The following is a 144,179-nucleotide window of genomic DNA, read 5'->3' as shown; positions in this document are numbered from 1 at the left end:
CCACCATACTTGCTCCGGACACTGCGAGAGGGCTGTACAAGCAATTATCACACGCACGGCACAGCGGACGCACCAGGAACCGCGGTGTTGGCCGTCGAATGGCGCTAGCTGCGCAGCATCTGTGCACCGCCGCCGTCAGTGTCAGCCAGTTGGCCGTGGCATACGGAGCTCCATCGCAGTCTTTAACACTGGTAGCATGCCGCGACAGCGTGGACGTGAAACGTATGTGCAGTTGACGGACTTTGAGCGAGGGCGTATAGTGGGCATGCGGGAGGCCGGGTGGACGTACCGCCGAATTGCTCAACATGTGGGGCGTGAGGTCTCCACAGTACATCGATGTTGTCGCCAGTGGTCGGCGGAAGGTGCACGTGCCCGTCGACCTGGGACCGGACCGCAGCGACGCACGGATGCACGCCAAGACCGTAGGATCCTACGCAGTACCGTAGGGGACCGCACTGCCACTTCCCAGCAAATTAGGGACACTGTTGCTCCTGGGGTATCGGTGAGGACCATTAGCAACCGTCTCCATGAAGCTGGGCTATGGTCCCGCACACCGTTGGGCTGTCTTCCGCTCATGCCCCAACATTGTGCAGCCCGCCTCCAGTGGTGTCGCGACAGGCGTGAATGGAGGGACGAATGGAGACGTGTCGTCTTCAGCGATGAGAGTCGCTTCTGTCTTGGTGCCAATGATGGTCGTATGCGTGTTTGGCGCCGTGCAGGTGAGCGCCACAATCAGGACGGCATACGACTGAGGCACACAGGGCCAACACCCGGCATCATGGTGTGGGCAGCGATCTCCTACACTGGCCGTACACCTCTGGTGATCGTCGAGGGGACACTGAATAGTGCACAGTACATCCAAACCGTCATCGAACCCATCGTTCTACCATTCCTAGACCGGCAAGGGAACTTGCTGTTCCAACAGGACAATGCACGTCCGCATGTATCCCGTGCCACCCAACGTGCTCTAGAAGGTGTAAGTCAACTACCCTGGCCAGCAAGATCTCCCGATCTGTCCCCCATTGAGCATGTTTGGGACTGGATGAAGCGTCGTCTCACGAGGTCTGCACGTCCAGCACGAACGCTGGTCCAACTGAGGCGCCAGGTGGAAATGGCATGGCAAGCCATTCCACAGGACTACATCCAGCATCTCTACGATCGTCTCCATGGGAGAATAGCAGCCTGCATTGCTGCGAAAGGTGGATATACACTGTACTAGTGCCGACATTGTGCATGCTCTGTTGCCTGTGTCTATGTGCCTGTGGTTCTGTCAGTGTGATCATGTGATGTATCTGACCCCAGGAATGTGTCAATAAAGTTTCCCCTTCCTGGGACAATGAATTCACGGTGTTCTTATTTCAATTTCCAGGAGTGTATATTCATATCCTCTGTCAAAATAGTTATTCTCCTCTGTACACTACTTTTTTGGCCAAACCATTTTCTTATATAGCCCACCCCCTCTTAAGCTAACTCAAATCTACTGAGCTCAGATGCTAAACTAAGGGACAAGGCAATGCAGTAGTACAAAACAATTAACACAAACAGCAATGACAAAAATGCAAATTGGCAAAACAAGCAGCAATATATCTAAATTAGCAAAGCAATTGCAATATTACAACTAATATAAGTCACTGTGCACCAAACAAGAAAAATAAATCAGTAGTAAAACTGCCTTAACAGAGTAATACAAAGTGAAATTCAGTAGCACTATGCCTGGGAAACAGCAGCAGCAAATGCAATAACTTATATCTAAACATGACAAAGCTCAAGCAGAAAAAATAGTACACTAAAGACTATTCACATCTTAATGTCTATGTAATTAAAGTGGTGGACCACAAAAACTTATTCTACAAAAAATTCCAAGTTCTTGAAAAGAAAATTATGTATGCAGTTACTGTTATTAGTCCCTTCTTATTGTTCTGTCCTTTCCAAGTGCTCCTTTTTCGAAGAATGTGGATCATAAAATTATTATTTACTAGATCTGTTGACACGAAGTGTTCACATTAGCAAACACATTTTATTTATACCAGAAATCAAATGAAATAAGCAACTATGTAAAGCAAAGCTTAAAAATATCATTCAATAGCCATGTGGCATTTCATAAGTCAGTAGAAATTCCCTGAACTCTCGTAGAAAGACACTTGTCATAATCAGGTGTGCAGATGTAAGAATATTTCCCATCAATTCATAAGCATTTCAGCAAGTAGCACAAAGTATGTGCTCCACAGTATAATCATATGTTTCCAAGTACAGTGTGTCATATTTGCGATGATTTCTACAAAGGAATGTCAATAGCGAGGTTAATGGCCTCTTTTTACTCCACCTAATGGCTTTTTCTCCAGGCAGCTGGCACAGCTGGCCGCTCACAACGCATTACGTCAAGGTCACTTGGCTTTCTTACCGAAATATTTACGACAGGAGCTTGCACTACAGTGACAGTCTCATATAAAAATTTCACAGGTCGAGAATTTGCCTCACAAATGTGTAGAAACAAAAACCTATAAATATAACAGTGTCAAAAAAATTTTCGCCGCCATTGTGAAACATTCACGCATGTACACACATTTCATAACTCTTAAAGTACGATTCTTGGTTTCCAACATCCGTTTTCACAAATCTGAATCCCTAACAACTACTCATTATTCCTTACCTTATTACACAGGTACATATTCGTCGACACTTCTTCAATATTTCATCATAATAAATCCCTCATATAACATCAGCTTATTGATCATAAATACACCTCAACAGCATAATACACATCGTCATCGTAATAATAACATCATAACACCTCAGTCAAATCTCAAAATCGTCGTAGCTTCCTCCAATAATTTCAAAACCTAAAAAAAATTCTCTGTTCATTTCAATACTGTCATCTACATCAAACGTACTTTAAAAATCATAATCCCATAACAAATACATCATTCAAAGCTCTCACAGTATCACAACGGTTCCAAAAAAATGAACAGTTCACAAAGTACAGACAAAATACAATTTCATAAGTGTGAAGTTATCCAACTGTGTAATTACGTAAACATCTGTCACTGATGTAGTAAAATAAATGTTTGACTCTCTCAGTTACAGAATCAGATAGCTGTGTAATTCTGTGTTAGAGAAATATGGTACCGATGTGTAAAGTTGTATAAGCAAATACCATATTAGCTAGGGCTCCTTGTGTTTGCCACGCACATGGTACACAAAGTAAACGTGTACCCCCCTGAGGATTAATGTAATTATACCCTCAGGTGTTACAGATTACAGCAATGGAATGAAACGTATGACTGAAAGCCTTTGTATCTTTGTAATTCAAAAATCATTAAAAATAAATGTTTTAAGTGCAAAATTAATCACTCAAATACGTGTACTGCAGCGCTAAACAGTGCATCTTGCTGTAAGTTAATCTCTGTCATTACTTAACGCTAAAAATATGCCAAGTGTCGTAATTATCATCGTTCGTAAGCAAAGTTCTGTAGAAGTCAGTGTACTTACCTCGTAATAAACAAAAGTGAAATGCTATGCTTTTAGATATCGTAGTTATTATGTACGGTACCGTGATCAAGAAAGTACTGTACTGTAATGTATTGTTGTGCTACGAAAAAGCTATACCACAAAAGTTACTACTAAAACATGTTTTCCTTTCCAGAAGAATTCAGAAAAACTGTGCAGACATAAAACAGATACAGCACAATAGCAACAATGTGAATGTGTCACACATTAGTAGCGTCATGATATAATCGTGTAGCTGTCAAAGAAACCAAATACTAAGTCATCTTTAATATCACAGAAAGTACTTCAAATAAAGAATGTCTTTTCAAGTAAACCAAATAATTTGAATTAAAATCTCATTAGAAGTATTTGTTCTAAGTATGTAACCCGTATATTCGTTACGTAATCGTGCAACTAACAAGCAAGAATGTGCAAATAACTGCACTGTGTCGTCTGTTCACTATAACAATGCATTCGTAATACCTTTTTAAATAAGTTCTCTTGGTTCTTGACTGGATATTTAACTTCAAACATTGTTGCATGTTAACAGTTTCTAAATGTGATAAAGAGTACTAGTAACGTGAAGTGAAAAATTTTATGACAGAGACAATGATAAAAAGGAGATTATCTTTCAATAAACGGTTTTACATGTGAAATGTGGTGTAAACCTTTACTCTTCCTAGTACTCAGAGTTTCAACTTGAACGCAATTATCATGCAGTATACGTCGGTAAAGAATACTGGACTTTTTCTCTAGGTTAGCGTCTATGTTATTATTCTCTGAGCCAGCCAGCACACGTGGCTGTCTGCAGTGTGAGTCACTGTCTGTCTCTTTGTTGGCGCGCTTCGTTATTAGGATTACGAGACATAACTTCTACAAATTCACCTCTATCTATCTAGCGGAACACTCTCCTAGCCTTCTTGACTGGTTATTAACTTTCGTAATCATAGTTGCTGTACTGACATCATTGTCAACAATGCTCGTTTCTATACAGACATAGTCGATATGACCCGGCCTATTTGTAGCTACGTGATCTAAGACATTTCCATTGCGGTGTGACTTGCCGAGCTATCTGCTCAAGACAGTTTTCGGAAATAGTGTTTAAAAGTATTTCGCATGAGTAGCTGTCTGTACTCCCCTCAGTGAATCGGTAGACATCCCATTCTATACTCGGGATGTTAAAGTCGCCTCCAACTAACATTGCATAATCTGGGTATCTACGCGCTATTGGCGGAAGACTTCCTTTGAATGTCTCAGCAGAATCGGATGACCGGTAAAACTATCCACAATGAAGCTGGTTTCACTTACACCTGTTATATAACTTCACTGTCACATTCAACTCCGTCCTCACAAGAGGGAATACTTTTGTCAACTCCAATGAACACTGCCACTCCTATGGCCTCCAATCTGTCTTTCCGATATACTTTCCACGGCTCGCAGAATTTCTCAGAGCTCTCCACTTCGAGTTTCAGCCATCTCTCAGTCCCTAGCATAATTTGAGCAAGAGAACTTTCCTGGTCCCAGTCACCTGGCCTAGAGTACTCGGGGTGCGTCTTGGAATGTTAAAAATATGGCGCCGCAGATTTGTTTATTACTATGACCACCAATCCTAAGTGACCCGAAATAGAAAACAACTTGTTTACCGGTCAGGTACCCTACATACAACTTGATTTCTCGAGTATTTCATTTAAAACAAAAACGTCTGATAGACTTTCTTACAAAATAAGTATACTAGACCACTTCCGATGAGCAGAGTTTAGTATATGACGAAGTATTATGGAGTGTTAATCAACAGCAGGGAAAGTCCTTTTGCCTTGCGCCCATAGGAACATCAATTTTGCTTTGTCTTACTTTGTTATGCTAATTATTGCTATTCTGATCAGATAAAGCGCCATCTGTCGGAAATTTTTTTGAACTTCTGTATTTTTTTGGTTCTAATAAAACTCCCTGTCATTCCAAGCATGTGTGTCAATTTGTACCTCTCTATTTACATTATTCCATGATTTATTCAGTTTTCATATTTATAACGACTTTTTGGTCACCCAGTATTTCAGAATTGGTGCAGGTTCGAGATCCACACAGACGAAGTTTCGAGCAAAAGCTAGTCTTTGATAAAACCATCTAACAAATTATCTGCACTACAGCGTACATGTTGCCCATTTCTGTTAAAAAAAAATCTTCTAAGCTTCCATTAAAAATGTACATTTTAACACCACTATTTTCACTTGCCACACCTGTGTCACTCATTTCATTAGTTTTAAATTGTGTTACCTCACTGTTATTATATTTAAAATGTGTAACTAGGGTTTCAAATTACTACTTCCCGTTCGGCACACACTGGAAACTTCACAGACGAGATCTAGTTTCCCATATTCTGTGATTCTGCATCGATTCCAACTTGATCCATTCGTGCTGCCTATTGAGCCAACTGTAATTATCACGCACAGGTGAGCACACTCTATCCACAGAATCTTATTCTTTGTTAGTTTGTGTAATTCCCACAGCATGGAGCCAGTATCTAGCACCCCTTCCACCATCACTTTGGAACATAACTATTCTCTTTACATTAACATCCTGGGGAGTTTCTGCATTTCCCTGAGGTCTAAACTTTCTACATGCTTGGTATCCTTTCCAAATAATTAATAGAATTATTAATATCATCTTTGGGAGCAGTAATAATTTTGTGTGCCAAAGTATAGGCAAATTTCAATTCAAACACAAGATAGTTTGCTTAGGTTCTAAGTTATTAGTTAACTGTGATGATTTTCGTGACCCACCTTAAAGCAAACCTCTTTAGGTTTTTCTTCCTGGGCTTAAACTTTTCTTCTGCCCATAACCTGTTTTCTAATTCCATCTGTTTCTGTCGATTCCAATATTTTTTAAGAAGGTTTCCTGAAATTTTGGAAAAATGTCGCACTGTTCAGTACTAATCACAATCCAAGTTGTAGCTTCTCCCAAGAATTCCTACATAATAAAATGTTTCAGCGCATCTAGCGCCGTGAGCCGGGGCATAAACGACCCCCGTATTATTGCGAAACAGTCGATCAGAGTAGCCGAATTCTCCGGCACTGAACTGTGTATGCGTTCTCACTTAGGAACTGCGAAGGCTGCTTGGGAATACGACCTGAAGTAAAAGTACACATGTTTTTCACACGAAAAAAATAGTGATGAATTTGATTTTCACATTTTTACTCATTATTTTACACGATTTGGTGAAAAGTTGCCGCGGACCCCCTAGAAAGAGCCGGCGGACCCCTAAGGGGTCCGCGGACCACACGTTGGGGAGCCCTGATCTAGGTGATAATCTGAGCAGGCCCCCTTAGATTGTTTGCAGATGACCCTGTGATTTATCGTCTAGTAAAACCATCAGACGATCAATTCCAATTACAAAATGACCTAGAGAGAATTTCTGTATGGTGTGAAAAGTGGCAATCAACATTAAACAAAGAAAAGTGCGATGTCATCCACATGGGTACTACAAGAAATCCGATAAATTTTGGGTATATGATAAATAGCACAAAGCTAAGGGCTGTAAATTCGACTAAATACCTAGGAATTACAATTACGAGCAACTTAAAATGGAAAGACCACATTGATGATATCGTGGGGAAAGCGAAACAAAGACTGCTCTTTCTTGGCAGAACACTTAGAAGATGCGACAAACTGCGCGGTATGGGATCCTTACAAGGTAGGATTGACAGAGGACATCGAAAAAGCGTAAAGAAGGGCAGCTTGTTTCGTGTTATCGCACAATATGGATGAGAGTCTCACTGATATGGTACTCGAGTTGGGGTAGCAGTCACTGAAACAAAGGCAATTTTCTTTGCTGCGAGATCTATTTGCAAAATTTCAATCACCAACTCTCTCTTTCGAATGCGTAAATATTTTGTTGACACCCACCTACGTAGGGAAAAATGATCTCTAGATTAAAATAAGAGAAATCAGAGCTCGAAGGGGAAGATTTAGGTGTTCCTTTTTCCTACGCGCCATTCGAGAGTGGTATGGTACAGAAGTAGTATGTAAATGGTACGATGAATCCTCTGCCAGGCAATTACGTGTGAATTGCAGAGTAACCATATAGATGTAGACGTACTTTGTAACCTCCAAGGGGATTGGAGTGGCTTGCAGGAGACCATACTTCGTGCAGGATGTAGGGCACAAAGGGCACTGAAGCACGTGGCTTGTGGTTTGTACTTGTCCACAATCACAGGACGTGTCTTCTGTTATGAAGCACCCTCTCTTGAGGTTGCCACTGGATCGTCCAACTTCTGATCGTAATCTGTTTAAAGATTTCCACACCAGTCAACTTTCATTGTGTCCAGGCGGTAAGTTTTCAGCTTCTGGCATCCATCCGCGCAGGTGAGGCGTCGATTTCTTCCATAACTCCAGCCTTGTATTCTCCGGTGAAACAGTGAGCTTCTCGGATGTCCTCAGGAAGCTCTTTTGAGAGCGTTACACTTCCAGTCTCTCCTTGTTGGCAGCCACTGCTCAGTGTAGCCATGGTGGCGCCATTCCAGCCACGTAGAGCTTATCGGTCGGGATAAATCTTAAGCAACCTGTGATCAACCTGCAGGTTTCGTTGAGAACAGTGCATACTTGTCTGGCATGAGATGACGTTCACCAGACTGGGTAAGCAAATTCGGCAGTAGAAAAGCACAGTGCCATTGCAGACGAGCGAATAATTTGTGGATGTGAGCCACAGTGCGTCCCCACTAGTTTGCGAATTAGGTTGTTTCGAGTGGAGATTTTCATTTTGGTGCTCTTGCAGTGGGTTTTGAATGTCAGAGTTCTATCGAGAGTGACTCCCAAGTATTTGGGGGAGTATTGATTCTTCAATTGGATGCTTGACCATTCAACATGTAGCTCACGATTAGCTTCCCCGTTCCTTACGTGAAAGGCACACACCTGTGTCTTCAAAGGGTTTGGTCTTAGATGGTTCCGATTGTAATAGCTTGATAGTCCTTTTCAGGACCACAGTTGACCATCATTTCAAATTGATTCTGAATTTCTAGATTCAAAAAAGGTTTCTGACACTATACTATGCAAGCGGCTTGTACTGATATTACATGCTTACGGAATATCATCTCTGTTATGTGACTGGATTCGTGACTTCTTGTCAGACACTTCACAGTTCGTAGTAATTGGCGGAAAGTCATCGAGTAAAACATAAATTATTTCTGAAGTTGCCTAAGGTAGTGTTACAGGCCCTCTGCTGTTCCTTATCTATATAAACGATTTAGGAGACAATCTGAGCAGCTATCTTAAGAAGTTTGCAAGTGTTGCTGTCATTTATCGTCTAGTAAACTCGTCAGAAGATCAAAACAAATTGAAAACAATTTAGAAAAGATATCTGAATGGTGCGAAAATTGCCAGTTGACCCTAAATAAAGAAAAAAGTGAGGTCGTCCACACAAGTGCCATAAGGAATCCGTTAAACTTCGGTTACTAGGTAAATCAGTCTAATCTAAAGGCTGTAAATTCAACTAAGTACTTAGGAATTACAGTTATGAAAAATTGAAATTGGGAAGAACAAATAGAAAATGCTGTGGGGAAGGCAAAACCAAAGGTGGCATTTCATAGGCAGAACACTAAGGAAATGTAACAGATCTACTAAACAGACTACCTACATTACGCTTGTCCTACCTCTTTTGGAGTACTGCTGCATGGTCTGTGATCCTTATCAGATAGGATTAACAGAATACGTCGAGAAAGTTCATAGAAGAGCAGCACGTTCTGTATCATCACGTAATAGGATGGAGAGTATCAGTGACGTGATACAGGCTTTGGGATGGACACCATTAAAGCAAGGGCGTTTTTCGTTGCTGCTGAATCTTCACATTAAATTTCAATCACCAACTTCCTCCTCTGAATGAGAAAATATTTTGTTGACAACGACCTACATAGGGAGAAACAATCATCCTGATAAAATAAGGGAAATCAGAACTCGCACGGAAAGATATAGGTGTTCGTTTTCACCGCATGCAGTTCGAGAATGTAATAATAGAGAATTACTATAAAGGTGGATCGATGAACCCTATGCCAGGAACTTAAGTGTGATTTGCAGAGCATCCATTTAGCTGTAGACTGCTTAACAGCTTCTCTACAATATAGCGCACTAATAAGCAGTCATAAGTAAGTACCATTTACACAAGCATCTAGACTGCTCTTAAGGGGTCTGTACCATCGTTCAGGTCGAAAAAATCGATTTTCGGTTTTCATCATATTACGATAGATTAATGAATTATTAAATACTCTGAAAAGGATATTGCTAAAAAAATTTTTTCGAGCATTTAAAGAACATTTTCCTACCACATGTGTTTATGTGCCACGCCCACTTTTCTGTCGCCCACTTTTCTGCATATAGTTTAGATCTTTATATCCCCTACATTGCACGTTAGGGATTTTTTTTACGGCCGAGTGTGTTGGCTATCCTTGGACTGCAACTGTCGGTATTCTTTTGTTTCTGCTGTTTGTAAACAACATGCTTTCAAGCATGCAGTTAGTTTTGTTTAAGTGTAATTGCGAGTAGTTGTTATACTTACGTTTGCAGTGCTTGTTTACGTGTGTTTGGTAGTGTTTATCGAAGATGACGAACTTAAAGGCATTTTCAAGGAACGACAATTTAGAGGAAACGCGTTTAGAAATATTTCTGTTCAAGAGGTTTCTAATTGTAATTCTTCAACAAGTGCATCATCAAAGAAGCTCTCACCATTTCAAGAGAGTTACAACGAATTTACTGTAAGTGACAAGGCGTGCAGTACCATTATTATAAATTTGAGAATATTATCAGATGTAAATTCTAAGTTAGGCTTTGGATTTTATTTGCACTAAATGCTCAGCTGTGGTTTCATTTATGAGTTCTTCAAAACCAGATGCAAGTGCGCTAATGAAATCAATACTATATTAGTTTCTGCCTTACGATTCATTGACAAGGGCATGGGTGTAGGGAGAACATTTTGTTCAGTGATGAACTTACATCAACCACCAAATAAATTTGAAAAACTGACTGCAATAGTAGAGAAAGCTGTATGTGAGGTCAGTGAGGAAAGCATGAAACTGGCTGCTAAGGAAGCAGTGTAAGAAAATGATGGATGTTCAGATACTGCAGTTGCACTTGATGGACGTTGGCACAAAAGAGGACATACTTCTCTGAATGAAGTAGTGACTGCCATGAGTGTAGACACTGTTAAAGTTTTAGATGTGGAGATAATGTCTAAATATTGCAAATGTTGTAAAGTCAGTGAACTTAAAGAACACAACTGTGTGGTTACTTTTAGAGGAACAAGTGGTGGTATGGAAGTACATGGAGTACAACAAATATTTCATCACTCCGTAGAAACAAGAGGTGTACGGTACACCAAATATTTGGGCAATGGTGACAGTAAAGCATACAACAATGAGGTGAACTCAAAGCGATATGGAGATCCCATTATTAGCAAAATAGAATGGGTAGGCCATTTTCAAAAACGTTTGGGAACAAGGCTGAGAAAACTAACTGTTGATATGAGCAGAAAGAAATTAGAAGATGGAAAACTGTTGACCGGACAGTGTCACTTAACTAAAGCTGAAACAGAAAACTTGCAGGTATACTATGGGCAGGCAATTAGGAGAAATAAAGAAAATCTGGAGGCAGTGAAGAGAGATGTTTGGGCCACATTCTTCCATACATCCTCTACTGATGATAAGACATGTCATGGATTGTGTCCATCAGGAGAAAATTCGTGGTGCAAATACAACAGGGCTCAGGTAACTGGAGAATCTTATTCTCACCAGCATTCCCTTCCTGCCACTGTTATTACAGCAATTAAACGTATTTTCAGAGACTTGGCTCGTCCTGACCTTTTAAGGAAATGTCTGCATGGGCAGACACAGAAGCCAAAAGAATGTTGTAACAGTATAATTTGCAACCATCTTCCTAAAACTGTATTTGTAGGCATGCATACAATGAAACTAGGAGTTTTTAATACTGTTATTACATTCAGTTGTGGTATGTAAGTAGGCTGTTTAGGTTTTTTATATTGGTAACGCCACGTAGCGCTCTGTATGAAAATCACTGGCTGTGCTGTGTGCAGTCAGTGGCTGGTTGGCATTGTTGTAATACTCGCCATTGTAGTGCTGGGCAGCTGGTTGTTAACAGCGCGTAGCGTTGCGCAGTTGGAGGTGAGCCGCAAGCAGTGGTGGATGTGGGGAGAGAGATGGCGGAGTTTTGCAATTTGTAAGACTGGATGTCATGAACTGCTATATGCATTATGACTTTTGAACACTATTGAGGTAAATACATTGTTTGTTCTCTATCAAAATCTTTCATTTGCTAACTATGCCTATCAGTAGTTAGTGCCTTCAGTACTGGCGCTTGCTGTATTGCAGCAGTTCGAGTAACGAAGATTTTTGTGAGGTAAGTGATGAAAGGTATAGGTTAATGTCAGTCAGGGCCATTCTTTTGTAGGGATTATTGAAAGTCAGATTGTGTTGCGCTAAAAATATTGTGTGTCAGTTTAAGCACAGTCATGTATAATATTTCTAAGGGGACGTTTCATATGTCGACCCTTCGCCGAGGATACCTCACTGGAATCTTCTGATTTTTTCTTGTAGTTTGTGTAATTAGTGTAGATTTTGTTTATTGCTAGCGCGTAATTGTAGAGAGAATCTCCTTAGTAGTTGTAGTCTTTCATTGTTGTACAGTAAAACAGGTGTGGTACACATGTAAATTTGCACCAAGTATTTCGCAGCTGCGCTTGAAATTAACTAGATATTATTTTCAGTGCTATGTTAATGTGTTCTCTTATTTTTGCTCTTCAAATTGTGTTTTTCTGTGTTGTTGTGTGAAATATTGTGACAATAATGGCGTGTGAAAAACGTAATACTAGGCTCCAAAGTAAACTGAAAATGACAGTGAAGACGAAAGCAGTGTGTTAGCGCCACCATGTAATGATTCAACTAATGTTTAAAGTAGTAATTTGTTAATTGTGCATAGGGAAATGGGGCGGGCTGCAAATAACGGTGTAGGCAGTGAAACAATTAGTGAACAGGGAAGCATTATCGATCGATCGGTCGGCAACAGCTCGCCTCAGGATTCCGAAATGACAGGACACAATCTTGCAAATACTGTAGATTCAGGTTTTGCGTCCTCACTGTTTTCTCAAATAAATCAAGGCACATTTTCTGCTTTTCAAAATGCGAATATTGCCGGTTCAAATGCACTGCCGAATAGCACTGAGGAACATGTTTCAGACACCAGTGCACTGTTATTACAGTTAATGCAACAAATGGGACAAAGGCTACAAAAGTTAGACACAATGCGTGAACAAAATCAGAAACAAATGGGACAAAATCTTCAAAAGTTAGACACAATCGAACAAAATCAGAGACAAACACAGCAAAAGCTTCAAACATTAGACACAATGGAACAAAATCTTCGGAAGTTAGATGCCACACTTGAACAAACACGCGAAAGTTTAACTGCTGAGTTGCTTAAAATCGAATCTAAATGTCAAAAATTCTGTAATGACGTAAAAACACAAATTTGTGAGCATTTCCAACACAGTAGATACGATTTCAACACAAATGGACACTCTGAAACTTGGTTCAGAAAAACACACAGAGGAAATAATTTCACTATCAGATAAAGTAGCCGAACTTTCAGATCAGTTCACTAACTAATCTACAAAGGTAGATGATGATCTGAATGACACAAGATCTTTACCCTTCACTGACACTGAAGAGTATGAACAAATTAGAAAATTCAAACAAAATCAAATCAGTACACTGTACAAAAGAGAAATCCGGTAAGTACAAGATCAGTTGGCACAAGAAATACAAAAATTACATATTTCAGAGGACACTCGCGCTCCAACACGGGAAGAGGGACTTAGAAATACGGAAAAGCCACAAAATAAAATCATAGGACAAGAAGAAATTGACAAGCCGCATTGAATTCGAGATGGAACAGCCGAAACGACGTAACAATGAGCGATGTGCGACACGACGACACGATGATTTTGACTATAAGCTGTTCATTACTACACGTAAATTCAAAACATTTAAGAATTCTGGCAACGACATTCATCCACGAGCATGGCTTCATCAATTCTCTCATTGTTTTTCTCCCAACTGGTCAATGCAGCACAGATTAGAATTAATGTGTGGGTACTTAGAGAATGAACCAGCTGTAAGAATTCGATCGGACATTCACGATTGTCACAGTGAAGGAGAATTTTATCATGCCTTCCTCTCAGCATATTGGTCTCAAGCTACACAAGACCGAGTAAAACATAGCATCATAATGATGAAACATTTCGAACAATCTGAATTCTCCAGTCTTGTGAAATACTTTGAAGACACGTTGCACAAGAATCAGTACCTGTCAAACCAATACAGCCCCTCAGAACTCATCCGCATTTGCTTAATCAAATTACCTGAACATTTACGACATATTATTTTGGCAGGACGTTGCAAAGACGACATTGAAGCTTTTCAGGGACTCTTACAAGAATTAGAAATTGACACTAACAACCACGGAATGCGAAAACAGGAACACAACAAATACAGGTAACATCCGTCGCAATTCCACTATGAAAGAATTAATAACTGGACACAACAAGGCTATTCTCACAAAACAAATCGTGACCAAAACAGACACCACCCGTATGACAACCGTTGGCAGAATAATAGTAACAGAGAAAGATCGTTTTTCCATCGTAATGAATGTAACAGAGACAACCATAGAAACAGGCAATTGGGAACCAAAGTAATTATTATCAAGGGAGACAGAATAACTTCAGACGCAACGGTCCACCGTGCAGTGATAATTCAGGGAGAAATTCTCCACCACATAACCGACAAACAAGAAACTATGTAAACTACCGACAAAACGGCAGCCCTGAATTCCATCAGGACTGGCGGGATTCAAACAGAGCAGGGCACTCTCGACAAGGCGAATTTGTAGAAGTTAGATCTCCTAATCACAATAACGACACACGCCAACAAAGAGATAGCAGACAATGACTCGCACCGCAGGCAGCCACGTGCGCCGGCTGGCTCAGAGAAAAATAACATAGACGCCAACCTTGAGCAAATTTTAGTATTCCTTACCAAGGTATACAACATGATAACTGCTTTGAAGTTGAAACTCTGCGCACTAGAAAGGGTAAAAGATTGCACCACATTTCACATGTAAAACCGTTTATTGAAAGATAATATGTTTTTTAACTTAGTCTTTGCCATATATCTTTTCACTTTACATTACTAGTATGCTTTGTCAGACTTAGAAATTGTTAACTTGCAACAATTTTTGAAATTAAATATCCAGTCTAGAACCTAGGGAACATTTTTAAACAGAAGTTACAAATGCATTGTTATAGTGAACAGACGACACAGTGTTGTATTTGTACATTCTTGCTTGTTAGTTGCACGATTATGTAACGACTATCAGGCTTACATATTTAGAACATATACGGGTACTGCTAAGGAGATTTTAATGCAACATTTTGGTTTATTTGAAAATACATTCTGGGTTTAAAGTACTTTCTGTGAGATACCAGATGATGCAGTGGTTAGTTTATGTGATAGCTACACGATTATATCACGACGCTACTAATGAGTGACACAATTTATATTATTGCTTTTGCGCTGTATCTATTTTGTACCTGCACAGTTTTTCTGTATTATTCTGGAAAGTAAAACATGTTTTAGTAGTAACTTTTGTGGTATAGCTACAATGAGACAGCCTTTTCCGTAGCACAACAATACGTTACATTACAGAACTTTCTTGATCATGGTAAAGTACGTAATAACTACGATATCTATACGCAAAGCATTTCAGTTTCGTTTATGATGAGGTAAGTACATTGACTTCAGCAGAACTTTGCTTACAGAGGACGATAACTACGACAAGTCCACAGAATTATCTTACAGCAAGACGCACATTTAGCGCTAAAGGACACGTATTTGAGTTATTAATTTTGTACTTAAAACATTTATTTTTAAAGATTTTTTAATTACATTGATACAAAGGTTTTCTCTGATACATTTCATTCCATTGCTGTAATCTGTAACACCTGAGGGTATAAATACATTAATCCTCAGGGGGGTACACGCTTACTTTGTGTATCGTGTTTGGCAAGCACAAGGAGCCCTAGCTAATATGGTATTTGCTTATACAACTTTTCACATCGGTACTATATTTCTGTAACACATAATTACACAGCTATCTGATCATTTAACTGAGAGACAAACATTTTTTTTTTACTATGGCAGTGTCACATGTTTACGCAATTACATAGTTGGATAATTTCACACTTACGAAATTGTATTTTGTCTGTACTTTGTGAATTGTTCATATTTTTTCGGAACCATTGTGATACTATGAGAGCTTTGAATGACGTATTTGGTATGGGATCATGATTTTTAAAGTACATTTGAGGTAGGCGACACTATTGAAATGAGCAGAGAATTCTTTTTAGGTTTTGAAATTATTGCAGAAAGCTACGACGTTCTTGAGATTTTACTGAGGTGTTATGATGTTATTATTAAGACGACGAAGTGTATTATGCTTTTGAGGTATGTTTAAAATCAATAAGCTGATGCTATATGAGGAATCTGATTATGCTATGTATTTATTATGATGAAATATTGAAGACATGTTGATGAATATGAATATGTATATGTGTAATAAAGCAAGGAATAATGAGTAGTGGTTAGGGACTCTGGTTTGTGAAAAAGGTGGCTGGAAACCAAGAATCATACTTTAAGAGCTATGAAATGTATGTAAATGTGTGAATGTATTACAATGCCGACGGAACTTTTTTGGAGACTGTCATATCAATAGTATTTTGTTTCTACAGATTTGTAATGCAAATTCTTGACCTGTGAAATTTTTTATTTGAGACTGCTACTGTAGCGGAAACTGGTGTCATAAATATTTCGGTAAGAAAGTTAAGTGGTCACGTGCACGTAATGTGTCGTGGGCACCCAGCTGCGTAACAGCCACCTGGAAACAAGACATTAGTGTCTGCCTTTCAGAGGCACAGGTGAAAGAAAAGAGGCCATTACCCTCGCTATTGACATTCCTTTCTAGAAAGCATCGCAAGTACGACAAGGTCAAACTTGAGAACATATGATTATACTGTGGAGCTCTTAATTTATGATATTTACTAAAATGCCTAATGAAATGATGAGAAACATTTTACATCTATTGTCTTTCTAGTTGAGAGAATTTTTTTGCCTTTGGAGACGCCATTTGCCTACTGAATGACGTTTCATATGTTGCTTTATATATATATATATATATATATATATATATATATATATATATATATATATTTGCTCATTTGGTCAATATCTAGTTTCTTGCTGCAGTGCAGCATTGGTGGAAATAAAATTTAATACATGTACTAATATAACTATTTTCTGTCTACAGACCCAGTAAAGACTAGTTTTATGATGTACTTTCTTAAAAAAGGAGGAACTCAAATAGACATTTCACCTCACAGGAATTGTATAATTAATTTTTTTAACGACTTGGTAACTTTCTTTTTGTGATGCATCACTCTAGTGTTAAGATGTGATATAGGTATTAAACACAGCCATTTTTACTGTAATATTTTTCTGCTTGAGCTTTGTCATGTTTAGATATTAGTTATTGTATTTGCTGCTCCTGTTTGCCAGGTATATAGTGCTACTAAATTTCACTTTGTATTACTCTGTTAAGCCAGTTTTACTACTGATTTATTTTTCTTTTTCCTGCACATTGGCTCATATTAGTGATAATCTTGCATTTGCTTTCCTAACCTATATATATATATATATATATTAACCTAACCTAACCTAACCTATATATATATATATATATATATATATATATATATATATATATATTGCTGCTTGCTTTGCCAATTTGAATTTTTGTCATTACTGTTTATGTTAATTGTTTTGTGCTGCTGCATTGCCTTAGTTTAGCATCTGAGCTCAGTAGATTTAAGTTAGCTTAAGAAATGCATCGAGAAGCTATAAGAAAATGGTTTGGCCAAAAAAGTAGTGTACAGTGGAGAAAAACTATTTTTGAAAGAGGATGTGAACAAAATACAGAAAGCATGCTTCGATAGGATTTTTTTGGTGGAAACAAATGTTGAAATAAGACGAAAGATCTATGGAATTAAGTGTTGGGTTGGACTGCAGTATCAAATGTTACACTGAAAACAAACCCTGCCCTTTCCTCTTATGTTATCCCACTATGTGTTTGTGTACCCTTGGATATTTGTGTTCTTCCTGTCTTTATGTGTTTATCTGATGAGAGTTACATTGTAGAATTTTTCTGATAATATGTTATTTACTTTGTAAAGATGTTTAGACATTATTTATCTGTTCTGTTTTGTTGCTCATATGTGAAGTTGATGTTTCAAAATTTATTCTGATCTTTATGTATGTACTTATGTCATAATTTTTGTAACACTGATGTGCATGTTTATTTCTATTCTTTGTAAAGCCTGTTTTACTACAAATGTTATCTGTATTATTACGTTTTTAATGTTGTACTTTGTACCTTTGTTATTGTATTCTTATGTTATAAAATTGTAATTGGCACCAGTTTATCAAATTAAGTAACTTGTAAGTTACATTTCACTGCACACGTTTCTGTTGGTCATAGTATATGGACAATATGTGAGAAGTAGGGACTGTTAGTGTTTGCACGTGTGTTGATAATTCAGCAAGGGACTGGTTAACAGCATTGCTGGTTCTAAGGACAATTCCAAAAACTTCGTGTGTGCACAAATGGTGGTTGATGGACTTGCTATATTCTCCACAAGACTCTTCGATGGTGACTGTGCACCTGCACAGTCGCAACAGATGGCTGCTAGCCATCTCTACAAGGACTGCAGTGGGTCTGCACCTCTGGTGGTCCACCAATACGATAATCTCTACCAGGACTACAGTGGGTCTGCTCTGTGATGACCTACCTACCAATAGTCTTCAACTTTGAGTGACTCTGCTGTGGGTTTGCTCTGTTGTGGCCCATTACCTGTCTGCATGTCAAGCGTCAGCACTGTCTTTCCGTTGGAAGGACAACACTACTTCTTAAAGACTGCTTATAAATCCACTACTTCCGAGCATTTTCTTTTGTTGCTCAATCTTTGAGAAAAACACTGCAATTTTACTGTGATGGATGATCAGGACTGTCTTTATGGACTGTGAGAAAATTTTAGCTTTTGACCAACACTGTATCAATAAGTGTGTGCATTTGATTTCTTTGTTATTGTAATCATAATTATGAAAAAAATATTGGAAAGTGTTGGGTACTGAAAAAACTGGGAATTAATCTTGGTGAAAATATGATCACTGGGTTGCTACAATGCGATAAAATTAGGATAGCCAATGCAGACAGGTCAGCATCTAATATAGCCAAGAAAGCAAGACAAACATCCAGGAAGGTGAAAAAGAAGCTGGAAGACCTGCTAGAGGCCAAAGCAAGGCCATCATTTGCAGCACGACAGTAAGTAACATATTTCTAAAGTTTTCTCTTTACAGTCAATTTCCTTCAAACTAAAATTGTCAGCACATATGCCCCATTATAACACAAACTGTTATAGATAAATGGATGAAATTTTCAGGGACTCTGCATAATATAAAAATCCACCTCTGGTACGACATTCATTAATATTCCCCCATTAGGAAGTTCACAAAAAAATATTTTCTGCAGAAAAAACTTAATATTTGTTGTTAATACATTTAAAAAAGTATTTCTTAATAACTATAAAATGGATAAAGTAGATTTTAGTACAGTTGACTCCATTATCATCATGTAACATACAGGAAAAATATTATGGTCCTGCATCAAACAGTTCTTTTCAGAAATGTGTCAAATAGTTGCCTTAATTAACATGGGTTAGATAGGCAGGGTGTGTCCCCTTAAAGGATGTCAAGTGTAAGTGACTTATGGCAGCAAATAAATCTATATCTGTTTGAATTGTTTGCCCTGTAATATACCACCTGACTGCCGTGGAACTCTTTCCATTTAGTTTCGGTTTCATGTAACGTTTTCATCTGTTTTTTCTCATCAAGTATCCTTTTTTTTCAATTAGGCATTCATTTGAGTAGTTTTATCTCTACCAGTGTCACATTTTCAGTTGTCTCAATATAACTGGAAACAGAGAGAGGCAGAAGCAATTCTTCTGCTGGTTGGTGGTAAAGGAAGCAGATGCAAGTAGAACCATGCTCAAGTTTTTGAAAATAAATTATTTAAATAAAAAGGTGTGTGTATAGTGACCTTGGTATGAAGGAAATAACTACCACCCCCTTCAAGTTTTCTTTTTTATTTTAGATGAATGGCAAAAAGAGAGTTATCCAAAAGCTAAAGGAAAAGTTTTCTTCAGTCAGTCACACTGAAATTGATACGAAAAGCTATACAGATATTATAACATTTCTTTGAAAGTTGGCTCAATTTTTAACTGTGTTGTATATCTATTTATTCTTTTTTGTTTTTAATGTCTGGTGTACCAAACTAGTTTAATTAGCTGCAACAAAAAGCATTACTCAGTAACACAGTAAGAACACTCCATTGTTTTATTTGTATGACCATTTATCATTTCTGCATGTTATGCTTCCATATTAGTAGACTTTTTTAATCATCTGTATTCACACAAGCTCCCATTAAAGAATGCAAATAAAAAATTCCAGATGTTCTAGTAGTGTTTATTTATCACACATCCTTTTATTATTAGGTGGTACATATAACACTTCAAAGGAAAGTGTATGTGGGGGAAAAATAAAGAAAACTGTAAAATAAAAGACAAAAACTCAGAAACCTGGTACTAGCATACGAATATCTTGACATTGCTCGATAAATTCAACTGCAACATTTCCATTTACCAACAGAATTACTTTGTGATCTGGGTCTACATCTACATTACTGTTCTGCAACTTATATTTAACTTCAAAAGTGAATGAGAAAAATAAATGTATACCTAAATCTTTCCATATGAACTCTTACTGCTATTATTTTATTACAAGGATCATCTGTCCTTCTATAGACTGGTTCCAATAAATTACTTGCATATACAGATGAAAAATTTTGTGATTCGAATTTTGTGAAAAGATCTTGCTACAATGGGAAACGCTTTTTCTTTAATGATTACCTTTCCAGGTCACTTATCATATCTGTCCCCTACTTTCTGAGAGTGTGAAATGAGTTGCCCTTCTTTGAAGTTTTTCTACGTTCTACATCAATCCTATCTGTTTAGGATCCCACACTTCCCAGCAGTACTCTAGCACAAATGAAAAGCATCGTGTGAGCAGTGTCTTTAGCAGACCTGTTGCATCCTCCAAGTGTTCTACCAATAAAATGTAGGCTTTGTTTTGCCTTCCCCACAACATATCTATTTGATTGTTCCAATTTAAGCCGCTTGTAACTGTAGTTCCTAGGTATTTTGTTGAATGGGCAGCCTTTACATTTGCGTGATTTCCCATACAAACTAAACCTCTCTTAGCACTGATATGGAATATCTCTCACTTTTCCTCATTTAGAGTCAATTGACTCTTTTCATACCGTGCAGATATCGTGTCTAAGTCATTTTACAATTGTTCTTGATTTTCTGACGACTCTACTATATGATACATGACAACATCATCTGAAAACAATCTAAGATGTCCTCTCAGATTATCTGTTAAATTGTTTATATACTTGGTGATTATAATTAAAGTTAAAATTTCAAGCCGCTGTAGAAATAACACCACTGGTCAAAATGACGTCATATTCCAATGGAATACTATTGGAGAAAGTGGAAAACGTATGGCAGAAGAAAAATAAATAGTTACAAAATGTACCAATGTCGCTATAAGCATAATAATTGAATAGTGGTCGCCTACAAATGACAAACGAATCATACAACCATTCCTAAGGTGTACATCTGATGTTAAACAAACTGCACTACTCACTGTGCATTGGTGTACATGTGTGATACTGTTATTTACCATCCATCACAGCAAGTTCATATCACATTGGATGAGAAAAATAGATTTTTAATCCGCAAAAAAAGCATCAATCAAAATCAAATCGGATTATTAATTTCCTTGTGACTGGCGCAAAACATGCTCAGTAAGCTGTCCACCACTTTTTGTAAGTTGAAATCGAGGGAACAGCACGTTCCACAGCTGATCGAAGTGTTTTCGGGGTTACTTCAGAATGTGCTGCACAATGCGTGCCTTCAATGCAGCTAAGTCGGCAGTCGGAACACTAAACACAACATCTTTCAGATAGCCTCACTGGCCATATTGGACAGTTCTGTGTATTGACATATTCTGTCAGATGGAAGTGGGCTTCGTATGTCCACAAAATCTTCCATGGCCAATCATTGTCCACTTCCATGTGATCAAGAAATTCTAAAGCAAAGGTCTCTCTTGCTGGCAGGTCAACAGGAAGCAACTCGTCAACATGGGTAATTTTGAATGGATAGTAAATAAGGATGTTTCGTATGATTTTACGCACCGTGCTCACAGGTATGTTCAATGTTCAGGCAAATCTCCATGTACTACACTTTTGCACACTATCAGTCTCCTCCTCCTGCAATGCTGTCGGCACTGCTTCCACTGACGTCGAAGCAGTTCATTTCCTCCCTCTACCAGGTTACACACCAAAAGAACCCATGTTTTCGAATTTCCGAATTATTTTCTCCAGACCCACCGCAGTCATCGGACCAACGCCATTTTTCAAACTTTCATTGTCCGCAACTTCTACAGAGTGACTTGTGCACAGTCATCATTCTTGTAATACAGCTTTACAAGCAGAGCGCGATCCTGCATTGAGCCAGTCATGGCGAATGTCGCAGACACGAAAGGAGCAAAAGCCGTGTACCTGGCATGTTTACGCCAACTACAATGGGTTGTGCACATGACAGATGTTTTCATTTACATATTTTGACACATACAGTGTTATCTAACAAAATTGTTCAAATGGCTCTGAGCACTATGGGACTTAACATCTATGGTCATCAGTCCCCTAGAACTTAGAACTACTTAAACCTAACTAATCTAAGGACATCACACAATACCCAGCCATCACGAGGCAGAGAAAATCTCTGACCCCGCCGGGAATCGAACCCAGGAACCCGGACGTGGGAAGCGAGAACTTTACTGCACGACCACGAGATGCGGGCTACAGTGTTATCTATTGATCAATTTTCACACTATTTTTTTTTCTTCCGCCATACGTTTTCTCCTTCTCCGATAATATTCCGTTGCAATTTGATGCCATTCTGACCAGTGGTGTTTTTTTCTACAGCGTTTTGAAAGTTTAACTTTAATTATAATCACCCTGTACATTAGGAACAGCAAGGGCTTGTAACACTTCCTTGTGGAACCCCAGATATCACTCCATCTATTATTATGAACTGTGGGCTTCCTGACAGGAAATCACGAATCCAGTTACACAAGCGAGACACCACTCCATAGGCACGCAATTTCATTCGAGGATTGTGGGGGACAGTGTCAAAATTCTTCTGAAAATATACAAACATTATATCAATTTGAGATCCTTTGTCGATAGCTCATTACTCTGTGTGAATAAAGACCCACAATGATATTTTCTGCATCTGCACAGACTACATGTCAATAGACCATTTGCTTCAAGCAAATTCATAATGTTTGAGCACAATAGCTCCATATGCTCCAAAATTCTACTGCAAATTGATATCAGTGATGTGGGTCTGTAATTTACTAGAATGTTCATACACTCCTGGAAATGGAAAAAAGAACACATGACACCGGTGTGTCAGACCCACTATATTTGCTCCGGACACTGCGAGAGGGCTGTACAAGCAATGATCACACGCACGGCACAGCGGACACACCAGGAACCGCGGTGTTGGCCGTCGAATGGCGCGATGAGAGTCGCTTCTGCCTTGGTGCCAATGATGGTCGTATGCGTGTTTGGCGCCGTGCAGGTGAGCGCCACAATCAGGACTGCATACGACCAAGGCACACAGGGCCAACACCCGGCATCATGGTTTGGGGAACGATCTCCTGCACTGGCCGTATACCTCTGGTGATCGTCGAGGGGACACTGAATAGTGCACGGTACCTCCAAACCGTCATCGAACCCATCGTTCTACCATTCCTAGACCGGCAAGGGAACTTGCTGTTCCAACAGGACAATGCACGTCCGCATGTATCCCATGCCACCCAACGTGCTCTAGAAGGTGTAAGTCAACTACCCTGGCCAGCAAGATCTCCGGATCTGTCCCCCATTGAGCATGTTTGTGACTGGATGAAGCGTCGTCTCATGCGGTCTGCACGTCCAGCACGAACGCTGGTCCAACTGAGGCGCCAGGTGGAAATGGCATGGCAAGCCGTTCCACAGGACTACATCCAGCATCTCTACGATCGTCTCCATGGGAGAATAGCAGCCTGCATTGCTGCGAAAGGTGGATATACACTGTACTAGTGCGGACATTGTGCATGCTCTGTTGCCTGTGTCTATGTGCCTGTGGTTCTGTCAGTGTGATCATGTGATGTATCTGACCCCAAGAATATGTCAATAAAGTTTCCCCTTCCTGGGACAATGAATTCACGGTGTTCTTATTTCAATTTCCAGGAGTGTATTTCCTTCCCTGAGTATTGGTGTGAGCTATGCAACTTTGCAGTGTTTAGGTACAGACCTTTTTCTGAGTGAATGGTTGTATATGATTGCTAAGTGTGGAGCTCTGGCATGAACATTCTCTGAAAGGAACCTAATTTGTATGCAGTAGGGACAAGGGGACTTTTTTAAATTAACTAATTTAACTTCTTTGCTACACTAAGGATATCTATTTGTAAGTTACTCATGTTGGTAGCTGTCCTTGATTGAAATTCTGGAATATTTACTTTATCTTCTTTGGTGGAGGAAGCTTTGAAACCTCCATTTAGTAACTATGTTTTAGTTTCACTGACATTGATAGCATCACCATTTATATTGTTCTGTGTTAACACTGCGATCAAATTGCAGTTAATAAACACTTTTCCTACTAGCATAACTGTAATTTGATTCATAAATATAAACTGACCAGTGTGTTTTGAATTAAAGGCTGCTTCTAACAAGTTATTTAATTGTTGTTCATTTTGCACAGTAGAAATGGCCACTTCAAATTCATTTGAATTTAGTAATATTTTGAACTGTCCTAGGCTATATCGTTATTGAGCCTATTAAAGGGATCTGATTGTGAGCGAATTTTCTGTGATTGATCATACTAATGTTGCTACATGTTTCTCAAAACTATTGTTTTGCGCAAATCAAAACAAATTTGAAACATGCGTAATGTCATATTTTCTTCATAGTACGTTACTTATGTCTCAGTACTACTGTTATCACAGTAGAAATCCACTGAATAGTATATGATCAAAAAAACTGGCATTTAACAAATTGCCTAAATTTTTATTACAACCTTTATTTGATCTCCATAATTTTGGTTCATTCTAATGAAAATTATATATTTAATTGCTGTATCAATTAACACTTATATAGATGAATTAGTTTGAAAGAAAATTGTAGCTAAAGCTAAAAATTTCGTACTTTCACAAAAACGCATTTAAATATTTTGATACTATCTTTTCAACCTACATTCAAAGTTTAAACGCTCCAGGTCCACAGCTGTAATCATTTGATGTCTTTGCATCATCCATTCCATACTTGGAGACCCTCTTTTGAATTATGACTGATTTTATGAGTCATAGTGCACTCATCTCAGCCTCCCACAGCCTCAGTTGGTCAATTGACTGAATCACATGCTTCATGTTCACCCCATGGTCAATGGCCATATCACTCAGCACTTTGAGCCTACTGATTGACCCATCAATGAAACACAACACTGCGCCCACAGATATTGTTTTAGTCAAGCATTCTAACATTCAGTTATGAAACTTTTTCTGGGCATCCATGATACCAGATTTTAGGGTATTGAGGCCCACAAATACTGTTTTAGCCAATTATTACCATAAAAAGTAAGTGAAACTTGCATTGGAATCCATAGTTCTACACAGATGCATTTAACAAGCAAGTGTATGCTAGCTATGCTTCTACTATAATGTCTACTACTGAAAGTGATTGTGAATTACTATGTCTGTATTCACCAACACTCAGACTAGCGCTCCGATATTTACATCATGACTCAGAACCCTTTGGACAGAGAGGATGACAGAGGTCATCATCCGTAGCAATCCTGTGAAAGAAGATGGTCCACACAGCTTTTTTCTCATTTATTGTAAAACTGTATGAAACAGATGAATACTGGGGGCCAGTATCTTCCCTTTTTCACATTTTCATATATCTTCACACAGTCACTGTTGTCACATGATTTGCTTTATCAACAACTTTTATCAGGTTATATAAATGTGTGCCTAATACAAGTGTAATGTTCATACTGGCACTGCTAAGAATATCCTACGACTTCCACGACACTGGCAACGGGTTATACACAAAGCTGGTGACTACAAGCTGTAAATAACTAGTTGCCACTATTAAAGTTCCAACCCTCATATATGCATGGACACCACATTATATGAGGATGACAATATATAATTAGATAACATATTTAATATGAAAATTTTAGAAACAAGGCTGCAGCAAAGACTGTAGGAGAAATGCTGCTATCCAATAGAAGAAGTCACAGAGGATGAAATGATAATTTGAGTAAGGGGTAAGTAAGTGTTAGATTTAATTGTACACCTGTATAACAAAGTGATTATGATGCTGTTTGTTAACGTCAGCTGTTCTACATTTATGGTGAAATCTTATCACAATTTTGAGATGTCTCCTGTTCCTGACTCAAATGATTTAGATTACTTATGACATGACATTAATAAACCGTAATTTACAACGGCACTGAGTAAAATGTACACAGAATGCGCACAGAATGTTCAACTGTTACCTAAGCTCTCTTGGCACCAATTTGACCAAACTGAAAAGCAGTGGTCACAGAACGAATAAAGACAAAGAAAGTCTGCTGCGGCAAGAATAAACACAGCAGAACTGGCAACAGACAGAATGGAGCATGTCATTGTTTATACAATGCTCTCTTGCCTATCAGTGTGCATCAGACAGACAAAAACAATATAGATTCTTGTTCCAGATGGACTGGGGTACAACTTAGCACAATTCAGAAAAATCTTTATTTGACAGATTTTTCATTTCCTTGTTCTCTTAATCATGTTCTATACAGAATGTACTATATGCTGTTCTACGAATCAATTTTGGATGTTATGAATATGATACTTTGACGATAAACAACATTATAAAATGATTGGTGACAGTTTGTTTGATGGTGGGATGGAAATATTTTCCTACATACATTTAAAACATACAATAATGCTTGAGGGTGCTTTCTTCATGATATTCTACTATCTATTTTGAAATGGGTCTTTCACAAACAGTTTTTCTGTATATCTTAAAAACAAAACTTAAAAAGCTGTGAAATATAATATATGTACACATGTATGCTGTCAGACAGACTGGACATTTTAACGACATCATATCCAAAAATCCTACATCAATTTTTACAAGTGAAACTTATTTGAAGCATCTTATTCTTACAGTGAAATGTTTGCAATTAATCTTCTTGTTACCAAGTGTTAATTTATACATTTTAAACACTTTTGTAGCAAGCAGTCATGTGTAACTATTGTAAATATTGAAGTATCAATTATAATTATTATAGTGTCTAGAAAATTATTATCATTTCCTTCCTGTTTAAAGTTGTGGTGTGTTTGTATTAAACACATAAACATCCATCCCCCAAACAAACAAACACCCACACAAAAACACACTGTTTTTCTTATGCACAGGAACAAACTTTAGAAAATCCTGTGACCAAAACAGGCAGCTACCTGTGAGACTTCCTTATTCATGTCAATAATATGTAGCAGTAAAGTACAAGGAAAATTATGTCTAGTTCTCCAAACAGGACCCTTTGGAAGACTGGAGGAAGTACATTGTTTCTAAAGGTATTAGCCTCACCTATCAAGTTAACCACAGGAATTTTCCGTGTATTTTGTGACCATAGTGCTTCATTTAGTTGAAGCAGATCCATGGAATATTTAATATGTGGCCGTTTTTCGTATGAGCTACTTACTTTTATGTTTTGACTTGTCATCTGTGGGCTACAGAAAATTTTCAATACTTCCATGAATATGGATTGTGTAAAAAGTGATAAGCAATTATTTAATTCCTTGAAGCATTGTCTGTATGTCATTTGTATTTCCGTATGCACTGATGGGAAAAAACGCAATACCAAAAAATAATTAATGCAGAGTCAGGGAATCTTGAGGATGCGTTTGTCTAGGTAACATACTTAAGTGATTAACGTTGCAAGATCACAGTTTAATGTAAATGTGAAATACACCATTGAAAATGTGAAATTCTGGTTCATTAATAACCAGTGTAACCCCCAGAACGTTGAATGGAAGCATGCTGACATGCCTGCATTGTGCTGTACAGGTACCGGATAACAGTTTGTGGGATGGACTTTCATGACTACTGCACTTGGTCAGTCAATACAGAGATGGTTAATGCTGTTTGTGGGTGACACTGGAGTCGTCATACGATGATGTTTCGTATATGCTCGACTGAAGACAGATCTGGTGATTAAGCAGGCCAATGCAATATATTTACACCCTGTAGAGCATGTTGGGTTACAACAGCAATATTCAGGCAAACGTTCTCCTGTTTGAAAATACCTCCTGGAATACTGTTCATGAACGGCAGCACTACAGGTCGAATCACTAGATTTACATACATAGTTTCAGTCATACACACGTCCATCATTGGCACTGAGACAGTACCAGCTTTCAGTGGCCTCTCGTGTTGACACCACTGAAGTCGCAAATGGTGGTAGTTTGGCGTCAGTGGAATGCACACTATATAGTAGTAGTAGTAGTAGTAGTAGTAGTAGAGGGGTTCTGGGTGCATGACAGCAAGGTCTTCAGCGCCCGTTCAGTAACTTAGTGAGACGGGTGTCAAGAAAAATCCCAGAACAGGAATATAAAACGGAACAGAAAACAAGGGTAACAATCGTCGAAAAACATGTGCTCACCCACACCAAAGCGTGGGATGAAGCAGAGCGTCAGCAGTAAAACATGGACAACACAGGAAGAAAATGATAGAAGAAGCTAAAACAATGTAGCAGATGGAAGTGGCTGGCTGACCGCAAGGAAAAAAGGGGAGGAGTCAGCAACTCTGCAATACACTAAAACCTACAGCCTAAAATTGTAGGCCAGAGTCCAGACACATCACAAAAATTAAAAACCCTAGACACACACATCTCATCATTAGCTTAAACAGAAGGCAGATCCCCATCAACTTGTGCTTCTGCCCGTGCATCACGGTATAAAATGCAGTCTGTTAAAATGTGCCGGACAGAGATGTGCACACCACAAGCATCACAAAACGGTGGATCCTCCCGCCGTAATAAAAAGCTATGTGTGAGAGGACAGTGCCCGATCCGATGACGTGCAAGAGCCACCTCCTCCCGCCTGAGCAACCGGCAGTAGGAATGCCACGGCCGAGTGGTTGACTTAATCAACCGCAGTTTATTGGCCGTCACCGCCAGCCATTCGTCCTCCCACAACTCCATGCACTTCCTGTGGAATGCAGCGATGACTAACAGCAAGGGAATAGGACACTGGACCACAACCTGCTCTTTGCAGGCCTCCTTGGCAATCCGATCGGGCTGTTCATTGCCCCAGATGCCGACATGACCAGGCACCCAGCAGAAGGATACCCCGCCGTTGGAGCAAGTACAATTGGTTATGTATCAGCTGGACCATCGCCTCAGTCGGGTACAGGTTCTGCAGTGATTGTAAGGCACTAAGAGAATCGGAGCAGAGAAGAAATCGATCGCGCAGAACACGATTCATCTGCTCCAGTGCCTTCAGGATCGCGTGGAGCTCCGCTGCGAAAACGGTATATTCAGCAGGGAGGCGAATCCGGGTAACTTGATCAGGGAACACTACAGAACAGCCAAGGAAATTCTCCTGTTTGGAGCCATCAGTGTACACGACAGTGAAACCGTGATGCACATCTAAAATGTTAAAAAACAGAGATTGGAACGTAAAATCTGGTGTGCGATCTATCTTAAAATTAGTCAAATCTAAAATAAGTTTGGGTCTCCGGAGGAGCCAAGGTAGAGATCTGCTCCAACCGCGACGCAAAACACGAAGACCAGTCATAGACATCGCAGCGAGGCAATCCTGTGGGCGAATCCCATAGGGCTGCGTCGCACGTTGCCGGTTATGAAATGACTGTGCCAGAGGAGGCTGAGCAACGGTATTGTATGCAGGGGTGTATGGTGTGGACAAAGTTTTATATGCCTGGCTCATTTTTGACTCGAAGCTCACGTGGTTACCTCATCTTAAAGACCTGAAACGGCGGTCACTTAAGGCTTTAAGTATTTTAAAATGTCTTAGCCATAGTACATGGGGAGCTGACAGGACTTGTCTTCTCCAGTTTTACAGGGCGTTTGTGCGATCTCGGCTCGATTATGGATGCACGGTGTATGGGTCTGCGAGGCCTTCTTACTTAAAGATGTTGGACGTTGTGCACCATGAAGGGCTTCGGTTGGCCACTGGGGCATTCCGAACTAGCCCCATACCAAGCCTCTGTGCAGAGGCTGGTGAATCGCCACTACCTATGCGGCTACTTATAGTGCGCACACTATATGTCATCTGGCTCAGAACTGTCGTTGTAGTACCGATATCTAGCAGTTCGTTGTGACACTATGCTGCCAAATGCTACTCCGACTGCTACTGCAAATGCAGTATGATGCACCAGAGCCGTATGCCAAACACAATGGCCTTCAGACGGTCTTCAGAAGCCTGCGACTGTATATTCTTGGACCACAGCTGCCAGCAATCATGCACAATGGTTACGTTACTGCCAAGGCTTTCTGCAGTATTTAAGAAAGAACAGTCAGCTTCTCATAGTGTTATGGCATAATCTCGTTCAGACTCAGTGAGTTGTTGATAATGGAGTTTTTGTCACCTTGAAGTCATCCTTGACTAACATCAACTCACCAAATCCAATCTCAATGGTAACTAACTCTAAACGACCGATTCAGTGTATTTTTAAGCAAACCTGATTTGCCTACTCATAGAGGCGCTACTAGCTCCACCCTTTTAATACTGGAGAGAAATCTTAATACATGTAGAAGCACACCTACCAACTTCTGTTTATGTTGCACAAACTGCTTCTTGGTGCTGCGATTTTTTTTCTCCATCGGTGTACATACTGGTGCGCAAAAGTAAGGTCAAAAGTAGCTTTTGCGTGATGTGTCACTACTCTATGAAACTTGGACCACACACAGAAAGAACTGCTACATTATAGCAGAGTACAGAAGATAACTGAGAACAATACATAATGAGGTGAATAGATATGAAGCTTTTATTCAGAGTAGCCGCAATTTATGATGGTCCTTGGCCATTAGAAAAGGAGGAACATGGTCCTTAGTAGGGAGTATGATCGCCATGGACTGCATGTATGCTCTGCGACGCACTCCCACGCTGGTCACAAGGTTTGTAAGGTGTTCTCGTAGATGGGCGTTTCATTCCTCCACCAGCGTCGTTGACAATTGCTGGATGGTCGTTAGTGCATTTGGACATGCTGAATACATCTCCCTAACGCATCCCACACGTGGTTCTGCAGTGTCACCCATAAAAATTAAGTTAGATCGAAATGCAGCCTTGAAAAGACACACATAGTGAGGGAGTAGTGTCATAATACTAGCGACTGTTGAGTGTACCGTGTTCAAAGACTTGGACACTGGCACATCCATACAGCATTATGCCTCTCCATAACGTAATACTTGGACCAGCAAACGATCATGTTTTGACAATGTTCCTGGGTGCATTACGTATTTTCACCTCTCATCTTTCAAAGGGTACATCCAGCATTTTCAAACTTGATGGTTTTGGTGGTCCAGGTGCTAGGTTTGGGGAGGCACAATGTTACATGGGAGTACTAATCTCCAAATCTTTGAACATAGTACATTCATCAGTCAACATTATTGTAACACTGTATGTCCATCTTTTCAGGATGCATTTGGCCCTGCCCTAATTTTTATGGATGACAGTACACAACTACATCAAACAGTGAAGGGATAGGAGCTCTTGAAACGAGACAGTATTCGGCGAATGAATTGGCTTACCCGTTTTCCTCTCTTAAATCTCATCGAGCGCATTTGGCATATGCTGTTAGATGGACTGCAGCCCATTCACATCCACCAATGTCCATCTAGCACTTATCTTTTGTGAAGTTCAGAGGACCATCATGAATTACAGTGACACCAGTGAAACAAGTGTCTTCGAATAATAGGTTTCATTTTTGTTTGTCTCATTTCATATTTCTTTCCATTACCTTTTGAACTACACTACTGGAAATTGAAATAAGAACACCGTGAATTCATTGTCCCAGGAAGGGGAAACTTTATTGACATATTCCTGGGGTCAGATACATCGCATGATCACACTGACAGAACCACAGGCACATAGACACAGGCAACAGATCATGCACAATGTCCGCACTAATACAGTGTATATCCACCTTTCGCAGCAATGCAGGCTGCTATTCTCCCGTGGAGACGATCGTAGAGATGCTGGATGTAGTCCTGTGGAACGGCTTGCCATGCCATTTCCACCTGGCGCCTCAGTTGGACCAGCGTTCGTGCTGGACGTGCAGACCGCGTGAGACGACACTTCATCCAGTCCCAAACACGCTCAATGGGGGACAGATCCGGAGATCTTGCTGGCCAGGGTAGTTGACTTACACCTTCAAGAGCACGTTGGGTGGCACGAGATACATGCGGACGTGCATTGTTGGAACAGCAAGTTCCCTTGCCGGTCTAGGAATGGTAGAACGATGGGTTCGATGACGGTTTGGATGTACCGTGCACTATTCAGTGTCCCCTCGACGATCACCAGAGGTGTACAGCCAGTGTAGGAGATCGCTCCCCACACCATGATGCCAGGTGTTGGCCCTGTGTGCCTCGGTCGTATGCAGTCCTGATTGTGGCGCTCACCTGCACGGCGCCAAACACGCATACGACCATCATTGGCACCAAGGCAGAAGCGACTCTCATCGCTGAAGACGACACGTCTCCATTCGTCCCTCCATTCACGCCTGTCGCGACACCGCTGGAGGCGGGCTGCACGATGTTGGGGCGTGAGCGGAAGACGGCCTAACGGTGTGCGGGACTGTAGCCCAGCTTCATGGAGACGGTTGCGAATGGTCCTCGCCGATACCCCAGGAGCAACAGTGTCCCTAATTTGCTGGGAAGTGGCGGTGCGGTCCCCTACGGCACTGCGTAGGATCCTACGGTCTTGGCGTGCATCCGTGCATCGCTGCGGTCCGGTCCCAGGTCGACGGGCACGTGCACCTTCCACCGACCACTGGCGGCAACATCGATGTTCTGTGGAGACCTCACGCTCCACGTGTTGAGCAATTCGGCGGTACGTCCACCCGGCCTCCCGCATGCCCACTACAAGTCCTCGCTCAAAGTCCGTCAACTGCACATACGGGTCACGTCCACGCTGTCGCGGCATGCTACCAGTGTTAAAGACTGCGATGGAGCTCCGTATGCCACGGCAAACTGGCTGACACTGACGGCGGCGGTGCACAAATGCTGCGCAGCTAGCGCCATTCGACGGCCAACATCGCGGTTCCTGGTGTGTCTGCTGTGCCGTGCGTGTGATAATTGCTTGTACAGCCCTCTCACAGTGTCCAGAGCAAGTATGGTGGGTCTGACACACCGGTGTCAATGTGTTCTTTTTTCCATTTCCAGGAGTGTATAACGCTTGTCAGTCACACATAATGCAAAAGGTACTTTTGTACTTATTTTTTGCACATCTCTGTACATGGTGTTTCAGAAGTGATGATCAATAATTCGCATGTGGAAAGTACAGGCCAAAGGTATCTAAAAATCTCCAATAAACATGGCTACACAAATCAACCGTTTTCGAGATACAACACATTTTCTGTTGCGGTTAATCAGTGTCTAGGAACACTTGGCATCTCTAAATGTTAATGTAGTTGTTCGTAATGTAGTCCATGTGGCTGAATGCAACATTGAACTCGTCTCTGAAATGAGGTGTGAATCCTCTCAGGCAGTCCTGGAAAATTCTGTAAATGCTGGAAGGCTGCTTCAATCTGCAATGGTAATTCCTAAGAGCGTTGACCTTGGTTGCGTAGAGCAAGCTTTTGATATGAGGCCACACACAGGCCTTCCTTTACCTATCCAGTGTTGACCATTCGTCCGAGTTAAAATCTGGTGCACTCGTGAATTAAAATGTGCTGGAGCACCGTCGTGTATGAACCACATGTTCAGGTGTTGGTTCAGTGGGATATCACCATGTACATCGGGAAATACAGTCCTCAGAAACTGCATGTACTGCTGTCTGGTTAATCTCTGTAGTAGGAAGCACGGTCCAGTTACCTGGTCTCCGAGCAGTCCTGCCCAGACCTTCAGTGAATAACCCTGCTGACATCATATAGACGTGTTGCATTAGGATTGACATCAGCCCAAATGTGACAGTTATGGTAGTTAAAAATACCATCATGGATAAATTCAGCCTCATCCATAAACAGTATACCACTTAAAATAGGGAATTCAGGGTACACTGTTGTTGCACCCATTTGCCGAAGTTCTCTCTAGGAGGTAAGTCTGCATTGTTGACAGCTTACACTTGCTGGAGATGAATGTGAATAGAGTACCTGCCAGTGTAAGATCCGCCACATACTGCTGTGACTCAGGACATGGTCTTGGGTGGCAATACTCGTTGTTGAATTACTCGGACGTTCATGTATAATGTATAACATCCTTTCCTCAACATCTGGTGCTATGGATGTAGGTCGACTTTCTCGTACATCTTGTGTGAAACTCGCGGTTTGTCTAAGACGCTGATGGAACTGGCTAATTGTAGGCCTGTCTGACTGCCTGCAGAGAGGAGAAGCTTCTTCATACGATCGTGCAGTCTCAAGGGCACTGCCATTCATTTTTCTGTGTATGAAGTGTTTGTGAGCATACTCTTCATTGTTGTAACGTCTGTCCATGGTGCCTTCACGTTCGCAACTGATTGTGAGTCTGGTCCAGCACAGTGCGCAGAAGGAGAAAGGGAAGTAGATGTTCATGTGTAAACAAACAGATAGTCAATCCCAAACATTGAGATGCCAACATAAATAACCTCGATATCCAGGGGCATTTCCTGTTGGTTCCCAACTCGAATTAATGTGATACCTTGGCAATGGTCGATTTGTGGACCCTTGTTTATTGGAGCTTTTCAGCTACTTTTCGCCTGTTGTTTCCAAGTGTGAATTATTGACCATCACTTCTGAAACACCCTGTATATACTGCCATTGATCCCCACTTTAGGTGGAGATTTTAAAAGATCCCTTACTGACTCACCAATAGTTAGGGAACTATGGGTCAACCTGTACAAAGTCCCTACTTCATGGGTAAGCCTTATATAACTGTGGATACATTAGCTGTCCAGGCATTGCCACTGGCAACTATTTTGCCTAAATTGCTGTCTATCCTATAGTAAGTAGCACACCTTGAGAATGAGTTTATTTTTTTATAGAGCTTTGGACCATGTTCTTGTTGCAGGTGCTTATGCTGAGATCCCTGCTGTGCATGACACAAAACATGCCACCACAACACTAAATGGTCTTTGTTGAAGCATCCTTTAAGATACCAGTTATGAAGGACTGGGGACACTCCATAACAAGGAATCTGAGCTCCACAACGTACTTTACATTAAGCTTGACCTCTGAGACAAGTGAGACTCATCGAATACCACAAATATGGCGAATATACTTCCCAAACCATCTTGCCTGTTTTGTCTTCCAATATGATTTTATTCAGAAGTTGACCCCCTTCTAAAACGCTGTATTATTTCGTACAAAGATATCTGTGGTATATAGCCCAAGCATTTTTGAACACAAACGTATATAGTAGTAGCCATGTTGAAAAAGATTTACAGTCATTCTCAGCTATGGTAGCCGATTAAAAACGTCTTAGTCAGTGTTGCCACTTTCATTGTGCGAAGTGTAGTGAGCTGTATTCAGACACTCTCATTCGTGACGTTTGATTCAGTTTCCTGCCGATTCAGAGATTCACGCTCACTCATTAAGAAAATCCGAAGTTATTATGGGAAGAAGTATCTTTGCAATAGCTCATGAAGTTTTTGATGCAGTCCAAGACAAATCGCCTGTGAAATACAAAGTGGTTTAAGTGTGAGAACGACTGGCCCACACCCAGAAGTACTGATCTAAATACACCGAACAAGGTGGCGTAGTGGTTGGCACACTGGACTCACATTCGGAAGGATGGTGGTTCAAGTCCTCTTTGCCCATCCAGAAGTAGGGTTCCCGTGATTTCCCTAAATTTCTCCAGGAAAATGCCAGGTGGGTCCTTTGAAAGGGCACTGTCAATTTCTGTCCCCATTCTTAACAAAACAATCGGAGCTTGTGCTTCACCTCTTATGACCTCGTTGCCGACTAAATGTTAAACACAAATCTTCCTTCCTCCTATCCTTGAGCTAAATACAGACATTTTCGTTGTCTTCCTCATCATCCAATTCTGTAACCTCCAGGACAGCGTTCGAATTCAAGAAAGTTTAATGGCAATAGCAAATGAAAGTCGTAAGTGTAAATGGAATGATCAACAATCAGCATAATTTTCCAAGACAGTTCTATCATGTGTGGGTTCTTTCCACACTCACCAATGTGGAACCCATACACACCATAATACAATTTGTTTCTGTTGTTCCAAACCTGATCATGCAGCTCCATTATGTTTACAACAATCTGGGAAAACAAGTAATACTTCACCTCACCAGCAGTCTGTGACTCTTTCTCTCTTATAACTGACAACTCAGGTTATTAGCGATGAAATGTCGTTAGACATAGAAAATCCAAAAGGTGGAAAGTTGGATACCTTCTTTTTGTTTTTATTCTGGCTTACAAAGTCATTCTATTTACATATCTGAAATCTCTTTTCCAAATTTATAACGTTCCTTTGAGTCTGTGTTAGGTTGTATCAAAAATTTTGAAGTTCATATAACAATAACAATGGACCCTCATGCATTTCCAGTACGACATTTCTACGGAGGAAGAAAATCCATGATCCATGTGGAATGACCTAAAGAAGACCTAAACCAACAGCATGGACCATAACATCACTCGTATTTCTTCAGACCAGTAGGCTATACCTTTCTTAATAATGCACAAGACAAATAGATTATTAGGAATCTGTGACAATTCTGAATCTATAGTAAACGCCCAATTTGAGGCAGACACTTGCCGAACTTATGTTTGTCTCTCTGTGAAGACTCTAAGAATTCAAAGACATTAATATGCATTTCGCTCCCCATCAATACAACTTCTTATATTGCCATTTGGAGCTTCAGTTGCTCCAGAGAAATTTGAACACTATTAGAGCAATTAATTCACAACATTTTCCTGTGTGTTAACTATCTTGATGACATCACTGTAACTTGTGTCACTTAAGGATGTTATCTACAAAATCTGAAGAGTCACATCTGCAAATTTTGTTTCGAACATTAAAAAACAATAGCATCAAGAGTATATTGAACAATTTTTTTAACGCACATTAGAATTTATGCAAAACAAGAATGGGTTAAGAGTGACAGCCAGTTGAGACAAATGATATAATATCTGTACCTAAAAATCACAAAGATGTACTATCGTTTTAGGCAGGCTCTATTGTAATAGAAAGTAAGCACCTAAAATCATCCAGATTAGCAATTGGCAAATCTCGTAAGCAAAAAATGTTTAAAATTCATATGGTCTCAGAAATTTCAGAACATATTTCTTATACTAAAAAATTCCTTAAATCAGCTCCCATCTAGCCACACACAACCCAAAAAAGGTTTGGTTTTGGGGACAGATCTGTTCCATGACAGTAGGTCTTTCATACAAAATCGAGGATGGCTCGAAATAGCCCAAAGCATATTATGCATAAAAAATTATGATAACAACACAAATTAATTGTTCTAAAATTGAGAAAGAAACTTAAGCCATCATTTAGAACATTCAAAAATTCAAGGTGTTCTTGTTACCTTGGTCTGGTGTAGGAAAGGCCTGAAGATTAATCTGATCAGGTTAAATAAATAAATATTTGGCTCTAAATGCCATTTGGAAACAGATTATTAGCATCTTACCAACCTGTGTGCCCGCTCATCCATATACCAGGAAGAAATGATGTAAATATTGTAACAGACGCCGCTATATTTGAGCAATTTCCAAAACTGAGTGTATTATACCTTCGTGGTGTAACAGCCCACTACCAATGCTTTATAATGCCTTCGAGTGTGATGAGACGAAGATTTATGCCAGCAAAGTACTTTGCTTCAACTTTACAGCAAGCACTGAAAGACTTTCCTGAAGTAGTCATTGCCACCATCAAGGACTCAGTACTATGATAGGTCTGTACTTACATCCTGCAGGGTTCATCACATGTCTACCTGCAAGTGCCCCATATTTTCTACAGATCTCCTTCTCACTGCACATCAACACACTGTACAGCATCCTCTTGCTGGCTACTAAATCAGCAGACTACAGGCTGGTCACCCCGCAGTCCATCCAGCAGCAGCAGCTGAGGCTGCTTCGTTGGTCACATTGGGGCGTGTCACAGTTGAAAAACTGAGGAAGTCATTAGGTATATTATGCCGCCATCAAAGTAGTAATGGAGGAGACGATCAATGTGTGTACCCCCTGTGTGCAGAAACAGTTGGTGGCACCATGACACTACTCACTGTGGGCATCTCTGCACCGTCTTTAGGAGGACATTTCAGTAGACTCTGTGGGCTCCAGATGATGGGCAACTTATCCAGTTTCCCACAATATATGATCAGTGTGGTGTACACTACAAATGTATCGATCATCAAATCCCTGGAAATCATTTCCACTATTAAAGGAACCTCTGACATCATGTGTCAGATAATGGTCCTCAATTTACACCAGTCCAGTTTGCGTCTTTCTTCTGCAGGAATGAAATTCAAGGCATGATTACATCATTTTATCCAATGTCGAAATTTAAGACTGAATGGTTCATGACAAGGACACTACAGATGACAACAAAGGAAAAGTCTTGACAAGTTTCTTGGCCATCTACAGATCCACATTCATCACTGAATGCAGCCCAGCTGAGATTTTGCATGTCTTTGCCTTCTCTTCCCAGAAGACCTCTAGTGCCAGCTTCCTTCAGAGAGACCAGTCAAGAAATTATTGGTACAAGTTCATGTCGCCAGTGTGTGCACTGACTTTTGAATCCAGGCTGGGATGGACGCTGTGCATTATCACTGCTCAAGAAGGATGTAAAATATTCTCTGTCATAGCTTTTGACAAAATACTGGTGCACCATTAGAGCCCTTTGAGACTCTGATCATTATATGAGATCTCTACACAACAGCTAGCACTACTTCAGGACCTATGTTGGTCCACATTCAATACTGGCCGCACATCTCTAAACCACACCTACCACTACTTCAGGACCAGTGTTGGCCCACATGCCATACTGGCCTGCCATTGGTCCATCATAGTGTCTGTATGACCTGAATCCTAAAACTCACCATCCCCCCACCATCACCTACTCTACCACTGCCTCGGGGCAATGACAACCCACCACAACAGGTGTGCACTCAATTGGCTTCTTAAATAATAGAACCCAATATGTTGTCCTCGACAATGAGTGCTCATCAGAGACAAGGGTATCGTCAGAAGAACTCCAGGGTAGTACGATACAGTTTCTGTTGTTCTCTATATACGAAATTGATTTGATGTACAGTGTGTGCAGCAATCTGTGGTTGTTTGCTAATGATGACATGGTTTACGGTGTGGTGTCGAAATTGAGTGACTGACGGAAGATACAAGACAACGTAGACAACATTTCCAGTTGGTGATGAATGACAGCTGGCCATAAATGTGGAAAATGTAAGTTAATGCAGATGTGAAGGAAATTCAGAACTGTACTTTCGGGTATAATATTGCTAGTGTCCTGTTTGACACAGTCTCTAGTCGTTTAAATATCTGGGCATAACGTTGCAGAGCGAGATGAGATGAAACGAGCATGTAAGAACTATGGTAGGGAAGGCGAATGGTTGACTTCAGTTTATTGGGAGGATTTTAGGAAATCCTGTGAAGGAGACTGCATGTACGAAGCTGGTGTGACCTACTCTCGAGTACTGCTCAAGTGTTTGGGATCCGTGCCAGGTCAGACCCAAGGAAGACATCGAAGCAACTCAGATGCAGGCTACTAGATTTGTTACTGGTAGGTGTGTACAACACGCAATTGTTACAGGGATGCTTTGGGAACTCAAATGGGTATCCCTGGAGAGAAGGCGACACGTTTTTTTTTTGTTTTCTTTTTTTTTTTTTTGGAGAAAGAGTATTGAGCAAATTTAGAGAACTGCCATTTGCAACTGATTGCCAAACGGTTCTACTGCCATCAACATACATTGCACGTAAGGACCACGAAGATAAGATACAAGAAATCAGGACTCATATGGAGACATATGAACAGTCGTTTTTCACTCGCTCTATTTGCGAGTGGAACAGGAAAGGTAATGATTAGCAGTGGTGCAGGGCATCTTCCGACATGCACCATACAGTGGATTATGGAGTATCTATGTAGGTGTAGGTAAATGTAGACTGAAGGCACAGCCATTTCCACCACATCCGCCCATGTCTGCTACCCCATATCATTGACTGCAGTGAATCTTTAACACCCAGCAGTATTACCTTTTCTGCATACAGCAGCTCTAGTGGGGATCTCAGCTGATCCTCTCCTCAACAGCAGTATAAGTTCTGAGCTGTCCAGTCCTGTGCTACGGACAGATTGACAGGGGAGAAATTTGATACTCTCTCTAAACAGCAAAATGGATCTCACAGCAAAGGGTGCTGCCAATGTGCGGTACCAGATGCTATAATAATTACCATCCTCATCACTTCTTGTGTGTTATACCACTGGCACATAAAGGGACCCACAGCCTGTGCTGTACCTACCGTGAAAGTCGTCAATACTTATCGCTACCCTAGTTATCAGACCACAGCAACAAACATGTTTTTTCTTGCACTGCTTTTTAATTGTTTTATCGTAATTATGCTATCTGTACTTGTTCAACAGACCGATTTTCCTTGGGATGTTCCCAAACTTGCATTCTCATTTGCCTATAATGATTGTGCATCTCTATGGTTAGCATTGTTTCTGTTTTCATCAGTCCTCCAGAGCTCGTGTAGTGCTATTGTGAAAGTCTTCATCAGTTCAAACACAAATAAAAGTACAAAGAAAGCAAGGCAGAAACGTATGTTCAGTAAATATCAAGTATCATCAGTTAAGATATGAAAATGAATTCACACCAATTGTTCAAAGCTGCTTAGCCAACTTCAGGATAAGTATTAAATCTCATAGTAAAACACTATGTATCTTATCAAGTGGCCATGAAGTCGTTCTATTATTGTCACTTGTGCAGTTTTTTTGTCTCCTAAATCATTGCCGATTTCTTCCCGTGTCTTTAACGTATAGACATTTTTTAGTAATTTCACCAAATATTACCAAATATGGTCAGAACATACAAATATGATATCTGAAAATCACATTTTCATCCTGTTCATTTTGTCAGGTAAGTCTGGATAAATAATTATTCAGCAATGCACAAGGTAGCATGAAGTGACCTCCAGCTGACTGAACTCTAGTTTATCAGTACCAAGCATCAATTGAAATCATTTCAGTGATCAGAAATGGTCCTGAGTTTGTTGATACTAATACAAAGGAGTAGAGTGAAAAGAGAAATGGACTAATGATGTAGCGAGATTCATTAACTATTCCCGACCAACATTCAGCTGAGCTGACATGTTTGATCACCAAGGTTTCACACCTGGATTTATGAACTTGTATCGTCCCATAGTGCTCAGAGCCATTTTTGAACTTGTATCGTTTCCCTCTACGTTGGACGTTACATCGTCAAGAGTTCGTGTGTTGGTAAGAAATATTTGTATAGGTCACAGGAGTTTAAAGATAAACGAAAAGTCTTGTTTTTTATTTCCCAGAGAATAATGTAGCCATTTAACAATAGGATCAGAAAATCTCACTGGTGTACTGATAAATGTTTTTAGGCGGATTACCAGATACGAGGTTGCAAAGTAAACTTACAGATATATGTATTAATTGTTACAATTTTTGCTAGTAAAAATCTTTAGAATTATCAGTTTGTATTTCACTTAAGTAACAGTACAGCAGTGCACATAAATGCTGCTCTGCCAATGCCATGAAAGATTTAACATTTATAAAAACTGAAGATAAATTTAATTAGCTGAGCATCTACAACCAAAATGCATGTATTAGTACTTGAGTTAACTTGATATCTGGAAAGAAATAAACTGGTAACTTTCAGTTTAATTTGTATCGCTTAATAGTTTAGAAGTGATGATAACGTCGAGATTAGCAGTTATCATGCTTCACTGTTATATCTCATGGATACAATAATTTATGACTTCATAGATGTTTTGTTTGATGCAAAGTTACAATTGTTCCTATATTATAACAACACATATTTGTGGACTGAATTTGTTATAAGAGGTAATACTGTACTCGTCATTACTAACTCGGCGCATGGCTTTGTTTACTTTAGGTCTCTAATTACGATAGCGGAATATAGATCTTTTCTTAATTATTTTCAGTAGATCCTGTTGCAGAGGAGTTTCGAAGTAATTTGCTCACCCGAGAGAAGATATGGTAGTGACAAATTAGTTTGCTGCCTAATTAATGTTGTCGTGTCTGGACAGTTTCGAAGAGGCGTCAGATAAAATTCTTGGGGTTTTCAGTTTTCCGAATCACTTATCGAATATCGTTTGTAAGTATTACTTTGATCATAGTACTTCTTACAACTGCCGCATTGAATGGTGGGTGAATACTGAGTTCATGGGTAATTTCCCAAGATTCTTTAGTAGAGCAATAAGTGAATGGTGGTAAAGCTTTGAAATTGAGCTGGATTTAAATTATTGTTTACTGCAAACACGTGATGTTGCACATGAAATTTTCTCTGTTCATCTTAAACTAGAGGCTTTTCTGTGCGCCCTGTTGTAACACAGCTGTAAAACTCAAAGCTTTACCAAACGATCATGACTCTGTTCCTATTTAATATATGTCCTAAATTAATAAATGGATTAATATGTTTCGTTTGTGAAGCATTATGCATGTTACACACACAAACAACTTTTTTGCAGTTAACTCCGTCGTATTAATAATTTCTTGTTAAAGGTTGCATGCGTTTCTTCGGTCGATGATTCCTTGTGACTTATTTATCAACTTGTAAATTTCTGTCAAATTTATCGTTTGATTGTCGTGGCTGCATTCATAGAGATGGTGACATAAATAGTAGTTTCAGTATGTGTCCTGTGGAGGAAATGTTTGAGTAGCATAGTAGATTGTATGTAATAGAGTTTGTGGTGTCATATTTGAATTGTTTTCTTTTGCCACAAAGAACAGAAGGTAATACGCGTGCTTTACAACTCCTAAAGGGTTACTCATCGAAATTTGCAGTTGGTTTGTCTTGATGTATTGTAGGCTACTTCAGAAATGAAGTCTTTGTTTGCATTTTTTTTTCCCCGAAATGTTAAAGGAAGGTGAAGGTAGTAACTTCGGACTAAAATGATTTAAGTAATCCAATGTTACTAGACTTTAATAGTAAGTATATATTATCAAAAACTGGGACTGGCTTCTCTGGGTTTAATAAATTGGAATATCTCGTCGGATTAATTACGTGTCGGGCAGTCTTTAATTACCATCCCGGTGCAGTCTCATGAATGAATGGAAGGTATTAGTTTGTGATTTAATGTGACATATCAATCAACAAGTAACTGGCCAGCGTTTAAGCGACTTTGAGCAAATGATAGCCATGAATCATACCCTGGAGACATGCTGCTTATTTGTTGAGGTCTCCATTAACAACTGTAGCATGATTTTTATGGTCTTAAAGTACATGTATTTGTTGTAGTGTATTGCATGGCTGTATTAGTCAGATTCATTCCGTTGTTCAGGCTTCATTTTATGAAAAGAGTTGTTCTTTTATATTATTTGCTGTTAATTCTGTTGTTTTTGGCAAGTGAACAGTTGACTATTTCTGCTGTCTATATTTTTGCTGTCTATATTTTTGAAGATGTACATTTTAAAATTTTAATTACATACTTCTATATACACATTACTACTAAATTTACAAATATGTATGTCCTCATAACTAAGGTTTTATAGGTACTGCATAAGGGGTTAGGATACATGGGTATGAATATGTCCAACAGCCTGCCATAACACTTTAAATGCCTTATTTGTGTGATAGAGTTGAAAACTTTTTTGGTCGCACTGTTCTGACCCACTGATTTTATTTTGCAGAAACTTTCAATTAATGTTTTAAAGTATAAGTACTGATATCATTGTGTATCATAATGTTACATAAAGTTGTGTTACTGCATTATACTTGACTTGAATAAAGTCTACTGCCTTGACCTATTTCCACACCCCAGAGGCTCCCCTTCACTGTGTCAGAGAATACAATTCATTTAATGTGCTGCTTGTGAGTGCTAGATTTGACTGAGAGATGAAGTCTGTTATTGTTTTGATCATGACGGTTGTTAATAATATTGATATTTAATTTCTTCTCCTCTGTCATCGTTCTTAGCTCACATAGTTATAGTTCATACAAAATGACTGAAAGATCTACTACAAGACAGATCCTTAAACAGAGAGCAGTCAATTTCCTAGCCTTTCTTGACTATTACAGGCTATTGCTTTGTTTGTAATGATCTTCTGATGTGTTTATAAAGTCAGGTATTGTTTTCTCATTCCTGCTGAGAATTAAATGAGGTTGAGATGGGACTGTTAATGAGAAAGTCTTCTTTGTCTTTGAACATCTGCACATTTTTAATTTCCTGTTAAATGGGACCTGTTATTGACTTTTAGACAGCAGTATGAAACTTCATTCTGAACTCGAGTTAGGGATGCATAGTCTACATGAAAATTATTACTACTTCTAATCTTGTGGCTTTGAATTAAAGAGTACACTCTAAACTTGCTATTATTATTATTAATCATGAATACCATTAGTGAGTTGTATACAGGGTGTTTCAGGAAGAATGGTCAACATTCAGGGATATACAAAAATGATTATTCAAAGCAAAACAGTGTAGTTAACATGGGCTCTAAAATGCATACCTTAAAGGTTATGAGCTCTTGTGGTGTGCACTCTAGAGCCCATGCTTACTGGACGTTTTTTCTTATTTTGGCCCACACTACCTCCTCTCAAAATGTAGAAAGCAAAAATGTTGCGGTAGAAGAGATTTGTTTCGCAGTATAGAAGATGTAGTAGTGCTCATAACTCTTAAGGTATGCAGTGTGTAGCCCATGTTTATTAGACTTTTCTGCCTCGAATGATTCATTCCTCTCATACCCCTGAATATTGACCATTCCTTGTGGGACACCCTGTATATATTGGTATGAACGTGCACGGATCACCTAGGTTTCTGAAGAGGCTTTCGCGAGATCTTCTGTTTTCATTATTCACAATATTTTTAATGCTTACTTCAGTACAATAAAAACTTTTTTGACCTTAGTAACATTGCCTCCAGAAGGTGTGGCGTATCACACTATGAGGTGAAAGTGTGTTAATAGTCCTGTCTACAGGTCAACATAATAATAAATTTCCAAATGTAAAACGGGCAGAATCATGCTTATGCATCCTGTATTTATTTACTTATTTATTCATCCAAGGATCATCTCACAATGATATAGGGATTGGCATTGTAATACAATGCCAATCAGAAGGCAAAAATATAACACACAGCATTCATAACATGCTTTAAGAGGATGGAACTGGTAGACTAGGGGGGATAGGGCAGGTAGTCTGCCGTGGCCTTAAAGAACTGTCCTGGCATTTTCCTTAGTGATCTAGGAAAAGTCAAATGAGGATGGCTGGACAGAACAGTTCCATCCTCCCGAATATGAGGCCATTGCCGTAACAACTGCACTGCTTCATTTGGTAATTCTCTATTGTATAATGTTCCTTTGTTTACACACATTGTTGCAGGTAACTTGAAATATAAAAATATGGTTTCCCTCTTCACTGCTCACACGCTGATGACTCTCGGGCTGTTTCCAGTCACTTGTACTGTAAAATATTATTCCACTCTTCACTGCTGCTTGCACAGAGACAGTCACCAAACTGCTGGCCTGAGAAGTTGCTGCTATGCCCCTTGCCTCAGTTACCAGACTCCATATACAACTGTGTGTGCCCAACTATTCAACTATGTGCCACTGTCCACCTGAAAAGCTAAGCCAATGGACATTACCATCATGCATAGTACATCTTTACACATTACCCTAGATAGGGCAATAAACCATAATCATCTGAAACATGACTAGATGAAGTAGTTATTCCCTTTTGTTATCATCCACTACTCTTGAGTTCTCTAAGTAATCTTTAATTGTGTAATATGCATGAAGAACATTTTAATTGTTTCTAAACAAATTTGTTTATTAATTATTTTTACTTTATTTGATTATTTATTATACAATTTTATCCTCTGATAGAAACACTGTTTTGACCTTTTTGTTTGTTCTTTCCTGGTTAAATGCAACTCAGAACTGGCTCATGTTCCATGATTATGGATAGAACTAAGAGTGCAATATTTAGTAATATTTACCCTGATGCACACTATAGATAGGTATATGAACTCTCATGGTGCAGTAAGGATACCCAGTGTTTTAAATAGCTCTTTACAATGAGCCCAACTACTAGTTTCAATTAATATTCATGGCTCTTTTCTGGAGTTTAAAGATTATGTCCATGCTTTGTGAAACTCAGAGATGTGGTGCAGCGGTTAGCACACAGTACACGCATTTGGGAGGACAGTGGGTCAGATGCACTTCTGGCCATCCTGATTTAGGTTTTCTGTTATTCCCCTAAATCACTTCAGGCAAATGCCGCGTGGGTTCTTTTGAATAGGCATGGCCGATTTCCTTTCCCATCCTTCCCTAATCTGATGGGGCTGATGACCTCGCTGTTTGCTTCCCTCGCACAAATCAACCGTGCTTTATGCCTTGACTCCACAGAAAAGGATCATACAACTAAGATGTGTGTGTGGAGGCATAGTATGTCCTAAGACATTGTCAGTTACAAACTGATGTTAACACCCCAAGAACATGGCCTGCAGATGACATTCTTTTTGCCAGTATCTTTATATGTTCACTCCATGTTAGTTGACAATCGATGTTCATTCCTAAAACTTTGTGACTGCTATACATCTATAAATTTACCATCTATGCTTAAAGTGACAGCATGCCTTTTTTTTCCCCTGAAGTACATACTGTTCATTTTTTTATGTTCACCATTAATTTATTACATACAACCCAATTGTAAACTTCCTGGAGTGTTTCATTTGCTTTCTCCAATAGGAGTTCTGGCATTTTATCAGTGACTATGATGTTGCTGTCACCGGCAAAGAGAAGTTTCTCTCCATGTTGTACAGTGCCAGTACCTGAAGAAGTCATCGATATGTATTAAGAACAGAACTGGAGCAGAACACTACTGGGAGGAAAGCAAACACACGCACGCGTGTGTGGTTTTTTTTTCTGACAGTTGTGTTACTAAAAATTTATCATTGGCAGACGTGAACAATCTCCACTGTTTGCAACTAAGATTGAAACCATTAGTTCGATGTTCCTTTTATACCTAGTGCTTCTAGCTCTGTCAATAATATTTTATGGCCAACAGTGTCAAAAGCCGTGGACAAATTCAAGAAAATGCCAGTAGCACAGTCATCCCTTCAAGAGCTCAAAGAACCACCTTTGTGAACTCTGAAATGGCCGATATTGTAGGTACTACTACCACTTTTGAAGTTAATCTGAGCTTTGTTAAAGAGGCTGAATTTGCTTGTGCAAATTGTCTCTCTCATTCATGATTGTTTCAATTATTTTTGAGAAGGAAGACAGCAGTGAAACTGGCCTATAGTTTTCATTTCTTTTTGCATTACCTTTCTTTAGTAAGGACACCATTTGTACATGCTTTTTGGACCCTGGGAAACATCTGAACTAATGACTTCATTTATTATGTTTGTTAATGGGGTTTGTGCACCATCTGTGCGCACATTCAGAACATAGAGAGGAACTTCATCTATGCCCACTGACTACTTATTTTTTCATTTGTTGTATTGCCTTCCTAACTTGAAGCTCTGGTTTGGGAAACATCATTGTGTTTCCTGTGTAAGTCTTTGCGGGTGCTATGTCTGTTTTAAGAAGATATTGCTGCAGCTTCTCCACAATACCAAACAAACAATGATTTAAAAATTTTGCTGATTCCTGAGGATTTATTGTTATTCTATCCCCATCTCCGATTTTTATTAGGTCTACAACTTTGCTTCCGCCGTTTTGCAATAGAGGGCAGCAGTGAAAAGTAGTGGTGCAAGTCGTTCGTCATAAGTACCATACAGTAAGCTTAGGCATCTGAGAACATAACGCCATCAAGATATCAGTCTATTTTTAATTGCATCATAAGGTTATTCTCGAGTGAATTCGTCAACTTATGAGTCCAATTCTCGTAATCTGCGGGAGGTTTTAGTTTTCTGCTTTGACATGAAGAAATCTGTGGCTGAGGCTCATAAAAAGCTGGGCAAGACCTACGATGAGATGCCTGTTAGTGACAGAATGTCGCAGAAAATGTTTTTTGTGCTTCAAGAATGGTGATTTTGGCATTGAAGACCAGCATGGTTGTGAAGGAGAGAAAGCTTTCGCTGCTACTGCAGCTGACAGGAACAATCACAGGAGATCATTATCGAAAGCAATGGATATGTTTGAGACTAGCATTGAAGGACAAAAGGCCACACTACAGCAATAGACGTGAAAAAATGATTTTGCAGCATGACAGTGCAAGACCCTATGCCGAAAATCCCGTCAAAACATACTTTGAAACGTTGAAATGGGAAGTTCTATCCCACCCACTGTATTCTCCAGATATTCCTCCCTTTGACTGCCACCTTTCTCTATCTATGACACATGACCTACCCGACTAGCACTTACGGTCATATGAACAAGTGCAAAATTGGATCGATTCATGGCTCCCCTCAAAAGATGCCCAGTTTATATACTGTGTGATTCGTATGCTGCCCTATAGCTAGGAGAAAGCAGTGGCTGACAATGGCTAGTACTTTGAATCACAAATTTTTTGTAAGTTTTTACGATAAAGTGTCGAACTTTGATAAAAAACGGTGGAAGCAAGTTGTAGACCTAGTATGATGTTATACTTGCTCCTGCATTTTCCAGTTTCTGGTTTCATATCATTTTGTGACACTTTGTTTTTGTTTTATGGATTACTTATTAAATTGTCTTTGAATGATGGTGTTTTGCTGCAAGCAGTATCATACTGTATATATTTTTTATACATGTTGTAGTACTTGAGGAACTATGGATTACTGCAGTGCTTTTGCAAAGAACAGAGAAATTTAAGTGTTTATAAGGACTTTGTAATACCCACTGTTATCCACGTATTTTCCTTAGCTGGTGCAGTTGAATTGGTTTCTGTTACATGTACACTTTTCACTGGTTTGGTTTTCCAGCCTTCTAGAAAAAGTATGTATTTTATGATCTGAGAAAATGCAGTTTTATAGTTTTCACCGAGCCTGTCTTTTGCTTTATTAGCCGACGGTAATGATCGGAATTGCCAAGATCTCTTACAAATACTTTACAATTTTTCCTGTCAATGTCCATAAATACAGTGTCCAAAATTGAAGCTGAACTTTTTTAAACCCTTGTAGCAGTGTTTACCACATGTGCCATGTTAAAAGTGCTCAGAAAGTTCAGGAAATTATAGCTAATTTCACCCTCGGCATCTTTGTTAATAATCATGTCTGCAAATATTATTATGCCAGTTCCAGGACAGCCGAAACCCTTCCCATGACTTCAGTAAATTTGTTGAAGTAAGTGTCCACATTACGATTATGTGACCAGTAACCGCACAGTATTATTGGCTTATTGCAATCATCTAACTTTGTTAATTCAGTGACCGACAGTTCAAAATGTTTACCTGCACAAAACCATGGAAAACCTATCTCAGTATGGCCAGATGGCACAAACTTCATCCTCCCAATTATGAGGTCAGTATCTTAGCAGCTGCACTGCCTCATTTGGTTGATCCCAGTTATACAGTGTTGGTTGATTTACTCACAATTTTCTTTAGGTTAGGTTGTTTGGGGAAGGAGACCAGACAGCGAGGTCATCGGTCTCATCGGATTATGGAAGGATGGGGAAGGAATTCGGCCGTGCCCTTTCAGAGGAACCATCCCGGCATTTGCCTGGAGTGATTTAGGGAAATCACGGAAAACCTAAATCAGGATGGCCGGACGCAGGATTGAACCGTCGTCCTCCCGAATGTGAGTCCAGTGTCTTACCACTGCGCCACCTCGCTCGGTCAATTTGCTTTAGATAACTTGTAAATCACAGTTGTGATCTTCATCAGTGCACACACTAAGGTACCTGCTGATGACTTCTGGGCCATGAAGATACAGCTGTGCCCTCAAACTAGCTCCAGTGTGTTCACAAAACTGACTCCAGGGCCCCAAACATTCAACTATGCCCTATGTTTAACTTCCTGTCCTTCCCTGTGCCCATCTGAAAAACTGAGTCAATTAAATGCTTAGGAACATCACACTTAGAGCCTTAGCCAGTGTGTATTCATTGATCTTTGCTTCTGGTACCTTGGAGTCAATATTATTTGTCCAGAACAGCTTAGTATGAATTTTTGTAAGATCAAAGAGTTGTTGTTTGCTGTGTACCAACAGTAAGCCTGTTCTGTTACTCTCCTGGCTTTCTGGTGTGGATGTTTTTGGGCCATTTATCAGTATTTCTCGGTTTCTTAGCATTTATCCCACATGTGCACAGTCCACTTGTTTGACCACATCTCCATTGCACTCTTCGTTGACATCTTCACATTTTTAAACCAATGTCATACATACCAGACCTGTTGCCAGTCCAGTACTTTGTTGTTCTTCCAGGTGGCTGTGTGACACCTGGGTGTAATTGGTGATCTTTTTCTGATAGTATTGCCCTGATTTATCATTATTGGCCATACCAAAATAGACATGTTTCCCAATTTCTTATGTGACCATATTAAATAAGTCTGTGAGCATAGTCATCTCCATTCTTTGAGTAGTCTACTGATGCTGCTTCGTAAGTGCTTGACATTCTGCACCATAAATGGCTGCAGAGCATACTGTGGTAATGTAAATTGTGGCCTTTAGATGTTTGAGCATCTTTCTCCACTTGAGAAAAGTTGCGTTCACCCTTGGCCAGATATCAGAAGTGCCATCACAGTTTGAGTTTACTATGGATCTTAAGTATTTAAAATGGATCATCTTCTGCAGATGTTGATAATTGATTCCGATAGTACTATTGGTTTAGGGGCAACATTCCAGGTACTCAGTCTTCTGCTTATTGAGGTACAGACAAATCTCAGCCCATCTGTCTATCCTGATGTTGGAATTCAAGGTGTGTGTCTTTCGCTAGGATAACAACATCCATGTAAAAAAAGTATCCATGGATGTGATGTGAGTTCGTTAGCTGTGGCTATATCCATGCAGAGGATTAGTAATAGCAGTGACAGAACAGAATCTTGATGAACACTGATAGTATCAATAGGTGGAGAAATTACTGTTGGACTCTGTAGTATGCTGATGTAGCAAGTTTACATATATCTCTGGGCTTTCATGACATCAAAGAGCTTGGCAGATAAGGTCATATGGGGCATGATGAAATGCTCTTCTGTGGTCCCACACATCTTCATTTGGAGATTTCTTTGTTGTCATGAAGTCCCAGAGATCTGTATAAACTGGGTACATCTTTTGCATCACAGTACCACTAGTGTGGCCCTTTTATGAAAATCTTTATGTAAAATAGCCAGTATGTATAATTTTGTAAACTATTAGTACCTACATATGGGGAACTACCAGAACTATGAAGTTGTCATACTCTGTTTTGTGGGTGTTTAATACCCATTGGTTAGTGGTTTACTTAATTGGCTTGGTCAGTGCCCATTACAGAGACAAAACTTATTTCATTGCCCTCTTCCATTAATAGGGCCAATTTTCTCTTTGGAATAAGTTACACTCTTTCTTGTTGAAATTTCCACAAGGGACATGAGCATTTCTTTGCTTTTGTTGTCAGCTAGACTTATAGTGCCCAATAATGTTCCATTGTTGGTTTTGATAAGTGCAGTGAAAGAACTGTCTAGATCTAACATGATGTATCTGCATCAACATTAATTGATGGAGCCTAGTTTAATAAAGTGGAATCTAGGTAGGTCTTGCTTTGTGTATGTGCATCATGATTTCTGACCTCTTTCAAGACTCTATGTTTTATAGCCAAAGTCTGAATAAACAACAGGCAATAAAAAGAACAGCTGCAGCAGAACTTTGGCCTCTAAGATCATCACAGAACATACTTTCGCCAAATATATCAGTGCCTGATGTTGCCACTTGGAATGGGATAACGTTATTGGAGGAGCCAAGACATGAAATAGTTTAAATTAAAAAAATGGTGGACCTGTGTGGGGACTGCAAAGACAATGTTTGGCTAATGACAGTGTGCACAGAGAGATTTAAACAATCATTTTTCCTGTACTCAATAAGCAGATGGAATAGGAAGAAACCCTAATATGTAGTAAATGGGAAGTACTCTCTGTGTTGCACTCCACAGTGGTGTGCAGAGTACATGTTAAAAAAAGTAGCTTAAGAAATTGTGAAAATGATTAACAAGTTGCCATATTTTTCACTGAGAAAGTGAGAGATCACAGATGTGATTCACAAACATCCAAATAACCATGGATGTTTCTAACAATAATGGAAATATCTGGATGGAGCAATATGTAAAGTAAGGGAAAGGCAACCACACATGTAAAGCAGGTCAGTGTGTGTCACATAGTTACAGAAAACAGCATCCACACTAACTTCTGAGTGCTAGCTTTTTTTCCAGCAATAGTACACGCGTTCACACTCAGGCACCCTCACACACACTCCCATCGCCATGGTAAGATTAATTATTGGTTATTTCATTAGGGCTTCTTCCCATTCCATTCATGTATGGAGTGCAGGAAGAATGTTTAGATGCTTTTGTGTGTGCAGTGATACTCAATCTGGGCCTCACAATCCCTACAGGGGTGATAGAAAGGGAGTTATAGTATATTCCTTGATTCATCTTTAAAGCTGAGTCTTGAAACTATGTAAGTAGGCTTTTTCAGGATAGTTTGTGTCTATCTTTAAGTGTCTGCAAATTCAGTTTCTTCAGCACTTCTGTGACACTCTCCCTCAAGTCATACAATCCTGTGACAATTTGTGCTACCCTTCTATCCCCTGTAAGCCCTATTTGGTACAATTCCCACACATACTTGAGCAGTATTCTAGGATGGGTTAAAGGTGTTTTTAAGCTATCTCTCTTATAGAATGACCGCATTTCCGTAGTGTTCTACAAATGAACTGAAGTCTGCCACCTGTTTTATCTATGGCCAAGCCTATGTGATCATTCCATTTTATATCCCTACAAAGTGTTACACCCAGGTATTTGTGAGTGTTTTTTTTTTCCTGTTTTGTGAAGTTCACAATTTTACATTTCTGAACATTTAAGGTAAGTTGCCAGTCTTTGCAGCACTTTGAAATCTTATAAAGATCTGACTCAAAAAATTTTTGTGCTATGAAGTATATTCCATTTTGAAGATAAAACCACTTCAGCTGTAAGTGCTTAATTTATAACCACCACTTGTCTTCCAGCATGTTAGTTACACCATCATGTGCAATAAAATCAGTTCATGTTCTGACCAGAAAAGAGAATGGGATGAGCCAGTGTACATAGTCAGTAATTTTTTGCTATGTAACAGGCGTCAATTATGACACAGCATAGAACACTCCAGTTATATCAGGAATACCATTATCTGGAGAGTTAAAAGGTTCTCATAAACCAAAAAAGTTATAAAAAGTGGTCATATATGATCATCTATGTTAATATGTAAAATTAAGCAGCACTGGTCCATTATTTACCACTGCAAGTGTGCGCACTGGCAAACTCATGATATCTTATAGAAAGGTTCATTGGGTGGCAGATTGGTTGGTTGGCTGGCCAGCTGTACAGGTCTCTCATCAGAGAGGTCATCAGTGTCCTTAGTAAACTAATTTGAGACAGTTATGAGATTTTAGTCCAATACACTTTAATCACATCCACTTGTACAAAATACATAAGACTCAGTCTACAGTCAATTTGTAAACTCTGCTATTAAAATACACAAACTCTAACTATATATTAGTTAAAATGCTGTAACAGAGATATGTGGCTGTCTAATAGTTTGGGGGGAAAAAAGATAAACCAGCCAACCTGAAAATACACACACATCTTTTCCTATAACCTACGTAAGAAGTCAGACATTACACAGAATGTTAAAACATGAACAACATTCATTTCTTCGTCACATAAAGCAGATGAGCTGCTAAATTGGAGCCTTCATATCTTGGTATAAAACACATTATGTTAAAATATGGTGTACACCAATATATACACTCCCAAGTGCTACATACTGGTGGGTCCTCTCCCCAGAGGAGGAACCCAAAGGACCAAGGTGAGTGTCCTCTGGATGTGAATTAAAAATACTTTCTCTTTCCTCTGTGGCCAGGAGAAGGAATGCCACAGCCGTGTTATTTGTTTCCCTGGCTGCAGCCTAGACAATCCCCCATCCCCACAAACATATGAACCTTGTGTCTCAACAGTGAAGTAATTTCATGTATAGAACCAGCACATTCGAGAGTTATATTTATACAGGCATTCTTAGCTGCTTCATTATCTTCAGTCACAGCATGCCCTGGTACCCAACAAAATGACACCTCCTTGTGCTGCCTTGTAGATGGGAAAAAGTGTAGTGGATCATCTGGATATGTTATATGTAATGGATAGTGTAAAATGCACTTAGGGAGTCAGTGCAGATAAGGAGTTTGGTAGCATGGTGACATGTCCTCTGCTTTAGGGTGACTCAAGATAATTCAGCATCATATACTGTGAATGAATGCACCAGGTAAGCAAATCTTGAGGACATATTCAGGAAATAACACAGCACAGCCAATGGAATTCCCCTGCATAGAAACATCAGCGTAAACCACACCATAGTTGCAATTCTCAAATTAAAACACGGATTTAAAAATTTGGCATGGTTTTAATTTCTTTCTGTACAGTGATAAATCTATAATAATTCTGTGGTTCTTTGTTAAGTATGGCAGTGAATAACTCCAGCCCTGATGAAGCACAAGCTGATAGGAGGACAAAAGGCCCTCGAGATTTGAGAACCCAGCATAATCGGCGAACAACCATCCTTTCAAGCAGTTTCCAGAAAATGTTGGTGAGGTTAATCTGTTGGTAATTGATGACAGATGTTGGGATTTTGTCTGGCTTAACAATTAGGGTGAAGATACTATCTCACCATTGTGAAGGGAAGACACCATCGAGCCAAATATGGGTGAAGATCTTAAGGAGACATATCCGTTGAGAAACAGTCAGATGTTGTATCATCTGGCTGTGAATGGAATCAGGGCCGGGGGCCATATTGTGAGAAGAAGCAAGAGCTTGAAGCAATTCCCACTCAGTGAAAGGTTCATTATATAATCCGGCATGCCAAGGTGTGAAGGAAAGGGGAATGTCACTTACATGGCCAGAAGGCAGCTGCATAAGAAGAGGACACAGCGTCTTTGCAAAGTAGGTCATGAAGTATTCAGCAAGAGCCCATCCTGAAGGAAGAGACCTGGTACACAGTTGTGGGTCTTCGGTGGCCCAGAAGGCTACAGAGCTTGGCCCATACCCAGGAGGAAGAGGCATACATTCCTAGGGAGAAAACATAAGGCTCCCAGCATTCCTTCTTACTGCATTTAAATACACAGCGAGCCTCAGTACAATGTTGCTTAAAATGACAAGGTTGGTGTGCAAAATATATCACTTGAAACGCTGCAGGGTTCTTTGGTGATCCTGAACAACAATTGCAATGTCTTTGGTCTGACATGGCACTCGCTGGTGACAGATGTGACCTGTACAAAGTGGAATAACAATTCCAATGGTGTGGGTGGTTGCATTGGAGGTGTCCTGCACAGCATCACTGATGCAGTCTAACAGACGGACAGTGTGGAGGGGGGAGGGGGGGGCAGGAGGTAAACAGAACAGAGAACAGACACTTGGCTCTTCGGAGCACCTATCATAGTGACCAGTTCATCTGGCAGTAGCAAGGAAGCGATACCAAAACATTCACATGCCTGAAAAGCTACAGAGTGTGCAGCATGAGGCTCTAATCAAGAGTAACCCATGGCATACTTTTGTCAATTTATTATCAATATGTCCCAGAAAAATACTTGTCACTGTAAAAGTATCTCCATAAATTCTGTATACACAAAGTTCTGGATAAATTGTTTCACTACTGGATGTCTGGTTTGTTCCTTTTCCAATTGGGTAAGGAAGGAAGTAGGGTTATAACTATCCACATTGAAATTCCTATACCTGTCTGATGAGATAGCCGGTTCAGAATGCTCAGTGTTTCAGTGTAATTTAATATGTTTTACATGTGAAACATCCACCCTTAATCCACCTGCTCTGATCAAGAGCTCTCCCCATAAGACTCTTCCATCCGCACCAAAGACCATCTGGCATGATGGTAATTGTTGGGAGAGGAAGATGAGCATCTACACCTTGGCATACATGAGATGCTAGAATCTCAGGCATTTGCTGTGTAATCCCCGTGTTGTCATCGGGCTTAACTAAAGGATACACAATGACCCCACCAAGTCGAGTTGGCTACTGCGTTCACTCTGAAGCACATATTAGTATGCAGGGTGTATCTCCTAAGAGGCATCAGGTGCATTTCCTTTGGTGTTTCTCCAGATATTTGCAATTTCATTTTTGCAATGTGCAGCTGGAGCTAGCCCAAACAAATAGTGTTCATAATGTCTTTCATGTGATGCCCAGTGTTGATGGAAAGAGTCAGTTTATCTCCATTACAAACAAAATTATTTTTAAAGTGGAATTTTAAATGCCCATATGATAGAGTAGGCCCAAATTACTCTGGTTCGATATTTGTTTTATCAGTATGTAAAAGGGGCATTCAAAAAGAAACGAGCCGGAAGCATAATTACAGAAACCAGTACCAGTATGTTTGAAGTAATGACCCTGGCAGTTGAGACATTTGTCCCACTGTGATACAAGGTGGTGAATGGCTGTCTCATAAAATTCCCGGCACTGAAATGTTAACCTGTTCCGTACGTATAGCTGGATGTCATCGACCACACAAGTGCAGGAAAGGTTATGCTGACATCCTTCTTTGACCAAGATGGCCTCGTTCTGATTCACTTCCTGCGGCACAGCACACAACAGTGAATGCCCAGTATTACTCACAAACCTTGACATTGACCACCCTTATCCAAGCGATCAAATCAAAATGACCAGGTAATCCCACTCGTGGGGTTATTCTGCTCCACAACAATACAAAGCCTCATATGGCCAATACAGTTGCGTCACTCCTGCAGGTATTCAAATGGGAGGTTCTCAGCCAAAACACAGTCTGGACCTCCCTCCCTGTGATTACACCATTTTTGGTCCCCTTAAAAAGACTCTGAAGGGCAAACGATTCACCTTGGACGACGACGTCCAGCTGTACGTGCAGAACTGGTTAACATCGCAGTCCCGGGAATTTTATGAGACAGCCATTCACCACATTGTGTCGCAGTGGAACAGGTCTCTCAACAGCCAGGGTCAATACTTCCAACATACAGATACTGGTTCCTGTAATTATGCCTCTAGTTCGTTTCTTTTTGAATGCCCCTTATATTAACAGGGACAGTACAACTCAAAGAATAACTAGTACTCCAGCAGTGATAGCACTGCCTGGCCTACACTGACTACTACCGCTAAGCATGCAGTGCTACTGACTCACTGCTATATTGCTGTTTATTCTTTGTGTTTTGCTGTCCCTGTTAATATATATCAATAAAACAAACATTGCACTAGACTAATCTGGGAGTGCTCTATCAAACAGACATGTCAAATTCTTATTTAAAAATTATTTTGTTTGTAACAGGAAACAAACTGATGCTTTCTGTAGACTTTTGACATTGCATGAAAAACATGATGAGTGCTATTTGTTTGGGCTGACTCCAGCTACACAATGCATAAAAAAAACTGCAAATAGCTGGTGAAACACCAGAGAAATGAGCCCGGCAACTCTTAGGAGACACATTCTGTAAAGCCCACATAGGTACTGTGCACAGATGATCTTTAACACTGTATACAATAGGCTCTATTTAAGATATTCTTTGGTCCACACTGCAGAAAAAACTTGGAAAATGAACGTCAGACCCAGAAAGGGACCAAAAATTACTTCAGACAAAAAGTGATGAACAAACGATTATTCTGAGAAAAAAAGACAGGACCTAGTGAATGTGATGATTTAGGACCAATCTATTTTAATGACATAAAGTCTCAGTCACCCCCTATCACCTTTCATCTTCTGCTCCATTTAGGAGTACCAGTTGCTTCCATCATCTTCAATGACAGCTCTAAAACCATAGGTAGTACAGGCAATGCTTTTACATCTTCTGTTGGTCAGAAATTTTAAATTTATCCCATTGGTTCTTCCAGTGCATCTGTTGCCCTTATTATTCTATCTATTTATTGCTGTATTTAGAAAATAACTATTAAAATAGTTAAATTTGTGTATAATCACTCAGTTTTATTTATTCTGTTAAATCATTATGTTATCTTGCAGAAAAGGCTTGTTGTCATGCCTCTCATTTCACAATATTCTGTACAGTTTTAGTTGTATTATCAGCATGTTTAATACCTATCTTTATGGGCATATTTCAGGAGTTTTTAATAGCTTTCTTTTGCTGCAGGTTTTGTATAAAGTGAGAGCTTTACTTTTGGCAGTATGAATTTCCATTTTCTGTTGATAAGATATTTAATCTCTTTGGTTATCAATGGGTATCTTATGGCGTTTCTGCTTCCAAATACTGACACACAATTAACAAAACCACATTGAACTTTGCATCCTCATGCCTTTGAGTATTCCATCCAAATCTAACCTCTTAAATATTGTGTATTTATGTCATTAATAATGTTTGACCTGGATATTTCTTAGATCTGTAGTTGTATTTTTGGTAATTAACCATCATGGTGCATAGTACATAATTGATCCCGAACACTCTACAAAAATTTTATCAATGAAAGTTGAGATGTTTTGGTGCTCAGAAGTTGGAAAATTCACTAAAAAAATGAAATTGAAGCAGCTGATGTTTCCAGTTCATTTTTCTGCCAGGATCTTTTAAGACATCTACAATGAAATTTTCTCAAATTATGAACTTTTTCATAGTGCATAATACATAGCTTAACAGTGAATTTTGATTTCACATAAATGAATTAATGCAGTCTTCATCAAAACTTACAGGCTCATTTTCGAGATTCTTTTTTGAAACAGAAACTGTTGCCTCAATATTTTTGTACTTTTGTGTTTTCATCCTGGTCAAATTTAATGCTACAATGCAAGTAATTATCCAAAAACATAGTTATGTACGCTGAAATTGCAATAGAGAAAGGACAACAGAACACATGGTGTTAAGGTGAAGGGGGTGGGGGAATAGTACTTATTTGCTGATAACATGAACAGCAAAGTGATAATGTGTCCTGGTCGGCAGGTGGATGTGAACATTAAGAAATTCGAGGTGTGGCTATAAAATAATGGATTGATGCTGCAACAGAGTAAGTGCACATGTGCCAAAGGTGAATGATGAACGACTATGAAGTGTGAAGCCTTCTCAGTCCATAGGAGCTTCTCTAGTGTTTGTAGACAAATCAGTATGGCCATGATCTTCATTTATGTAAGAGCTTTATTTTGTTTTGCTGGAATAATAAGTGTAATAATAGAGCAACAAATTTTTGTAAAGTTTCATATGAAAGGTGGGAAATCTGCTGCTGAAACCTATCTGTTAATAAAAGAAGGGTGGTGAAGACTGTTTATCATGGAAGTGAGTTTTTAAGTGGTTCAAGCTTTTCCAAGGTGGCCAAAAGGATGTTGAATGTGACTCACATCCACAATACCATTGAACATCAAAAATGAATGAAAATATCAGAAAATCAGATAATTTTATTTGATCTGACTTTTGGGTTGAGTATTTTATCAGTTGCTGAAACTGTAGGAACTAGCAAAGAATGCTTAAGACAAATTTTACGTAATCAATTTAACATCATAAAATTGTGTAAGAAACTGTTGCTGAAAATTCTCACAATGAAGCAAAAATTAGTTTGTGAAAATGTTTGTACTAACACGGCACTTTGAATACCATTGAAAATGATGCTAATTTTAAAAGAATGATAACATGTAATGAATGTTGGTTTATCACTTATGATACAGAAACAAAGAAAGGGCCAGTCCATGCAATGGAAAGCCCCAATTTCACTCAGAGTGAAAAAAGCTTGGCTGAGCAAATCAAGATTCAAAGCAGTGATGATTGTTTTTTTGATGTTAATGGAATTTTGTATCTTCACTGAGTTCCTGAATGTCAAACTGTTAATCAACATTACTACTACCTTGAGGTTCTTGCCCAGCTCCCATGAGAAAATAAGAAGAAAAAAAAGACCCAAATTACGGAAGAACAAGTCCAGGTTCTGCATCAAGATGATGCACCGGCTAATACTGTGTAATCTGTTAAGAGGTTTCTAGCATCCCAGTATTAGACCACCCACTTTATTTGCCTGACCTAGCACCACATGATTTTAATCTATTCTCCAAGGTTAAATTTACATTAAAAGGAACAAGATTTCAGTCTGTGTGAAAAGAAAAGTGGCACACATCATTAAGGAGCTCACAGAGGAAGACTTCTAGCACTGTTTCCATAAATGGAAAATTAGGATGGAGTGTCATGGGGATAGAGGGTGGGACTATATTGAGACTGAGAATAACTAAATATGTATGTTTGGGAATAAAATGTTTTACAGCAACAGTCCCGTACGTATTCACTTAAAGCTGGTATCACTCAGAAAATGTAAAATGAGTAACAACTGCCCACTGCTATATGTGACTACAATATTAAACAGAACTTATTAAAACAACATTAAAATTAATTTAAACAATGTGGACTGCTCTGAATAGTGATCAGCTACTGATATTACAGCAAAGTGTGACTGGCAATAGTTTCTCTTTTCAGTCATCCTGCTCCTTCTGAACTAATGGATTATCTCATTGTCAATGAACATTATCTGTCATCTAGAGCTCTACCCTTCACATTCATGTTAAAAAATATGAAAGATTGAAGGTGGTACATTTCTATTATTTATTTTATTTGACAAGTTACCAACATAATATTGCTTTCAAAATGGTTAATTTCATTTATAATATCTGCAGTCCATAATTGTCATCTAGTGGCATTGTAATTTGTAGAAATTCGTTCTGTTTCATATTTTTGTCAGTTGTAGATGAGACAATGTAAGCAAAATACATTCTTGGGCTTTAATAGAGGCATTTACTGACACGTGAGTATATAGATTTCAGTGTTGGTTTACTTTGCTCATAAGAATATAAGTAAACAAGTATTGGATGTAGCTAAGCTTCAAATTTGATCATCATCTTCTGCCACTAGTCAATAATTAGGTGATTGACTGTAGCTGCCATCCAGTGCAGTAAACAAGTATTTTTTAACTAAGATCAATTTGGTATTTGGAATGAGTAAAGTATGTTTAAATGTTGTAAGAAAATTCTGGTAGAATGTAAATACTTTGGATTTAAGGAGGCCACTCACCAAATAGCAGAAGTGTTGGGTTGTTCATAGGAACACATGAAAATAAAGAAAATTTGCTAGCTTTCAAAGTTATCTTTTTACGAGCTAGAGTAAAATACATACAGGAAACACACACACACACATACACATGCATAAGCCCACATGTGGCGTTGACTTTATTAACAACGCCAGTGCTTTATTTCAGCCTGTGAACTAGATTTTGGTGAGGGTAGTATTGAGTGAGTTTGGTAGGAGACAAGAGGAAGGGAGAGGGAGGTATAGAGGCTAGGCACGTGATGCACAGTTGTCGGAGGCAGTGGGGAACAACACACACTGAAGGCGCCTTGAAGACATGAATTGGGAGGGGATGGCAGGATGGAGGAAGGGGAAACTGTATGGTGGAGGATGTGGGAACAATTGATTACTGGAGATTGAGGCCAGGATGATTGCAGGAGTGTAGCACGTGTTGTAAGGATAACTCACTTCTGCATAGTTCAGAGGAGGTGGTGAAGGAAGGAAGGCTCCAGATGGCCAAGGTTATGAAGTTGCCATTGAAATTGAGCATGTTGCCCTCAGCTGCATGTTGTGCCACTGGGTTGTTTTTGGCACCTGTTTTGTGGTGGCCATTCATCCTGGTGGACGGATGATTATTAGTCATACTGACATAGAACACTGTGAAACGTTTGCAGCAGAGATGGTATAAGACATAGCTGCTTTCACAGGTGGCACAGCCTCTGATGGGGTGGGATAAGCCTATGATGGACTGGAATAGGACTGGACCAGGGTGTTGAGTAGGTTGCGTGAGCTATGGAACACCACTCTTGGAGAGTTGGGAATGATCTTGGGAAGGATGTCCCTCATTTCAGTGCATGATGATAATCAAAGGATGTGGTTCAGTTGTTCCAGTGTGGAATGGTATTGGGTGACAAATGGGGCACTTCTTGAACGAGATTTTCACTCTGCAGCGGAGTGTGCGCTGATATGAAACTTCCTGGCAGATTAAAACTGTGTGCCCGACCGAGACTCGAACTCGGGACCTTTGCCTTCTTTATTGCTGATTCTTGGGGGTGGTGGGAAGATTGGGGTTTGTGAGGATATTACACAAAAGATCTGTTTGTGGACTAAGTTTTGGGAGTACTGTCTGTCTGTGAAGGCCTTTGTAAGGCCTTCAGCACATTGGGCAAGGAAGTTCTCATTGCTGCAGATGTGCCATCTACAAGTGGCTAGGCCGTACGGGAGGGACTTTTTGGTGTGGAAGAGATGGCAGCTGTTTAAATGCAGTGGAGGTTAGCATCCAGGAACATGGTGTTTTGGGTAATGGAGGACCGGGTAAAATGGATGGGCAAGGTAGTGTCAAGTTTGTTACAGAAGAAGGATGGCGTGTCTTGCCTCTGGGTACAGATCATGAAGTTACCATCAGTGAATCTGAACCAGTCCAAGGGTTTGGAGTTTTGGAAGGCTGGGAAGGTTTCCTTTACATGGCCCATAAGCAGGGCGGCATTGGAGGGTACCATGTGGGTGCCCAAAGTTAATCCACAGATTTGTTTGTATACATTTACTTCAAAGGAAAGGTAGATTGTTCGACAGTGGCAAGGCCATGAGTGCGAGTAGCATCAATAGTGACAATTAGGGATCCAGGAGGTACAGAGGTGGAGATGGTGGAGAGCGGGTGAAGGAAGTTGGAAGCGTCTTTGATGGGGAAGGCTAGGTTTCAGGCAATTGGTTGGAGGTATTGGTCAATGAGAGTGGAAATTCCTTCAGTGGGAGCACAGTAGGCAGCTGCAGTGGGGCACCAGGATTCTTGGGTTTGTGGATTTTGGGGAGCATGTAAAAGATGAGTGTGTGAGGTACTGTTGGAGTGAAGAGGGAGATGAACTTGAGGGAGAGATTCTGAAAAGAGCCTGTGGATTTCAGTAGGGATTGGAGGCTATGTTGGACTTCTGGGATGGGATCAATATGACAGAGCATGTAGGTGGAGTAGGCAGACAGTTGGCAGTGACCTTCTGTCGGGTAGCCACTGTGACTCATATTACAGCAGTGAAGGCCTTGTCTCCAGGGAAGATGATTAGCTAAGGGTCTGTATTCAGGTTGTTTGTGGCTGCCCTGTCTTTTGCAGAAAGCATAGTGTTTTTTGGAAGGGACCTGGGAAACAGGCCAAGTTGGGGTTACAGAATTCTTGGCAGGTGAGCAGGGGATGGTTAGGTGGGAGGTGAGGGTCACAGTTGGATGGTGAAATGAACTGGTAGAGGCAAGTTTCAGTGTTGGAATTTGGTTGGCTTTGGCTGGAGGGATTGGTGACAGAAACATCTGCACTGTATGGATTGGAAGACAGAGAGTAGATCTTTGACAAGTCCAACATGGTTAAATTTGGGTGTGGGGCTGAAGATGGGACCTTTGGATATGACTGAAGCTTATGTGGGACTGAGATTTTTGGTGGAAAGGTTAACAACAGTGTTTTGGGTTTGCTTGAGTTCTCGTTTTTGTGGAGTGTCGGGAGAGAGAGTTTTGTAAGATGTGATAAATTGAATAGGTCAGCTGGGGGGGGGGGGGGGGGGGGCTAGGAGAGGTCTGGGCACTAAGAGGACTGACAAGGGGGTTCACTGCAAGTAGGATGGATAGTGGCATCACAAGGCTGGGCAGGCTGTCAATAGGTCTGATAATTTATAGAGGCACTGTCTGGAATGCTTCTCCAAATACAAGGGTTTCCATTTTGGGGAAGTTGTGTATGTAGTAAGGATTGCACAGTAAAAATATCGTGCAGAGGGAGTAGGGTGGTTCTGGGATTAAGTACTCCTTTACTCCAAAAGTATTTATGTAAAGCATATTTAAAATTGATAATATTTCCAGCTGATGATGCATGAAAGTAATTAAGTAAAATGAGCGTTTTGCTATATTTACAGGTAAATGGTTAATACATGAGATCATAAGCCTACAGGAGTTAAATGATAGACACTGTCAAAGCTGAGAGTCTGGTATCATCTTTTGAAATTGATACTGTACTTAATTTTAAAGGGGTCTTATTCAGTCTATGAACCATTAAATCCACTCAAAACACTTGATGGAAACTGATATCCTTTCACACACTCTGAGAGCAACTTGTGAAGACTCAAGGCAGCTACTCCTAGCCCCCCCCCCCCCCCCTCTCTCTCTCTCTCTCTCTCTCTCTCTCTCTCTCTCTCTCTCTCTCTCTCTCTCTCTCTCTCCCTCCAAACCCTGAGAAATTCCATGGAACCTCACCATGGTTACAAGATAAATTAGCAAATATTTGGACCTGAGTGAATTACTTAGTTTCACGTCCTGTGGATCATCTTAATGATCTGGAATGACTAATTTTTACATTTACATCACACATTCATGTGTAAATATGGCTACATGTTGATCATCTACAGATTATCATCATTATTATTATTTTTTTAGTATTGTTGTCATTTAATAATTCCAACCAATCACCTTCTACATGTTACAAAATTAGAAGTTCTTCTATGGAAGAGGAGGAGTAGTGAAGGGGAAACTTTTTCATTTTCTTTTCAAATTTGGGTTTGCTGCTCGTCAGACATCTTATGTCATTGGGTAAGTGATCAGAAATTTTGATGGCAGCATTGTACACACATTTTTGTGCTAAAGACCACCACAGAGTAAAGTAATGACTTTCGTATTTGTTTCTGGTATTATAATTATGTACATTATTGTTCTGTTTGAACTGCACTGGAGTATTTACAAAAAAATTTCATCAAGGAATTTATACCGTGAAGCAGTAGTCAAATTGCTGAATGAACACTTTTTTACTTAAATTTGAGTTACCCCAGAACACAGTCCACTATTGAATGTAAGTAACAAAATATGTCAACTTACTAATTTCTCTCACCCCAAGATTTGCAGTGATTTGAAGTGCACATATGGTTGAACTAAGTTGTTTTAAGAGTTCCAAAATATTCTTTTTTTAAAGTTTAAATTCTCGCCTGAAAATTATGACTTTTTTCCTCCTAGTCATTATTTCCTCACCATATGTTACATTTATCATTTGGTGTCGTACGTCTAGATGTGCAGAACTGAATATGTTGTGCTGTTTTGAAATTGAGAGTGAGACCATTCACAGAAAATATATTTAAGAAGATTATTTACAATTTCCTCTGTTGCTATATGTATGATTGAACTGATTACAATACTAGTGTCATCCACAAAAAGAACTAACTCTACTTGTTGTATATAAGGTGGAAGGTCATTTACGTAATATGAGAAATGGTGGTGAACCTAAGATGGTGTTTGGGAACCCCATATGTGATTTCTCTCCAGTCAGATCAATTTCTTCTGAACTCGTCAGTATAACTTTGAAGCAATGGAAACTCCAGGTTGGAATGTCAACAATGTAAAGAAAAAAGGATTGCTACTTACCATAAAGATGACAGAGTTGCAGACCAGCAAAATTAAAAAGACATTTACACATTAACTGCTGACCACAGCCTTCATCAGGAAAAGAGAAAAACACACACACAAATGTGTAAATGTCTTTTAATTGTGCCTCTCTGAAACTTAACATGCCATGTTTAAGGTAAGTAGCATTCTTATCTTTTCCTTGCATTTTTGGTATAACTTTCTGCATTCATTTAGTTAGCTAAGACAGTCTCCATTTCTTTGTGATTCAATCAATTCCATAAAACCTCAGTTTATCCATGAGAATACTGTGATGCATACATTCAAGTGCCTGAGAGAGGTCGCAGTAAATACCAACTGTTGCTATTTTGAGACATATCTCATTGGAGACTTAGTTTGTGGTGTCTGTTGAGTTGTCAAGATGGAGCAGGACCACATGAAAACATAATTTTGAATGCTCTTTGATGCTTTCAAGGAGGCTGGGCTGGCAAACTCCAAAATATCGACATGAAGTTACTTTGTTGACCTTATCCACAACAGTGCTAGTAATGTGGCACTTGTCATAAAACATTTACACCATTCTTTTCTTGACATTTTGTGCTATCTTCCAAATTAGCTGGTGGGTTCTTCCCTGGGAAGACCCAAAAACAATTGCTACTTTGTTTTCATTGTCAAATTGCTACAGCCAAGTTTAATCGCCAATTATGACATTAAATACTGCTTCTGACCACCTTGCATCATAATTTTCTTGTATTTGCTGGCACAGTTCAATGCACATCTTTTTACTCAGAATTTGGATGTGGTTTAAAATGACTGCACATCTTCTTAATTGGAAAATTATTATGCAGGACTTTATAAATCACTTTCTAACCTATCGTCTTCTTAGTAAGTGCAGCAGACGAACAATTCTCTCAAGATATATTTGGCTTGAGGAGTGCCCATTGCTGTCCATCCTAATCAGCTGGGAAGAGGGGGGGGGGGGGGGGGGGGGGGGGGTGTTCACTGCACTAAATACGTGATATGTCGCTTGTGTGGAAAAATGCTCTTAAACCAGGTCTGCATAATTACCTGCATTGCTTTTTCATACATGCGCATCCATCCACCCACACTAAAAACAAGTGCTATTACTAATGACAATTTATGGAAAATGAAGCAGTCAGCAACAACCAAGAAAGTCTGAAAACTTTGCCAGTATCTCATTGTTAGCACTGTTCCGGGAAGTCTACCCTTCTTTTAGTTTGCAAAAAGACTTCCATTAGTGATACTTATTCACTGGAGTACGAAGTAAGCAGCAAGTGAAGAGAAGTGTTCCTTCAAAGTAATTTAAATATTTCAGAAAGACAGAGTTGCCATATAACTATAGACAACAGCTGTTATTGAATGCAGTAGCAGCGGTTACTGGAAAAACAAAAAACTGGCTGCTTGGCCAGCACAAAGGTAACTGGCAGAATACATTTGGAGTTTTTCGTTAAAATACAGAAAAGCTATTCAATAAGAAAAATGAGATTTTTGTACACAGGAAATTGAAAAATCAAAAGGTTTTTCTTCAAGTGTGTTGCATCTCAAAGAAATTGAATTGATACACATTGATGGATATAAGGTTGTATCACATGAATGTAGGCATCATGTAAGGAAAGTGGAAATGTCTGTGTACATAAGAAAATGAAATTAAGTGTTACCCATAAATGTGTACTGCTTTGAACAACTCTTTGAGTGCTGTGTTTCAGTAACAGGCTTGGAAACGTACAAGGATACAGAATGGCTGGCCAGTACTTATCTTAAGGAAGCTAAATTCCAAGTGCTCCCAATAGACTCACATAAAAATAGGACAAAATTTATCTTTCAGAATTGTTAGTCCCTTCTTCATGGAGATATGGGGGCACATCCTCGACCCCAGGTTGGAAGGGATCCACTCTTCACTACAGTATAAAGCAGCCAGAGTTGAGCTTTTTGATTAACATCTCTTGGTGCTGGTGACACCTCAAGTTGTTGTTTATTTGGGTGCATCCACAGCATGTGGTCAAGTGGTTAGCATTGCTACCTCTGGATTACTAGATCCTGGGTTCGATTCCTGGCCAAGTTGGGGATTTTCTCCACCTGGGGACTGGGTGTCTGTGTTGTCCTCATCGTTTCATCATCATTCAGGAAAATGGTGAAACTGGACTGTGGAAAGGTTGGGAACTTATTCGGTGCTGATAACTAAATCGTTGAGTACCCCACAAACCAAACATCGCAATCATCATTTGAATGCATGGGAATTACACATATGGAGTATCATTTAGTTTGTGCCTATTGATCTTTATGTATGGTAAGCAAAGTAAAGGAAAGGCACAGGAACACGTAACAGGATACAGCATTTGCATTGGCTTTTCAGCACTAGCTCATTTTCTATTAATAGGACACATGTCGCATGGAGCACATTATTGTTTTACTTCGTTTTGAGTTGGCTGTTATGTGTTCCTGTAAAATTAAGACTTATGTTGTCTGCTGTGAACCATTTGTGAACCTGTTCCGTTACACTCTAGTCTTAAGGACTGAGTCCCGAGGACTGACAACTGGAAAACAGTTCAGCTTTGGTTGGGACATTATTTTTGAAACATGAAATACTGTAAAGAGATGAGTATTACAAAGTTATATAACAACAATGAACTCAGTGTTTTCACTCATCTACATGTGTAAAAACAGTGTACCAATTTTCAATGACATTTTAGTTGCTAATACCATATCCCACCCCATTACTACCTGAATCTCTATTCATCCTGTTGAGTCCAAATCCACTACTTCATACATTGTACACCTATAAAATACATCCTTACCTGTAACTACATCTCCTTTGAGGAGAAGATATCAAACAAATTTATGAAGCAGCCTTGACACCTGCATGGAACCTTCTTACGCTAACCGATTTATGGGCTGTCTAGAGAGCACATTCCTCGCCATCGAAGGTCTCAAACCTCTTTTCTAGTTCAGATTCATTGATGATATATTCATGATCTGGACTCAAGGCGCCACACCTGTCAGATGTTCGAGTTCTCCCTCGGGGGTGGGTGTATGTGTTGTTATTAGCATAAGTTAGTTTAAGTACTGTGTAAGTCTAGGGACCGATGACCTCAGCAGTTTGGTTCCTTAGATATTCACACACATTTGACATTTGGACCAAGGCCAAGACACACTATGCTCCAAATTCTCATAACCCTCTCTCCCATCAACTTAACCTGCTGCTCCTGAGCTGTGCATGCCACCTCCATGTACACTGCCCTCTCCTCTCTGATGGTGCCATTAGAAAACCTTGTCCTGTTTGATAGCTGGCATCTGACCGCTTGAGGACAAAGCGTCTGCAATGAGGAGCAATCCATTGCCCAGTATGCTGTGAAGGTCTTACTAGAGCTTTTGCAGACAGTCAGTACCCCCAAAACCTGGTAGGTGTAGGTACAAAATTATTTCCTATATATCCATCCATCACTTCCTATTTCAGTTATGTGACAAACATATCCTAACCCATCAGAGGTAAGGTAGTCTGAAAGCAGTTTTATCATATACCAGCTAAGGTGTAACCTTTACACAGCCTTTTATAAGAGCATGACCACCAACCAGCCATCTGGCGGCCAAAAGCAGTGTTGACTATCCAATGGTGGGACATGCTTCAGAACATAATGTTCTTAATGCAAACTTCAGTGTCTGCTTTGTAGTCCATGCCATCTGGATACTACTGGGGAACTAAAGGACATTGCTAAGTACCATCATTTGCCAAATTCGTTAACAGGTGAAGTGCAACTGTAACTACACATCTCACAGTGAGTAACACTAACTTTAAAGTAGCTTTTGATTTGGTCTGTAACAGATACAGAAATCCTCAGTTGATTGCATTGACACTTTAAAGATACTTTAATGTTACTGTCAATGACAAAGCCGTGTGCAAGTGAACTTTGAGCACTATTGAATGAGGCTTCAAGCAATGTGCATGTATTGCTGGAATAAAAGCCAGATGTCTCTTTGCAAGACATAATTACACCACAGCTCTTTACAGAAAAGGTGGAAGAATCCATAAGAGCAGAGCTTGAAGCCACTCTTAATTCAAACAGATTTCCAACATTTAAAGAAATATGAGCTTTTCTCAAAAATAAATGCAAATTTTCAGAACTCATCAAGGCTGCAGCACCACTACGCCATGGCATACCTGATAATAAACATCAGGATTTGTCCAACACCAAGGAGTTTGGGCATTCGAGGCAGATGTGTGTCAATGCTAGTGCTACATGTGACATGTGGAACCAGCCTCATGCATTGCAGAAATGCATCAAATTCAGGCAAGCTGCTTGTAGTGAATGCAAAGCCATTGTGATGTGCCATAACTTGTGCTACAATTGCCTGAAGAGTGATCACAGGGCTTCTAACTGTAGATTTGTTAGCTGTCGTACTTGTAGAGAACAACACTCCAATTTGCTATAAGCAGAATCACAATGCTTACAAGATGGGACATGCAACATGAACACAATGGCAAATATCAGTTAAGTGCATATAATTATTGTTCACTAAAGATGAGCCGAGCTAAACGAGTGCCCCTTGTGACAGCGAGAATAAAGTTGCAAGACTTGTCATGCTCTAATTGGATATTGAGTTGCAGTCACACTTCATATCAGATGCATGTGCATGATACCTCAGACTTAGAAGGTGCCACAGCAGAGTAATGATTCAAGAAATATGTACAACCCACTTGGAAACAAAATGCCATGTCTCTGTACAAGTGGACCCTTGCATAAGCAAGTATATAACTGATGCCTTTGCCATGGATAACTGATCTCTTTGCCATGGATAACTGCCAGAACAAATAGTCGAGCAAAGTATGTGCAGCTTGCCAAATGCTCAACTCTCTGATTCAGAGTTTTGGCCACCTGGTAAGGTCGACGTATTGCCAGGAGCAGAATTTTGCCCATACATTCAAAAGAGATGGACCATCTCCATAGAAGCTGAACTCCCATGTACATTTCATGTAAGAACCACGAAGATAAGATCAGAGGGATTAGGGCACATATGCACGCAAAGAGACATTCATTTTTCATTCACTCTAATTGTAAGTGGGACAGGAAGGGAAATGACTAGTAGTGCTACAGGGTACCCTCCGCCATGCAACATATGGTGGCTTTCGAAGTATGTGTGTAGAGTTAGATGCAGGTCCTGTGTTTCAGGAGACAGAGTGAGGTCAGGTCATATCAGGACAGCATCAAATGACAGAGTACACCAGTTTATCACAGGGGCGAGTCATGTCATGTATTGTAAAAACTGACTCTGACATTCAAACACATCCACTTATGAGCAATAGAAGAATTACATCAAGGTACAACAACAAAATAGGAGGGACAGTATGTGGAACAGACAATGATGAATTCCACAGGCAGATTTGTTCTGTCTCACAAAGAGCCAAATCAATTAGGTGATTCTTACCACATTGCAGCAAACACTTCTCTCAGATTGAACAGTGAAAAGTGAGAGAACTGAAGCTTGAGAGAAGCTACACCGAGTCTATGGGGCAATACAGAACTGTGTGTTAGAGATATAAGAAATCATGTCTGTTGCAGTTTGGAACTATGTGTCAACAGTGGAGACGCTAAGTCATCTTAAATCACGAGAAGTGTCTCCTACAGACCAGCAAGAAAAGAGACTTTGGTGAGAGGGACTGGCCTAGCTTAAAGAAGACACCACTTCAAGGATCTGTTTTAGACACACTAATGATTCTGCATCTCTGGAGTTTCCAGAAGGAAAAGCTCAAGTTCTCTGTCATATCAGCAGAGCAATCCAAGATGATCTCACCTGTTGATTCTTGAAGACATCATGGCTGCAGCAGATAATGGCATACTGTCTCAGGTTATTAATAACTGCAAGACTGCACAGGAAATGAGTAATTTCTGAATTGTCTCACAGTGAACTGCAGGATGCTTTGCTATGATGCATTGGAGTGGCATAAGAAACCATTTCTGTTACAGAAATCCACCAGTTGGAGACCAACAAGCTAGTACACAATAACAGCAAATTCAAACCATTGCATCCTATCCTTGATGACACAAGATTACAATGGGTTGAGGCATGCTATGATATGCTAACTTGTCACATGAGGATGAGCATCAACTCCTACTGCACTTCTCCGCCATCTCACAAGGCTAATACTCAAAGGTGAACATTACCATTTTTCCCATGCTGGGAACCAACTGTCGTTTGCATCTCTCAGGAAGCCTAACAGATGAAATGCAATTCAGCATTATTTGCATCAGAGCCTGACTCATCAGTAATTAAAGGTAAAGCCTGCACAACAGCTCTTGGGAGGTTTGCCACAGCCTTGTGTAGAAGCTGAGAGGCCTTTCTTCAATTATGGGATTGATTCTATGTGAAAACTGGATCATGCTGATCCAAGTGAAAGGAAAAATACTATGTTGCCATATTTGTGTACATGAAAACACGAGATTGAATTTGGACGCAGTTGGCAACATGACCACAGAAACACTCCTGTCAACCCTTAGAATATTTATATCACAATGGAGTAGGTGCAAAAACTTACACAGCAACAACTGGACAAACTCTGTTGGAGCTAGTTGGAAACTCTGTGAGTTACAAGCTGCTGAGAGCAGTCATTATCAGCTGGCGCTTCATTCCTCCTGCATCACTATAATTTGGTAGAATATGGGAAGCAGGAGTGGAGTCCTTCAAGTACCACTTGCAGCCGAACAATGGGAACCGTGTGTCCAACATTTGAAGAGTTGACAACCCTGACTTTCCAATTTGAGGCTTGCTTGAACTCTCACACCAATATTTTGTGATGTGATCCTACTAGTCCCCAAGTCCTCACACCAGGTCATTTTCTGGTTGGAACCACAATCACAAGCATAGCTTAGCCAAATCTAGGTACAGCCAGTCCGAGTTTGATCATGCTCTTTTCCATGATTTAGCAGGATTTGTGTTACTTGTATTATTTTGGAAAGAAAGTAATATTTATTTGGCGGCTGGTATGTTTGGCCACTAAATTTGACCAACTCAATGGAGAGTAGTGCCTTCTCGGAGATATTTGTACCTGAGGGACAATGGTCCATAGGCCACCCCTCCAAGGGCACCTAAAGGTACATTCGCTGCTGCAAGGGTGAGAACAGTTGTGAATGAGACTCAATCGGTCAGCTGTCTTAAGCTCATGGCCACATGCACAGTAAATGACAATTTTATATATTTTGATTTGTAAATATTAACGTAATGTAAATAATAAGTGATCTCTAACAGTCATTATTAATCACTGCAATCTGAATGGATCCGAATCATTATACAGTCCTCCTACATTCATAGTCCTCTGGTAACATTTTTGTCTCCATTTCCATCCATCCATCCATCCATCCACACACACACACACACACACACACACACACACACACACACACACACACACACACACACACACACAGAGAGAGAGAGAGAGAGAGAGAGAGAGAGAGAGAGAGAGAGAGAGAGAGAGAGTCAGTGTCACTTAGCATGTTCATTGCAGATGGCGTGAAGCAAACACAAGTATAATGTTGAGAAATGGTGGGTATACTTCTCCGAGCACATAAATTCTACTTACTTTTCTGAGTATATAAATTCTACAACTATGAAAATGTCGTGTTGGAATTTATTGATGAGCACATAATAAGATAATTATTTTTGTTTTTTATTTGTAATGTACACAAATGTTTATCATGCAAGCATCACTACCTGATCTTCTGTGCATAGTTTGTAATGTTATTAAGTTTTCTTTCTGTATGTTGTTGTTGTTGAAGCTCTTATGTTGTGGCTTTTGGCAAAAGAATTTATTACCTGTAAATAAAACCACTCAACAATGAATGTAATTTGTATTTTATTTTCGCTCATTCATTCTTCAGCTCCCTTTCTTATGCTAATTTTTCTTCCTCTGTCTTTTATTTTTCAATTGAGATGTAGTATTTTATCTCTAATAATGACACAAAACAACAAGTTCTTCTAAACAGTCTGTTGATTGGAAGTAATTTTATCTTGTTTATTTCAGCAAGCAAGAGTATGAAACCATAGTAAACATAACAAAATGAAGGTCATGTGCTTCACAGACACATGGTAACACAGTCCTATTCATGGAAATAGTTGCTGGGTATACTGTTACTGTAAAGACAAAGCATAGTTTTCCGCATCGGGTGTCAGTCCAATCAAAGGGCAGGTAAAGAAAAAACATTATTTATGTGAAATTAAATTTTTAGAAGTGATACAACTAACAAAGCTTATGAATTTATTGTATTTTTCTCAACTGCTACTCCTTCCATTGTTAAATATATTGTACAGAAGTTTCATAATCACCAAGCAAAAGTGAAAAGAAAAAAACTCTGCACCTAATTTCAGAGCTGTTTTTCCATTTGTGATGTTGCAGAAAGCTATGACAGACATTTCAGAAACTGCAGATCCAAGTACAGATGATTCAGAAACCATAATTGGTACCAGCATGCCATCTGTTATTAGTAAGTGAACTCTATACAGTCTTAATTGTAGCAGTTTTACATATAGCTAATATGACTATAATGCATGGAGTTTTGTTTAATTTTTAATTATTATTTGCTGGTCTTTACCAATCTGCATGAAACACAGTTACCTTGGTTTATTGTAAATACTAATATTGTAAAAACAGATTTCTGCAATAATTTAACACAAGAGTTATTCAGAAAGTAAGTTCGATTGGCCTTGAAATGGAAACCACTGTGAAAGTCAAAAATGTTTTATTTGCAACAGTTACCTACAACTTCCAGCTACTTATCTATATAACTGCTGCTCCGACTTGGACATTTGTTGTAGCATTGTACCAACTTCCCAATACTTTCATCATAGAAGGCGGCCACCATTGATTTCCACCAATTCTCCATGCTGGTCTACAGCTCATTGTCTGTCCCAAAATGTCTTCATAACCAAACCAGCGGTTCATGTGAGCAGAGATGAAACTCAGAGAGAGCTAATTATGACCTGTATTGTGGTGATCTAACACTTTGCATCGGAGGAGGTCTTCATTGCCCCTGCAAAATGCAGTCGAGAGTTGTCTTGAAGAATGAAACTTATGACAGTTATGTTTTGTGGACTCACCAGGCCCTCATACTTGGCAGGAGACACTTTTTTCTATACATCTTTATGTGCTCACTGTGTGCTCAGAACTGAAAAGAGTGATGTGATGCAATATATGGGCATACTAGAGATAGTTTCAACATCATTGTATAAATAAATTGTGGTGGCCTGGAATGGGACACTTCAAAAGTATACCATAAGCTTAAGCATACATTTTGGATTAGAAGTTATTCTATTACAAGAAACTGCTCACTGGTTTTCAGATATTAGAACCCCCAGTCAATCCTTAGATTTATTCCTACAATGTTTAACTTCTTTTGTAATATGCATGGTGAAGAAACGCAAAATTGTCTTGCAGTTTCTGTTTTAGAGCTAGTTCTCCAGATAGTCCTGTAGTTGGAAAGGGATCCACATTCCAACAAGACCTTGTCTACTAAAGCAAACCAGTGTTCAGTCTTACCTTCAGGAGCCGGCCGCTGTGGCCAAGTGGTTCTAGTTACTTCAGTCTGGAACCGCGCGACTGCAGTTTCGAATCCTGCCTCGGGCATGGACGTGAGTGAAGTTAGATTGAAGAGTAATTCCTACTTGACAATCCAAAAACATTTCACAGTACCAATTCAAGTCGTGCAATACTTAGAATTTGAAGTGTTACTTTTGTACTGATTTTTAATCATTATTGGAATTAATGATGAACTACTTAGCTGCAAAATAACAGTAGCATAAATGATGTTGTTGTTGTTGTTGTTGTTGTGGTCTTCAGTCCTGAGACTGGTTTGATGCAGCTCTCCAAGCTACTCTATCCTGTGCCAGCTTCTTTGTCTCCTAGTATCTCCTGCAACCTACACCCTTCTGAATCTGTTTAGTGTATTCATATCTTGGTCTCCCTCTACGATTTTTACCCTCCACGCTGCCCTCCAATACTAAATTGGTGATCCCTTGATGCCTCAAAACATGTCCTACCAACCGATCCCTTCTTCTAGTCAAGTTGTGTCACAAACTTCTCTTCTCCCCAATCCTATTCAATACCTCCTCATTAGTTATATGACCTACCCATCTAATCTTCTGTATTACCACATTTCAAAAGCTTCTATTCTCTTCTTGTCAAAACTATTTTTCGTCCATGCTTCACACCCATACATGGCTACACTCCATACAAATACTTTCAGAAATGACTTCCTGACACTTAAATCTATACTTGATGTTAAGGAATTTCTCTTCTTCAGAAACGCTTTCCTTGCCATTGCCAGTCTACATTTTATATCCTCTCTACTTCGACCATCATCAGTTATTTTGCTCCCCAAATAGCAAAACTCCTTTACTACTTTAAGTGTCTCATTTCCTAATCTAATTCCCACAGCATTATCCGATTTAATTCGACCACATTCCATTATCCTTGCTTTGCTTTTGTTGATGTTCATCTTATACCCTCCTTTCAAGACACTGTCCATTCCGTTCAACTGCTCTTTCGAGCCCTTTGCTGTCTCTGACAGAATTACATTGTCATCGGTGAACCTCAAAGTTTTTATTTCTTCTCCGTGGATTTTAATACCTACTCCAAATTTTTCTTTTGTTTCCTTCACTGCTTGCTCAATATACAGATTGAATAACATCGGTGATAGGCTACAACCCTGTCTCACTCCCTTCCCAACCAGTGCTTCCCTTTCATGCCCCTCGACACTTATAACTGCCATCTGGTTTCTGTACAAATTGTAAATAGACTTTCGCTCCCTGTATTTTACCCCTGCCACCTTCAGAATTTGAAAGAGAGTATTCCAGTCAACATTGTCAAAAGCTTTCTCTAAGTATACAAATTCTAGAAACGTGGGTTTGCCTTTCCTTAATCTAGCTTGTAAGATAGGTCGTAGGATCAGTATTGCCTCACGTGTTCCAATATTTCTACAGAATCCAAACTGATCTTCCCCGAGGTCGGCTTCTACTAGTTTTTCCATTCGTCTGTAAAGAATTTGTATTAGTATTTTGCATCTGTGACTTATTAAATATAAATATAATGTTAAATATAAATATTTATATAATAAATATAAATATAATATTAAATATAATACTAAATATAAATATGTGACTAAAATAAGATCATATACACGGTCCAGTCACTTTAATGTGACCACCGCCTATGTTCAACATAACATGCAATAACCACTCACAGATGACATGTGGCAGCACAGCAGTGGAGGGTATATAAAGCGTTTTGGGAGGATGCGGCAAACAGTGGAGTCATTGTTATAATGCGTAAATGGAGAGATTGATCTGATGTCCAAAAGGGCATGATTTTGGCTTTTCTGCCAAGATGGAAACATTTCCAAAATGGCTAACTTTGTGAAACGTCTGTATGCTGCCCTTGTTAAAGTATATAATGCATGGTAAAGCGGCACTATCCAAAACCAGCACAAAGGCAACGGTGGTCAACCACAGCCCATAGATTACAGTGGTGAACAACAGCTGTGGAGATGTCTACAGGCACATCTATGCACTGTGCAACTGTTGAGCAACTAACCACCCAGGGAATCTGTGGGCTACCAACAGTACCTCCTGAATGACCATTCCATGAATGTTACTGCGTATGGACCATCACAGCAGGCGCCTGGTTCTTGCACCCATGCTGACTGCTGCCCATCAGTGACAAAGGTTGAAATTTGCACACCAATACCCCAACTGGGTATCCACTGAGTGGTGAAAGGTGGCCTTTTCAGATGAATCACATTTTATGCTCCATCGGAGAGATGGCCATTAGCACGAAATAACTGAAAGTGAACAAACTCCAATAATCGTCGGAAGGGTCCGGGCTGTAGAAGGGAGTGTTATGTTCTGGGGAATGTTTTTGTGGCATTCCCTGAGTGATCTTGTCATACTAGAAGGGACATGGATCAACACAAGTACACATCTATCCTTGGGGACCATGTCCAACCTTACATGCAACATGCAGTTTGTTTTTCCTCTGCATGATGGCATCTACCAGCAGAACAATGCAGTATGTCATACAGCTTGCAGTGTATGTGCATGGTTCAAAGAGCAGCAGAATGAGTTTACCACAATCCCCTGACCATCAAATTTCACAGATATAAACACAATCAAGAATCTGTGGGCAACACCAATCAGACTGTTTGCACCATGGATCCTCAGCTGAGAATCTAGTGAAGCAGGCAAAAGCACCGGAGTTAGCATGGCTCCACATCTGTGTCAGTACCTTCCAGAACCTCATTGACACTCTTCCTGCACATCTTGCAGTGATGCACACTGCGAAGGGTGGTTATTCAGGGTTTTGACAGATGGTTGCATTAATGTGACTGGACAGTTTATGTAAAACATTCTCATATTATCCCCAAAAATAACTAACTTATATTTGATAAAAGGCTATAAATTTTAAGAAAGGAACTGGATGAATTTAAATCAGGGGGGCAATTGTTGTGATTAGCTTTTACTGATTAATTTTATTACACAATATTCTATTGAAAGTGTGTTAAACATGGGGAAAAGACGCCCATCAAAACCCTAAACTATCAGACAGCTGGAATGATGGCATGTAATTAACATTAGAACTGTTTATTAGCAATAGCAACAAGTTAAGGTTTTGCCAAGCAGTTCCTCTAAATAATTCTGAACTGAGTTGCTGCAATCACTGAACTTCACCCATTTTTCTATTGTGCACCAACAGTTGCAGGAAGCTGCAGTCCAGAAGTCTGTCTAAATAAGTTTAGCAACCATTGAAAATTAATTAGACTCTCAGTAATTATGCAGCCTTCTTGCTTCATGGAGTAACATAGATTTTGACACCAAGACCTCCAAAAATGACTTGATTTCTATGTGTATTTGTGTTTTAACATTTGCAAGTGTGTGTATTTCAACTAGAAAAAGAGGAGCAGCTTGATAACTAACAAACTTTATGCTGTATCAAAAGAAAAAAATGCTTGAGAACATTATAAAATTGCAAGACAGTGAAAGGATTCAGGGTGGCAAAAATACTAAAAATTGTTGATATTGGTTTCTTGAAATTAATGATAATATTTTTGTATTAATCTTTTCCAAAATGACTTTAAGTAATTTCATATAACAGTCAACATTATTTTATGCTTGCATACAGAATTCTATATCGAGCAGTTACTAAGCTCACATTAACTCAGATTTTACAATATTTTCTCATCATCATTATTGGCATTCTTGTCTTCAGTTTTCGTTGATGATTCTTGTAGTTTAATACTCTGAGGCCCACTTTGGCAGTCTGTGGTGTGTTGGTAGCTCCATTCAGCATGTACAGTGGTGTAAGGATGTCTACTGATGAACTCCAACCGCTGCAAGTCATCCAAGGAGCATCCCCAAACAACTAATAAAATACAAAACAAATATCTGAACTAATACAGGATGTCCTATATACAGAAATAATGCATTAGTGTAGCATTTAAACAGCTTAACCTATATAATAAAATTCATTATTGACAAGCTTGCTCAGTGGTTACCTGAGATCTCCCCACCTCGAAGACTTATGGAAAAGAGCCAGATGTAATTCAGCAAAAATTCTGCACCCTCACACCAGAATGCCTGGCCAATACTTTCCTTCAAGATGTTAAATTTGTAGTACTGCCGGTACTGCTGCCTAAAGATATAACAAAAATATCACAACTTTTTAAAATTTTAGGTCCTTCCTTGGGGATGAAAGAGGATTAGGTTGGAGAAGGTTATAATGGAGGGTCAGGTCATTCACACTCCAGCATCAGAGAGGCCCAATGAGAATTGATGCTTTTCCTCATCATATGTCACTTACTATATTTTCTCATTGTAGTATTTCAGTAAAATTATGTTAACAGACTCTTCTGTCGGTTCTTGGAAGAACAACATTATAAAAAATGAAAAGCACCAGTTTTCTTTTGTTCCACAATATTACTTTTATTGTTTTGCTCGCTTTTTGGCTTACAAGGCCATCTTCAGACATTTACTGAGTATTGTCTCCAAAGAAGTTGCAATGTTTGCAACAACATTGGAAGAGAAGTAACATGTCTAGACTGAAGCAGAAACATACAGTAAGTAACGTCTGTGACAGTGTGGGTGTGGCTCTAATGCAATGAAAAAGTAAGAAAGTGAACAGTAAATAAAAAAAAATGGAGTAGACAGGAAAAACTTCAACACAAAATAGGAACAGCATGCCTAGATAACAGTTTTTATTAATAAACAAAAATAAAATAAAATTAGTACTTTACAAGGCTACATCAGGAGGTATAAAACATGGAGAGCAATACAAAAACCAATTAAAAGAAGAAACAATTATCACTGTAACTACAGAATATATAAGGAACTTAAGCAATATCAATAAGGTAAACAGAAATAAATAAATGCAGGAAAATGAAAGAGTCTGAGGGAACATACAGCAAATGCAATCTTTGAGAGTGTGGTGATACTGCATTTTAACATTAAAATTATATTCAAAACTATGGATATGCAACAGTTTGCATTAAGTAAATGCACCAAGTAAAATATAAACAATATTTGATGAGACAGCTACAAGAGGTTTTAAACACGGACAGTAATACAAGTACTAGTTAAAAGAAAGCCTTAACTATTAAAACTATAGTCTCTATGGAATACGTACACAACTTCAATAAAACAAAAGAACTTAATGAATTCAGGAAAATGGGAATAAGTAAGAACAGAAAGTGTGGGAAGTAAAGAACAACAGAGAAGATTATATGAAGTTTAGGAGAGGGGAAACTGTGTGGCTGGTGATTTAGGATATGATCTGGACTGTGAGCTAGGCATTTGTTAATTTCCAGGGCTTCCAGCAGGTTGAGTTTATGGCCTTTGTTTACTAAGTGAAGTAAGTGGGACACTGGCTGGTAGTTGTGACCCTCATTCAGTACATGCTCAGCAAATGCAGAGTCAGAATTCTGCAACTTCCAGCTGCATTCAGGTTCAGCCAGCCTAGTTGCTATATCTCTGCCTGACTGACCGAGATAAAATTTGTCACAATCAGGGCAGGTTATTTTGTATACCCCACTGTTGGCTAATAACTGGATCTCATCTTTGCTATTAAAAATACATTGGGCTATGTAGTAAGAAAGCCTATATTTGCAGGCTTTCAGTGTTTTGGCTACAATCTGTGATACCTCACCTAGATATGGTAGTGTACACCATTTCTTGCAGACAGAAGATGGGGAAACAGGTGGGGCATAGAGAAGGGGTATAATTTTCCATTTTTGTTTCCTGTGCAAGATGTGGTCAATAAGAACTGGACTATAGCCATTGGCTGTGGTGCACACGCGCGCGTACACACACACACACACACACACACACACACACACACAAAACTACAGTCTCAAGCAACTGAAACCACACTGCGAGCAGCCCCTTATGTCTATTGAACTCTACCTCTCCCAAAGCTCGACAGATTCCAAACCAACAACCTCCTTCCTAGTTGACCTTAATCAACTAAGCCTTAGCCCAACAGAAATATCAGTCCTTTCCAAAGGCCTCACCTTTTGCCCCACTCCCAAATTCAATCATGAATGACTTGTTACAGATCTTCTCCCGGTCCCTACAGTGAAAATGGTTTTTCACCACCAAACCTACCAATTAGACTCAACCAAGGACCAATATTGAACCTTGAACTCAGTTCACTCCTTCATCCAACTGTGATCCACCCCCACTGCCCCCAAACCACCCCCTGTTAACTTTCCAGAATTTATTAACCCCAAACCTTGCCTCACCATTATTCCCCAAATCCCTCAACATGCAGACTAACCTTACATCCGCAGAAAGAATTGCAGTCCACCGTTTAAAAACTGATCCTGACCTTAAAATCCTATCCCCGGACAAAGCTCCACCACAATTGTTTTGAACTCAGGGATTACCTGGCGGAAGGACTCCACCTACAAACCTTGCCACAGTGACCCCTTTCCAGTAATCCAGCAGGATCTCTAGTCATTGCTCAAATCCTGAGGCCCATCCCAGAACCTCTCCCTGTTGTCCATCTCTCTACTTACCCCTACCACTCCCCATACTCCAGGGGTAGGCAACACGTCGATCACAATCTACTGGTAGATTGCGAGTGCTTATTTGGTAGACTGTATGAGTGCTGAGAGTGCAAAAGAAAAATTGTTGACTAAAATCTTCAATTGTTTTCCGTAGCAGTAAAAATGTGTGCTTGTTTGACACAAGTTGTTTTGTTTGTTAATAACAGTGTAGAACTGGTACCAACATCTCCCTTGAACCTCTAAAAATTTTTGCTGCATTAGTTAAATCATCCACCACCTGCGCACCACTCATTGCTGCATTGTTTAACCCATCTTTGTGAAATGTGTTTGATACGTCAGGAGAAGGCGGTGAGTTTCGTGCCGGGTACTACCAACTTCTGCGATGTAATACAGCATGGAAAGGATATAGGTAGAACTTTTCTGTGCCATCAGTACTCAGCACTGAGCATGCGTACTTGCATACCTTGTTGACACTTTTCGATAATGTACAAGTAGTGCACTGACTTCAAGCATAATGAGTTGTGTATCAAAAAAACACAAAATTTATCATTTTCATTCCAAACGGAAACTCAAATTTTTTGTAACAGAAAGAAATGGCACATGCTTTTGTTTATTGTGTGATACTAAAATTAAATTTGTGAAAAGACAAACGTTGAGAGACATTTCAAAACTGTACACCCACATGTTAATACCGAGTTTCCTGTAAACTCCGAACTGAGAAAAGAGAAAATCAAGAAACTTAAAAATCAGTTAAGTGTTCAACAAAGCATATTCATGAAATCAGTAGTCAAAAGTGTTGCTGCCACTCTTGCTTCTTATCATGTTTTGAATGTATCGGCGGAAAGAAAGAAACCTTTCAAAAATGGTGAATTAGGAAAAGAAGCATTTCGAGAAGCTGGTGATTTCTAGAACAAGTCTGGAATAGTTGCTGCCATCGAATTCCTTCAACTTTAATCAAGAATGGTCACAAGGAGAATTGAAAATATGTCTAATGGTGTTTTCTGGATTAGGATGAGTGGTGCTATTTTTCAATGCAATTAGATGAGTCTACTGATGCAACAGGTACTGCTCAGTTGCCATTTTTGTAAGGATAGTTTTTAATAACTTTACTGTCAAGGAAGAACTTTCGAAAGTACTTTCTTTGAAAGGCCATACAAGAGGAGTAGATATATTTTTTGCCATGAAGCAACTCATTCCATCGGAGAAAATACCTATCCACAAGCTTGCAAGCATTACCACAGATGGAGCCACAGCCTTGAGAGGTTCTAAAAGGGGTTTTATTGCTCTGTGCCTAATAGATGAACGTTTTCCACTGTTTTTAACTTGTCGTTGTATTTTACACCAGCAGTCTCTGTGTGGAAAGTTTTTAAATATGAATGAAACTATGAATACTGTTGAAAAAGTAGTCAACAAAATTAATTCTCACTCTCTTAAAAGAAGACTTTTCAAAGATTTGGCAAATGAACTAGAACTACAGTATGGAGAGTTACTGCTCCACACTGAAGTGTGTTGGCTTAGCAAGGGAAAAGTGCTGCAACATTTCCACAAGCTTTTACTGGCTATCAAGCTGTTTTTGCAAGAACAAGATGAGAATAGTCTGTCAGCCTGTATTGGAGCTCCTCTGTGGCTTATGAATTTTGCTTTCTTAATTGACCTAACAGAAAAGCTTAATGAGCTGAATATAAAATTTAAAGGCAATGACAAAGATATTGCTGATATGATATCTGAAGTAAATTCTTTTACTGAAAACTTGTTTTGTGGGAGTGCTGCCTTAAGAAGGGTGAATTAAGACATTATTCAACTCTGGAAACACAAATAGAAAGAAGTGATATACCTTACAATAGTGAATGTTATGTAATAATGATCTCCAACTTCAGGGATGATTTCAGTGATCAGTTTTCGGACTTCAAAAAGATTTCAGTGGTGACCCTGTTTGTATCTTTCCCTTGGGCTAACATTGAACTAGTGAATATATCTTCTTCCATTGCAAAAGTTTTGACATGGATAGGGCTGCTCTTGAACTTGAAATAATATCATTAAAAAATTATTTGTTTCTCTAAAAGTGATGCAGAACCCAAAACCTGTTGGCCTGTAATTCCTCACGAGAAATAACCTGTCTTAGTTAATGTTGCTCATAGAATAAAGGCAATGTTTGCTTCTACCTACCTGTGTTAATCACTGTTTTCAAATATGAACTTTATTAAAAATAAACATAGAACAAGGTTACTGATTAACATCTGGACTCTGGTATTTAACTAAGTGTAACAAGTTATACACCAAATATGAGGGACATTGTTGACAAAACAGCTACTCAGATTTCACATTAAATGTAAAATAATTCTTGTGTTATTAATGTAAGAATATCAATGTAAGAAAATTAATGTAAGAATATTATGAAATAAAATTATTATGTTTCAAATAAATAGTGAAGATTTAAAACTTTTATTTTAAATAATTGTTTTACAGTACCAGTATCCAAAAATTAAAAGTGTAGCAACTGAATTTTTAAAAGTAGATCACTTTGATATGTTGGTATGGAATAGTAGATGATGAAGGCTTTGCGGTTGCCTACCACTGCCATACTCCTACCTTCTACATGCTTCCTAAAGTCCATAAACCTAATCACCCAGGACATCCCACTGTGTCCGGCTACTGTGCCCCCACTGAGAGAATCTCTGCATTCATAGACCAACACCTTCAATCTGTTACCCAGAACCTGCCCTCCTATATAAAAGATACCAACCTTTTCCTCCACCGACTCTCCACAGTTCCTGTCCCTTCACCACATAATGTCCTGCTCATCACTGTTGATGCCACCAACCTGTACACTAATGTTCATAATGCCCATAGTCTTACTGCTATTGAACACTACCTTTCCCAATGCCCGACAGATTCCAAACCAACAATCTCCTTCCTAGTTGCCACGACCAACTATATCCTCGCCTCAATTACTTCTCCTTTGAAGGCATTACCTACCAACAAATCTGGGGTATGGCTATGGGCACCTGCATGGCTCCATCCTATGCAGACCTATTGAGGGGCCATCTAGAGGAATCCTTCCTAAAAATCCAGAATACTAAACCCCTCACTTTGTTCAGATTCATTGATAATATCTTTGCTATTTGGATTGAAGGTGGGGACATCCTATTCCCATTCCTCCAGAATCTCAACAACTTCTCCCCCATTTTCTTCACCTGGTCCTACTCAACCCAACAAGCCACCTTCCTAGATGCTGACCTCCACTTCAAACCTACTGAACACCAGCAATACCTCCACTTTGACAGCTGCCATCCATTCCATACCAAGAAGTTCCTTCCGTACAGCCTAGCCACCCATGGTCGTCGCAACTGCAGTGATGTGCAGTCTATCTCAAAATATACTGAAAGTCTCACTGAAACCTTCACTGACTGTAATTATCCACCTAACCTTGTATAAAAACACATCTCCCGTGCCTTATCTTTCCAGTCTCCCACCAAATCCCAAATTCCTACTGTCCGGCCACAGAGGAGCATCCCCCTCATAACTCAGTACCACGCAGGACTGGAGAAACTGAGTTATATACTCTACCAGGGTTTCAATTACCTCTTGTCATCCCCTGAAATGATAAATATCCTGCCCACTATCTTTTCCACACCTCCCACAGAAGTTTTCCTCCATCCACCAAACCTACACAATATACTCGTCCACCCTTGCACAACACCTGCTTCCAATTTCTTACCTCATGGCTCATACCCCTGTAATAGATTTAGAGGCAAGACCTATCCCATATATCCTCCCACCACCACCTACTCCAGTCCAGTCACTAACATCACCTATCCCATCAAGGGCAGGGCTACCTGTGAAACCAGGTATGTGGTCCACAAGCTAAGCTGCAACCACTGCTCTGCATTCTATGTAGGCATCACAACCAACAAGATGTCTGTCCGCATGATGGGCCACTGACAAACTGTGGCCAAGAAACAAGTGGACCACCCTGTTGCTGAACACACAGCCAAACTTGATATCCTTCATTTCAGTTACTGCTTCACAGCCTGTTCCATAAGGATCCTTCCCATCAACACCAGATTTTCTGAATTGTGCAGGTGGGAACTTTCCCTGCGGCACATCCTACATTTCTGTAACCCTCCTGGCCTTAACCTTTTTAGTTACTGTCCTCACCCATCCAGCCCCTTCCCTGTTCCCATTCCATCACTGCACAGCTGTCATACCACCACCACACCCAGTCTTTTTATTTCTCTCTTTTTCTGCTAGTCCCCCCCCCCCTTTCCCTTCCCCACCTGTCCCCTGCCCTCCATGTAACTTGGAGCACTTCACTGTCCCCCACCCGAAGCATACTATCCCACCCCCTTCCCACCCCAGCCTCGTCCTTACCCCCACCCAGTCGCCACTCCCATCAAGCTCTGGTGCTGCTGCTCGCAGTGTGGTTTCAGTTGCCTGAGACTGTATGTAAGTTTTCGTGTGTGTGTGTGTGTGTGTGTGTGTGTGTGTGTGTGTGTGTGTGTGGTTGATGAAGGTCAATGGCCGAAAGCTTTAATTGTGGAAGTCTTTTTGTTGTGCCTATCTCTGACTCAGCATCTCCGCTATATGGGAGTAACAACTTCCCTTCTACTAATATTATTGATTTATTAAAATCATAGCTGCCATGACATAATATGCACACAAAAAAAAAAAAACATGCTGCCGTGGCAACTGAACTATGAAATGAGTACACGTCACATTATTATAGAAGTGTGCCACTTACTGGTTACTGATGAAATCAGTATTATATTTTGAACTTGAGGCTGGACACAGCTTAATTTTGTAAGAGAATGAAGCATTATGCTAACATCCCTCAAATCACACAGTAATGGAAATAACACAAGGAAAATTTGGACATTATTCTGGCTGAAAGCTTCATACAGTGTCAGATGATTAGTTAAAAATGAAACAAAGGTGTACTAAATATGATAACAATCTGGGACCTTCCATTGTTCCCAGAGTGTTTGGGGACACCAAGACAACTTAATAAAAGTAAGGGCAGCCCTGGAAAAATCTCGAATGGTGGGAACTCTAAATATATGGCAGAATAAAACTTCCAGCACGAATTCTAACAGAAAGCAACATGTTGAATGGATTAAAGGTATACAGCATAAGGTCCCTGCTCTTAATTAAGAGAAAAAAAATTAATGTAAAGTTGTAGTTATAGATTGTATTTTCCTCAACAACAATATGGGGAGTTTTGCGAATCACAGAAGTTTTGGAACAGGAAACATTACTTTTATATCGAATATGTATCTTGAAGAATTCAAGGGTCATATTCGTTGTTGTTGAAGTTTGTTCACAGCAGATGTACTGGTTTCAGAATTGTTTTTAATTACACTAAATTCCTTGGAAATTCTCATACATTTGTCTTTTTAGTACAAAATCTAGCAAAGAGATACTGAGTTGCAGTCTTCAGGAAAGGAAAACAAACACACACACATATTCATTCATTCATTCCTTCATTCACACAAGCAAGCACACCTCACACACGCTTGACCGCCACCTCCAGCAAGCAGCTCGGACCAGAATGCAACTCACACACAGAATGGAAGCAGCTGTCCGAAAGGGGGAGGGGTAGCAGGCTATGGATAGGGGGGAGAGAGTGCTGTCTGACAGAGCATGCAGGGAGTAAGGGACCAGACTGCCAGCAGCTACAGCATCAAGAGACTGTAGGCCAAAGAGGTGGGGAAGGGGGGGGGGGAGAAGAGAGAGAGAGAGAGAGAGAGAGAGAGAGAGAGAGAGAGAGGAAACATGGGAAGTGGGAAGGTACACTGGCAGAGGACCAGAGAACAACACACAAAGAGGATGAGGAATTGAGAATGTGGAGGAGATGATAGGACAGAGGGGGGAAACTTTTGGGCGGAGGATGTGGGGACAGTAGGTTACTGTAGATTGGCCCTGTTATAATTTTGGGAATGTGTTGTAAGGATAACTTTCATTTGCACAGTCCAGAAAAGCTGGTAGTTGAGGAGAGAATAGAGCTGGCTAGGGGAGTGAAGCAGTCATTGAAATCAAGCACCATCATGTTTAGCAGCATGTTGTGCCACAGGCTGGTCTCCTTTGGCCTTGGCCACACCACCAAACTGTGACCAAGAGCAAAATAAGATGACCCTGTGGCACAACATGCAGATAAACATAACATGCTTGATATCAATGGCTACTTCACTACCCAAAACGCCTGGATCCTCTCCTCCGCCACCAGCTTTTCTGAACCGCACAAATGGGAGTTATCCTTACAATATATTCTCCACTACCGAAATTATACCGGCCACAACTTATGGTTACTTACCTAGTCTCCACACCCTCTGTTCCATTACCTCCTCGCTATTCTCATTCTCTCACTCTCTTTGTGTACTGCCCTCTGCCAGTGCACCTTCCCATCTTTCCCATTCACCTCTCCTCTCCTCTCCTTTTTCACTACCTCCCCCCCCCCCCCCCCCCCCTGCCCCAAAGCATCCTGATGCTGTGCCTTTTGACAGTTTCGTCCCTGAACCCCCCCACCTGCTATCCCTTCCCCTCCCCCCCCCCCCTCCAGATTGCTGCTTCCATTCTAAGTGACAGTTCAATTCTGGAGATGGTGGTCATGTGTGTGTGAGATGAGCTTTTTGTGTGAATGAATGTGCATGTATGTTTCCTTTTCTGAGGGAGGCTTTGGCTGAAAGTTAATGTGTGGTTTTTCATTGTGCCTGTCTGCAACTCCATGTGTCTTTTCCTTATATTGTTGATATTATGACCTTTAGTTTCCATTGTTCAAAAGTTTTCTTCATTTATTCATTCCAAATAAATGCAGCAGACTAACATTAACCCATTAATGCTCAGAAATTTCTTTCAAGAAAACTTGTTCAAATTTCTAGGGTAGGTTCAATAAGCTAAAAAGGCATGGCCACATTGATTTTTATTGTTTTCTGTACATACATTTCAAAATATGATTTAGTGCACAAATACACCACCAAGTGTATGGAATATCGCACATCATATTTTCTAGAATTAAAGGAGTATAAATGTTTTTCTTAAACCCTATTTTACTTTTTGTGCACCAGTGAGTTGTGTTTCTTTTTTCTCAGAGTGTCTGTACAATAGGCATGAATTTTGCATTGCTACATCTAAACCTGACAGAAAAAATTGCCCACCACTATTTCTTGGATTTGATAATAGCTCACATTTTGATCCATTCTATCTGTTCCACTCTTACTCTGTAAGACTTGATTACATGAGGCTGAGGAACAACAGTTTTCTTCTCCAGTGCAGTAGAATACCATTGAATATTGCAAATATGATTTACACCTTCCCAGGGTGACACTGCCTTGATTATAGGGTACTCATTCCAGCGTCAAACAAGCAACTGTGAATTTTTATCACAAATCATTTCATAAGAACCTCTGTCTTCATGCTTCATTGCAGCCACATTTTTTAGTGAGCAGTTTTCAATTCTGTTGTTTCTAATGGTTCCATTTCTACCAGTACCAATTTCAATAAATTTATCAACTATTTTCAAGGACATGAAGTATTTCACTGCAAACAAATTATGGGGCAAAGTGCCACCACAACCATCTTTAGGCAGGAATTCAATTAACTGTAAAGGGATTTCCTCTCCCAAACCATAATCTTCTTTGTATTTATGTTGTGGTTCCTTTGTTCTTTGATAAACATGAAAATTTAAAAAGTAACCTAGTCTGAAGTTATGACACCACACTCTGTATCCAAAATGTATAGATTTGCTGTTAATGAATTGCATGAGAGCATACTGTCCAAAGTACAGGATCGTAGCTTCATCTACCCTTCTTTCATTCTCCCATTCTCAAGAAGACAGTTTCTGATGTGACTGAAGTAGAGAGAAATTTTTGAGAGTCTGTCATTCTTATCTAGGTTAGTATCATCATTTAGACACACATTATGCATGATGTCTTCAAAATGGTTTCTTCTCACTGACTCTAATGTAGCATAGTTCCATGTAGTATCATCAGTTTCTTCCCAGTATTTTTGTTTTTGAGGTAAGGCATCATACCCATTAACCAACAATGTGCCAAAGAACGCCTTCAGTTCTTGAAGTTCATCTCATCTTTTTGCACTACATATAAAACACGCAATAAAATCATCACTGAAAATCAGTTAAAACTTATTCAGTGGAGTCAGGTGTCTTTTGAACATGATTATGTTCCTGAAACAAGTAACCACATTCAGCCATCTTCTTTTTCATTTCATTTCTTTCAGGCAACTTAGAAGCCAGTCATCGTCTGCCAACCATTTTTATCATTTGTTTATGTCAAATGAGGTATTTCCATCAATTACCTTGTTCTGTTTTTGGAACCAGCTATTTTCATCTTCATTAATATTTCTTACACCTACTTCAGCTTCTACAATCAATTTATGGCTGCTCATCCCTTTTCAGATTCAGTGTCACAGAAACCAATTATTTTGTCTTTGTTAGCCTTTGTTACAACTGCTTCACATCCTGTTGTCAGTTGATGGCAATCCAAATTATTGATGTTGCCACCAAATTCTCACCTGCACTGCCTTCATCTGTGTCATCCCTCACATCAGGTGGAACAAAGCAGAGAGCCAATGAATTTGCCATTTCAAGATCTTTGATATCAGACTCCTCTAACAAAGCCAACACCTCTTCCACACTTAGACCTCTGCAACAAGAATAATAAGCTCTTGCTGATGTAAAAAAACAACAGACAAATTATGCTAAGAGCATAATACTTTGTAAAATTGAAACTAGAAAGTAAAGTTGCCATTTCAGGAAAGTGTAGACCTTTGTAACCAGTGGTGCATTGGTGCACGAACTAAATTTCAATAGCATTTACAGCCAGAGCATTGTGCATAATCTCATGCCATCATACACGTGTACATAACACAATTCACCAAAGTAACAACTCTCTATAATAACTAACTACTTTGGCCTGACACTGTCCTTTATATTGAAAAATAGTAATTCATGATACTTACATTACTGGTATAATTGATATCTTGTGTAATGTGCAATGGAGAAAAGCTTGCACAGAACTATTTATGCATAGCATTACACTCAGCAGAAAACATAGATGTGTTTTACGTAAATAGTTTCATAAAATATAAAGTCTTCCAATGTTAAATTTTGCAGATCATACAACTTTAACAATTAATCGTATGATTTGTAAGTTTGATTAAAAATAAATTAATATTCCACTTTTGTATTCATTATTTTATAGACTAGTAATTAATACTTCTATTATGAGCAAATGATTTCCTCATTTAATAAGTTTGTATTGAGCTATTATCCTTTGAAGTCCAATTATTACTCTTTGTGACATTATACAATGATTGATGTAGGCTGAAAATTAGAACATGTCACATATACATTTTCAAAATTCAAATTTCCAGTTTATTGAGAAGCATACCAAAAAAGTATTCTGTACAGCTGTTGGTGAATTTAAATCTGTTATATTACAGCACTCATCTTATAGTTGATGAATTGAGTGATTAACAGAAACATAAGTCAGACTGAAAATGTTGCTGAGCTTTCAGACAATGTGCTTTTTCAGAACTAAGGAAAAAACATGCTTATCCATTCACAGTTACATGGTACCAGCGTTGTATGAAAAATTAGCAACATTTTAATTCTTGTTTATGTTTCCTTTGATCACTCAATGCCTAATGATGGTTTATCTTCACTCCTTCAAGTTTACAGTATTTTTCAAAAAGTAACCTGATGCATCTGCAGTTTTCTTCAAGAAATTAACCTGTGCATGCATAGGCCCTTGATTTGTATCGTGTTAACTACACAGCACAATACACCATCTTAGTACCTGAATACAATGGGCAGAGGGACATAATAGATATAGGCACAACATGTGGCGCCATGCTTTGATCTGTGTAATAAAAAACTAGTAATAAGCCTAACTACTAATGCATATACATTTTATGAGAGCATGTAATGTAATACAACCCAACATTCATTTGAAAAATATCCCAATTTTATACTGTGTGGACAGGAACAAGATTCGCAGGCCCATAGACCTCTGTATCATTCAAAACAATTTCTCCAGACCTCAAAGTATATAGGGATAAGGTCCCTGTGACACACTGTGCCATACACTGTTTTTTTTTTTCTTTAGATTTAGGCTGGTGTATGAAATAGTACTTGAATATTGTTGTTATATATGGGTTTTGCTTGGAAGATGTTAAAACTCTGGAAATTACATTATTTGAGGTGTTGTACTATGTCCTGCAAGAACTCATTAACAGTATAACTGTCTGCCAGCTTGAAAGGTGGGGGCAATCGTACCTCAATAATCATCAACAAATTACATAAATAAAATGCAAAGACAGTGAACAAAAAAAATTAAGTATGCAGTCTCACAAGGGTCAGTCTTGGGATCTGTCCTATTTCTGCTGTATGTAAATACTTCGCTGATAAAATACGTGATGGAGCCACAGTACGCTCTACAGATGACACTAAAATTCTAATTAAATCAGACTGTGAAGAAAATCCGCAGGAAAGTGCAGCATTGGTTATGCATAGCTTATCTCAGTGGTTCAAGATCAATAGGCTCATCATAAATTCTGAAAAAGTTGTGGCAGTTAACTTTCACACCACGAGAAACCTCCATCCTCTTTCTCCATTGAAGGAAAAAATGCCTCAAATGTCAGTCATACAAAAAATTTTAGACATTCATATTGAGAAGGATTTGAAATGAGAAATGGACCTTACCAATCTAAATAAAAAAAATGAATACACTACTGCATGCTTTAAGGATTCTCAGCCAAAATATGAGCTGCTCATCAGTGGCGACAATATATGATGGAGTATACAGTCGCTACTGATGCACAGAATAATATTTTGGTTGAATTCCACAATTTCTGAAAAAATATTTAAAAATAAAGAGAGAGATAATTAGACTGATAATGAAAGCTAAATGCAGTGACTCCTGTAGACCCCTTTTTTAATTTTGAAAATATTGCTCTTCCTTGTTTGTATATATTTGAAGTACTAAATTTTACAGAGGGGAGCATCTTAAAAGGGAACCTATTCAAACGTAACTATGATATACATGTATATGAAACTAGGCAGAAGCTGAACCTACACATAAACACAGTAAGTACAACCTTATGCAAAAGAGGTCTGTGTCATACTGGGGTTATGTCATAAGCCATATGCCTTCTTAATTAAAATGCCTACAAAAATTAAATACTTTTAAGGCAAAGTTGAAACATTTCTTGCTTGACCACTGGTTCTACTCTGTCTTGGAATTTCTGGAATATCATAATAACAAAGCATCATTTACCAGATATTGTTAATTATGCATTGTACCGTTTCACACTATAATTTACTGTATGTTTATCGTGTAGTCTCTCTTACTATCTCTGGTATCAAATGTAGAAACAATGTAGTATAGCAGTTGGTCAGTTTATATTATTATGTACTTGGTTTGTGTTGTCCATATAGTCACAATGGCTGCTGTAATCATAAGTTAATTGTGTTTACCCATGTCCTGCATCATTTGTACTGACAATGTACTAAAAATTGATTCTTGGACTAAAAAAATAAACTGAATACATGTCAAACTTATGCAATATAGTGTTTGTCATTTGTAATACCAGACGCCAAATTATCGAAAAGTAATTATAGTTATGTCCCCTGTTTGTCAAGTTTTTAACTAGTGCAGAACATATCCTAACTTCCAGAGAAAAATTGCAGAGTAGAAGCACCACTGTATTCCAGCAGATGATGTACATCTTAATTCATCTTCAGGTGGAAAAGGTTGTGCTTGATGCACACATAATTGCCAGGTTACATAGTGATTTTTGCATTTCTGTATCTTTTCTTTTGACCATTGCTGAGACAAGTGAAACAATCCTTCCAGAAGTCCTCTAGTAAACCTTATGAATAATATTTTATTTTTAACAGTGTCTCCTGGTGAATAATATTTCTTCTGTATTTTGTTAAAATAAGGATTTTTCTCTGCATGACTCTTAAAGTTAACACTGTTCCAGCAACTAATTGGAACAAAAGTTACAAATCACTTCAGTTTTTGAAAACTATTTATTTGATCTTTTTGACTGTTGTAGCAGTTCCAACGCAAGAACTAGAAGTACTGAATTGTTTTACTGTTTTGGATGATGGCTCAGTGGCACAAGAAGATGGAAATGGTGCAGTTTCTATAAAAATTGAGCAGGTTGAAGAGCTAGAAGGGGGAAATCTCTTAATTAGTAGCACAAGTGGAAATTTTACTTCTGTTACTTTAGCAGATGGAACAGAGGCACTTGTTGCTCATGAAGTTGCTGTTGAAGAACAAGGTTTGTTTCTACAACCACACCTCTCAACTATTGTCACTTGTACATAAATTTGGTGCCCTTTGTAGGAAGCTTGCTGTATTAGATGCTTTAAAATTGTTTGTTCATTATTTCAAACTATGGAAACTCCAGGTAGGAATATCAACAATTTAGGAAAAGACAGATTGCTACTTACTTTAAAGAAGACACGTCAAGTTGCAGACGTGCACAATTAAGACACTTACATAAAGCTTTTGGCCACAGCCTACATCAGTAAAAGAGAGACGCACACTATTCACACACACAAGCAAGCACAGCTCATGGACACACAACTGCCAACTTCAGCATCTTGGGGCCAGAATGCAGCTGTCACTTGGGATGCAAGCACCAATCTGTAGGGGGTTGGGAAAAGGAAAGGATAGTAGTGTACTGGTGGGGAGAGGGACAAATGCTGTCTGGTGGACACAGCTTCAGGAGGCTGTGGGGCAGGGAGATGGAGAAAAAAAGGAGAAGAGTGGGGAAAGACAGGTGGATGCATTGGTAGAGGGCCACAAATAAACAGAGTGGGAGATGATAGGATGGAGGGGATGGAAACTGTTGGGTGGTGGGTGTGGGTACAGTATCTTACTGTAGGTTGAGGCTGGGATAATTACAGGAGCAGAGACTTTGTTGCAAGGATAACTCCTATCTGTGTAGCCCAGAAAATCTGGTGGTGGAGGTAAGGATCCAGATGACTTGGCTAGTGAAGAAGCCATTGAAATCAAGTGTGTTATGTTCAGCTGCATGTTGTTCCATAGGGTGGGCTACTTTGCTCTTGACCACAGTTTGGCAGTGGCCATTCATCTCACTGGACAGCTGGTTGGTAGTCATACCAATATAAAAAGCTGTGCAGTGATTGCAGCACAGCTGGTGAATTACAAGGCTGCTTTCACAGGTGGCGTGGCCCCTGATGGGGTAGGATAAATCTTGAATAGGAAGTGCAGGGTGAGTGGATTGGGCAGGTTCTGCATCTGGGTCTTCCACAGAGATATGATCCTTGTGGCAAGGGATTGGGATTGGCATGGGGATGGACTAGGATGTTGTGGAAGTTGAGTGGGCGACGGAATACAACTTTAGAAGGGGTGGGAAGCACCTCGGGTAAGATGTCCCTCATTTAAGAGCATGGTGATAGGTAATCAGAGCCCTGGTGAAGGATGTGGGCTTTTCATTGTGCCTGTCTACAACTTGACATTTATTCATTATATTGTATACTTCACACAAAAGATACTTTCATTCCTTTTTTCTTACAATACCCTTGAAGTGAATTACATTTTTTGGAGTGCAAGTCATATTTATCACTTATGTAAAGTTGATTATTTAGTAAAGAAATTTCAAATTATAGTTACATACTCGTAATTGGATAACACTGTATCTTTTATGTACATTATCTAATATATTGTTGTGTACAATGTGAACAACTACAGTATTTCATTGGAGGGAGTAACAGGTCAGTTAAGTTGATTGGTGCCTCTGAGATTCACAAGCAGAAGATAGCCAAAAGACAAAGTGGAAACTACAAAAATTATATTTCTGGGGATTTTGAAAACAAATGATAAACTAAACTTGATGTTGGGGTGATTTTTCTGAAAATTTTGAGACTTGTGGTAAGTTCATGGGATGAGAGTGGCAATGATGGCTCTGGGTGCAACAATGAGTGAAACCAGAAAGGGTGACTTGGAGCTGCTGGCTGGGAAAGTGTAAGGTAGAGTTACTGATTTCAGTTGAATCTGTTATCTCTGATAGACAGAAATCCCTCAGGATTTTATGTCAGAGTGTGGCAGCATGAACAGGAAAATAAATGTGTTGCCAGTACTGATGTGTCATAGTGAGGATCTAAGTTCTAGAGATAGCAATAAAAGATGGGGATGAAAGCTAGAGAAATTTGGGCTAAACAAAACTGTAATTGTTTTTGTTTCCTGGTGCTATTTATTTGGAAGTTAGCTTATCCTTTTGTGATTATGTGTTTTGCTTATTAATAATAAATAAATCCTAATGATTTCCTCTTGCATCTTGTTACAGTATGCAGTTCAATTTCTAGCACTTTTCTCTAGAAGAGTGCTAGAGAGAGCGAGAACATGGATTTTACCTCAGTAGTAGGCTGCTTATCTTCAGTGTTTTGCCTTCCTGCTGTTATTTGATATAGTGACAAGTTTTTTAAATGATGATTGCACCACTGTGTAACTGAAGTTGTGATTTTTGGTCATTTTTTGATATCTTGATTGCTAGTGATACAGAGATGTTTAACATCTGATTATAAGTCACTGGCTTTAATGCCCATTACTTACTGATGCGAACTTGCTTCTTATTCATGAGGAATTTTCATTCCAACAACTAACCATGAACTCACTGAAGCATTGTCTTACACACCTGCATGTAAGATTAAAAATCAAAGTTGACTCTTATTTTTTAATTATTGGCATGAAAGAGAGCAAAATCAGAGGTTCAAAATAATAACAATAAAAGAGCAATTCTGTTTAACTATGACCTGTACTATAAAAAAAAATGCAAAATAGTGGATACTATTTTATAGACATGATTTCTGTTTCTGGGGGGACTTACAGAGTCTGCCAAGCGAGGTGGTGCAGTGGTTCGCACACTGACTTGCATTCAAGAGGATGACAGTTCAAATCCACATCCAGCAATCCAGATTTAGGTTTTTCAAATTTCCGTAATTGTTCCAGGCAAATGCCTGGACAATCCCTTTGAAAGGGCAGAGCCACAATTTTCTTTGCCGTCCTTGCAACAGTCCGAGCATGTGCTCCATCTCTAATGACCTTGATCTCGACGTGATGCTAAACCCCAATCTTACTTCTTTCACTGAGCCTGCCAAAAGTTGCTTAAGATGAAATTTTGCAAATCAAATTAACAAGAAGTTCTTCTAGTGGAAGGATGCATTTTTGGATGTGGAAAATCTTGAATTAGAAAACTATTGTACTGAATTTTGGAAATAACCATTATTTAAGATTCAAACATGCTGGAACCAAAATTTTTTGAAAATGAATAACTTTCTATTTTAAAAGTGTTTCCAAAAAGCAAAATGTTTATTGAAGATAGTGGAAGGAGGTTTCGTAAATGATCTAACCTACTTCAGAAACAAACTGCTGAAACTGCTGATTGCCTACTGAAAATTTCAGATATACTTGTTTCCTACAAATCTTGAATTATGGATATTTCTGTATAAAAAAATTATTCCAGGTGAAATATCTGTAATATTAGCATTAGGATTGAGAAACTATATAGTGAATAATCAAATCTGGTAGAAGAAACGATGAAGGAGAAATTATTTTGTGTAACTGTCATGTGTACTCTCTCCAAAAAAAAGAAAGAAAGAAAGAAAGGAGAAAAGAAAAGAAAAAAAAAATTGATTGTAAGACGTGGTGTAAGAACAAGCAGGATGGTTGCATCTTGCTCTGTTACAAACGCTCTTGGGTTTTGAAAGGTTAGCTGAGGCCAAACGTGATAGTGTCTTGCTTTGGCATTAGTGGTAATACTCATTGTTATGTACCTCAAGAAATGTGCTTATTTTCAATCATTAACTATAATTTGAAAACATATGTCTCAAAAATTTCAGTAATTTTTCTCTGTTTTTAGTTGCAGAAGAAGTCCAAGCTGATGAAGAAAATGTTCCAGAATGCAACACAATCATTATCCAAGGACTACCAAAATATCTGGAGGGGCAAGCAATCAAACTTGAAGACGGTTCAACTGCACTGATCCATGCTGCTCCCAGAGGAGGTGATAGACAAATTGTTTTCAACTTTTAATTTACTGTATCAGAAAAGCCACATTATGAAAAAAAATTGTCATTGCATTACTGCAGGCTAGTACCAACTGGTGCTAGCACAGATGTAGTCAGACAGAGTCATTATCTTAAAGTACATTGTTTTTATTTCCTTATTCAGTCAGAATTTTTTACATTTGGAATTCATGGCTTATGTCAGGGGTATAACTCATTTGCATTGATTTGTTCCATTCCTGAGCGAATTCCTTTTAGGATTTTTAACTATATTGGCTGTAGTAAGTGCCATGTACAGTGGTTGGATGCCGTGGTTCAAACACCTCATTTTCAGAGGTTGTATTTTGACTTATCAGTAACACGTTGATATTTCCTTTTGTTTTCCTCTTCTACCGCAATTCCCTGGAAGTATTCTTAGCTGCCAGTACCTCAGTAATGTGTACCTAAAATAGGGATGCATGTGTAGACATTCATCAGTGATTTGATTTAATTTAATTTATATTTGGTCCTGTTAAAATACATTCTTTGCAAAGGTTGTACTGAAATGTAGGACAAGTCAAAGAATACAACATTATATGGAGAACTGGGGGGGGGGGGGGGGGCGATACTGAGATAGAATTTCTGCAGTGTATTAGTGAGTTATTTAGCTAGTTTGTTACATGTTCCACAGATCATTTTGCAAGATAGATCATAATGATGTGGGACTAATAATTTTACATTCACCTTACAAATTAATTTGTACATATTGTTACATTCTGAACATTTCTAAAGCTTTTTTTCCAAAATAGAAAAAAAAAGTATAGAAGGAACTTTCTCAGTTTGTTTTCAAATTTTACTTTGCTGTCTATCCGATATTTTATATCAATGGGCAAATGATCAGAAATATTTATTGCAGCATTGTGCACGCCTTTACGTGCTAAAGACAACCTTAATGTGGAGTAATGGATATCATTATTCCTTTTGAAGTGTAGTGGATTATTTACAACTAACTTCACAAGGGAATAAATGTACTGTGAAGGAGTAATCAGAGTGCCCAACTCCTTAACAGATGTAGCATGTTTTTGTGCATTGAAGACTTTCTTCCTTAAAGATGAGTTATGCAAGAATATTATTATTACATATGACATTACTGAATGAAAACATGCAACGTATTTCAGTTTATTGATTTGTCACTCTCCAAGTTTTACAGTGATTCTGAGTGCAAATGTGGCTGAACTAAGCTGTTTTACAAGTTCCAACATTTGCTTTTTCCAGTTTAAATTCTCATCAACATGGACACCTTAAAATTTTGAACTTTCCACCCTATTTATTATTTCCTAGCCATGTATTACACTTACCACTGGTGTAGTATCCCTAGATGTGCAGAACTGAACAAGTTGTGTCTTTTTGAGATTGAGGGTGAGACCATTCACAAAAAACTAATAAACAATACTTTTAAGAATTTTGTTTAACATTTCTTCTGCTTCTGTATATATGCTTGGATTGATTACAACACCAGTGTCACCTGCGAAAAGAACTAATTCTGCCTGTTGCACATTAGATGGAAGATTGTTTACCATAAATAGTTTACATGGGAATCATATGTTAATTTGTTTACTCCACATATCATATTTCTCTCTCTCTCTCTCTCTCTCTCTCTCTCTCTCTCCCTCCCCCTTCTCCCTCCCCACCTCCTCCTCTCTCTCTCCCTCTCTCCCTTCCTTCCTTCTCCCCAACCCCTCCCCCCCTCCTCCACCCATCACAAAATAGTTGCCAAAGCAAATGCATCATTGTGTGAGCTCAACATTTTATTGCTTGAGTCATGTAGAGGCACAAGGTATTTGTGCATGGTTGCACAAGCATTCTTGGGTGTGTGTGCTTGTCAAGCAACTAGTTAAGTGTGTAGCCACCTTAACAGGTCAGTGTCAAGGTGGTCAAAACTTTTATTACAGAATTTTTGAAGAAGTTTAAGGACTGTCAGTGTTTGTGGGACATGTCATGTGAGAAGTATACCAACAGAGATGCAAGAAATTAATCACTTACTTCATTGTGTAAGTGTCAAAAACGCAGCAGAATGTTCTAATGTGTGTGAAATCTTATGGGACTTAAATGCTAAGGTCATCAGTCCCTAAGCTTACACACTACTTAACCTAAATTATCATAAGGACAAACACGCACGCCCATGCTCAAGGGAGGACTCGAATCTCTGCCGGGACCAGCCGCTCAGTCTATGACTGCAGTACCTTTGACCGCTCGGCTAATCCCGCGTGGCACACAGCAGAATGCCACACTGTCTGCTGTGGTGAGCAAAATTGAAGGACTGAATTGTTTTCTGATGTTGTATTTATTACAAGTGGTGTGCCACAATAATTTGCAGTCATCTTACATCTAATTTGAAGTGAGATTATTAAACTCATACAGCACATATTTAATGAAATACATTATATTTACATGAACACTAGCTTAGTACCTGCTGCTTTGCTTGCATAGACTGTACGGTCTGCAGAGATTTTTTTAATCAAATTTTTATGTTGTTCACAAATTGCAATCCCTTCTAAGCTTTTTCACACTAATTAAGGCCATATAAGTATGATATTTTCTGAATATACTTCTGACCAAAAAGCAGTTCTGGTAGCTGGTGTCCAGAGTTTTTTTAATCGTGGCTTTTGTGTTCTTGTAGAGGTATTTCCATAGCAGCTTTCATCCCCTGACAAATATTTCTTTATATCTAATTAAGAAGTGAAATACAAATTTTTATAAATTTAGCTTTAAAATTTTTTTAATGTAACAAAAGTGAAAAAAGTTTTGCATCACCCCGGTTCCCAGAACTACTGAAGATAGACGCAGACTGTGGATACTGTACCACAGACACAGTTTCTTTGACTATTCAGAGACGTCACTAAACCCACCCAAAGACGTAAATAACCATGCATGAGCAGTGCCTCTTAAATGGAGGGAGTCCGACAGCTGATCAGTGCCAGTCATTCCGCCAGGAAGGAGGTACACGGCTAGTGTTGTTTGTGGTTCACCCATGCCTAGACGGTCAATACTATGGTTCAATCAAGTCAACATCTTTACTTTGTGCCAGGAAGGGCTCTCAACAAGGGAAGTGTCCAGGCATCTCAGAGTGAACCAAAGCAATGTTTTTCAGATGTGAAGGAGATACAGAGGGACAGGAACTGTCGATGACATGCCTCGCTCAGGCCGCCCAAGGACTGTTACTGCAGTAGATGACCACCACCTGTGGATTATGGCTTGGAGGAACCCTGACAGCAACGCCGCGGTGTTGAATAATGCTTTTCTTGCAGCCACAGGACACCATATTACGATTCAAACTGTGCACAATAGGCTGCATGATGTGCAACTTCACTCCCGACATCCATAGCAAGGACCATCATTGCTACCACAACACCATGCAGCACAGTACAAATGGGGCCCAGCAACATGTGGAATTGACTGCTCAGGACTGGCATCACGTTCTCTTCACTGATGAGTGTCGCATATGCCTTCAACCATACAATTATCGGAGACATGTTTGGAGGCAACCCTGTCAGGCATAATGCCTTAGACACACTGTCCAGTGAGTGCAGCAAGGTGGAGGTTCCCTGCTGTATTGGGGTGGCATTATGTCGGGCCAACGAACACAGCTGGTGGTCATGGAAGGCGCCGCAATGGTTGTACAATACGTGAATGCCATCCTCTGACTGATAGTGCAACCATATCGGCAGCATATTGGCAAGGATTTCATCTTCATGGATGACAATTCATGCCCCCATCGTGCACATTTTGTGAATGACTTCCTTCAGGAAAATGACATCACTCGACTAGAGTGGCCAGCATGTTCTCCAAACATGAACCCTATCAAACATGCCTGAGATAGATTGAAAAGGGCTGTTTATGAATGACGTGACCCACCAATCACTCGGAGGAATCTACGCTGAATTACCATTGAGGATTGGGACAATCTGGACCAACAATCATTGATGAACTTGTGGATAGTATGCCATGACGAATACATGCATGCATTAATGCAAGAAGATGTGCTACTGGGTACTACAGGTACTGATGTGTGGAGCAATATGGACCACCAACTCTGAAAGTCTCGCTGTATGGTGGTACAACATGCCATGTGTGGTTTTCATGAGCAATAAAAAGGGCGGAAACAATGTTTATGTTGATTTCTGTTCCAATTATCTGTACAGGTTCCGGGACTCTTGGAACCGAGGTGATGCGAAACTTTTTTTGATGTGTGTATTTTCTTTAAAATTTTCATCCGCTGTTGTACTCACTTAAGGATTAAATCCCCAGAAACATTGAAACACGAATTTTTGTATTTCTAATCAGTTGTCATATGTGTAGCTTTAAAATCATTCAGCAGTTCTTTAGTAATTGTTTATTTTCGAAGACTTTCACCCCCTATTTTACCCCCTTAGTGGTTGAATTTCCAAAAGTGCTGAAACATTTACTTTTTATTTCCTGACTGAGAAACCAAATACCAGTTTTTGTAGATGTAGCTTCAAAACTCTGTTAATAGTGACATACTTTCAAAAACTCTTTCATCTACAATGTCACCCAATTACAGGTGGAATTTTGCACAGTCCCTTCTTAAATGATGCATAAGTATAAGAGCCACCTTTCACATTGAAATATTTAATATTTCCATAAATCATTTCACTCCCATAGGGATTGAATTTCCAAAAACAGTGACATGCATATGTTTTATTTCTAAAAGAGAAACCAAATTTAAAATTTCATAGATTTAGCTTTAAAAATTCTTTCCTAATAAAATATTTTCTTAAAAGAATCTCATCCCCTATTTCATCCCTTTAGGGGTTCAGTTTCCAAAAACACTGATACATTTATTATTATTACTATTATTATTATTATTATTATTATTATTATTATTATTATTTAATTTGTAACCAAGAAGTCAAATACCAATGTTCATAGATGTAGCTTTAAAAATACTTTGGTAGTTCTTTAATAATGATATATTTTCAAAAAACGTTTTCACCCCCATAGAGTTCAATTTCCAAAATTTCTTTTTTTCTGACCAGGAAACCAGTTTTTATAAGTCTAGCCTCAAAATTGCCTTAATAGTGACATTTTTCAGGAAAAAATCTCTTCATTCCCTATTTCACCCTCTTAGGGTTGGAATTTCAAAAATCTCTTCTTAAATGATGCCTACAATATAAGATTCACAACTTGTCTAACTTTCAACTTATCGGTTGGGGCTGGGATGATAAGTCAGTAAGTCAGTCAGGACATTGCCTTTTATTTACAGAGATTTATTTATTTTGTCATGATGAAATTCATCGTCCACCTGTAAAAGACATTGCTGCTTTCAGGAATAGTAATAACTGTGGAAGTACACCTGCAGTGAATTATGCCAGTAGCTAAAAACAATAATAGAGATAAAGGCTTCTCTTGTCTCTTTTTTTGTCAAATGTGACTAGATGAAGTTACAAGTTCAGAAAAAAATTTCTTGCTCGTTCATAAATAATTTCAGAAATTGTCAGATCCCAGCTCCATCAGGAATAAAGCATGCATGAATTTCTCCATTTAAAAAAGCCCTTTCTCAGCCACAGCTTCCTCTCTCCTTTTTCTAGGCTTGTTGGTTGTAAACATCAAGGCAATCAGTTTTTGTATCGTTGTTATAACAAAAAGCATCTCGAGCAACATAACCTCATTGTACTTAACTCAAAGAATAAGCGGCCAGTGATAAGAACATGTGTGTTCCGTGGTAGGTGAGCGCCTTTTTTTTCTAAAAAAATAATATATTAATCGTAACTGTACAATATATCAACATAATACAGACATATTCACATCAAGCAGCACACAAAAAGTGTCTTTGATATTCAGTACATTAAAAAGTTTCAGTGTTTTCTTTTCCGATCATCACCACATCCAGCTGTTGATTGTCTTCTTCTTCTTCTTCTTCTTCTTCTTCTTCTTCTTACATTTATATTGTGGTCATAGTTGTTAGCCTCTCTACAACTACATCTACATCCATGCTCTACAAACCACTGTGAAGAGCATGACATATTCCTAGAGTCGTCATTTAAAACCGGTTCTTGAAACTTGGTTAGTAGACTTTCTTGGGATAGTTTACGTGTGTTTTCAAGAGTCTGCCACTCAGTTTCTTCAGTATCTCAGTGACACTCACCCAAGGGTAATTCAATCCGTTTACCATTCGCGCTGCATATACATTCAATATCCCCTTTCGGTACTGTTTGGTACACTTGATTAATCACGTGAGTGATTTGTAGATAAGATTAGACTCTCTTCTAACAATAAACTGAAGTGTGCTACCTCCTTTACCCTTGACTGAGCCTGTGTCGTCATTCTGTTTCATGTCCTTATAAAGTGTTACACCCAGTTATTTGTATGAATTTACCAGTTCCAATTGTGACTCATTGTTGTTATAGTCATCGGATAATATGTGTTTCTTCATTTTGTGAGTGCACAGTTTTACATTTCAAGCTGCCAATTTTTGCACCACTTTGAAATCTTAGCAAGAGCTGACTTAATATTTATGCTGCTTTTTTTTCAGACTGTACTTCTTTATAGATAAGTGCAGCATCTGAGAAAAGTGAGAGATTACTATTAATATTGTCCACAAGGTGGTTAAGATATAGCACGAATAGCAAGGGGCCCAATATATTTCCATCTGGTACACCCTAAGTTACCTCTGCATCTGTTGATAAATTTCCATCGAGGATAGCTTGCTGCATCCTCCCTACCCAGAAATCCTCAATCCAGTCACAAGTTTCACTTGATACATCGTAGGAGTGTACTTTCGGTAACAAGCATAGATGCGGTATTGGGTCAAATGCTCTTCAGGAATTGAGAAATATTGCAACTACCTGACTGCCTTGATCCACAGCTTTCAGTATGTCAGAAGAGAAAAGTGTGAGTTGGGTTTCACACTGTCGATGTTTTCAGAATCCATGCTGGGTGGCATGGAGGAGGTCATTCTGTTTGAAATACCTCATTATCCTTGGGCTCAGAATATGTTCTAAGATTCTACGACAAATGGATGTCAAGGATATTGTATGGTACTTTTGTGGATCAGTTCTGCTACTCTTCTTGTAAACAGGCGTGACTTGTGCTTTCTTTCAGCTACTGGGTATGGTTTTCCATTTGAGAGATTTATGAGCGATATAGCTAACAGAGGGGCTATCTCTGCTGCAAATTGGGTAAAGAATCTAATATGAATTCTGTTAGGCTCTGGGGCTTTGTTCAGCTGGCTATCTTGTCGCACCCAGCACTAACAAAACCGTAACTAGCCCAATTCATATTTGGAAGATTAAAGTCACCTCCAGTGATTACAGTATGATTAGAGAACTTTTATGCAAGATAACTAACATTTTCTCCAAAGTGTTTGGTTACATCTGCAAGTGAAAGTCTGGTGGTCAGTAGAAGGATCCAATTATAAGAAAATGCCCACCTTTGGTATGGAGTCTTGCCCAATAAATCTCATGTGTGGCTTCAGTTTCTGTCTCTGTGAATTTAAGTTTCTTGTGTTCTGTGACAAATATACCAGCTCCATTTCCCATTAGTCTATCCTTTTGGTATATGCTTAAATTTTCCCCATAAATCTCACTACTGTCAACTGCTGCTTTTAACCAGCTTTCTGTACCTAGTATTATGTGCAGTTCACTGGATTTTAGGTGTGCTTCAAACTCTGGCTGTTTGTTGCAAATAGTTTAGCAGTTAAACACTAAGATTTTGATATTCCCACCTATGGAGCAAGTTTCTTTGGATCTTACACTGATATTTCTGTGTTTCCTACAACTATTATTATGTGGATGGAATGGAGAGACAGCAAGCCAGCTGGGTAGCAGCATCTGATGTGTAGTGCACATCTAACACATTTAGGGACACTCTAGGACACTCTACAGTTCTCAACCCTATGGCACAAGTCTAGGGAGTCGCAACCTATCTCATAGAGCCACCAAAATCCCTGGTTCAATCCTGCCACTCAAAACCAGGGGGCTGCAATATGTTTTGGGAGGAATGCTGCAGATTGTCATCTTTGTTGAAACTCTGTAAGCAAGACTGGTAATCCAACCTTCTCTGCCAGTCACTGGAATGAACCCAACAAGTATGATCTCAGAGACCAGGTCATAGACTCATAAAAGATGTCCCACATTCTGCCATTGATTGCATCCTATTTCTTCAGTAGCTGCCATAATAGCCTTTCCAATGAGACCCTCAGGCATATGCACTGAGTGCACATAGTGTTTCTTCCCATCCCTTGCTATCATTCTTTAAGGGATATCATTATTCGAGGTATGTCTGAACTGTCAACGATTAATAGGCTGATACCGTTTTGTATTTGCCTCCCCCTGACATTACAAACAGTACATTTCTCAGCAGGTGAGGTGGGTCTCACTGTATCATTTTCAGTTTCAGTGGAAGATAGCACCATGAACTTGTTGATTAGTGGGATGGGTATAACATCTTAAGTTCTCTTTAATCCCTGTCTCCTCTGTACAGGTCCTACACCTGCCATATCCTGGTTTTCGTGCCTCTACACCTATGACTTCATAAATACTCTGCAAACCACTGTGAACTGCATGGCAGAGAATATGTTCCATTGTACCAGTTATTAGGGTTTCTTCCTGTTTGTTTCACATATGGAGCATGCGAAGAATGATTTTTTTTTTTTTTAATGTCTCTGTGCATGCTGTAATAATTCTAATCTTATCCTCGTGATCCATATGTGAGCAATACATAGGGAGTTGTAGTATATTCCTAGAGTCATCATTTCAGGATAGTTTACATCCATCTTCAAGAGTCTGCCATTTCAGTTGCTTCTGTATTGCTGTGACACATTCCCATGGGTAAAACCAACCTTTGACCATTCATGCTGCCCTTGTCTGTATACATTCCATATCTCCTCTTAGTCCTGTTTGGTACAGCTCCCACATGTTTGAGCAATATTCTATAACCAGCTGCATGAGTGATTTGTAAGCAATTTCCTTTGTAGACTGACTGTACTTCCACAGTATTCTGCCAATAAATCGAAGTCTACCACATGCTGTACCCACAATTGAACCTATGTAATCATTCCATTTCATATCCCTGCAAAGTATTACACCTAGGTATTTTTATGACTTGGCCTACTCCAACTGTACCCCACTGATATTATAGTCATAGGCTACTACAATTTTTTTTATTTTTTTATTTTTTTTATTTTTTTTTATTTTTATTTTGTGAAGTGCACAGTCTTACATTTTTAAACACTTAAAGCAATTTGCCAATTCTTTGCACCACTTTGAAATATTATCAAGATCTGACTGAATATTTGTGTAGCTTCTTTGAGACAGATAACTGTGTCATCTGCAAAAAGCCTGGGGTTACTATTAATGTTGTCTGCAAGGTCATTAATATCCAACATGAACAGCAAGTATCCCAACACACTTCCCTGGGACACACCCAAAGTTACTTCCATATCTGACGAAGATTCTCCATTCAAGACAATATGCTGCATCCTTCCTACCATAAAGTCTTGGATCCAGTCACAAATTTTGCTTGATACTCCATATGATTGTACATTTGACAGTAAGCATAGATGTGGTAGTAAGTCAAATGCTTTTTGGAAATCAAAAAATACTGCATCTACCTGGTTGCCTTGATTTAAAGCTTTCAGTGTGTCATTTGAGAAAAGCATGAGTTGGAATACATGTGATCGATGTTTTAGAAATCGATGCTGGTTGTCATGGAGGAGTCATTCTGTTTGAGATACCTCATTATGTTAGAGTATTATGAACAATTCTGCTACTTTGACTTTTTTTATATCCAATATCGAGTTTTATTGGCATTCAATTCTTGGATGCCATTTTCAACATCCTTGCTTCCGTTATCTTCTAATAAGTTACCTGAATTTTCTGGTAAACAATGGGCACCTTCGTGTACCGATGAGTGTGAAGAAATACCATCATCTCCAGTGGCAACTGTGACTATTATGTCATTTTGAGCATTCTTGTATAAAGCCAATGAAGTTTCTAGACAAAAAATATTTCTATTTCCGAGTAACATGCCATGGTCGCAGAGTAACTACGCTGGCTGATTACACTCAGTCGGTTGTGAGCTCTGTAAGATCCATGTACTAATTTATATTTACGTGACAAACCCTATTTGTAGGGCTATATTTTAATTTTGACAAATGGATCTATGCCGACATTTGTAAAAATGGTGATGGTACATTAGTCCTTACTAATGTAAAATTGCCACTTTCTGAAGAAGACAAATTTACATTTGTTGAAACCTAGGTAAAGAATTCTTTATCCATTGCAACTGGTCGGCTGTTTATAATTTTATTACGTGTAACCGTTGCTGTTGTGCAGCTATGTTTAAAATACTAATATGATATCAGCAACATTATCAATAAAAATAATCACAAGGAAATTTATCTGCATCATCAGATTGTAAAGGAAAAGCAACTGAGAAGGTCTTGTATGAAATTAATTCTTCTTCTGTGCATTTAACTTCACTGTTATTATTGTTTTTGCCTCCCTAAATGCGTTAGGTGTGTGCCACTCATCAGATGCTGCTAACCAGGTAACTGAGTGTGTGTGGGGTGCACACAAGGGAGTTTTTTTCCTTCCTTTTTCTTTTTTCTTCTCTTTTTGTTTTTGATTAGGTGACTCTCCATCCCATCCATATAATGATAGTTGTAGGAAACCCAGAAATATTAATTTTGCTTTTACTGGAAAACATGTGGTTAAGTGGGTTTTCTAAAAATCTTTGGCAGAAATTACTAAAGCGCATTATGAGTGAAGTGCGTCTGTCTGATTCAGATTGCAATGTATCAGCTGTGATACTAAGTTTCATAGTTTTAGTTGATTACTGTTGATGTGAGGCAATCAATTTTCAATCACTCTCAGGAAGGAATATCCACTTCCATATGCTAATTGCAGCCAAGAAACAAATTCTTCCTCAGTGGAAAAGATCATCTCGTGTTGTGTCTTCCGAGGGGTAAGTGTGAGTATGAGGTGACACTCAAACACAAAATATTGTTGCAACACATGACACTTAGTAAACAACAGTTTGATATTACTTACTTTATTAGATGCAGCATACATGTACATGACAGGCCACAATACAAGTAAAGTGTTCTGCAGAGCTCATCAAATCCAGTCCATTCAGGCACAGGCCACTAAAGTCCAAGTAACGATGACAGATTATAAGGCCATGTTAACCACAAGTGGATGACCCCTACACTGAACCAAGATTGCCCACAGGCTGGCTGGTCTGCACCTTTCAAACCCTTTCAGTAGGCTGCTGCAGTCCCTGCCTGCAGAGGCTCTCCCCGCCAGAGGATGCAGATTGGCGGCAGCTCTCATGGCTTAGACAGCCAACCTCTTCAAGTGTCTTGGATGATAATAGAGATGATAGCAAAGGACTCCAAAGTCTTGTAAAATGCTGCATATTTCCATGAACTGACACTACAACCACTTCAAGCAATAGACAGCACACAGTAAGCAATAGCAATGTGCTGTTGCTGCCCACACTTCTCCTTGTACATGGAATTTATTTCTTTTCTACATCCAAAACACTTTAGTTATGCGGTGTTTCATTGCTTTGCAGTTACGCGGCAAGTCTGTCTATTTTTTTTTTCTTAGTGTCACATGTGCAGTATTGTTTTAGTTCAATTTATTTGTAAATAATTAATAATTACAAATTTAGCATGCTGGTGGTTAGAGCAGATGCACTGAGAATTGAGGATATCGTAGAGATCACAATAATAGAAATCAGACAGAACATTTAAGTACCTTTTCAACTTTTCATAGTGTAATGAATAACCCATTAAATTTCAGGCATGCAGGCACACATATAAAATTTCTTCAACTGATATTTCAGCCACATATCATCCGGCCATCCTCAGAGTGAGTCACAACACACTGGACTCAGCAAGTTGTAAACCAATGATCTTCTAGAGGTACATGGACGACACATTTGTAGTATGGATGCTCAGGATGGATGAATTACATCGATTTCTTGAGCATTTGAGTTCTATCCATGCTAGTATCAAATTTACTTTGGAAATGGAAAAAGACAGCTGTCTCCCCTTTTTGGATGTTATTGTTCACCTAAAGTTGATGGCGCATTAGGACATGTCATATATTGTAAACCTACACTTACAAATCTGTATCTTCTGCCAGTAGCTGTCATCACCCTTCACAGACCATACCTGTCCTTAAAACCTTAGTGCATAGGGTGCACTGTATATCCGATAAAGATAATTTGCAAGAAGAGCTCACATTTTTTTAAGAGAACAGATTTTCTCTGCAACAAATTCATTGATCATTTGGTGTAAAACCTAGAATGCAGGTATGTGATGGGGAACAAGTTAGCAATTCCTTCAGATTAAGTGCTTTTTTGTCGTACGTGGGTGCTCTTTCCTCGAAGGTAGGCCATATTCTCGAGAAACACTGTATTAAGATGATCTTCCAGCCTCCAAAAAAATTGCAGCTTTACTTGGTTCTGTAAAGGATGATTTATTGCTTCATAAGGCGGGTGTATATCAGATTCCTTGCAGAGATTGTGATAAGTCATACATAGGTCAAACAACACGCACCATTCATGAGAGATGTGCGGAATATCGAAGATACATACCCTTGTCAGAGCCAGACAAGTCAGCTGCGGCTGAACTTTGTTCTAATATGCGGCATTCCATAAACTAAAGTGATATGAAGATTCTAACATCCATCTCTTCCTTTTGGGATTCTGTCTTCAAGGAAACTATAGAGATTAGATTAGCTAATAATTTATTAAATAGAGGTAAGGGTTTAAATTTGTCTTGCAACTTACCCCGAGGGTGGCCGGTGATATGCATCCAAAATACCAGTGTAAGAAGTTTTATTTGTATGGCTGCATGCCCAAAATTTAATGGACTAGAACATTTAAAGTTTATGAAGTTGGCGAAAAATAAAGGAAGTGAAATTGTTTGATTATCAATGTGTATTGGAAACCATTAATATATATTGTTACACAACACTTTTATGAACACCAATAAATATACCACATTACAGCAGGTATAATTGATGACGCGATGTGATGATAGGTGGTATAGTGACTAACAAAAGCATGCCTGGGGATTGACTGTTAGGTTAGCATAAAAATTCCACTTTTTTGGAGTGAAAAATCTGAAATTTGGTAGACACACAAGTCATCACTTGCAAAATTAGTACAGAAGAGTCTAAATTTAACCATATAGTGTCACAGTTAGAGCCAAAATACATGGAGAATATTTGGGACATCATTTGTCATACAGAAGTGAATAAATATTCATTGACTAAGGAAAGTCTACAGAATGTATTCAAAGGAAGTGAAGATAAGCGTATTAAGAGACTAGTCCCTGGAATTGATTTGGAAGACCAAAAGTCTAGCCAATTGTTTCACAAGATGCAAGCCTTGGCAGGAGTAGATGTGTCGGGAAAGGTCCTTAAGACACTGTGGCTAGAAAACTTTCAGATTCTGTAAGGAACATTTTAATTGTCAGTGCAGAGGTACTCAAAAAAGTGACTGTAACAGCTGATAGAATAACAGAAATGAATCCCCCACAACAAATTGTTCATGGTGAAAAGTGATGCTTGTAACCAACAGGATGTTCAATAACAATGAGTGACAATGACAAGAATTTTGGAACTATAGCAACAAATAGCTGTACTGTCAACTGGTTATCAAGGCAGGTCTCGCCATAGACGCATTGACTGCCATTGTAATAATTTCCGCAGTAAGTCTCAAAATAAACACAACCCCAAGGACAAGAACTGTTACTACCACTTTTGCTTTGGATATCACTGCAAACCTGGAAAATGCACACCTCCATATAACTGTCCCAAACAGGGAAACATGACCCAGTGTCTCAATTAGAAGCAAGTTCTGCTGCCAAAGGCATTTGCCATAAACCCCACCCATTTGTAACCAACAAAAAATAGGATTGCAGTTTTTAGTTGACGTTTGGGCTTATGTTTCTGCAATTCCAACTACGCTGTGGTGACAAAAGTCGTGGAATAGTGATATGCACATATACAAATGATGGTAGTATCATGTACACAAGTTATAAAAGAGCTGTGTATTAGAAGAATTGTCATTTATACTCAGGTCATTCGTGTTATAAGGTTTCTGATGTGTACAAGAGGAATTAACTGGCTTTGAAAGCAGAGTGCTAGTTGGAGCAAGACACTGGCTTTGAAAGCATGCAGAATGCTAGTTGGAGCTGGACACATAGGATACACCATTTCAGAAACCATTAGGGAATTCAATATTCTAAGATCCACAATGACAATAGTGTGCTGAGAATACCAAATTTTAGGCATTATCTCTCACCATGAACAATGCAGTAGCCGACGGCCTGCACTTAACAGCTGACAGCAGTGGCATTTGCATAGAGCTGTCAGTGCTAACAGACAGCAACACTGCTTGTGGGGATATACGACAAACATATCCATTAGGACAATGCAGTGAAATTTGCCATTAATGGGCTATTGCAGCAGACGACTGATGCAAGTGCCTTTGTTAACAACCTAGCATCACCCACAGTGCCTCTTCTGGGCTCGTTACAATATCGGTTGGACCCTAAATAACTGAAAACTGTAGTCTGGTCAGATGAGTCCAGATTTCGTTGGTAAGAGCTGATGGTAGGGTTTGAGTATGGTGCAGACCCCACATAGCCAAGTTGTCAAGAAGGCACTGTGCAAGCTGATGGTGGCTCCATATGGTGTAGGCTGTGGTTACATGGAATGGACTGAACTGGGTCCTCTAGTCCAGCTGAACCGATCATTGACTGGAAATGGCTATGTTTGGCTGCTGGGAGACCATTTTCAGCCATTCATGGACTTCATGTTCCCAAACTATGTTGGATTTTGTATGGATGACAATGCACCATTTCACTGGGCCACAATTATTCGTGACTGGTTTGAAGAAAATTCTGAACAGTTCAAGTGAATGATTTTGTCACCTAGATCATCTGTTATGAAACACATTGAACTTTTATGGGACATATATGATAGGTCAGTTCATGTACAAAATCCTGCACCAGGCAACACTTTAACAATTATGGATGGTTGCAGAAGAAAGGGTCATAAGACCCTTGAATCAAAATACAAAATTTATGGATCTGTTCTTGCAGTATCCAGATATAGTTAAATCTAATATGGCACCCAGCGGAATTAAAATGTGATGTCAATCACTACATTGCCACTGAAGGCTCACCCGGTTTCCTAGGGCAAGGCAGGTAGACCCAAAGGTGCGTGGAAGTGCCGAAAAAAGAATTTAAATTCATTTTAGATAATGGCATCATTAGGTCATCAAAATCTGCATGTGCTATAGTATCCTAGACAGATGGCTTGATATGTCTGTGTTGAGATTACAGACAGTTACATGAAAGAACAGTCTCTGACAATTATCCTGTACCTCAGATAGAAGATATTGTATTCTGCAAGGCAAAAAAATTTTTCCTTGAATTTATCTGCTTAAGGCTTATTATCAAATATCCATCACTGAAGAAGATACCCACAAGATAACTATAATCACATCATTCGGATTGTAGGAATTTAATGTACTGATTTCCAGCTTGCAGAATGCACCTTCAGCATTCCAGTAATTTCTTAATGAGGTCATGTTTGGACTGGATTTTGTGTTTCCTTACCTTTACAACATTTTAATCACCTCGTCCAGTATTGGAGAACACTGAGCACTCCTCAAACTACCCTATAGTGGTTGTCTAATTGCATTCTTTGTATCAGTATCTCAAAATCAGTCTCTGGAGTAAATGAAGTAGAGTTCCTAGAGTACTACGTAACACCAAAGGAGTCCCGTCCACTACCTGAGAAAGTGCAAATAATTTCGGAGTACAAGTTATCAGACAAAGTCCATGAGCTCCATACATTTCTTAGTATTGTCAGCTACTGTTGTCACTACCTTGCTCCAAATGTTCAGAAATGTAACATTTTGCGTTTCACAAAATTAAAAAATGTAGTAGCCTATGACTATAATACCAATGAGGCCCTGTCGGAACTGGCTAACTCATACAAATACCTGGGTGTACGACTTTGTAGGGAAGTGCGACTGCAGGGACTTATCCCTTGCGGGGACTGATGACCTCAGAAGTTACATCCCATAGTGCTCAGAGCCATTTGAACCATTTTTGAACCTATCCCTTGCATGCTTCCCGTGAGACCCACGTTCCCAACTGTCCACAACCTACATTCGTAGTGTTCTTAATAGATATTTGCCCATTCACTCATTACTCGCACCAGATTTTGGGAACAGATACCACCTTCATAAACTTTTTAGGGATATGAAATAGATTTATCATGTAGGTTCAGTTGTGGGTAAAACAGGTGGTAGACTGCGGTTTATTGACAGAATACTGGGGAAGTGCAATCAGTCTACAAAAGAGATTGGTCACAAATCACTTGTGCAACCCATCCTAGAATATTGCTTAAATATGTGTGACCCATACCAGATAGGACTAGTAGGACTTATTGAACTATTCCGAGGAGGACAGCATGACTAGTCACACGTTTGTTTAATCCGTGGGAGACTGTTACAGAAAGGACATTGTCACAGAGATACTCTAGGAACTCAATGGAAGAAAAACCTGAACTATCCAGAGTAAGTCTATTAACAACTTTAAATGATTACTGTATGGACGTACTCCGACCTCCCTATGATACATTGGTATCATGAGGATAAGATTCGAATAGTTACTTCACGCACAGAGGCATTCAAACAATCATTCTTCCGACGTTCCATATGTGTATGTAGCAGGAAGAAACCCTAGTAACAGATACAATGGGACATACCCTGTGCCACGTACCTCACAGTGGTTTGTGGAGTATAGAAGTAGATGTAGATTCTTGGAACAAGTTATCTCTGAGGGAAATTAAGGCTGGTCTTACACCACCATATTTCTTTGTCAAAGTTCGTATGTCAAATATTTATTGTGTACTAGGGAACTTCGTCAAATCTCACCTATTCTCAAATACAAGGGTTGGAACTTAAATAGTGGCAACTATTTATTCAAAACCAATACAAAAGAGTTAAATTTTTGCACCTGTTACTGTCCTTCAAAGTAGTCACCAGCATTGTGTAGAATCTGTTGCCAGCGGCGTGGAAGGTATAGTATATCGTTAGCATAACCTATTCTGTTGATGGTGCGAATGGAGTGGTCTAAAGTTATGGTGATTGTCGTGTACGACTGTGATGGTGTTATCCTAACGCATTACATTCCTCCATGGCATACTCTCAATGCACAGTATTACTGTTTTTGGAGCATCATCTGCAAACAGCTTTGTGAAAGAAACAGTGACACTTTCTGCGCAATCCACCCATCATTGTGCATGACAATGCACAGGTGCATACAGCGCAAGCTGTGGTTGCTCTTTTCGGTCAGTGGGACTGGGAAGTACTGTACTATCCACCATACTCCCCAGACTGAAGTCCATGTGACCTTGATTTTATTCCGAAGATGAAGGAACCACTTCATGGCATTGCTTCAGAACTGTTCCGGAGATTCGAAAGGCAGTAGACTGCTCTATTCGCACCATCAACAGAAAAGGCTCTGCTAACGGTATACTATGTCTTCCACATCACTGGTAATGGGTTCTGCACAATGCTGGTGACTACTTTCAAGGACAGTAACAGGTGCAAACATGTAACTTTTTTGTATTTGTTGTGATTGATTAGTTGCATCTATTTAAGTTCCAACCCTCATAACTATGATCAAATCTAGGTCCTTACCGTAGATTTTTTTGTAAAAGTCGTTCGTCTTTTGTCCACTGCAATGTGAAACATAGTTGCTTGTAGTGCTAGCGTCACTGCAGCTATGTGACATCACTATAGTGTATTTGTAAACATCACTTAAAAGTTGATGTGTTTCTCCGACTCTTTTGTTTGTTAATAAATTTGCTTCGACTAGGGTGGGGGGGTGAGTAAGGGGCACAGCGCACACCTTTAATTGTGCATTGATGGGTAGGTGGAATATGCTGCAGGTGACTTCCTATCCACAAGCACAGCAACAGCCATCCATCTTTACTTCTGGAAACATCCAGGCAGGATTTAAGCAAGTGGGAACAGAGAGCTGTCCAATCTACTTTGTCTATTTTTTAACTCTGGATGCCACAAGTTAAAAAGCGCACGAAGACAAAAATTAAAATCCAGATACTCATTATTTGGAATATGCCCATTATTTTACACCACATACGTAGTTTCACATGAACCAGAGTAATAAGTGTCGTAGAAACATGAAACATCATTTTCACAACTTCGTGCACACTGTACAACTGCTGTATTTTTACATTTTCCACTATACCTTTACAATATGAACTGATCGGGGGCCAACATATGTGATTTGTCACGAGAAATAACACGACTATTAAACTGCCAGATGTACTGGAACTAACATACATAGCTTTTTCATACGTTATGGCCTAACGCTGGCAGGATGCAAAACGGCATGTCATAAAAGAAGAGGAGAAAATTTGGCGCCTTGGTGGCTTCGTGGATTTTGTTGTTGATCAACTTTTTATTAGCGTTAGCATATTGTGGTTCCAGAACTGGAATTTATTTCTCTGGTTTGGAAAAGGAAGGAGCTTAGAAATTACCAGACGACTGACTGTAATTAATACCTTCAGTGACTTCAGTATTCAACAATATAGTGAAATCCCTTCGTTGCATCACGCATAGGCCTAGCTCGCTCAGAAAAATTTCCCTGTGTTTAAGTTAGGAATTTTCATCAGTCTTATTTGTAATTTAATATGCATTTTATGCTTTCCACCCGGTTACGTAAGAAGTGTGTGGTAGTGCTGGAGTTTTGCTAAATATTATTGCGTTCTCTTTAAAAATTAAATTCCATTCGAAGCTATATTGTTTCTCTGCTCATTTTGTTTTACATCTGAACTGGAACTGCACACAGCATTGCAGGACCTAGCGAGGTGGCGCAGTGGCTAGCACTCGCATTCGTGAGGACGACGGTTCGATCCTGTGTCCAGCCATCCTGATTTAGTTTTTCGGTAATATCCCTAAATCGCTCCAGGCAAATGCCTGGATGGTTCCTTTGAAAGGGTACGGCCAACTTCCTTCCCTTATCCGATGAGACCGATGACCTCGCTGCCTAGTCTCCTCCCCCACAACAACCCGTCATTGTAGATTAGTTGGACCAGTTGGCTGGCGAGTGGTATCCCAGTTAAATGTGCAGTTAAAGCTGTGGTTCCGCATTATCGCTCAGTCTAAATGCGTGTAACAGCACAAAACTCGTTATGATGATATTTGACTGTATTGGCTGGGCACAGCTTGGCTTCCATCCCACGTGAAACGAAATCAAATGAGATTCAAGCAAATGCGTAAAGCACATTGTGTAAAGATAGATCCCCGTAAACGATTAACCATTTTGTCAAATTAAGTATGCTTGCCAAATATTTGGCTGTGTGCGGTGCTGTTTGACATGTTTGCCAAGCATAGATCATATTTTGATTGACGGAAAGTTTGACAAGATACCATAGCGAAAGTTATTTATGACTATGTTTCGCCGCAAATGTTAGGTGAAAAATTGTTTTATTACAATTTATCCCATTACATCGTGAATTTCCACAACCATGGAAACTGCGGTCAAGTATGAAAACAAAATAGCACTGAAAATTATCGTGATGTTAGAGAAATAGCATCTTTCCCAGCCATATATTACATATGAACAGGTTATGAACAAAATCAATATTTTACACGTGCAGTTATGTACAAGCGAAAGTGAAATGAAAGAAGACAAATTTAAGTTCTCCGGCTCTTCCGAGGATGATGTGGGCAATATGATCATGCTTTGTGGTATTTTAATGAACTGTCTTAGAGGAATAAGTAGAAGAGATTACATTTTCGCATACTTGTCTTCTTCTTCAGTGTGAGGGCGAAGTAATGTTAAACAAGTTGTTGAACGTTACGCTGCGTATCCGCAAAAAGTTGATGTAATCATCGGGTTCTGACAATTATATTTCCTTTAGGAGATATTCATTGGCAAATCTCTCCTTTAAGCTATTCCCTGGACCAGTGTCTGGTTTTCTTCTTCTTCTTCTTCTTCTTCTTCTTCTTCTTCAAACACAGTGCCAAAAGTCAATGCCATGACTGGTTTGTTTGCATTTGTGGCCGTTCTAACTACTATCAAAACACAGACAGCATCTGCTTCAAAGTGAAGTTAAACTGACAGACAAATATTCTTTGAACATACGCGGGTTTGCTTGGCAAATCCATGGCTACGTAAGAGCAATTTCATCAAACACGTTTGATCGTTTACGGGGGCCTTAAGGTTTTAAGATGTACAGTGTATTAATACTAACACTGTAGTAAACCGTAGTACAAACAATTTCCCGTCATATAGTATAAATGTATTTATAATCTATGGTTTCCTTGTCGTGTACAATATGAAACAGCATCAGAGGGAGTTTTATTAATCGAGATTTATCCTGCCTGCGGTTTAAACGGATCCGCTAACTAGTTGCAGTGTGAGCTACTTCGGAGTTCTGCAAACATCACTTTAACAGAAATAAGGGAAAATTTATCCTCACTAACACTTCTTTTCTTTGGATATTGTCAAGTGTTTCGCATTTCCTAGTGTCAGTAGAAGAAGTCTATGTGATTAAAATTTCCTTATTTTAGTAACAATCAAGTTTCCAGAATGATAGCAACATCTCATTCGACTAGTTTATGACAACAATGTTCCTTTCATCCACACAAAATTGGGAATCATTACAGGGTGTCATGTGCAAGACAACTTAAACAACGGTTATAACTAACAGTATCCATCCTTTTTATGTTAAAAATAATACTAATACCATTACCCCATTATGTTTTTTACACAAATATAAAGTTGTGTATCCATGATAGTTTTGTGTAATAATGACCTGCAGACAGTGAAAACTGTATTATTATTAGGGGTTTTGTAGATAATAGTGTAAATACTTCAACATTGCAGAAATATAAGATGTGGCACTGTCTTTGTACAGTGTGGTGAAAGACCTTTCTGCGTACTGAAGCTGAAGGTTCTTTTCCAGGGAAAACAAAGTGGTGATGTCTGCTGAGGCTGAAAATGCAGATGAGGATTCAGCTGTAGAAAGTTTTGTTGTATCTGTACGAGGAATTAATTCTGTAAGGAGCAATTTTTCCCACTTCAATCAGGCCTTGCATCTTCACCCAGCTGGAAGGATGGAGCAAACCAAGCTTACTCATTCTTCAAAAGACAATATTTGAGGAGCTCTTACCAATTTATCTTGTCATTGTGTTCACTCTGTGCCCTTGAGTGAATAAAATAATTGTTCTGTAGAAAGTTTTCCTTTGTGAACACCTTCTTTTAAAGGTGACAGTTAGTTATTTTTGCTTATGCCGTAAAAGAGTGAAAAGCTATTCACCCTGAGCTGTGATTTAGCTCTCAGCAGAAAATGGCATGTGATTAGAGGGTATGTATATGACTTGAAACTGACAGAATCACTGCTCATCATATGTTCTTTGTGAATGCTAGAGTTTGATCGATACAGTGACCAAGACATGCTCTGCAAACAGTGTTTCCCCAGATTTGTGTATCACATAGTGGAAGATTTCTTGGTATTAAGAAATATTTACTGCATTCCTTCATTCCTATAAATAAATAAAAATTGGTTACATAAGAAATGAAATATGGTATAACACTATTTCTCTGTTGCGTGAATTTAATTTCTGTTATGTAAAAAATAATATTATATTGCTGATGTTTTTCTGTTAAGATAATAAAGTTGGCTAAATTTTCAGTCTTGCGACTTAAAAGAAAGTTCTTTGATTAACAATCAATAAAATATATTATTTGCTGTCACAGAAAATTGCCAGAGTGTGGCACTTGAAGATGGCACAACGGCATACATTACTCTCCCAGAGCATTTATTGGCAAGTATAGATGATGAATCAACCAAAAAACATTCTCAACAAAATCTACAGAAGGCATACCAAGACGAGCAAGAACAAACGGAAATACAAATCACACCAGTAGAAGAGGCACGGCCTAAATGCTTCATGTGCACCCATGAAGGCTGTGGGAAGTTGTACACTACACTGCATCACCTCAGGGTTAGACACACTACTTTTTATATTTATTATTTTTATTCTTACAATATAGTTACTGTAGAAATAATACATTTTTGCCTGTTTAATATATTGCAACACATAATAACAAATATGTAGCCGCATGCAAAGTTTTTTGGACTACAATTATTTGTGTTAATGTATTATTTAAAAAAACTTTTTTGATAATGACCTACAGATAAAGTTCTAGGTAGGTACAGAATGTCCCTCAAAATGTCTTAAATTTGTATTTGTAAAACGGCACATTGCCTCTGATGAGAAATGCAACTCATGACAGGTACCATTGTTGGGCTCTCCTGCAGAAATAGCTTTTTGCTCTGTAGGTCACAAGTTTGGGACTGGGGAAGGAAACTCGTGAAACACTTGATAGTTTGAAAGTGATTGCTGAACTTAATCATTTGTGAACATTTATTATGGTAACATTGCATGCTGCACAGAGGAGGTGAAAGTGAGTGCAGTCTGGAAGGAATAACGGCCAAAGTTCACTTCCAGTGTAGGCAGCTCGTGCCTTATGCTGCACAGAGGAGGTGAAAGTGAGTGCAGTCTGAAAGGAATAACGGCCAAAGTTCACTTCCAGTGTAGGCAGCTCGTGCCTTGTGTGTGGCTGTTGGAATTTGTTGAAGTCAGTAGTAGCCAGTCGTGTGATAGTACAATGAGAAATAGACTAGTGAATATTATAATAATAATAATAATAATAATAATAATAATAATAATAATATCCAGACGCAAATTCAAATAATATCACATCACAGCCAATACAGATTAAGTGTGGAATATACCAAGGAGACTCATTAAGTCCTTTCTGGTTCTGTCTTGCTCTGAACCCACTATCCAACATGCTAAATAATACAAATTATGGATACAATGTTACTGGAACATACCAACACAAAATCACACATTTGCTATACATGGATGATCTAAAACTACTGGCAGCAACAAATCTACAACTCGGCCAATTACTAAAGATAACAGAAGTATTCAGCAATGATATAAATATGGCTTTTAAAACAGACAAATGTAAGAAAAGTAGCACAGTCAAGGGAAAACACAATAAACAAGAAGATTACATATTGGATAACCACAGCAACTGCATAGAAGCAATGGAAAAAAAAGGCCTATAAATATCTAGGATACAGACAAAAAGTAGGAATAGATAATACAAATATTAAAGAAGAACTAAAAGAAAAATATAGACAAAGACTAACAAAAATACTGAAAACAGAATTGACAGCAAGAAACAAGACAAAAGCTATAATACCTATGCTGTACCAATATTGACCTACTCATTTGGAGTAGTGAAATGGAGTAATACAGACCTAGAAGCACTCAATACACTTAAACGATCACAATGCCACAAATATAGAATACATCACATACATTCAGCAACAGAAAGATTCACATTAAGCAGAAAGGAAGGAGGAAGGGGATTTATCGACATAAAAAACCTACATTATGGACAGGTAGACAATTTAAGAAAGTTCTTTATAGAACGAGCAGAAACCAGCAAAATACACAAAGCAATCACTCATATAAATACATCGGCTACACCATTGCAATTTCATAACCACTTCTACAACCCTTTAGATCACATAACATCAACAGATACAAAGAAAGTAAATTGGAAAAAGAAAATACTACATGGCAAGCACCCGTATCATCTAACACAGTCACACATTGATCAAGACGCATCCAACACATGGCTAAGAAAAGGCAATATATACAGTGAGACAGAAGGATTCTTGATTGCAATACAGGATCAAACAATAAACACCAGATATTACAGCAAGCATATTATTAAATATCCCAATACCACAAGAGATAAATGCAGACTTTGCAAACAACAAATAGAAACAGTAGATCACATCACAAATGGATGTACAATACTAGCAAATACAGAATACCCCAGAAGACATGACAATGTAGGAAAAATAATACATCAACAACTTTCCATACAACATAAACTAATAAAACAACACGTTCCCACATACAAGTATGCACCACAAAATGCACTGGAGAATGATGAATACAAATTGTACTGGAACAGAACCATTATAACAGATAAAACAACACCACATAACAAACCTGACATCATACTCACCAATAAAAAGAAGAAATTAACACAACTAATCGAAATATCCATACCCAATACAACAAATATACAGAAGAAAACAGGAGAAAAAATTGAAAAATACATCCAACTGGCTGATGAAGTGAATGACATGTGGCATCAGGATAATGTTGACATTATACCAATGATACTATCAACTACAGGAATAATACCACACAATATCGACCAGTACATCAACGCAATACAGCTACATCCAAACGTATATATACAACTACAGAAATCTGTAATTATTGATACATGTTCAGTTACCTGAAAGTTCCTAAATGCAATGTAACATATAACGTACAGTTAAAAGGAAGTCACGCTTGATCCCTCTCCCTTAAAACCCACACCTTTCGTCTTTCCCTCTCCTTACCTCTTTCCCAATGAAGCTACCATGGGTTGCAAAAGCTTGAAATTTGTGTGTATGTTTGTGTGTTTTTTATTGTCTCCTATCAACATACCAACACTTTCGTTTGGTAAGTTACAGCATCTTTGTTTTATATATATACCAAACGAAAGTGCTGGCAGGTCGATAGACACACAAACATACACACAAAATTCAAGCTTTCGTAACCAACGGTTGCTTCATCACAAAAGAGGGAAGGAGAGGGAAAGACAAAAGGATGTGGGTTTTAAGGGAGAGGATAAGGAGTCATTCCAATCCCGGGAGCGGAAAGACTTACCTTAGGGGGAAAAAAGAACAGGTATACACTCGCGCGTGTGCGCCCCCCCCCCCCCCCCCCCCCCCCACACACACACACACACACACACACACACACACACACACACACACACACACACACTGACACAAGCAGACATTTGTAAAGGCAAAGAGTTTGGGCAGAGACCTCAGTCGAGGCGGAAGTACAGAGGCAAAGATGTTGTTGAAAGACAGGTGAGATATGAGCGGCGGCAACCTGAAATTAGAGGAGATTGAGGCCTGGCGGATAACGAGAAGAGAGGATATACTGAAGGGCAAGTTCCCATCTCCGAAGTTCTGACAGGTTGGTGTTAGTGGGAAGTATCCAGGTAACCCGGACGGTGTAACACTGTGCCAAGATGTGCTGGCCACGCACCAAGGCATGTTTAGCCACAGGATGATCCTCATTACCAACAAACACTGTCTGCCTGTGTCCATTCATGCGAATGGACAGTTTGTCGCTGGTCATTCCCACCTTCAACCCATTACATGCAGTCTTCCATCCTTCATCAAAGACACCAACCACTTTCTCGAACACCTAGCCTCCTTACCCAATCTGTTACCCCCGGAAACCATCCTTGTAACCACTGATGCCACTTCCTCATACACAAATATTCCGCACATCTAGGGCCTCACTGCGATGGAGCACTTCCTTTCATGCCAATCACCTGCCACCCTACCTAAAACCTCTTTCCTTATCACCTTAGCCAGCTTCATCCTGACCCATAACTTCTTCACTTTTGAAACCCAGACATACCAATGATTAGAGGGAACAGCCATGGGTACCAAGATGGCCCCTCGTACGCCAACCTATTCATGGGTCGCTTAGAGAAAGCCTTCTTGGTTACCCAGGCCTGCCAACCCAAAGTTTGGTACAGATTTATTGATGACATCTTCATCATCTGGACTCACAGTGAAGAAGGACTCCAGAATTTCCTCTCCAACCCCAACTCCTTTGGTTCCATCAGATTCACTTGGTCCTACTCCAAATCCCATGCCACTTTCCTTGACGTTGACCTCCATCTACATCTGTCCAATGGCCAGCTTCACATGTCCGTCCACATCAAACCCACCAACAAGCAACAGTACCTCCATATGACAGCTGCCACCCATTCCACATCAAATGGTCCCTTCCCTACAGCCTAGGTCTTCATGTCAAACGAATCTGCTCCAGTCCGGAATCCCTGAAACATTACACCAACAACCTGAAAACAGCTTTCGCATCCCGCAACTACCCTCCCGACCTGGTACAGAAGCAAATAACCAGAGCCACTTCCTTATCCCCTCAAGCCCAGAACCTCCCACAGAAGAACCACAAAAGTGTCCCACTTGTGCCAGGATACTTACCGGGACTGGATCAGATTCTGAATGTGGCTGTCCAGCAGGGATACGACTTCCTCAAATCCTGCCCTGAAATGAGATCCATCCTTCATGAAATCCTCCCCACTCCACCAAGAGTGTCTTTCCGCCGTCCACATAACTTTCGTAACCTCTTAGTTCATCCCTATGAAATCCCCAAACCACTTTCCCTACCCTCTGGCTCCTACCCTTGTAACCACCCCCAGTGTAAAACCTGTCCCATGCACCCTCCCACCACAACCTACTCCAGTCCTGTAACCCGGAAGGTGTACACGATCAAAGGCAGAGCCACATGTGAAAGCACGCACATGATTTACCAACTGACCTGCCTACACTGTGACGCTTTCTATGGGGGAATGACCAGCAACAAACTGTCCATTCGCATGAATGGACACAGGCAGACAGTGTTTGTTGGTAATGAGGATCACCCTGTGGCTAAACATGCCTTGGTGCACGGCCAGCACATCTTGGCACAGTGTTACACCGTCTGGGTTATCTGGATACTTCCCCCTAACACCAATCTGTCAGACCTCCGGAGATGGGAACTTGCCCTTCAGTGTATCCTGTCTTCTCATTATCTGCCAAGCCTCAACCTCAACTAATTTCAAGTTGCTGCCGCTCATACCTCGCCTGTCTTTCAACAACATCTTTGCCTCTGTACTTCCGCCTCAACTGACATCTCTGCCCAAACTCTTTGCCTTTACAAATATCTGCTTGTGTCTGTGTATGTGCGGATGGATATGGGTGTGTGTGCGAGTGTATACCTGTCCTTTTTTCCCCCTAAGGTAAGTCTTTCCACTCCCATGATTGGAATGACTCCTTACCCTCTCCCTTAAAACCCACATCCTTTCGTCTTTCCCTCTCCTTCCCTCTTTCCTGAAGAAGCAACCGTTGGTTGCGAAAGCTTGAATTATGTGTGTGTGTTTGTGTTTGTTTGTTTGTGTGTCTATCGACCTGCCAGCGCTTTCGTTTGGTAAGTCACATCATCTTTGTTTTTAGAAAATCTTATTTTTCTGCTGATATCAAGCAAGTAACTTTTAGTTAAAATGCCTCTCCTGTACGGGAATATACATAATGAATGAACAAGTGCAGGTGTTGACACATCGATGACGACATATGGAAGTTTGGGTCTTGCTGTAAAGCATGCTCAGATAGCTGAAATGGTTAAGGTGGTCGTTTGTGACAAGTGGGAAATCCAAGTTCGAGTCCTGGTCCAGCACAAATTTTCAATGTTGTCATTCCATTACACAGCTGTAGGTTGTCCACATTTACAACTGTGAATATATTTCATGTAGATATTTTTATGTCTGTGTGCTTTCCTCCTTCCTGCGCAAGACTGAGGTTAAGTGGTGGATGATGGGGGCTATTTTTTTCCTGGTGTTGTATTGATGAATGACGCTATTATTTCCAAATAATGCCTGATTCTTTCAGATGAATCTCATAAGGGAATAAATGTATGTAAGGGTATTGTTAGTAGTCTAATGTGTTATGTTTTAAACAGCTGTCTCCATGAAATTCAACGATGAACACCAGATATTATTCTTATGGCATGTTTCTGTATAATGAATACTTTGTGTCTGTTGGCTCAGAAAATTTTTCCATATTACACCAAGAAATGAAAGAATGCAAAATAAGCTAATTTTCTGATGCCTTCATCAGCAAAACCAGCAATTGCACTTAGAACAAATGTTGCTGAACTCAGGCTTTTGAAAAGATTGATAATATGTTATTTCTAATTCAAGTTATGATCAGTATGCAGACCCAGGAATTTTATGCAACCAGTTATATATATTTTCTTTCCCGTTGCCGCATTGTTATTGATATTATACACCTTGCCTTGTGTAGAATTGTGTGAACTTCTTCCTCTTCTTCTTCTTCTTCTTCTTCTTCTTCTTTTAGTAAGAAAGAAAGGTGCCTTTTACCATGAACCAGTCAATATTGTCTTTGAGAATTTCATTTATTGTTAATTCTGTTGTTGCAGTTCTGTTGGGCTTGAATATGATTTTTGCATCATCTGCAAAGAGCACAATTTCTGTTTTATCAGTATAACATGGAAGGCCACTTACTTATTGCAAGAACAGGAGTGTTCCCAGAATTTAACCCTAGTGAATGCCAGTAGCAATTTGTCCCCATTCAGAAGAAGATTCATCATGAGAGATGCGTCAGCTATTTAAGGTGGCCATTTGCTTGGTATGAATTAAATATGAAGTGAACAACTTAGTTACTGTACCTCAAAAACCATGAAATTTAAGCTTTTCCAAAAAAATTAAAATTGTGATTGAGTTGGTGATGAGGTCTTATAAATGGAAAGTAACTTGTTAGTTTTAGTCTATAGTTTTTTTTATATTTCTAGTTTGATTGCTGAGTGCGTCAATCATATTGAAATCCAAGCTTGGTCATTTATAATGCCACAGAATTTTAAGAAAACTTTAGCAGCACTCTGTAAAACTGTTTCAAAGTAGTAAACATGATAGCAAATCTGTTCCTATACCTGTATGTTCTAAGATATGAGAAGTGCTCAGAAACTAATGTTACAAGGCTGATGTTCCTATATTTTTATCTCTTACAATGAAATTAGTAATTTGAGGTAATCCTGATACATGTGGTTGGCAGCTGTGCAGAGTTTCAGGGATCCGTCACATACAGCACTAGTTGTAGGTGACTCGTTTGGAAAACTGCTCTCAAAGGAATCTGCTTAGTTATTCAATTTCTGTGGGCAGAACTTGTAACTATGTCTGAAATTCATTGGTAGCTTGTAGAGGTTCACAGACAGACTGTAATATCATGTCAGTATGTCAAAGAACGGTGTCGAAGTTCATTACCATTAGAGAAAATGTCACCAACAAGAATTACCATGGCTGACTGAGAATTGGCATTAACAGATTTGAGCACAGCTTGCATGGTGGAGCTGATTCAAGACAATGGAAGGACCATGTTATGGCATGTGATGGTGGAATTGGGAATGTCGTTGGGAAGCATTTGTCACATTGTTCGTGACATTCTGCAGTGCTGGAAAGTTTTTTGCTGACTGGTTCCATGAAATTTGACCAACCAACACAAAGAGAAGTGTACAAGGACAAACCTGTAACTTCTGCAATGGTTCTCCAGGGAAGGGGCAGTTTTCCTCACAGCAATATCATGGGTGACAAAACATGGATACACCACTACACTCCCAACAGTAAGTGGTCATTAGTGGAGTAGAAACAACCCTCCTCTGCAAAAAGGCAAAGAAGTTTGAGGTGACTGCCATCTGGAGGAAGGTGATAGCCACAATGTTTTGGGACATTGTGTCACACTCGTGGAGTTTTTGGAAAGGGGGAAAACAGTGACCACTGATTGATACTGTAAGACCTGGACGTGATTGCTCAAAGTAGTCAGGAGGAAATACCCATTACTTCCAACTGAGGACATCATCTTCCTTCATGGCAAAGCATAACCTCATACAGCCAAGAAGACCACAATGCTGTGGAAGTAGTTTCACTGGACCATCGTCAACCCCCCCCCCCCCCCCCCAACCCGCTGTGGTCCCAACCTCGCACCAAGCGACTTTCTCCTTTTTCCTCACTTGGAGGGACACCTAGGAGGCTGATGATTTGCTTCAGGCTAGAAGGTGGAACACTTTGCGATAACGTGGCTGAATGCACAAGGACAGCATTTTTACCAAGAGGTTGTATTCAAACTCATCCCAGAAAAATAACCTAATGTATGTACTATCAGTTGGCTGTATTGGTTGTAATACTTCATAGTAGGTAATTAGCAAGTAATCCTTTATAAGTTTTGTGTAATATTCTGCACTTACATTCATTAAGTGACTGTAGTGTCTGTTGTGTTATAAACTATTAAGATGTCCATAATCAAATCTGAGTGACAGAGTGTGTAAATAAAGTTTCAAGACTGATTTTTTCCTGAGTAGCGGTGTGCGTGCAGACTAGTCTCACCATCTGCGGCAGGTGGTGGGGGCTGTTGGCTAAGTGAGCCAAGCATTGGCATTCGCTGGCAAAATTCTGGAGTCAAAGCATTGAAAGTTTAGGGAGTGTCCGTTTCAAAACATCATCAAGAAATCGGAGTGTCCGAAATGCAGCGGCTCTTGGAGCAGCGGTGTTTAATCAAATTTTTGTGTAAAACTGGGAAAGACCAGTATGGAAACATTCAAAATGATTCAAGAGGCCTATAAAGAATACACCTTGTCACATGCTGCGATTTTCATGTGGCACAAGAGGTTCAAAAATGGCCGTGATGACTTGGAGGATGATGAACTCTGTGGAAGACCTCGAACAAGCAGGACTGATGAAAATCTGGCCAAAGTGCATCAAGTCTTAAACAGTGATCGACATCTCAACATCAGAAAGGTTGCAGATGAAATGGGTTTGAATCACCAAACTGCTTCAGCTAGTGACAGGAGATATAATGATGAGAAAAGTGTGCACAAAACTTGTCCTTAAAGTGTTCTCAGATGAACAGAAGAAGCAGCACTTGGCTGTTTCACAGGAAATGGTTGAACGTTTGCAAACCAAACATAATTTTTGGACAAAGTGGTTACTAGTGAAGAGACCTGGCTCTTTGAATACGATCCAGAGTTGAAGAGGCAGAACTTGGAGCGGCACACCTCCGCATCACCAAAGCCGAAGAAAGCCCGCATGAGGAAGTCACGTGTGAAAGCGTGCTTATTGCTTTCTTTGGTGCAAAAGGAATGATCCACAAAGAGTTTGTGCCTGCCGGACAGGCTGTCAATGGTCAGTATTATTCTGGAGTGGTCCGCCGTTTGAGGGATCAAGTGTGCCGAGAGAAGAAATACGACTGGGTACTACACCATGACAATGTGGCTGTTCACACATGCTTCACTGTCACTGAAGTTTTGACCCGGTTCAACATGGCAATCCTACCGCAGCCAGCCTATAGCCCTGACCTTGCCCCCAGTGATTTCTTTTTTTTTCCCCGGATGAAGAGAGACCTGAAAGGTAAGCAGTTTGACAGCAGTCCAAAAGGCTTCGGCGAGGCTTCAGAACAGCATTCTGGTTAAGGAATTCCAGGGGAGCTTACTAGCAGTTGAAATCTCGTTAGCAGTGGTGTGTGGTTTCTCAAGGCACCTATTTTGAAGAATTTTAGTCTGATGTATGAAAGTATTCAATAAATTCCATGTTCTGAGACAATTCTTGAAAGTTTATTTACACATCCTGTCTGTTAGTGTTTTTCAAGGAACATGTAAAAACTATGTACGGTTACACTGATGTTTCCATTTGTTTTGTGTTTCCTGTGAGACTGCGTGTGCATACTCGAGATTCCTTGCACTGCTAATCATTCGTATAAATGTTACAAGAGTTTCTTGTGAAATAATTCTGAAAGCATTCTTCATTGTGAGTTGAATGACTGTCATTATGGCTTTATGCTGTGCTGAATTTTTCCATTGCACCACTGTGGTCGGCTGCTTACTTGTTAATCATAATGGAGAAATGTTATGTGTGTAGCTATTTTTAGGTTTCCAGAAAGCATTTGGCACTGTGCCATACTGCAGACTGTTCATGAAGGTACAAGTGTATAAAAAACATTCTCACATACAGGAGTGGCTCGAAGACTTTTTAAATAATAGAGCCCTGTATATTGTCATGGATAGTGAGCGTTCACTTTTTATATGGATATCATTAGGAATTCCTCAGGGAAGTGTGACAGGATAGGGTGAGCAGCAGTCTGCAACTATTTGCTTATGATGCTGTAGTACACTGGACTGTGTCATCTTTAAGTGAACATAGGGAAATACAGGATGCCTTTACAGAATTTTTATTTTGTTTCATGAATAGCAGAGTTCTCTAAAAGTAGGAAAATGTAAGTTAATGCAGATGAGTAGGAAAAACAATCCTATGATGTTCAGATACGCTATTAGTAGTGTGCTGCTTGACACAATCATATTGGCTTTGCACAGACATTGCAAAACAACCTGAAATGGAATGAGTATGTTGGGTTTGTTGTGGGGAAGGTGAGTGTTCAGCTTGGCTTTACTGGGAGAGGATTTTAGGAAAGCAAAGTTTGTTTATATAGAAGACAGAGTATAGGACACTTGTGTTACGCATTCTTGAGTACTTCTCAAGTGTTTGGGGTCTCCACCAGTCAGGTTAAAGGAAAGCACTGAAACAATTCAAGAGATCTGCTCCTCGATTTATTATTGGCTAGTTCTATCAGCATGTGAGTATTAGGTAAATGTGTGAACTCAAATGGAAAGCCTTGGAGGGAAGAAGGTATTCCTTCAGTAAAACTCCATTGAGAAAGTTTAGAGGACCAGCATTTGCAACAGACTAAGAATCTTCCTACTGCCACCAGCATACATCTCACATAAGGACTGCAAAGATAAATAAGAGAAATCTGAGCTTATATAGAAACATACAGACAGCCATTTCTTTCCTAGCGCCATTTGCAAATGGAACAGGAAAGGGAATACTGAGCAGTAGTATAAAGTGTAGTGGCTTGCAGAGTACATATGGAGATGTAAATGTTATCACAGGTCAAAATATGGTTATCTGTTAATACTATCATATATATCCTAATGTCTGCTTGTGTCTGTGTATGTGCAGATGGATATGTGTGTGTATGCGAGTGTATACCTGTTCTTTTTCCCCCCCTAAGGTAAGTCTTTCCGCTCTCGGGATTGGAATGACTCCTTACCCTCTCCCTTAAAACCCACATCCTTTCGTCTTTCCCTCTCCTTCCCGATGAAGCAACCGTTGGTTGCGAAAGCTTGAATTTTGTGTGTGTGTTTGTGTTTGTTTGTTTGTTTGTGTGTGTGTGTGTGTGTGTGTGTGTGTGTGTGTGTGTGTGTGTGTGTGTGTGTGTGAGAGAGAGAGAGAGAGAGAGAGAGAGAGAGAGAGAGAGAGAGAGAGAGAGAGAGAGAGAAACAAGACTGTTTATTTTAAATGAATGCATGGCTTCAATTATTTCAGGTTCATGAACGAACACACACAGGAGACAGGCCATTCCGTTGCACTGTTCGGGGTTGTGATAAAGCATTTGCAACAGGCTATGGTCGGAAAGCCCATATTCGTACACACACTGGTGAGAAGCCTTACAGGTGTCCTGAAGACACATGCAAGAAAGCCTTCAAAACTTCTGGAGACCTTCAGAAGCACTTACGTACTCATACGGGTAAAGATTATTTTGCTTTTTGTTCGCTCTAATCTGTAGCAGAATTACTTGATATTAATTAACCTGTACTATTATTGAGACAGTAAATGTTATTGTGCATCGTAGTTGACAGATGTAAAGCATTGTGGAAGATATACAAGAAAAATGTGATAATGGTGCTTGGAGAATTAGGACCAATGCAGACCTGTATGAACTGTATAAAAACCCACCGATCACCATAGGTGTAAACAGAAGAAGATTGCAGTGGTTTGGACATGATGTGCGAGAATCAAGGAACAGCGGGTGCCAAAGAAGGTGCTGTCTGCAGAGCCAAACAGTAACTATGTGGAGAGATCAAACTTTGATGGCTGGAAGATGTAGAGAGAGTTCTGAAAAGATTAGGTGTGCAGAACTGGAGAAGTTTGACAGAGTCAAGAAGAGACTGGAGGAGACAGGTCTTCAACAAAGCCAGGTCCCTCCATGGGCCATAGTGCCAGAAAAGAAAGATGAAGCTGTACCTTGAGTGTGATGTATGGCATGAGCAAAGACCAACTGCCTTTAACTTAATTGTATCTAGGAAAGAAGATAGATGATAGATGATGGGTGTTCGATCCGTTATCTTTAATGTTGGTATGGTAAAAAATTGCAAAGAAGTCATCATTTCTGAAGTACTTAGCTATGGGCATGTTAAAGTTGTTGTGAGATTTCATCTACAAGGTTGTCATTCTGATAATGTAATCTCCTTCCATATACTAATTTCAAGAATCTTAAATCTCGTCCTCAAGAACTTTTATTGCTCGTGTATTGTTGTTTTCCTGTTTTTCATGATATACAAAAAGCTGATTACCTTATGTTTATATTTGGTGGGACTTGAGGTGGTTATTGTTTTAAATGAACATTTTGTCTTTTCAGGGGAACGCCCATTCACATGTCCAGTTGCTGGTTGTGGACGCTCCTTTACTACATCTAATATACGAAAAGTGCATGTGAGAACACATACTGGTGAACGGCCTTATGTTTGTAATGTTGAAGGATGTACAAGAGCGTTTGCATCTGCAACAAATTTTAAGAACCATCTCAGGATACACTCTGGAGAGAAGCCGTATGTTTGTAGTATTAAGGTACGCATGTTAAATACACATTTAGAAAATTGTGTGTGATATAATGCAAAGCCAAATAATAAAATCATTCCAGGTCTTTTCATCTCGTAATTTTGTGTAATTTCTAATATCCTTTCTTTTCTTGCTTCTTCTGATCTCATCACAACAGTATGCATATGCTCGGCTCAGATAGTGTCATGTGTACACAATCCCTGAGTTTGCAATGTAAGTAGCAGTTGCTGAACGTAGCCCATTGGGAACAGCAGAGTTCTGGTCAGCACCAGTTAACACCCAACTAATACCAAGTAGGAATACTTTTGAGTGCAGCTAGACTGCAACTAACATGAAGCCCTATCCATCCTGTGTTCTTGGGAGCAAGTGGAAAAGCGAAATGGCTCGTAAATAATTTCTGAATATTAGAGACATGAGTCATCAACAGGTTTCATGCTGTCCATCCTTTACCATACTGAAAACAGTTTGTAAACCAATTCACAAAGAAAAGGGAAAGTTAGTCAGTGTAAACCTGTGAGTAGCAGTTTGGTATTAGTCAAAGCTTTGACAAGAACCAAAGTATATCCATCTTCATTGGTATCTCTGGCTGTTGTGGTGGGCCGATGGTACCAGGACTGGAGGTCCTAATGACACAGCCTCCCCCCCCCCCCTTTCCCCAGTGCTCACTATCCTTGTAGCAGTACCTTGTGTCCTCTGTGAAATATGACCAGGCGAGCTGATGTCTGCAAACGCATAGGAACTCCGTTCTGCTGCAGCTTTTTGAAAAGAAACCTGCTAAGAGGTTCGAATTGTGGGATAGGTGATACTAATTTACCATTCAAATTGATCCAGCTAGTCTCTGGGTGTAACAGCCTAGTGAGAGCAGGCATGATTGTGAGGAAGCACAATACATGAGAAAGCATTCTCCATCTACAATTTTGGATCGTTGACCATAGTGTTCTAGTAGTCTCACAATATTGATCTGCATTGATCATCCATGTCAAATCACCTTTGACGATTTAAATGTTCATTTTTCTTCGGCGGAGGGTATTTTGGGAGTGATGCTTCGATGAAGAATTCAGTAAACTGGTAGCAGCTGCCTGTGATACAGGAACGCTAAGGCCTGTCATAGACTTCATTTCCGGGTTGGGATATTTACGGTGCTTTCCCACTTTCCTGTGCCTTTCTTTCATTCTTCTTCTGTAACTGTTTTGACCCAGTCCAGATTCCTTCTTAAACTCACTTTTATTCAGTCAGTCCATCTTGCTCCAGGTCTCCCTCTTGCCCTCAAAGTTGGCCTCCATCATTCATTTTGGTATTCTTCTATCTTCAGTTCTCTTTACATGTCCAAATCATTTTAACCTGTTCTTCTCAATTTCCTCATTCAGCTTTGTGCTCCAGTTTCATTTCTGACATCTTCATTTCTCTCTCTCTCTCTCTCTCTCTCTCTCTCTCTCTCTCTCTCTCTCTCTCTCTCTCTCTCTCTCTCTCTACCTCCCCCCTCCCTCTGTCCCCTGCCTGCCTCCACCTCCCCTTCCCTCCCTCATTTTCTTCTGTAATATGTCTCTTAAGCACATATGCAGATATTTTATTGCTTAGGTAATCAAGGTCATTATAAATAAGCTTCAGTTTTGTAAAAGATATTTTTCTACTATTAAAATGTATTCTTGAATTTATAAAGCTAAATGTACTTCATGTATGAGTCCCCATCCCCTGGTACATTTGATGCAGTTAATTTGTCTTTGAATGCAAGTTGTGCAGATGACGCTATTCCAAATGACTGTCTTATCTCAAAATAGAGTCAGAAGAATTTAGTGTGTGGCAGTAGTGTTTAGATTCTGCAGCTGCCACCTAGACCTCTGGGTTACATGAAAATGCTTATAGCATATGGGAAGACACATTAAGTAGTACTTGACCTTTATCCTGATTTTATCTTTTTTGGATATGTTCTTCTTATCTTTGTTCTTTTTTACTTCTCAAAGAAATTACATTGGTAATTTGTGACAGGAAAAAAGACCAATAAAATGATTGACTTTAATTCCCACCACATAATATTTCTGTATCCCTACAATAACATTCTTCATACTTTAACTTTGATGTAACGTACTACAGCTTCACTGTGCAAGAGGGGGTCGGTTATTGCCAATAATCTTTGGTACTTGTGGCATATAAACAGAAAATTAACATTTGTTCATGGGTATTGGAACTGGAAAACCATAATCAGACTGGCATACATACTATACCTGCCTTTCGCAATAGGCAAATTTAATTTATTGGTTTAATCTAGGATCTGCATAACTATGGCTTTCCATTATCCCAGAGGTTTCTAAATCTAGTTATCCCTGCATATCCCTGGATAACACAAACTGTTTATTTTAGCATCATTTCTGAACCTCTGTACATTAATATTTGCTACAAATACCTACCCAGAAATATACCATGAATTGCTAGTCATAGCCCTAGAAGTTTTCTAGCTTGTCAAAATTTACTCTTTCATGATCAATTTTCTATTTCCTTTAAGAGAACATTGTTATCAGCCAAAGGTAAGCAATGTTTTGAAACAACTAAGTTTGTATTCCAGAAGTAGATGATGCTATTTATCTTAATTTTTAAGAAATGTTTTCTGCAACTGGGTCAGCGATATCAGTTCTTGTGTCTGGTTTCAGTTCAGCTTAAGCATTGTTTGATCAGAGAAGAGAACTGAGAGTGTTTAAAAATAATCTCTGCATTATATGGTGATAATTTGTTAGATAATTTATATAAAAATATGAGAAACTGATACTTCAAACAATTAAAATTCACATTAAAACAACAACAATATTATGAAAAGGACAGATTGTTACTAGTCGTGAAGGTGACATGATGAGTTGCATCTCAGTGTGCCATCTTTATGGTGAGTAGTGGTCTATTTTTTTCATAATATTGTAGAAATTGATTCTTAACAGTTACATTATACATGCCGAAAGTTTCTGTATTCATAAATGACTACAGAACTGAAACTTCCTGGGAGACTTAAACTTTGTGCCAGGTAGTTTCAAATCAGCACGCACTCTGTTGCACAGCAAATATTCGTTTTGATTACAGTATTGTTTAAATTAACTCATAGATGTCAGTATTTTGATGCTTACTACTTTATCCATGACATAAGCAGCTATTGTCTTGTTTCTGATTCACAGTTTTAAATTTTTTTTATTTATTTTCTGTATTTTCATTATCATTGAAATATATTTTATTTTTGCAAGTATCCAAATTAATTCCAGAGACTTTTTTTTATATATATTATAATTCTTTATCTTTCACGACAGGATTGTGGTAAACGTTTCACTGAATATTCTAGTCTGTATAAACACCACATGGTCCACACTCAGCTGAAACCATATTTATGTGGAGTTTGTGGAAGACATTACAGACAAGCCTCTACTCTTACAATGCACAAGAGAACAGCTCATGGTATTGTAGAAGTTGACGATGGCACCGAAATATTTTTTGGTGACAGAGTCCTCGAGTTTGCAAACAACGAATCTGTCACAAAAGGGAAAAAACTTAAAACTGTGAGTATAATTTTAATTATGAGTTTAGATTTCTGTGATATTTCCTGGCTTACATTCAATGTACTTTCAACACTCAGACTGTTGCAAATTAGGACAAAAATGCTTATGTGAAGAAATCTTGGACAACTCGGCCATTTCTTCATGCAATGAAAGAGAGATTTGTGTGGTGCCAACATTCTCAAAAGATATTCTTGACGATGGTGTGACAGTGACTTCACAAAATTATGAACTTGCACAAAATGAAGTAAACAAGAAGATATTTTTTAAATAAGCCAGAGCAACTTACCATGCAGTGGGTGTAAGCATAAAATTTATTTATGATTCAGTTCCAAATCACTGATTTCTCACAATGGAGACATCACATGACCACTGTTTGCCACACCTCACAAACAATGATGGTCAAAGTAGAGAGGATATAAAATATAGACTGGCAGTGGCAGGGTAGCGTTTCTGAAGAAGAGAAATTTGCTAACATTGAGGAAGATTTAAATGTCAGGAAGCCTTTTCGAAGAGTATTTGTATGGAGTGTAGCCATGTATGGAAGTGAAACATGGATCATAAATAGTTTAGACAAGAAGCGAATAGAGGCTTTCAAAATGTGTTGCTACAGGAGAATGCTGAAGATTAGACGGATAGATCACATGACTAATGAGGAGGCACTGAATAGAACTGGGGAGAAGAGGAATTTGTGGCACAACTTGAATAGAAGAAGGTATCTGTAGGTAGGACACATTCTGACGCATTAAAGGATCACCAGTTTAGTATTGGAGGGCAGCATGGAGGGTAATAATAGTAGAGGGAGACAAAGAGATGAATACACTAAGCAGATTCAGAAGGATGTAGATTGCAGTAGGTACTTGGAGATGAAGAAGTTTACACAGAATAGGGTTGCAGCATGGAGAGCTGCATAAAACCAGTCTCTTGCCTGAAGACCACAACAACAGCCTGAAAATAAAATTTATCAGAACAATAACTGCATGAAGAAGCAACTGAGGTACTAAAAGAATGAATCCATTGGAAACTGGTTCAAGTACCAATAGAAATCCTTCCGAAAGTGATGAAAAACATCAGCACATCCCTGAAAGAATGTGTAACAAATAGCCTCTTACCAGAGTTATCAAAAAATAGTCTATTTATTTCATTTTCATATTGCTTCACTTTGACACCATTAAAAAGGCAATAAAAACATCTTTGGAAATTTTTCTTAACATGCTTTTCAAAATTACTATTTATTCTGCCTCATTCTTTATAATGTGAGTGTAAGTCATTATAATCCTAACATTTAATCATGATATTTATTGTTTTCATTCAACAGGTTCACTCTGTATTGAGCAAACTGTAGTTTTTATGCTTTAGCTTTTAACACACAGGTTTCTTACTATTGCAGTTTCCAGGAGTGAAAAAAGATGGTAGCACATTGGTGGCCTTACAAACATCAGAAGATCCAAATGCTGTAGATGCAGTCCAGGGCACAACAAGTCGATTAGTTTTTGTCACTGATGCTGTGAATTTGGCAGACCTAGAAGTAAGTTGACAAAAAAAAAATGTTAATTCTCTATGCATGCATTTACCTTTTGTCACAGTAAAAGGCTGTAAATAAGAAAGCAAGGAGTAAGGTTTTGTCTTCCCAGATAGTGATATCAGTGAAACTTTATGATGATATGCATGCTGCAACTGACAAAAATCCAACATCAACTTGATCTGTGGAATGGTTTTGTTTATACTCATTTTTCAAGTGGTAATGCTGTGTGTGTTTCATCCAAATGGAGAAACTGGAATACCACACAGTCAAATAAAACTATTTCGTTTGGACTAATTATCACTAATAAAAATTCACCAAAAGTTGGTGAAGATTTTATAAAAAGCCAGATTTTTCATGTCCGACACTTAAGAAATGGATGGCTGAATTCATATCCTTCTCTTAAATTTGATCTTTGTGGAGTACATCTCAAAACTGTAAGAAATAAGCAAGTAACAAGAAACTGTACAAAATTCTGTTGCGTGACTATCGACAAAAGATGCATGAAATATGTAATGTTGTATCCACATTAGCAGAAAGAGTATTATACATTTTATGCGAAGAATTAACAATGAAAAAGATTTGTGCAATATAGTTGCCATATTTTGTGAATGCTGGCCAAATGAAAATGTGAAGAGGAAGTTCTCAATAAAATTTGTACCATTCTAGAAAGAATCAAAATGGTTTTGTGTGTTAATTTGTGACAGTAGATGAGACATAGTTCCACTGTCAAAGTAAAGGGTGGAAGACACTGGCTCGACATGAAAATACTTAAATTCAGTTTTACCTCCCAAAGAGAATATGGATAGTATTTTTTGGGGTGCGAAACAGATTATTCTTCATCATTACACTATAAAAAATAAAACGGTAACTGATGAACACTGTACACATTTTCTAAACCCCCTGGAAACACTAGGGCCATATGCGGGCTCAGTTGCCAAACCAAATGAGTTATCTTTCATGAAAATAGTTCTTTCCATACAATGATACTTTTCTGTGGGAAAATGAGAGATTTGAACTATGAACAGTCAGAACAATGACTTTACTCCCAGATTTGACTTTTCTGAATTCTACATGCTTCCAAATATGAAGAGGTTGTGGTATCTGTTGATGAATATTTTGCAATCCTTCCAGAATCACATTTCAAAGTTGGCCTCTACTCACTGAGAAAATATTAACTTACACAGGGAGTACTGACAAGAAAAAAGTTTCCATCATATGCCATTCATTAATAGTTTCTGTAACACACCAAAAAATATTTATTTTCTAACAGTAATTTTAAAATATTGGATTGTGTGAAAGAGGTGACAGTTTTCGTACATGTTAGTAAGAATGGAAATTGAGATTTTCTTTTCTCTATTGTATCAGTAAACTGCAAGGTTCATGTTGGCCCACATTCTTTTCAATCTAAGTTGTGAGGTACAAGAAGAGAATACCTGGTTAATTCCTTACCATGTAATTTTTTTCAGTGAAACACAGCAGTGGAATGTGATACTGTTCAACAGATACTCGGAGGGCATCCAAAGAAGGTGTAACCATATCATTTTGTAATTGTCCACAACTCCCTGACCCTTTGAGTGGATTATCTTGAGCATAGGAAGATCAGGTGACTGCGCAGTCATCCTTTCCAAATGCTGAACATTGAGGGCCACAGCAATTTGAAGGGGGGGGGGGGGGGGGGGGATGGAGCGGGAAAAGGGGGGGGGGGGGAGTGAGAGTTTTTTTGTTTGTTGTGGGTTTCTGGCATTATTCTACATATTTTGCCAGCTTGTTTCATGGTCTAAAGTTTTATTTTGCTTTGCTTCTTAATATGCCCATTAATTTTTGAATTAACATTGGAAAATGTTGCTGTAATTCCTCATGTACCAGTGTTCATTGCACAGGAGGCTCTTACTAGTGAGGAAACTAAGGTATCCAGTGGTACACATAAGACCTGCAGGTTGGTATTTTCTGCGGCCTGTCAAAGGCATTTGACTGTGCAAATAACAGTATTCTCCTGCATAAATTGAAGTTATATGGTATTGTGATATAACCAGTCAATGGATAGTGTCATATACAACCAAAGGATCACAGAAATTTGTACTTAGTTATTCAATCAAAGTAGTCTGGGGAAATTATTGTGACTGGGGAGAAATCATGTATGGTGTTCCCCAAGGTTCAATCTTAGGTCCACTGTGGTTCCTTATGTATGTAAACAATCTTCTACCTAATATATAAGGGGCAGTCAAAAGGAAATGAGTTGGAGGCATAATTACAGAAACCGGTTCCTGTATGTTAGCAGTATTGACCCTGGCTATTGAGACAATTGTCCCTCTGTGACACAAGGCAGTGAATGGCTGTCTCATAAAATTCCCAGGGCTGCGATGTGAACCAGTTCTGTATGTACAGTTGGATGTCATTGTCTGAGGTGAATTGCTTGCCCCCCAGAGCCTTTTTAAGGAGACCAAAAATGGTGTTATTGCAGGGAGAGATTCACAACAGTGACTGCCCAGCATTACTCGGAAACCTTGACTACCCTTCACCTAATGATGAAATCAAAACGACCAGACAGTCTCATCCGTGGGGTCATTCTGCTCCACGACAATGCAAAGCCTCATACGGCCAACACAGTTGCAATACTCTTGCAGAGGTTCAAATGGGAGGTTCTCGACCACCCTCCATAGAGTCCGGACCTTTCTCCTTGTGATTACACCATTTTTGGTCTCCTTAAAAAGGCTCTGAGGGGCAAACAATTCACCTCGGACGACGATGTCCAGCTGCACGTGTGGAACTGGTTCACATCGCAGCCTAGGGAATTTTATGAGACAGCAATTCATAGCCTTGTGTCACAGTGAAACAAGTGTCTCAACAGCCAGGGTCAGTACTTCTAACATGCAGGTACTGGTTTCTGTAATTATGCCTCAGACTCATTTCTTTTTGAACACCCTCTATACAACAAGCAGAAGTAGTTCTTTTTGCAGATGACACTAATATTGTAATCAATCCAGGCATATACACAGAAATGGAAGAAATAGTAAACAGTGCTCTTAAAAGTATCAGTGTCTGGTCATATTTGTAAGTTAATAAAAAAATAATGAAAAAGACCTTATAAAAGTTCAGCATGTAACCATATTTGCGAATTAATTTGTGATGTGAATGTAAAAGACGCATTCCACATCATCATGACTTCTCATGCAAAATGATCCATGGAATGTGAAACCAATTAACTACTTAAGAATTACTGTGTTAAAAGTGGCAAGGTTGTTAACTATATAGGGAGTAAATTAGGTGAGGTGAGATGTGCTAAAAGGTGTGATGAGATTGGGAGGTACGTAGTAATAAGATTGTGAGGAAAGTGTGTGTTTCACTTTAGGATTTTTGACTTAACAAAAACTCTTCCAGAGAAATGTGTTGTTTCGTTGTTGTTGTTGCAAAGACAGTTTTTCCTGAAAGATGCTACAGTATGTGAATATTAATTGCCACACTTTTGTACAGCCTATGCAACAAATTTCAATACATTTAAGTGTACAAAAATTAAAACGTGCGTAATTCATCTGACTGTACATATACTAAAAACAACAAATCAATGATACCTACATTATGGTCAAACACTTGTGCAATGAAGATGCCATAATTAATCTAAGCGTATCAAGTGTCATCATTTGTAGTACTCACTCAACCAGGCATAGGAGTTAAAGTGCAGATGAGAGAAAAGATCTCACTGTGATTGCATACATATATGCATTGTTAAGATTTGTTTATGTAAAACCATTGTTCTATAGACTTTTGGTAAGAATTTCATATTATGCTTTGGTTCATTTGTGGCATATGCTTGTCTGTTACAGCAGTTTGGCGTGCAAGCAAAAGAAGCAGTTCCTGAGGAAACATGTCACATTCAAATGGTGGAAGATGAATCCTCCAACAGTATTTCAACATAATGCTAGTTGCTGAGCTTAGCCATGGAGGCCTATCTTAAGTTATTTAACCTTTATGTGACACTGTATTTATACACTGACTGTTATGCATCTGCTGTTGTCTATGGTTTTGATGCCTTGTTTAATAACATTCTGACATTTGTGCCACTGTTCAAATAACATCAAAGGAATGTCCACTGGTGATAAAAAAGCCATTGTTAATATGAATGTAGAATTTTCTGGATTCTCAAAGTTCATTGATTGTGGTCGGAAAATCAATCTTTGACTTCTTTTGATATCACCGAAAAATCTGGCACCTAAACAGAGAACTTTCCTGTAAATGAAGAGGAAGAATGGTCTGCATGCATCCTAGTCCTGTGAAAGTCCATTTCGAATACATTGATAACACAAAAGACAGAAAACCACTTTGGTGTTTTAGAATTTAGTAGCTTATTATAAAATATTAATAGACCTGCATTAACTGAAGATGTACTGAGCCTTAATTGAATATATGTGCTACAGCTGAAGAAAATGCTTCTTACTCATGCCTGACTGTTCTCTCTCTCTCTCTCTCTCTCTCTCTCTCTCTCTCTCTCTCTCTCTCTCTCTCTCTCTCTCACACACACACACACACAACACACACACACACACACACACACACACACACACACACACACACACACAAATAGCTATAGCTATCTGAGACTGGAGAAGTGCATGTACAGTCAGTGAAGATACATAAAAATTACAAAAGAGAAAATAATTTAATGTTTGATGTTGTGTATTTATTTCCACTTGAACTGATTTAAGACTTATGAATAAAGCTGTGATTATTTTGCTACCATGATCTGTCAATCACAACTGGTACTTGGTGTTTCTCTTGTCAGTAACATTTCAAGTAAAATTCCATATAGAAGCTGGTGGCAAAAGGCTTTCTGACCGCTGTTTCTGCTACAATGTAGATATGAAATAAGATTCTATATTTCCAGAAATTTTCATTAAACCATTAAAAATTTGCAGAATTCTGTATAAAAGATAATACAGAGTTATTTATTTTTGACATGTCCACATTAAATCTGGTATGAGGGGGTGACCACTTAGTGTTGATTATTCAATGAGAGATGTTCTCAAGGAAGTCCTGTCAATAGACAAGAATGAATGTGGTACTGCAGTGCTGGGCAAATTCAGGCACAGTTGCGGGTACCCACTGTGGTTCACATCACTTGCTGCTGCTTTCACCCTTACTCCCTCCACCCACACCCCACTCTGTCTGCCACAAGTTTCCTTTCCATCTACCTAACCCCTTTAGCCCCAACCATTTCTCAGTCACATGTGAAACCAAGCAACCTGCTGGCATTGTGCCATTAATTTTGTCTATGATAATCAGATTTGTGCTAAAAAGCCAGAAATACTGAGAAGAAAATGGCTGAAGAAGAATTACTCCATAAAATGAAAATGAATTCTTACTCTTCAAACCACAATGGAAAGAAAAATATTTGCTTATTGAAACACAGAGTGCTCCTCAGTATTTGATAATTTAAAATTATCAGCAGCATACAATGTGAAGCAAAATTTCTAACTACTTTATGATAACGTAGTCATCAGTTAGAATACTATGGAAAGGAAGCCTAACTTTTTGAGCTAAGGCAGAAGAGAGACAAAGAAGTAAGTATCCCTGTAGAAAGGTGTGTTATTTTTTAAGTTATTACCATTACTGACAATGCATTAAGTGACTTTGCTCTTGATTTTCCCTGTTTTTGCCATTGATTTCATCTCCTCCTTGTGTTATGTAATTACATGAAAAAAAATCATGTCATCACATAGTTGTTGAAACTGTGAAAGTAGTGTCTCCTTTAAATCGGTGCAGAATTTTCTGTCCAGAGGGAATTCTTCTTTCTTAAACCAGTTCCTCTTTCAAGGCTGGGCAAGTTATTTATTACAATTTGGGATTTCTATAGAAAATTACTTTCTTATATTGAAGAAATGGAAAGTAATATGATAGAACCAATTAAAAGGTCATATTAAAGATGTGGTTTTCTTCTAGTTGGCTTTGGGTGAAAGTGTTGGTGTAACGGAGATTGCCCAACTTGCCACGTTTACAGGGGCAGAGGCTACTGTCACTGAATTTATCATTGTGGAAAAACTTCTTGATTTTGCCTCAATGCATGACACACCTACAGCTGAAGACACTTTTTCTTGCTTAGAACACACAATTCTCTAGCATGACCTTGGCCAGTGTCATTGCTTTTTTGAGAAAATACTAGAAGAAGTTGGTATCTATCAGGAAATTGGAATACACTGTTTCCTACACAGTGTTAATGTGCTGCATCATATACCAAAGTAAATGGCATCAAGGACATAATTTTGAAGACAATTAAAATACTCTGATCGCACTGTTAGGGGCATGGATAATTCATATCTTTCCTGGCGGAAGTTGGCTGTGAATATGGTGATGTGTGTTATTTTTGTGAAGTACACTGGGTGAGTAAAGGTGTTGTTCACAAACATTTTTACAATTTTGCATAAAGACTTGGCTGTATTTCTGGATATGAAAAGAAAGCCAAAAAGGATTTGATGACCCTCAACAGATATTAGATCATGCCTGTCTGGCAGACCTGATGAAGCAAATAAATGACTTGAACACAAGTTTGAAGAAGAAAATATTATTACCAAAGTATTCGACACCATTTTGGCTTTCTGGAGACAATTACTATTGTGAGTAGGGCAGCTTTCCAAACATTAGACTGATTGTAAATGGAAAAAAGTCTTGAAGAGGGGACATTGAACAAACATTTTGATGGGTATATTATTGTAATACAGACTCATAGTCACAGGTTTGACAAAATATATGTAGTATCTAAATCAGTTTTAATGTGATTTTGATATTTTTGTAACTCCTTTTTGTGGTGGACACTGGAGAGTTACCTCCTGTAATTCAG

General features: G+C 39.1%; 1 protein-coding gene across 10 annotated transcripts; it reads left to right on the top strand.

Annotated features, from left to right (window-relative positions):
* Positions 1 to 42,194: 42,194 nt before the first annotated feature.
* On the top strand, positions 42,195 to 142,003 carry LOC126354809 (zinc finger protein 143-like). 10 transcript variants are annotated; one of them, XM_050004734.1, is made up of 11 exons: positions 42,195 to 42,362; positions 73,733 to 73,897; positions 74,105 to 74,192; positions 93,837 to 94,064; positions 97,671 to 97,814; positions 119,645 to 119,892; positions 131,006 to 131,207; positions 132,099 to 132,307; positions 135,583 to 135,828; positions 137,216 to 137,353; positions 141,172 to 142,003. In XM_050004734.1, exons 3-11 carry the CDS (start codon positions 74,111 to 74,113, stop codon positions 141,262 to 141,264), a joined length of 1,590 nt encoding a protein of 529 aa, XP_049860691.1. In that variant the 5' UTR covers positions 42,195 to 42,362; positions 73,733 to 73,897; positions 74,105 to 74,110; the 3' UTR covers positions 141,265 to 142,003. The 10 variants fall into 10 exon arrangements, with proteins under 10 accessions (XP_049860691.1, XP_049860695.1, XP_049860693.1 ...); XM_050004738.1 differs by having other exon boundaries at positions 42,210 to 42,362; positions 141,175 to 141,854; XM_050004736.1 differs by lacking the exon at positions 42,195 to 42,362 and adding an exon at positions 42,368 to 42,411.
* The last annotated feature ends 2,176 nt before the right edge of the window (positions 142,004 to 144,179 follow it).

Source organism: Schistocerca gregaria, chromosome 3 (assembly GCF_023897955.1).
Source record: "Schistocerca gregaria isolate iqSchGreg1 chromosome 3, iqSchGreg1.2, whole genome shotgun sequence".
Classification (NCBI taxonomy): domain Eukaryota; kingdom Metazoa; phylum Arthropoda; class Insecta; order Orthoptera; family Acrididae; genus Schistocerca; species Schistocerca gregaria.
This window is presented reverse-complemented; position numbering and strand designations above follow the sequence as displayed.

What these genes read in the sequence shown, in the direction of transcription:
- LOC126354809 (XM_050004733.1), top strand. Translation starts at nt 74,096, where the DNA reads ATGTTGCAGAAAGCTATGACAGACATTTCAGAAACTGCAGATCCAAGT. An exon ending in CCATGCTGCTCCCAGAGGAG is followed by an intron (nt 97,815 to 119,644) that starts GTGATAGACAAA and finishes TTGCTGTCACAG; the next exon opens with AAAATTGCCAGAGTGTGGCA. An exon ending in CGTATGTTTGTAGTATTAAG is followed by an intron (nt 132,308 to 135,582) that starts GTACGCATGTTA and finishes CTTTCACGACAG; the next exon opens with GATTGTGGTAAACGTTTCAC.